The sequence below is a fragment of the Hemitrygon akajei genome, unplaced genomic scaffold (genome assembly GCF_048418815.1).
Source record: "Hemitrygon akajei unplaced genomic scaffold, sHemAka1.3 Scf000087, whole genome shotgun sequence".
Classification (NCBI taxonomy): domain Eukaryota; kingdom Metazoa; phylum Chordata; class Chondrichthyes; order Myliobatiformes; family Dasyatidae; genus Hemitrygon; species Hemitrygon akajei.
In genome coordinates, this window is record NW_027331973.1 from 2719385 (window position 1) to 2863563 (window position 144179).

Here is a 144179-nt window from a genome sequence, read left to right on the forward strand (position 1 = left end):
TCAGAGTTTCTGAAAGAGCTGCGAATTCAGGAGCAACACAATTGGCAGTTAATACGGAAATGGGTTATCCAGTCCTTTTGCGGATAGGAGAAGTTTACTATCCTTTTATTTCAGCCTTTGGAATTCTCGGTAAGCTGCGGTATCGGCTGCCGTTGGGGAGGGGGGAATGGAAATTAATGCCAATATAGTGATTGTTTCTGTCGCCGATTTCCACAACCTCATGTCCAGTCCTAGTATTCGGCATTCTAGGAATGGAATCGAAGCCAGCGACTGTGGATTCTGATATCTGGAACTAAAAATAAACCGCTGTAAGAATTCAGCGAATCCGCCAACATCGGAAGATCTCGGTGGGGCAGGTAGATTTCTTCCAGCGGTTTGTGTTCAATAGTGTGATGCTCGGGTCTCTGTGCTATTGGTCTCGAAGCAGCTACACTGCATTTGCAAATACTGTGTTTATACTGCCGCGGAGATGATGCTAATTGATTGCCTGCAATGGTATCTGAGCGGTTGTGTGAGGTACGTGTCATGATCAAACAATCGATTAGTGGTAACGATTCAGCAAATTTGAGGAGCTCCCTGTTGCAGCAGGAAGATTGAGGATTTTCAGTAAAAGTGAGCCGTGTGACAGAAAGTGAAGCAGTTGCTGGACAGCACAATGACGTCGCTGCTGATCAATTAACAAAACCGATGTGTTGATTCATAACTACCTACACTGTGAAATGTATTATATTATCCATATAACTATAAATCCTGTAAAATGTATTATAATATATCCACATCTGACACCGCTACAGACATCTGACTGTGTCACCGTGCCAGCTACTGGATGTTGAATTATTCTCCTGGCTTCCCTGTGATGGATTCAGCCGGGGGCGTCAGGTATATCTGAGAGGCTGTATCAGACTAGGCTGTGACTGCTGCCTCAGTCAAAGTTCTGCTGTAAAGTCGGCGAGGTGGCAAATGCTGGAATAGGAAACAAACACGGGAAATGCTGGAAACACAAAGCCTCAGGCAGCTTGTTTAGAAAGAGTAAGAGAAAGTCGTGTCATGGGGGCTCTCTGAAAACAGCTCAGAAAATACACGTTAACTGCTCTCCCACATATTCTATTTTTGTCTGGATGAGTGGTTCCGGGAATTCCTGTTTCTGTTGTGCCCTTCGGCTGCTCTGTCGCTGACAGGGAGTCACAGGGAAGTTGATGATTGTTTAATGCAAGAATCCCGCCATCGGCGTCCGAATTGATTCATTTCATTGATATCAGACTCGGATGAAGCCATAAAAATGTTCCAAACAGTACTGAATCTGAGGGTACCTAGTTTCATCTGTCCGCTGCCTCTTCATATTTTTGGTCATCAGAAAGTAAACCGAATTTAAATCATTTGACTTTATTTTAATGTGTAAACTCAGCCAGCTCTTGACCCTCTCTTCACCTTTCTAGCGCTGAATGCAAAAATGAAATGGGAATATTACATGATCCCCGCAAACTGCGGCAATGGATTTTACTCAGTATTTTCTCAATTTCCTATTTCCCCTCTCTCTTCAGCGAACTTGATGGCGATTGTGATCCTGTCCCGGGATAAGTGCGGTCTCTCCAAATGTGTAACTCTATACCTGGTGGGAATGGCAGCGGCTGATCTCCTGGTCGTTATCTCGCTACCGCTCCTGATGTGGACTGCTTGGCTTTATTTTCGCCAATCATTCCTGTTCATCACTCCTGTGTGCAGTATCGCTAGATGGCTGATTCATGCGAGCACTACTGCCTCTGTCTGGCTGACAGTCTCTTTCACCGTCGATCGATTTGTGGCTATTTGCTGTGAGAAGCTGTAAACAAAATATTGCATCGAGAAAACGGCGGCTGTGGTTAACGGGACAGTGAGTGTGCTGGCCTGTTTGGAGTGTGTTCCCTGGGGCTTTGTATACGAGCCTATGATAATAATTGATGGTATCCCCTGGTATTGTGTTCTTACACCGAGCTACAGAAACTCTCCCTCGTGGGTGGTATATGAGATGTTTCACCGCATTTTTACCCCTTGTGTCCCATTCTTTCTGATTTTGTTTTTCAATATTCTGACAGCCAGGCGGATTCTAGTGGCCAATCGAGCCCGCAGGAGGATCCGGGGACAAAAGAGTGGAGTGAATGACAAGGACCGTGTGATGGAGAACCGACGGAAATCCATCGTTTTGCTCTTCAGCATAACGGGTAGTTTTATATTGTTGTGGGGAACACGTTTGGTATTTTACATCTATCAACGGATTTCAAAGAGTTTTGTTTATTATTCTGTCACGAATCCCGTTTACATTACAGATGAGACAGCGGGAATGCTGCAGATCCTCAGTTCCTGCACCAACACGTGTATTTATGCCCTGACACAGAGCAAATTCCGAGATGATCTCAAGAATGTGGTGAAATACCCACTGAATCGGATTTTGAAACTCATTAAAATATAGAAATAAATGCTATGCAGTAGTACAATTCAGCTGCCTTCACGCTCCTATTCTGTACTCCCACTTGTAATAAACGGAAACAATATGATGAACAGAGTTTCAAACAAAGCAGGAGAAAATCTGTCGCTGATCAAACTATAGAACAACACACACACAAAATCATGAAGGTTGTCGCCCCGAATAGTTGAATGTTTACTCTTTTCCAACGTTGCCATCCATCTGCTGAATTGCTCCAGCATTTTGTGTGTGTTGCCTTACAGTTACACAACAAATATGTACAGTCGATCGCAAGCACCACTAGACGCAGAATCCCAGAAGAATCCTCTTTGCATCTCACCCTCGTGCCGCTTAAGTTGTGCCTTGAAGCGAACCTGTCAACCCTTCTTCCCGATCCTGACAAAACAGCTTGCTATGGAGTATACTTTCGTCGATATTAACCACTCCTGCTCCCATCATTACCCTTCCTTTACTTCATGCTGATTTTCTCCTCTGTCCCTACCTGTATTTTATCCTCCTGTTTTCCGATTTGAACTAATTTCCAGTAACAGAATGTTAGCTTTCAAAGGGAAGGTGGAGGTGCGGTGTTAAGTGGACGAGGCGATGCTGTGAACCCAAGAACAAAAGACACAGCGAAGCGAAATGGGAACTGATATGATCTAATCCGACACAAAGTGCTGGCGAAAGTCTTCAGCTCAGGCAGCAGAATTGGAGAGAAAGGAAAATAAATCCAATTCTGATGAAAGGTCTCTGCCCAAAACGTCCACAGTTTACACTTGTCCACAGATGCTGCCTGGCCTGCAGAGCTCCTCCAGCACTTTGGAATTCTAGAGTCTGCAGATTGTCTCTTGCTTCTGACTGGTCTAATCTTAGTCAGTGTCAACGAGATATTCGACTATGTCAACGCAGTACTGACCTGGACAAAGAACAAGCAAAGAATGTTTGAAAAGGACAGTGTGATAGAAACAGAAACTTGATAATTAATGGAACAAAGGTTCAGCTAATTTTTAATTGACGCAACTGGGAAATTGGAGAGTCTCTCTAAACAGACACGATCAGGGATAAATTATTTATACAATTTGAAAGATGTTGGGAGTAGCGGCAGATTGTATTCAGATATTACATTCTCCAGAGAAAGCTGAATTGAGAAATCAATCCGAGTCCTTCAGTGGTTGGTCCATGATGTTTATTAATTTTAATCGTGAGCGGGTAATATCGAAGTATAAACTCTAAATGTAAGCTTGGTTAAGACGGGTAATAAGTAGTAAGGATAATCCTAGGAATTGCAAAACAGTGACTACTGCCATCATTGGAGGCTATAAGTTTGAAGGGGATTCTTCACGACAGGTTTGACAAATAATTGGAGAAGCATAATCACAGGCAATCAAATGGCTTTGTGAGGGGAAGGTCATACCTTACGCACCTGAATGACTTTCTGAGTGAGTGACAAAACAAATTAAGGAGATAGATGATCTGTGTATGGAACTGAGTGAGGCGTTTGACAAGAGCCCCCACAATAGCTCGATCCAGAACGTCGGGAGGCAGGGTGAGTATGGGGCTGGCAGTAGATGGGGCGTTTCCAAAAGATCTGTTCTGTAACCCTGTTTTCTCTGATATTTGTAAATGACTTGAGAGAAGAAGTGGATATGTGGGTTGCTAACTTGCAGTTTGTTGGCTCCAGGTAGCATAGCAGTTAGAATCAGACGATTCCAGCTCGGGGCAATGGAAATCGGAGTTCATTCCGGTGTTTTTTTTCTGGAAGGAATTTGTACGTCCTCTCCGTGATATTTATGGGTATTCTCACAAGGTAAACGAAAAAAAAAAGAAAACAACTTAGCGATTAGGCTGGGGTAAAATTGAGGTTACTGGGCGCCGTGGCTCATTATTATTCGCTTCATCTCTAAGTGAATCAATGACACCTATGTGATATTGTGGATAGCGTAGAATTTCATCACAATAAAAAGTTCATACACAATAAAATTTTAAACTGAATTACAGAGTACATATTGTAGATTTGATCGCAGTGTGGAGGAACAGAGAGTCGTGCTATGCAAGCCTATAGATCCCCCAACATTTCCAAATAAGTTAATTTAGTGGTTCCGAAGGCTCATGGCTTAAGAACTAGCAACTGCGGATTAGTGATCTGACGAGGGAAGAGATGCTAAGGAAGTCCAGGTAAATGTGAGGCTAAAGATTTTTGCAGGAGGTCATCGTATTGGACTCTCTTCCAGCATTTGGTGCGACTGATGTAAGGAGCACGGGTTTTATACATGTACTGAAAGAGATTTAATATTCTAACTGGGGAGTTTGATGCAGCTGCCCGGGCATTAACATGTGGTATGCGCAGGCAGGCCTGCTGTTGGGGGGTGGGCGATGGAGTAGGAACTAGAGCCACAGGTGAGCAAGTAGCATTGAATAAAAGGCAGAGACGAGGACAAGGAACGCCAAACTGAAGGCCAGACTGGACCCAGTTAATTAACCCGGTGGCTCCGAGGCCGAGGTCAGTTTATGTCACAAAAGGTGTGTAACACTTAAGACAGACGTACTTCGAACCTGGATTAATACGTCACGTAGTGAGCCAGCTATTACAAAGATCTGGTTCAGAGCAGAAAATGGCTGTCCCGGCAATAAAAGCTCTCACGGCTCCTAAACTCCGTTTGCAGATCGGCCTACATACCCAGATCTGGTTGTCACCCAAATTGGTGTGCACCCCCATATTTAAAATTCCCCCTTAAAAATGCGCAAATCACTAAAATCCACGTGCAACCCCATATCTGCGCATATTCCCATATGCACATTAAATTATCCAGACGAAGATTCACTCCAAACACAAAATGGCGACCTGGACATTAAATTATCCGCACGCATCCCAAGGTCCGACACAGCCAGATCCGTCTGAACCATCATATACACCCACAAAAACTTTGCAACTCCCATATTCGTCGACTGACCCCTAAATCTGCTCAATCCCCAAATAGATCCGCACCCCATATTGGAGCACACACCCCTAAATCAGCGCACGTGTGCAAATGCGTGTGCAATCGCATTTTCGAGAACGCACCTATATCCGTGCGTAGCCCCGGATTCATGCCCTCCCCAAGAATTCGTGCGCAAACCTTGATTGGCCAAACGCAGCCAAATCTCTATGTATTCCAAATACATGTTCACGCCCATCTTTGAAAACACACCCCGGAATCTGCGGATATCAGCAAATCAGTGTGCTCTCCAAATACGCTGACACACCTCATATATTACATTTTCCAGAGCAAGAGTCATTTCAAACCGTTCAGCAAATGGCTGTTTCGAAGTTAAAATTCCCATGTACCCCAAAATGCGATTTGAACTGTAGATCGGCCGAGAGTCGCAAATCTCAGTTTAACAATAAATACGTGTTCAACCCCATATTCGACAAGGTACACCTAAATATGCGCACATCGTAACATACGTTTGGACCCTAAATTCGAGAACAGATCCCTAAATCTGCCACATCCCCGGATTAATGTGCATTCCTAAAACGGTGTGAACCCCATATTCGTAAAGACAGCTCTGTCTGCACAGTACCCAAAACAGTGTGAACCACAAACCCACTGACATCTCCACATGTACATTAGATTATCCCAAAGCAAAGACCATTTCAACCAGTTCACAAAATGGTAGCCTGGTCATTATAAATCCACATGAAAACCAAAACTTATTCGTCTGCAAATCCTGATCCGCCAACACAGCCAAAACGCATCCCCAAGTCTGTGCACCTCACCTAATCAGTGCGTACCCAAAGACGCTGACACACCACATACAAAATAGATTATTCCAGAGCAGGAATGATTTCAAACAGTTCAGAAAATATCTGTTTCGACATTTAAAATTCCCACGCATACCAAAATGCGATTTCAACTGCAGATAGGGTGACATACATAACTCTAACGCGTGTCCCAAATTTGTGTACACCCTCAAATCGGACAACACACTTCTAAATCTGCGCACATCATGAAATCCGTGCCCAACACTCAGGTAAACACTTTTAAATCTGCGCGACTCCCCAAATCCAGGTGCATTCCATAATACTGTTTACAGATCCGTAGTTGCCTCCGCACCCCTGAATATGCACATTTCCCTAATCAGTGCGCACCCCCATATTTGATAAAGCACTCCTATATGTGCGCATCTCCAAATCCATGAGCATACCAAAGCAGTGTGCACCTCCATATTCGCCGATGCTGCCCTAAATCTGAGCAATTCCCAATTGATTGTGCACCCAAGCCCGCTGACACATCCACTAGATCATGAGGTTATCATTTCAAACTGTTCAGAATATGGCCGCTTTGTTTTATTAAGTGTGATCGTGAACACACGATCAGAAAAGTTGATCAAGTCAACTTGTTCCCAAAACGAATTCTGCAAGGCCAATCAGATGCTGCTCGGCGATAAAACATAAAAAATCGCGTGTACAATTAGGAAACATTAAAAAAAATAGTAGAAATACTGGAGTCATGAAGATCATGATGAAGTCAGCTGGAGAGACATTTATACCCATGCTGTCCTTCATGATTCAAAGAGATTGAAGGATCAGGTTGCAGGGTGACAAAACGTGACCGGAGCACTTGGCCCTAAAAACTAATGCCTACCGGGAGAAAACAGCTTCTGTCCTTTCCGCACTTTCTCCAGCAGTTTTAGGACTAAATCCAGCCGGAATATAACTGGGTAAGGAAATGGGCCTCAATATTAAAAATCGGCACGCAGCCCGGAATGCCTGAGTAACTCCAAATCCAGGTGGACCATATGTGGAGCAAGAATTATTTCAAACGGTTCACAAAATAGCAGGTTGCAACATAGAATAACAAGATTACTGTTGAAAGTTCAAAGTGCATTTATTTTAAAAGTATCTATAAATGAAACAACCTTAAGATGCGTCGCAATTCCAAATCGACAAAAATTGCAAATCTGTGAGAAGCCCGAGATCGGTAAACATCCCAGTATTGGCATATCCACCCGTAAATATATGCGTATCCCCAAATAAGTGTGCACCACTGTATTCGACAACACACCGCTGAATCTGTACACATCGTCAAATCAGTGTACATCTCTGTATTAGACGATACACCGCTGAATCCGGACACATCACCAAATCCGTGTGCACCTGCAAATCTGCTTACGTCACTAAATAAGAGCGCAGCCCCAAATTCCATGTGCACTCAACCCGCTGACAACCGCATATGCACATTAGATTATCTCAGATTAAGAAACATTTTAAACAGTTAATCCCAAATCCGTGTGCTCCCCCATATTCGACAACACAGCCTGAATCTACGCACAGCACCATTTCCGTGTGCGTCCCATACAGGAGAACACACCCCCAAATCTGCTCAACTGCCAGATAGATTTGCATCCACATATTCGAGAAGGTAACTTTAAATATGCTCAATGTCCAATTCAGTATGCACCCCAAACCCGCTGATTCCTCTCACATTCACAACAGATAGTCCCACAGCAGGAATCATTTCAAACAGTTCAGAACATGGCTGCCTGGACTTTAAACTCCGCACGCAGCCAAAAATCCGTGATCAACTTCAAAACCGCTGACACAACCAAATTTGTGAGTAACCCGAAATCCACGTGCATCCCCATATTCGACAACATACACCTAAATCTGTACGCATTCCCAAATCCGTGTGTAATCCAAAATATACGCACATCCTCAAGTAAGAGCGCCCCCCAAACCCCGTGTGTGTGTGTGTGTGTGTGTGTGTGTGTGTGTGTGTGTGTGTGTGTGTGTGGGTATGTGTGTACTTGTGTGTGTGTATATGAAGCTGCTGAGAAACCCAAATGCATTTTCGATTATCTCAGACTAAGAATCATTTCAAATTGTGACATAATGGCTGCCTAAAAAAGAAGAAAACAAGAAACACAAGGATAGGTGTCGAAGTTCAAATTACATTTTTGTTGTTCTATCTATAAATGGAACAACTTTGAGCTTCGCCATACCTACAAATCCGCAGACACACCAAATTTGTGAGAACACTGAGATCCGAGCGCACCTCCAAATCCGTATGTACCCTAATGTCTATGTACAAATTGACACTCGTGGACGCACCTACTTGAAAACTAGATTATCCCAAAACCATTTCGCAAAATGACAAAATATGCGTACACACCCAAATCTGCACACTGTCCGCAAATCAAATTAGTATGCACCTCAAATACACCGACAATACCAAATCTGTGTGCGCCCCCAAAATTATTGAGCAACATTCTAAGGAACAGGTTATATAAGTCAATTGTAATATGAGAAATCTGATTTGCAGATGACACCTGGGTTCAGAGCGTGAGTGGACTGCGAAGTAGTTTATGAAAACTTTCAGCGTCAGTGAAGCAGCTGGAAAAACGGACCGAACATTTTGCAGTTGGAATCTAATGTGACATTCCATCCAGATGGGATCAAGAGCCATTGCACTTTGGCCGGACCTACCTGGGTAAACTTATACAATAATTGTTAGGGAATTGAGGAATGAGGGAGAGCAGAGGGATCTGAGAATACAGTTCCATAATTCCTATTTAAGCTCATAGGATAGACCGACAACACGAAATTCGTGTGCGCCCCTAAGCCAGCCGCGGCGCACAAATCTGTGCACATCCCCGATCTAAGTGCACCAAAACACTTAAAAAATCATGAAATATGTGCAAATTTATTTGGCATACCTATCCTTAAATCTTTGTGCTTCTCCAAATTATGGTGCTACCCACGTTGGCGGACAAATCCCTAACTCTTAGTGCATCCCCTAATCAATGTGCACGAAACACAAGTTCCTTCCCCAAGTCTGTGCGCAGCAATACATCCGTAAGCAACCCCCACATGAGTTGCAAACAAAAATCCACAGACAGTTCAATTCGTGTGCTCCCCCAAATCCACATGCACTCACAAATTCGTTCTCCCCAAACTCTCTGACACATTCCAATGCAGATTGGATTATCCCTGAGCAAGGGTCATTTCAGAGAGCGCACAAGGTTACTGCCATAAGGCAACGGCCTCGAAATTCGTCATGCCTCCAAATCTGTAGATACACCAGTGTACAAGTGACAGAACCGTGATATTCGTCACAAACCCAAATACACCGCAAATGCGCACGCACACAAAAATGCTGTGCTATCCTAAATCCGCCGAGATACCCGAATCTGTGCTCATCTACTAATCCGTGTACACCCCATATTCCAGAGCACACCCCGAAATCTGACGCATGCCCAAGTCCACATATTTGATTATTTTGCCTTAACTCTGTGTAATCTTCAATTCAATGGGCATCACAAACCCGCTGACACCCGTACATGCACCGTACAGTATCACAGGGCAAGGATCATTTCGAACAGTTCACAAAATGCCTGCCTCCAGCATAAAATTACAAGAATAATGCTGAAAGTTCAAGGTGCATTGATTCTGACATTATCTATGAATGAAACAACCTTCAGATATTTAATAATTCCGAATCACTAAATCTGTTCGCATCCTCAGATTAGTGTGTGAGGACATATTTGCTGAAATCTGTAAACATCCACATACTGGCCTGCACACTCCTAGATCAATAAGCGTTACAAATAAGTGCGCACCTCTATAGTGTCCGACACGTCACTAAATCTGTTCGCATCCCCAGACTGGTGTGTGAGGGCATATTTGCCGACACCGCCCTAAATCTGCGTAATCCCAAAAATCAGTGCTCACTCCATACACGCTGACTCCCCAACATGCTTAATAGATTATCTCAGAGCAGGAATCATTTCAAATCGATCAGAAAATGACTGTTTCGACATTAAAATCAGCACGCATCCCGAAATGCATCTGCAACTCCAGATCGTTTGACACGCACAAATCTGGATGTAACCTGTGCAGCTCCATATTAGACAACAGACGCCTAAATCTGCGCACATTCCCAAATCCGTATTCAACCATAAATCTGTGCGCATGACCAAATAAGAGCTCACCCTAAATTCATGTGCACCCCAGTCCTGACGACAAACCGACATGCACGCTGGATTATCTGAAATCACGAGTCAGGTCAAACAGTTCACAAAACAGCTGCACGTTCAAAACTCTAGAACAAAGTTCCAAGTTCTATTATTAAAGTATCTATAAGTGAAACAACCTTGTGATTCGTCACGCCCCCCAATCCACCGCCACCCAAATCCGTGTGTACCCAACCTCGCCGCGCACTTGTTAAAATCTCTGAGAACCCCCAAATCCGAGTCCGCCCCTACATGTACAATTATTTATCCTAGATCAAAAATCATTACAAACATTTCACAAGAGAGCTTAATTCACATTAAAAGCAGCAAGAACAAAACTCAACGTTAAAGTCCAATGTGTATCCGAGTATCTGTAAAAGAAACAATTTGAATTTTGGCATTATACCCAATTCCTGCGACATCCAAAAATCCACGTGCACTCCCAAATCCGTATGCACACCCAAATGGGTGCGCACTCCGAACTCGTCAACACCTCCCACTTTCAGATTAGGTCATCAGAGAGGAGAAATAATTTCAAATAGTTCACAAAGTAACAACCTCCAACTTAAAAGTCACAGCAAGAGCAGAGTAGAAAACTGAAAGTGTATTTATTAATAAAGAACCTATCAATGAAACAACCGCGAGATTTGTCAGGACCCTAAATCCAAAGACACCCCAAATCCGGGAGCATCTAAGATCGTGTACACCACCAAACCTGCTGACACCCACGTATACACATTTGATTTTCCCAAAGGAAGAGTCACTTTAAAACATTCACATTAAAGAAATCGCGAGAACATAGTGCAGTTATTATTGAAGACACTATAAATGAAATGACTTTGAGATTTACCACAACCCTAAATCGACCGACACCAACAAATTCATGTGCACCTATATGCGCTGACACACACTTAAACCTGATCTCAACCCCAATCGTCAGGCACCCGTGTGCACCCCAAATACATACTGACGTCCTGTGCACCCATATTGTTTGATACATTCCTAAGCTTGTGCAACCTCCCAATCAGAAAGCACCATCGAATACGTATGTGGTTCCGAATCCACCCATCACTGTGCACACGTCCTCGCGGAAACTCTCCGAAAGAGACCAAATCTGTATGTACCCCCAAATCCGCTGTTTTCAGTTAATCTTTTCGCATCGCAAATCATTTGCCACCCATATTTGCCGAAGCAGCCCTAAATCTGCGCAAACCCAAAATCTGTGCGCACCCCAATCCCGCTGATACCCGAGATGCATAATGGATTATCCCAGACAGGCAACATTTCAATCAATTCAGAAAATGACCGTCTCGAGGTTAGAAAGCCATATGTGCCCCAAAATCCTTTTGCAGATCGGCGACACACCCAAATCCGTGTGTAGCCCCATATTCAAGACTACACCCCGAACTGGACACTGATCACTAAAATCCGTCCTCACCCCCAAATCTGCGCACATCATCAAATACGAGAGCACCCAGACGGATAATCATATTAGATGACCCAGACGGATAATCATTGCAAACACAAAACGGCTGTCTTAACAGTAAAAACCACCACGTATCCCAGAGTCCCTACGTAGGTCAACAAATCGATATGCGCTCACAAAAACGTAGAGACTCACATATTCGCTAACTACCGTAAATTTGCTATCCCTAAAAAGGTGCGCACCCTTATATCGGAGCACTCCCCTAAATCAGTTTGCAACCCTTTATTAGAGAACGCTCCTAAATCCATGCACAACCCCAGATCCATATGAACCACAAGACCGTGTAGAACCCGTATTCGACGACAAAAAATAAAATTGCGCAATCGCCAATTCAGTGCGAACCCGAAACCCACTTGTACATCAGATTTTCCCAGAGTAACAATCAATAAAAGCAATTGAGAAAATGGCAGCCTCGACGTTAATAATCCGCACGCAAATTTTGATCCGTCAAACTCATGATTGAAAAGGCAACCCAAATCAGCGAACATCACCAAATCCATGTGCTTCGTCAAATTGGTGCGCATCACCGAATCCACGCACAGCCCAAACACGCTGAAACCCCCACATTCATTTGTGGGGCTCGTTGTACACAGATTTTGTCATCTTGTGTATATCTGAAATTATTATTTTGAGATAATTTAATTAGCGTGTGTGTGTCCACGGTTTTGAAGTTGTGGGGATGTATTTGCATTTGGAGATGCACATGGATTTCTCACGTATTTGGGGTGTCTGCAGTTTGGAGGTGTGCCGAATCTCAAAGTTGTCTCATTTAGATCACGTCTATAATGAATGTAATTTGAAATTTGACAAATGTTAAATGTTAAATGTTAAATGATACTTCCTCTGGGATAATCTAATGTACAAGTGGGTTTCTCCGCGGGTATGATATTCGCATGAATTTTAGGGTGCGCACCTAGTGGTGGTGCACATATTTCAGGTGTATATGGATTCGGGATTGTGTACATGTAAACACGGATATGGGGTGAGATAAAGATTTGGGCTTGTTGGTGGATCAGAAGTTGCACGTGGAATTTGGGCTGTGTGCTGGTTTTAATGTTGAGGCATCCATTTTCTGAATTCTTGAAAGGATTCTAAACTGCAAGTCAGGATGTTAGCGGTTTTGGGGTGCGCACTGAATTGGGCCGCGCAGATATTGGGCAGTGTCTGAGAATAAGGGGTGCACACTGCTGTGGTGTGAACTTGGATTTGAGAATGCGCACGGATTTAAAGTTGAATCTTCAAATATGGGGGTGAGCACTGATTTCGGGTGTTCGTAGATTTAGGGGTTGGAGGCAAATATGCACAAGGATTTGCGGATACGCGCAAATTTTGGGTTTTGTAGTCAATTACGGGGGCGTAATTAGATGTTATGATGTTCGTATATTCCGGGAGTTATTTGTCGACCGATCGGCAGTTGCCATCGTATTTTGGGGTGCGTGCGAATTTTAAATGTCGAAACAGCCATTTTCTGAAATGCTGGGCATGAATTCTGCCTTGGAATAATCTATCATATATGTGGTGTGTCGGCGTGTTTCGAGTGCGCACTGATTTGGTGATGTGCACAGGTTTTCTGGATTCATGGCGGGCAGTTTTGTTTTAGCAATGCAAAGCATCTGCTAAAGTAAGCTCCGATAATCCGGAGCACTGGGCAACCTTACAGACTATTCGTCTAATTCTTTATCAATATGTAACATACTTTAAATTTGCATTTAAAGGTATTGCGCTGTGCTTTTAGAAATTGCTGCAAGTTTGAAGGGAATGCGAGAAGAGAACCGCCAGTGACATCTCTGGAAGAACTTAGACATCACTCGATATTTAGTCTCAGACATGGCCGTGCACACGTATTTGGGGATACACATAGATTTGGGTGTGTTGGCGGATCAGGATTTGCACCCAACTGTGTTGAGTGCGGATTGTTAACGTCGAGGCTGCTAATTTCTCAACTGTTTCGAATGTATCTTGCTCGGAAAAATCTCATGGGCATGTGGGGGTGTCAGCGGGTTTAGGGTGCGCGCTGCATTGGGTATTGAGCAGAAATTAGGCGTGTCAGCGAAAACGCGTTGTACAGGGTCTCGGGGTGCACACGGATGCACAAGGATTTTTGGGTTTGTTCTTGAATATGAGGATACGCTCGCATTTGGGGATAGCATATTTGGGGGTTTGTCGGCGAATATGGAGTCGCCACGTTTCTGTGGGTGTATCTGGGAAATCATAAGGATTTGAGTTGATCTGTGTGTGTCGGCGGATTTGGTGATGTGCTCACGACATTTGGGATGCGTGGGGCTTTTAGTGACATGACAGCCATTTTGTGTTTGAAATGATTCTTCGTCTGGGTCATCGAATGTGCGTCCTTACTTGGGGAAGTGCGCAGATTTTGGGATTCGCACGCATTTTCGAGATACGTGCATACTGCTGCTGAGTATGAGGGTGCACATGAATTTGACCATCGTTGACCATGATGATAATGTTGTTATCCCTGGAGCCTTAACACTGACCGGTGTGATAATGTAACAGCGTGTCCCGGTCATTCACAGGAATGCATTCGTAAGACTTCCTCCCCTGTCCATGGAATTCAACTGGAGATTTACTTAACTCCTTGAGTCGGCTGAATGCGATTAGCTGGATCGAAGGCACCAGTATATGCAGTCGTGTATGCTGTACATTACTGCCCCATATAACTGAATACCTAACAAAACGGAGGTCGGGTGGTGGGCGGGATTAGTCCAAATGCTGGAGAAACTTCTCAGGCCAGGCAGCATCTATGGAATGTAACACAGTTGACGTTTCGGGCCGAAACCCTTCAGCAGGACTGGAGGGAAAAAAAGCAGAGGAGTAGATTTGAAAGATGGTGTGAGGGGAAAGAGAAACCCCAGACGACAGGTGAAACTTGGAGGTGGATGGATGACCCAAAGTGCCAGGAAGTTGATTGCTGACAGAGACAGAAGGCTATGGTGGAAAAAAAGAAAAATGGGGTAAGGGGAGCAGGACCATAGGGAGGCGATGGCGGGCAAGGAGATATTGAGTTAGGGTGACAAAGGGGTGAAAAATGGTGAAGGAGAGGTTTGACAAAGCAATGTTCATGCCATCAGGTTGGAAGCTAACCAAACGGATTATAAGATGTTGTTCCTCGCACCTAAGTGTGGCCTCATCGTGACAGTGGAGGAACTCATGAATGGACATATCGCAATGGAAATGGGAAGTGGAATTAAAATGGGTGACCACTTGGAGATACCGTCTGTTCGGCGGATGGAGTGTAGATGTACAAACCCCCAATCGGGTTGCATCCCTTTATCGGAGAAGAAACACTTCAGTCTGCGCAACTTCCAATTGAGTTCGCATCTCAAACTCATGTGCACCCCAAATACGCACAGATCGTTCAAAAAGAGCACATCGAAAAACCACGTGTGCATCAAACCCGCTGGGAACCTCAAATGCGTTTTACATAATCCCAGAAAATAATCATTTCGAGTAGTGCACATGATGGCTTCGTAAATTATTGTGGTTCGCAAATTTGTAGGTAACGTCCTAAATCTATTATGGAAGTATCTGTAAATGATGCAAAATTTAGACAGGTCACAACTCCAAATCCGCAGACACCAAAACTCTGTGAGATCTCAGAATTCCGAAAACATCCCCATAAATCGGCGCAATCCCTAAATCAGTGCGCACCTAAAACACTCTGACACTTCCAAATGCATAATGGATTATTTCAGAGCAGGAATCATTTCAACCAGTTCAGAAAATGCCTGACTCGACATTAGAAAATCCTGACAAATGCCCCCAAATTGTTTACAGATCGGCAGACACACTGAAATTTGCTTCTCACCACAAACCCCTGTATACCCTCATACTCAAAAGTACACACCTAAATATGCACAGATCACGGAAACCCGTGTGAACCCCCAAATCTTCGCCGATCTCTAAATAAGAGCGCACCCCAAAATGCATGTACACCTCAACCCACACATTGGATGATCCAGGCACAGGATGGTTTCAAACACGAGATGGCTGCCTTGACAGCAAAAACCCCAGGCATCTCAAAATCCATGAGGAGACCGCCACATCCGCAGACATATCAAGATCACGCCAAATCCGCCTGAACACCCAGATACACCCACAAAAACGTGGATATGGGGTGCTCACGCACTTGGGGATAACATGTTTGGGGTGTGTGCATGGGTGTATTGATTAATATAGTTTTGTAAAATGTAAACTGAAGAAAAGATGAAGATAATCACAAATGATGATTCAGTGCCAGATTTATGGACGAAATTTGTAAAAGTGTATGAACCTTACGTTCTCACACTGTAGAAAAGACAGACAGGTAGAGGATGAATTATTTAACCAGACTGCCCATTACTTGGCAGCCTGAAATTTTTCTTCACAACTTTCGTCTGACCTCAGGCAGCTTTTACATCAGCAACATCACACACACAATTCTCAGCAGAGATGTTCCTGTTCTCACTGTGTGTTGCCTTGGACCTCCCATTTCTGCAGATTTTCTTCAGTTTGTGCAACAGTAACATCGTCATTTCATCGTTGTCATCCAACCTTGTTCTCTCTTTCGTATCTCTGCTGGTGTGTGTGTGTGTGTGTGTGTGTGTGTGTGTGTGTGTGTGTGTGTGTGTGTGTGTGTGTGTGTGTGTGTGTGTGTGTGTGTGTGTGTGTGTGTGTGTGTGTGTGTGTGTGTGTGTGTGTGTGTGTGTGTGTGTGTGTTTCTGAGAAGAGACAATTTAAATGTTTTTCCACATACTCTGTTCTGGCTGGAACATTGCCCGCCATTGTTCCGCACGCCGCCTGTTCTGCCGCTGACAAGGGGCGCCATGGCAGTTATGAATCCCGCCATCAGCGTCCGGATTTACTAATTTCATCCAACGTGACGCGAAGGCAGCGGTAAAAAAAAAATGACTTTGAGGAGGTTGAAAACCGGGCTTTAGTTTTCCTCTGTCACTTCAGATTTCGGAATTAGTATAGGCATCATTTTGACTTCATGTTACAGTGCAAAATCCTCTTCTGTCTCTGGAAGACATGCGCTCTCTCTTAGCAATTTCACTAAATGCGACAATGAACTGGAAATATTGCAGGATCCCCTCAGACTGCTGAATTTGTTTCTGCTCTGTATTTTCTGTTCTCGCTTTTCTCTGCCTCTGTTCCAGCGAACTTGATGACGATTGCAAGCCTGTATCGGGGAAAGTGCGGTCTCTCCAAATGTGTCACTCGCTACCTGGTGGGAATGGCCCTTGCCGATCTCCTGGTCGTTATTTCCGATCCGCTGCTGAGGTGGACTGTTTGGTATTATTTCCCCAATCATTCCTGATCATCAGTCCCGTGTGTAAACTCCGTTTCGGGTTGATTTTTGCGAGAACTGCGACTTCTGTATGGCTGTCTGTCGCTTTCACCGTCGATCGATTTCTGGCTATTTGCTGTGAGAAGCTGAGAACAAAACATTACACCGAGAGAACGGCGGCTGTGGTTATCGGGAGAGTGAGTGTGCTGACCTGTTTGGAGTGTGTTCCCTGGAGCTTTGCATCAGAGCATAAGGTAATAAATAATGGTGTTCCCTGGTATTGTGTTCTTACACCGAGCTACAAAATCCCTCTCTCATGGGCTGCATTTGCGATATTTCACTCCATTTGTACACCTTATGTCCCATTCTTTCTGATTTTGTTGTTCAACATTTTGACTGTCAGAGGAATTCTAGTGGCCAGTCGAGCCCGCAGGGGGCTCCGGGGACAAAAGAGTGCAGAGAATGAGAAGGACCGGGAGATGGAGAACCGACGGAAATCCATCGTTTTGCTCTGCAGCATTACCGGTAGTTTCATATTGTTGTGTGTAACACAAGTGATATTTTATATCTATCAAACGATTTCAAAGAGTTTTGCTTATTCTGTTACTGATCCCCGTTACATCACAGAAACGACATCCGGAACGCTGCAGATTCTCAGTTCCTGTTCTAATACGTGCATTTACGTCCTGACCCAAAGCAAATTCCGGGAGGAACTAAAGAATGCGGTGAGATACCCGTGGAATACTGTGTTGAAGCTCATGAAACGTCAGAAATGAATGACATAAAGATTTACAATTCGGCTGTCTTCTTGCTCCCTATTTTGCAATTAGGTGAGCTAATTATTAGGAGCGTTTCTATTTTTCTTCATAATTCTTCATGCCTCGTCCATGTAAGCACAATAGTGCGGAGAGAATGTCTCCGGTGGCAGTGTTTTGTTCCGTGCGTCAGATGTGGTCTCACAGATAACCACATTACCATCAAAAGCAACCAGCTGTAGCTTCCCTGAATTATTGTCAGACTTATTGTTAGTAGAATGACAATATTGTCAGTAGAATGAAAGTAAATGGGAGCTACAGCGGAGTAATATGTGCCCGTTCCCCTCTGTGATAATACACTGTGGATACCGTTGATGACTGCCTACAAGGGAGAAACGTGGGTCGCAGAGACCGGATTTCTGGCACTGAATCTAGTGCTGCCGCTTAGGCACAAAGAGTGTTGTAGGGGACTACAGGGTTGAGAGGAAATTAAAACGTCCGGGGAGCAGATTGGAGATTCTGCAGGCGCGATAGAGACTCCCGGATGGTCTGTTGCCTCTCAGGTGCCCGGATTAGAGCTGTCTCAGATCGGGTCCATGGAGTTCTGAAGTGGAAGCGTCGGCAGCCGGATGTCTTCGTACCTATCAGTACGAATGACATCGATTTAAAAGATAAAGAGGTACTGAGGAGAGATTTTAGGTTGCTGGATGAATTTGGGTTGCTCGAGACATTGATCGTCTGGATAGTCAGAGGCTTGCTTTTGTTTTTTTTTCTCCCCAGGGCTGGAGGTTGCCAGAAGAGGACAAAGTTTTAACGTCCCGTGGAGTAGGTACAGAGGAGATGTCAGAGTTAAGTTGTTTTTTTCTATTCAGAGTGTGTGAGTGCGTGGAATGGGCTGCCGACAACGGTGGTGGAGGCGGATATAATAGGGTCTTTTAAGAGACTTTTGGATAGGTACATAGAGCTTAGGAATAATAGATGGCTATGTTTAAGCCTAGTAATTTCTAAGGTAGGAGCATGTTCGGCAGCACTTTGTGTGTCGACGGGTCTGGATTGTGCTGTAGGTCTATGTTTCTATGTTTTATATATGTGTTTGTATGAAAGCGGTAAAACAGGACATCTATGGTAGTCATCTTTGGAGCCCTTCCCGTGCCACACGGCAGACAGCATAAGAATAGGATAATTTGGCAGATGAATGTGTGGCTGAGTTACTGCTGCAGGAGACAGGGTTTCAGACTTATAGGGCAGTGAGATCTCTTCTTGGGAGAATACAGCCGCAGAATAGAGGGATGGAGAGGAGAAGAATTTCGTTTTAGCCAGAACTTGGTGAAATTGTGAAATACATTGTCATAATCAACAATGGAGGCCAGCTAATTTAGTATATTTAAGTCTGACTTTGATAGATTGTAGGACGTGAAGGGAAACTGGGGAAGACATGAGACTGCGGCTGAGAGGGAAAATGAATTAGCCATGATGAAAAGGCGAAACAGACACGCTGGGTCAATTGGCTTAGTTCTGCTCCTGTATCTTATGGTCTTATCTGCGGAATCTTCTAAACCCTGAGGTAGTGGCTGCGGTGGTAATCGGAACGGTCTATGGGGAAGAGTTAAAGTGGAGACAGCTGTATATTTAAATGATTCGGAACTGATGTCAGTGGGGTACCGGAATACACAAGGAGCGTTGATCAGGTTTGATTATCCAGGGCAGCGTTCAGGGTTCGAGTGGTATCCTCTGCTGTGATCTACTGCAAGCTTTGGGAGAACCGTGCAGGGACTCAGTGTCAGGGTACTGGGAATCACAAGCTGCCGGTCTCCTCCTCGTCCCTCACTGCATTAATGGGCAGGATGAACACGGAATCTCCCAAAACCGCAAACCCTCCCTGCACATTGAATGATCACACCGCCGAATTTCCATCACTTCCCCGGAGAAGAAATAACAACTGCAGAAATCTCAGCCAACTCCATAACGGGCACCAGCATCTCCAGCAGAGAAGGCATCTGCCAAACGCGATGATCAGAAAGGCGGTATCCATCATGAAGGATTTTCTACTTTGGATGCTACAGTCAAGGAGGAGTAAACGGAGCCTGGAGACCAACATTCCAAGTTTCGGGCTCAGTTTATTTCCCTCCAACATCAAATTTCTGAGTGGACAATGAACCCATATACAGTACCTCACTATTTATCATCTTTATAAGAACTAATTATTTAATTGAAATACTTATTTTATATTCAGACCTAACTATGTATTTTACTAACTTGCTGTCGTAAAACAACAGATTGTCCAACACGTGCCGGTGATATTAAACCTGGTTCTGATTCTGCTCTTCCCACCGTCATCCACACTTCACTCCCTCCCTTGAACCTCTCTGACCGATCTCAACGAACCACACCAAATTGCATAATCACCTTCATAATCTCCACCACACCCCCTATCCAACGTCAGCCACACGCACGCCCCCCACCACCAGCCATCACCACCACCGTCAGCTCCAAGGCCTCCTTCCACCGGAAACCACACGCCGTCTCTAACCTGGACCCCCGCTGATCGGTGTCCTCGAACGCGTGTGACCCCAATCACCACCATAGTCACCTCCAAACTCCCACCTCTCCGACTTTACTGAACAAGTTTCCGAGCTTTCACCCTTACTTGACCCGTTCTCTCTGTGAACACTCATTTACCTCGTTTATTTTTAGGAAGAGTGGTGAATAGGACTGCGGTGTTGAAAGGAGATTGAAACGCCAGAGCAGCAGAGTCGAGATTCCGTGGGTGCATAGAAACACCCGAATGGTGTGTTCCCTCCCAGATGCAAAGGTCAAGTTTACTCAGGTAGGGTCTAGGGCATTGACGTGGAAGTGTAGGCAGTCAGATATCTTGTTACATGTCACCACCTATAATCAAAGTAAGGAGGTCTGAAGAGAGACTGTAGAATGCTAAGTGAAAAAAGGCAGAACAGGACATCAACGATTATTACCCTGAAACGTACGGAGGATGAGAAGAGAATAACTTGGCATGTAAATATTTGGCTGAGGAACTTCCGCAGGGCGCACGGATTCAGATTACTGGACAGTGGGACCACTTCTTGGGAGAACACAGCCACAAAATAGAAGGAAGGAGACGAATAGGAATTTATTCTACCAGAGTATGATGAAACTGTGGAATTTATTCTGCCAGAGTATGATGAAACTGTGGAATTTATTCTGCCAGAGTCTGATGAAACTGTGGAATTTATTCTGCCAGAGTATGATGAAACTGTGGAATTTATTCTGCCAGAGTCTGATGAAACTGTGGAATTTATTCTGCCAGAGTATGATGAAACTGTGGAATTTATTCTGCCAGAGTATGATGAAACTGTGGAATTTACTCTGACAGAGTATGATGAAACTGTGGAATTTATTGTGCCAGATTATGATGAAACTGTGGAATTTATTCTGCCAGAGTATGATGAAACTATGGAATTTATTCTGACAGAGTGTGATGAAACTATGGAATTTATTCTGCCAGAGTGTGATGAAACAGTGGAATTTATTCTGCCAGAGTATGATGAAACTGCGGAATTTATTCTGCCAGAGTATGATGAAACTGCGGAATTTATTCTGCCAGAGTATGAAGAAACTGTGGAATTTATTCTGCCAGAGTATGATGAAACTGTGGAATTTATTCTGCCAGAGTATGATGAAACTGCGGAATTTATTCTGCCAGAGTATGATGAAACTGTGGAATTTATTCAGCCAGATTATGATGAAACTGTGGAATTTATTCAGCCAGAGTATGATGAAACTGTGGAATTTATTCTGCCAGAGTATGATGAAACTGTGGATTTTATTCCGGCAGAGTATGATGAAACTGTGGAATTTATTCTGCCAGAGTATGATGAAACTGTGGATTTTATTCTGGCAGAGTATGATGAAACTGTGGAATTTATTCTGCCAGATTATGATGAAACTGTGGATTTTATTCTGGCAGAGTCTGATGAAACTGTGGAATTTATTCTGCCAGAGTATGATGAAACTGTGGATTTTATTCTGGCAGAGTATGATGAAACTGTGGAATTTATTCTGACAGAGTATGATGAAACTGTGGAATTTATTTTGCCAGATTATGATGAAACTGTGGAATTTATTCTGCCAGAGTATGATGAAACTGTGGAATTTATTCTGCCAGAGTATGATGAAACTGTGGAATTTATTCTGCCAGAGTATGATGAAACTGTGGAATTTATTCTGACAGAATGTGATGAAACTGTGGAATTTATTCTGACAGAGTATGATGAAACTGTGGAATTTATTGTGCCAGATTATGATGAAACTGTGGAATTTATTGTGCCAGATTATGATGAAACTGGAATTTATTGTGCCAGATTATGATGAAACTGTGGAATTTATTGTGCCAGATTATGATGAAACTGTGGAATATATTCTGCCAGAGTATGATGAAACTGTGGAATTTATTCTGCCAGAGTATGATGAAACGGTGGAATTTATTCTGCCAGAGTATGATGAAACTGTGGAATTTATTGTGCCAGATTATGATGAAACTGTGGAATTTATTGTGCCAGATTATGATGAAACTGTGGAATTTATTCTGCCAGAGTATGATGAAACTGTGGATTTTATTCTGACAGAGTATGATGAAACTGTGGAATTTATTCTGCCAGAGTATGATGAAACTGTGGAATTTATTCTGCCAGAGTGTGATGAAACTGTGGAATTTATTCTGCCAGAGTATGATGAAACTGTGGAATTTATTCTGACAGAGTGTGATGAAACTATGGAATTTATTCTGCCAGAGTATGATGAAACTGTGGAATTTATTCTGCCAGAGTATGATGAAACTGCGGAATTTATTCTGCCAGAGTATGATGAAACTGTGGAATTTATTGTGCCAGATTATGATGAAACTGTGGAATTTATTCTGCCAGAGTATGATGAAACTATGGAATTTATTCTGACAGAGTGTGATGAAACTATGGAATTTATTCTGCCAGAGTGTGATGAAACTGTGGAATTTATTCTGCCAGAGTATGATGAAACTGCGGAATTTATTCTGCCAGAGTATGATGAAACTGCGGAATTTATTCTGCCAGAGTATGAAGAAACTGTGGAATTTATTCTGCCAGAGTATGATGAAACTGTGGAATTTATTCTGCCAGAGTATGATGAAACTGCGGAATTTATTCTGCCAGAGTATGATGAAACTGTGGAATTTATTCAGCCAGATTATGATGAAACTGTGGAATTTATTCTGCCAGAGTATGATGAAACTGTGGAATTTATTCTGCCAGAGTATGATGAAACTGTGGATTTTATTCTGGCAGAGTATGATGAAACTGTGGAATTTATTCTGCCAGAGTATGATGAAACTGTGGATTTTATTCTGGCAGAGTATGATGAAACTGTGGAATTTATTCTGCCAGATTATGATGAAACTGTGGATTTTATTCTGGCAGAGTCTGATGAAACTGTGGAATTTATTCTGCCAGAGTATGATGAAACTGTGGATTTTATTCTGGCAGAGTATGATGAAACTGTGGAATTTATTCTGACAGAGTATGATGAAACTGTGGAATTTATTTTGCCAGAGTATGATGAAACTATGGAATTTATTCTGACAGAGTGTGATGAAACTATGGAATTTATTCTGCCAGAGTGTGATGAAACAGTGGAATTTATTCTGCCAGAGTATGATGAAACTGCGGAATTTATTCTGCCAGAGTATGATGAAACTGCGGAATTTATTCTGCCAGAGTATGAAGAAACTGTGGAATTTATTCTGCCAGAGTATGATGAAACTGTGGAATTTATTCTGCCAGAGTATGATGAAACTGCGGAATTTATTCTGCCAGAGTATGATGAAACTGTGGAATTTATTCAGCCAGATTATGATGAAACTGTGGAATTTATTCAGCCAGAGTATGATGAAACTGTGGAATTTATTCTGCCAGAGTATGATGAAACTGTGGATTTTATTCCGGCAGAGTATGATGAAACTGTGGAATTTATTCTGCCAGAGTATGATGAAACTGTGGATTTTATTCTGGCAGAGTATGATGAAACTGTGGAATTTATTCTGCCAGATTATGATGAAACTGTGGATTTTATTCTGGCAGAGTCTGATGAAACTGTGGAATTTATTCTGCCAGAGTATGATGAAACTGTGGATTTTATTCTGGCAGAGTATGATGAAACTGTGGAATTTATTCTGACAGAGTATGATGAAACTGTGGAATTTATTTTGCCAGATTATGATGAAACTGTGGAATTTATTCTGCCAGAGTATGATGAAACTGTGGAATTTATTCTGCCAGAGTATGATGAAACTGTGGAATTTATTCTGCCAGAGTATGATGAAACTGTGGAATTTATTCTGACAGAATGTGATGAAACTGTGGAATTTATTCTGACAGAGTATGATGAAACTGTGGAATTTATTGTGCCAGATTATGATGAAACTGTGGAATTTATTGTGCCAGATTATGATGAAACTGGAATTTATTGTGCCAGATTATGATGAAACTGTGGAATTTATTGTGCCAGATTATGATGAAACTGTGGAATATATTCTGCCAGAGTATGATGAAACTGTGGAATTTATTCTGCCAGAGTATGATGAAACGGTGGAATTTATTCTGCCAGAGTATGATGAAACTGTGGAATTTATTGTGCCAGATTATGATGAAACTGTGGAATTTATTGTGCCAGATTATGATGAAACTGTGGAATTTATTCTGCCAGAGTATGATGAAACTGTGGATTTTATTCTGACAGAGTATGATGAAACTGTGGAATTTATTCTGCCAGAGTATGATGAAACTGTGGAATTTATTCTGCCAGAGTGTGATGAAACTGTGGAATTTATTCTGCCAGAGTATGATGAAACTGTGGAATTTATTCTGACAGAGTGTGATGAAACTATGGAATTTATTCTGCCAGAGTATGATGAAACTGTGGAATTTATTCTGCCAGAGTATGATGAAACTGCGGAATTTATTCTGCCAGAGTATGATGAAACTGTGGAATTTATTGTGCCAGATTATGATGAAACTGTGGAATTTATTCTGCCAGAGTATGATGAAACTATGGAATTTATTCTGACAGAGTGTGATGAAACTATGGAATTTATTCTGCCAGAGTGTGATGAAACTGTGGAATTTATTCTGCCAGAGTATGATGAAACTGCGGAATTTATTCTGCCAGAGTATGATGAAACTGCGGAATTTATTCTGCCAGAGTATGAAGAAACTGTGGAATTTATTCTGCCAGAGTATGATGAAACTGTGGAATTTATTCTGCCAGAGTATGATGAAACTGCGGAATTTATTCTGCCAGAGTATGATGAAACTGTGGAATTTATTCAGCCAGATTATGATGAAACTGTGGAATTTATTCTGCCAGAGTATGATGAAACTGTGGAATTTATTCTGCCAGAGTATGATGAAACTGTGGATTTTATTCTGGCAGAGTATGATGAAACTGTGGAATTTATTCTGCCAGAGTATGATGAAACTGTGGATTTTATTCTGGCAGAGTATGATGAAACTGTGGAATTTATTCTGCCAGATTATGATGAAACTGTGGATTTTATTCTGGCAGAGTCTGATGAAACTGTGGAATTTATTCTGCCAGAGTATGATGAAACTGTGGATTTTATTCTGGCAGAGTATGATGAAACTGTGGAATTTATTCTGACAGAGTATGATGAAACTGTGGAATTTATTTTGCCAGATTATGATGAAACTGTGGAATTTATTCTGCCAGAGTATGATGAAACTGTGGAATTTATTCTGCCAGAGTATGATGAAACTGTGGAATTTATTCTGCCAGAGTATGATGAAACTGTGGAATTTATTCTGACAGAATGTGATGAAACTGTGGAATTTATTCTGACAGAGTATGATGAAACTGTGGAATTTATTGTGCCAGATTATGATGAAACTGTGGAATTTATTGTGCCAGATTATGATGAAACTGGAATTTATTGTGCCAGATTATGATGAAACTGTGGAATTTATTGTGCCAGATTATGATGAAACTGTGGAATATATTCTGCCAGAGTATGATGAAACTGTGGAATTTATTCTGCCAGAGTATGATGAAACGGTGGAATTTATTCTGCCAGAGTATGATGAAACTGTGGAATTTATTGTGCCAGATTATGATGAAACTGTGGAATTTATTCTGACAGAGTATGATGAAACTGTGGATTTTATTCTGACAGAGTATGATGAAACTGTGGAATTTATTCTGCCAGAGTATGATGAAACTGTGGAATTTATTCTGCCAGAGTGTGATGAAACTGTGGAATTTATTCTGCCAGAGTATGATGAAACTGTGGAATTTATTCTGACAGAGTGTGATGAAACTATGGAATTTATTCTGCCAGAGTATGATGAAACTGTGGAATTTATTCTGCCAGAGTATGATGAAACTGCGGAATTTATTCTGCCAGAGTATGATGAAACTGTGGAATTTATTCTGCCAGAGTATGATGAAACTGTGGAATTTATTCTGCCAGAGTATGATGAAACTGTGGAATTTATTCTGCCAGAGTATGATGAAACTGTGGAATTTATTCTGCCAGAGTATGATGAAACTGTGGAATTTATTCTGCCAGAGTATGATGAAACTGTGGAATTTATTCTGCCAGAGTATGATGAAACTGTGGAATTTATTCTGCCAGAGTATGATGAAACTGTGGAATTTATTCTGCCAGAGTATGATGAAACTGTGGAATATATTCTGCCAGAGTATGATGAAATTGTGGATTTTATTCTGGCAGAGTATGATGAAACTGTGGAACTTATTGTGCCAGATTATGATGAAACTGTGGAATTTATTCTGCCAGAGTATGATGAAACTGTGGAATTTATTCTGCCAGAGTATGATGAAACTGTGGAATTTATTCTGACAGAGTATGATGAAACTGTGGAATTTATTGTGCCAGATTATGATGAAACTGTGGAATTTATTGTGCCAGAGTATGATGAAACTGCGGAATTTATTCTGCCAGAGTATGATGAAACTGTGGAATTTATTCTGCCAGAGTATGATGAAACTGTGGAATTTATTCTGCCAGAGTATGGTGAAACTGTGGAATTTATTCTGCCAGAGTATGATGAAACTGTGGAATTTATTCTGCCAGAGTATGATGAAACTGTGGAATTTATTCTGCCAGTGTATGATGAAACTGTGGAATTTATTCTGCCAGAGTATGATGAAACTCGAATTTATTGCCGAAGTCAGCTGTGCAGACGAGGAGCTTTGCTCAGGTTTGAATACCCATCGTCACAGAGAATGGTGGGGCTGCTTGGAGGGTTCGAGTGGCATCCTCTGCTGAGACCTACTGTGAGCTCTGGAAGAACAGGCCGGACCGGGATATCGGTGAACTGACGGTCACAGTCTATGTCTTACTTCCGCGACCCTCACTGTGCTAACGGGCGGTGAATCTCCCAAAACAAAAACTCCGCCCTGAACCTTCAATGATCACCCGGCCGAACTTCCATCACTTCCAAGAAAATAATAAAAACAGCTGCAGAAATCTCAGCCGAGTGCATCACGGGAAACAGCCTCTCCGGCATCGAAGGCATCTTCAATAATAAATTATTAGAAACGGGACATCCACCATTAAGGATATTCAATCCTGAACAGACCCTCTTCTCATTGCCACCGTCAATGATTCTGATTCAAAGTTCTGATTCTGATCTTCCCACCTTCAGCCACATGCCACACTCCGCAATATTCACCTCATTGCACCCCTCCCCTACCAATCGTCAACCCTACGCCGTTCTCCCCCGACGCTTCGCTATCGGTCTCTCAGAAACGCCATCTCCTCCATTGCCACCTCCATCCCCCCACTTCCCACCGACAACCACACGCCACTTCCTCCCTAGACGCTCGCTAACCGTCACTCAAAACGTCCCCCATACCGCCAATCACTACATAATCACCTCTATCACCCCATCATTACACAACCTTTACTAATCACATTTCCTAAGAGCTGGAAAGGTGATTGGCGAAAGTGATACAGAGCTGGCGAAGGGATAGGATCATGGGACGGGAGGCCTCGGGAGAAAGAATGGAGGGGGGAACACCGGAGGGAGATGGAGAACAGGCAAACAACTAAATATGTCAGGGATGGGGTAAGAAGGGGAGCAGGGTCATTAACGGAAGTTAGAGAAGTCAATGTTTATGCCATTAGGTTGGAGGTTACCCAGCCGGTGTATAAGGTGTTGCTCCACCAAACTGAGTTTGGATTCATTTTGACAGTAGAGGAGGCCATGGATAGACATATCAGAATGGGAATGGGACGTGGAATTAAAATGTGTGGCCACTGGGAGATCCTGCTTTTTCTGGCGGACCGAGCGTAGGTGTTCAGCGAAACGGTCTCCCAGTCTGTGTCGGGTCTCACCAATATATAAAAGGCCACACCGGGAGCTCCGGACGCAGTATACCACACCAGCCGACTCACAGGTGAAGTGTGGGCTCACCTGGAAGGACTGTCTGGGGCCCTGAATGGTGGTGAGGTGAGAAGTGTAAGGGCAGGTGTAGCACTTGTTCCGTTTACAAGGATAAGTGCCAGGATGGAGATCGGTGGGAAGGGATGGGGGGAGGGGACGAGTAGACAAGGGAGTCGCGTAGGGAGCGATCCCTGCGAAAAGCAGAAAGAGGGAGACAGGGAAAGATGTGCTTGGTAGTGGGATCCCGTTGGAGGTGGCGGAGGTTGCGGTGAATTATACGTTTGACTTCCCTAACTTCCGTTAATGCCCCTCCTTCTCTTCTTAACCCATCCCTGACATATTTAGTTGTTTGCCTGTTCTCCATCTCCCTCTGGTGTCCTCCACCCCCCCCCCCCCTCCTTTCTTCCTCCCGAGGCCTCCCGTCCCATGATCCTTTCCCTTCTCCAGTTCCGTATCACTTTCGCCAATCACCTTTCCAGTTTCATCCCATCCCCTCCGGACTTCTATCATTACGCATTCCCCCCCCCCCCCCACTACTTTCAAATCTCTTACTATCTTTCCTTTCTGTTAGTAGTCCTGCCGAAGGGTCTCGGCCCGAAACGTTGACAGCGCTTCTCCCCATAGATGCTGTCTGGCCTGCTGTGTTCCACCAGCATTTTGTGTTTTTGTATGCAGAGGGTTTGCTGTTGCTCTGTGTATAAGAAATAATATTGAATTATTGGAAAGATACCCACATTATCGTCAAAAGCATCTAGGAGTAGCTTCCCTGAAAACACATTAAACAACTTGCGCTGTAGCTCGATGAAATTTGGCTCACAAGAGAATGCTGAAAGGTAGGATCTACAGGGACGTCCGCGTCTCTAGAGTGCAGGAGGGAGGTAGCTGGGTTATAGTTAGCAGAAGGAAAGCAAATGGGAGCCAGAGCAGAGTAATCTGTGCTCGTTCCCCTCTGTGGATAGAGTTGATGACGGCCTAAAAGGTAAGGACGGGGGTCGCAGTGACCGGGTTATTGGCACTGAATCTGGTGCTGCCGCTCAGAAACAAAGAGTGTTGAACGGGACTACAGGGCTGAAAGGAGATTAAAACGTCCGTGGACCAGAGTGGAGATTCTGCAGACGCGATAGAGACTCCCGGATGGTCTGTTGCCTCTCAGGTGCCCGGATCAGAGATGTGTCAGATCGGGTCCATGGCGTTCTGAAGTGGAAGTGTCGGCAGCCGGATGTCTTCGTACCTCTCAGTACGAATGACATCGATAGAGAAGTTAAAACGTACTGAAGAGAGATTTTAGGTTGCTAGATGAATATGAGCTGCTAGGGGCATTGATCGTGTGGATAGTCAGAGGTTATTTTTCCCCCAGGGCAGAAATGGTTGCCACAAGAGGACAAAAGTTTAAGGTTGTGGGGAGAGGTACAGAGGAGATGTCAGGGTTAAGATTTTACTCAGAGAGTGGTGAGTGCGTGGAATGAGCTACCGGCGACGGTTCGATAGGGTCTTTTAAGAGACTTTTGGATAGGTACATGGAGCATAGAAAAATAGAGGGCTATGGGTAAGCCTAGCAATTCCTAAGGTAGGGACATGTTCAGCACAACTTTGTGTGCCGAAGGACCTGTATTGCACAGTAGGTTATCTATGTTTCCATGTTTATATGTATGTTTGTATGAAAGCGGAAAAACAGGACATCCACGGTAGTTATCTGTGGAGCCTCTCCTGTCCCACACGGTGGAGAGCATAAGGAAAGGATAATTCGGCAGATGAATGTGTGGCTGAGGTACTGCTGCAGGAGACAGGGTTTCAGATTTATAGGGCAGTGAGACCTCTTTTTGAGAGGATACAGCCTCAAAATAGAGGGATGAAGAGGAGAAGGAATTTCTTTAGCCAGAAGTTTGTGAAATTGTGGAATTCATTGTCATAATCAACAGTGGAGGCCAGTTAATAGAGTATATTTAAGTCTGACTGATATATTGTCGGACGTGAAAGGAAACGGGGGAAGGCTGGAGATTGTGGCCGAGAAGGAACATTAATTAGCCATGATGAAAAGTCGGAGCAGACACGCTGAGTCAATTGGCTTAGTTCTGCTCCTCTATCTTATTGTCTTATCTGCGGAATATCCTAACGCCAGAGCTAGTGGAGGTGGTGGTAATCTGAACGGTCTATGGGGAAGAGTTAAAGTGGAGACAGCTGAATATTTAACTGATGGGGAAGTGATGCCAATGGGGTACCGGAATACAGAAGGAGCGTTGATCAGGTTTTATTATCCAGGGCAGCGTTCAGGGTCCGGGCGGCATCCTCTGCTGTGATCTACTGTAAGCTTTGGGAGAAGCGTGCAGGGACGCGCTGTCAGGGTACTGGGGATCACAAGCTGCCGGTCTCCTCCACGGCCCTCACTGCGTCAATGGGCAGGATGAACACGGAATCTCCCAAAGCTGCAAGTCCTCCCTGCACATTGAATGATCACACCGCCGAAGTTCCATCACTTCCTCAGGAGAAAAATAACAACTGCAGAAATCTCAGCCAACTCCATAACGCCACCAGCATCTCCAGCACAGAAGGCATCTGCCAAACGCGATGATCAGAAACGCGGCATCCATCATGAAGGATTTTCTACTTTGGATGCTACAGTCAAGGAGGAGTAAACGGAGCCTGGATACCCACATACCACGTTTCGGGCTCAGTTTATTTCCCTCCAGCATCAAATTTCTGAGTGGACAATTAACCCATATACAGTACCTCACTATTTATCATCCCATCCCATCATTACCACACTTAATTTATATTCGGATCTAACTATGTATTTCACTGAATTGCTGTCGTAAAACAACAGATTGTCCAACATGAGCCGGCGATATTAAACCTGTTTCTGATTCTGTTCTTCCCGCCGTCAGCCACACTTCACTCCCTCCCTTGAACCCCTCTGACCGATCTCTACGAACCCCACCAACCCGTATAATCACCTACATAATCCCTTCCTCACCAATTGCCCACTGTCAGTCACACGAACACCCCCCACCACTAGCGATCACAACCACCGTCACCTCCAAGCCCTCCTTCCACCGGAAACAACAAATCACACCAAACTTCCCTGGACGATCGCTGATCGGTCTCCTCGAACGCGTGTGACCCCAATCACCACCATAGTCACCTCCAACCTCCCACCTCTCCGACTTTACTGAACAGGTTTCCGAGATTTCACCCTTACTTGACCCGTTCTCTCCGTGAACAATCATTTAACTCATTTATTTTAGGAAGTGTGGTGAAGAGGACTGCGGTGTTGAAAGGAGATTGAAACGCCAGAGCAGCAGTTCGAGATTCCGTGGGTGCATAGAAACACCCGCTTGGTGTGCTCCCTCCCAGGTGCAAAGGTCGGAGTTTATTAGGTAGGTTCGATGTCATTGACGTTGAAGAATAGGCAGCCAGATGCCCTGCTACATATCAATACCAATGGCATCGATAATCAAAGTAAGGAGGTCTGAAGAGAGATTGTAGGGTGCTACATGGAAAAAGGCAGAACAGGACATCAACGGTAGTTACCGCTGGAAACCTCCCTGAACCGTACGGAGGATGAAAAGAGGATAATTTAGCATGTAAATGTATGGCTGAGGAACGTCTGCAGGAGACAGGTTTTCAAATTATTGGTCTGTGGGACCACATCTTGGGAGAAGACAGCCTCAAAATAGAGGGCAGGAGACGAAAAGGAATTTATTTTGCCAGAGCATGATGAAACTGTGGAATTTATTGCCAATGTCAGCTGTGCAGACAGTTAATTGAATATATTTAAGGCAGAGGTTAATCGATCGTTCATTAGTCAAGGCTTGAATGGATATGGTTCGGGAAAAGGCAGGAGAGAGGGGCTGAGAGGGAAAACAATTCAGCCATGATTAAAAGCTGGAGCAGATTGTCTGGGTTAATTGTCTTAATTCTGTTCTTACATCTTATTGTCTTATCCGCAGAATATTCTGACCCCTGAACTGGTGGACGTGATGGGTGGGGAACAGTCCAGAGGGCATAATTAAAGTAGAGATGGGTGAATATTTTAAAACAAAATCGGGGAATTTTTTAGCCCAAGGAGCTGGACAGACGAGGAGCTTTGCTCAGGTTTGAATACCCATCGTCACAGAGAATGGCGGGGCTGCTTAGAGGGTTCGAGTGGCATTCTCTGCTGAGACCTACTGTGAGCTCTGGGAGAACAGGCCGGGCCGAGATTTCGGTGTACTGAGAGTTACAGTCTGCGTCTTACTTCCGCGCCCCTCACTGTGCTCACCAGCGGTGAAACTCCCAAAACAAAAACTCCGCCCTGAACCTTCAATGATCACCCGGTCGAACTTCCATCACTTCCACAGAAAATAATTTAAAAAGCTGCAGACATCTCAGCCGAGTGCATCACGGGAAACAGCATCTCCGGCATCGAAGGCATCTTCGAAAATAGATGATTAGAAACGGGGCATCCATCATTAAGGATATTCAATCCCGACCATACCCTCTTCTCATTGCCACTATCAATGAGGAGTTGACAGAGTCTGAAGACCCACATCCCCAGTTTCAGGGACAGTTTCTTTCTCTCCAGCACCAGATTTCTAACTGGAGAATGAACCCCTCTTCACTACCTAACTATTTACCCTCTGTTTAAGAACTACATATTTACCTTAAAACACTTACTTTAGGAAAACATTTCAGGATTTATTTTACTGAACTGTTGCCGGAAAACAATAAATTCCGAACATAGGACTGCGAAATTAAGCCTAGTTCGGATTCTGATCTCGCCACTTTCAGCCACATGCCACTCTCCGCAATACCCACCTCCAACTCCCCTCCACTACCCTTTGTCAACCCCACGCCACTCTCCCCTGACCCTTCGCTGATCGATCTCACCGAACGCCATCACCTCCATACCCACCTCCATCCATCCCACCGATAACCTCACGCCACTTCCTCCCTAGACGCTCGCCAACCGTCTATCAAAGCGCCCCCCATATCCCCCAATCACTCCATAGTCACCTCTAACACCCCCTCATCACACAACCTTTACTAATCACATTTCCGAGCATTCACCCTTACTTTGGAACCAACCCTTTTCTCTCCCCAAGCAGTCATTTATCTCCGCCTCCCGCCCTCACTCTCAGCCTTCGTCTCCTTGTCCCGCACTGAATGTTCCTCTCTCCACAGTGAACATTAATGACCCTGAGGCCCACACACCCACCGGCCCCGTCCTCCATCCCTGGTGTTACTGTCTCCCAGTAAGACCGGTTCGGTGACTGACCCCGTGGTGATTTGCTTGCGTGGAACTGGAGGGGAGGAGTGTGAGAAAGCCTTCTGCCCCGGAATGGGGGAGACCCTGTCTGTCAACCGACTAATATTCACCTAAACTCTGCCCAGCTCAGCCATCGCTTCAGACCAGAGTACTTCCACGGCAGGTGATATCATCATGACAGGAGTTTATTTAGTCCATCGGGCCCTTGAGAGAAATCCCACTGGTGACATTCTCTGCGTCGGTGTGTCTATGCATTCCCACACTCCCTCTCCCCAAGCGGCTTCACCAGCAGCTGGCAGCTGCGTCAGAGTGACGAGGCTTTGGGAGGGAAGTGGGATGGGCTGTTTCAGGCCACTGCATTGTCTGCTCTGGATGCAGGCTACTCTATGCGCTCGGTAGAGATTGACAGACCTTCCCAAAGGCTCGCCGGTACCGAAGACAGCGAGTTTCTGTCAAGAGACGGAGACCAGTTTAATGCAAACAGCGTCAGCTTTATTGAGTCATGCAGCTGGATGGAGTAACGGTTGTACTACGGCGGGGCAGCGATCAGCGGGATAGTGTATAGTCAGTACCGATACCAGGAAATGTGAACACCGGAAAACTATAACCCTTTCCCATAAACAGAGCACAAGAGAATTATTGTAGTTACATAGAGACAAGGGCTGATCACATCAAACACCCGCTGCCCGTTCTGCCCAGTGTGTGCACCGCTCCAGCGCCGACACCCGGGCGGTGAGACAGAAGTGACCTGTGGTCCCCATCTTCCCCAGTGCGTTCACCGAGGAGACCCAAACATCCCTTAAAACCCCAAGCGTCAACCTGCGCGACTCGATGTTTTTAATGTGTTCCGGATCTGACTATTGCACCAGGAATGCAAAGGACCCCGGGGCAGGACACATCTGTCTGTTCCCGACACGGGCACAGCTTTCTCAGGGCTGCTTCCGTTATCAACGCGGTCCGATGTTCCTGGGTCAGTGGAGGACCATGGTGGACGGAAGTCCTCGAAAAGGTCTCCTAATCGAGCCACATTGAGGTTACTATGAGAGTGGGTGATGTTCCCTCACGTGTTGGTTACAGGGTGCCGAGGCCAGACTGGGTGAACAGGCCAGTGCCGTGATTACTGAATAGCGGTATGGGAACACGTTATTAGTGGAGAGCGTGCCGAAAGCGGTCATTGATACGAAGCAAGGCGGGCGATCCAGGGTTCGTCCTCATATGAGTGGGCAATCCATTTCGCCAGTGGCAACGAACCAGACCTCGTTACTGAAAGGTGAAACAGAGAGAAGTGAGGGGAACGTTCCTCAGTGCAACCGCTGTCCCTTTATTGACGGGATTGTTTTGGTCAGCAGAGAACCGATCTCAGAAAGCGGCAGTGCTTGGCCGGGTGGGTGTGGAGAGCCGGCGGCACAAATGCGCTGGGCGACGCATTCCTACAGTTAGAGAGCATGGAATCTACGATCAGACAGGCTTAAAATATCTCTAGGAAGGAGATTAAATACCCAGGTGTTTTCCACGTATGTTGGTTACTGAAGGATTACGTGTGTGATGACAGGGCAGATCAGGAATAACAGAGGAAATATGGGCCTGGTATCGGAGAGGTAGGGAAGGTCCTTAATGAATACTTTCTCTCAGTATTCACGAGTAAGAAAGACCTTGACAAATGTGAGCACAACTAGAACAAGCTGATATGCATGAACATGTCGATGTTAAGTAGGATGAGTGCACGCAGCATAAGGAATAAAATGGACGTTCTGAAAATTCAGCTGCAGATTGGCAAACATGACGTAGTGGCTATCTCTGAAACTCGGCTAAGGGATGGCTGCCATCGGGAGCTGAACGTCCAAGGATATACGGTATATCGGAAAGACAGGTTAGTAGGCAGAGGGGGTGCTGTGGCTCTGTGTAAAAGAATTAATATTAAATCATTGGAAAGAGGTGACAGAGGATTGGAAGGTCTAGAGTCTCCACGGATTGAGTTAAGAAATGGCAAGGGTAAACGATTCCAATGGCAGTTATATACAGGCCTCCAAACAGCAGCCGGGGTGTCGCATTACAAATTAGAGCAGGAAATAGAAGATCCGTGTCAGAAAGGCAATGTCATGATAATCATTGGGAATATCAACATGGAAGCGTATTCAGAAAACCAGGTCAGTACTGGTGGACTCAAAAGAGAGAATTTGTAGAATGTTTAAGGGCTGATTTTCTTTTGAACGGCTTGTTATTGAGCCCACTAGTGGATCGGCTGTGCTGGTTTGTGTGTTGTACAATGGTTGGAAGTGGTAAGAGAGCTCAAGGTTAAGGAATCCTGAGGAAACAGAGATCACATTATTATCAAGTTCGTATTGATATTTGAGAGGGAAAAATGAAATCCAACGTGTCAGTATGTCAGTGGAGTAAAGGAAATTACAATGGCATGGGAGGGAAACTGGCCGAAGTTGACTGGAAAGGGACATTTGCAGGAAAGAAAAATAATGATATATTTTCAAAGGGGAGAAGGACACTACCGTGGCTGACAAGTAAAGTGAGAGCCGAAGGAAAAGCAAAAGAGGGGGCATAAACGGAACCCACAGCTAGTGGGAAGATGGAACATTGGGGAACTTGTAAGAACTTGCGGAAGTAAACAAAGATGGTCATTTGGAAGGAAACGATGAATTACAAGAGGAAGCTGGTGACTAATATCTATGAAGATACTAAAAGTTGTTTTAAGTACATTAAGGGTAAAAGAGAGTCGAGGGTAGATATAGGATTAATAGAAAATGACGCGGGAGATATTGCAATGAGAGATGCAGAGATGACAGAGGAAGTGAATGCGTGTTTTGCATCAGTGTTCACAGTGGAAGACGTCTGCAGTATACCGGACATTCAACAATGAGAGGGAAGTGAAGAATGTGCAGTGAAAATTACGACTGAGAAGGTTCTCAGGATGTTTAATGATCTGAGCGTGGATAAATCTCCTGGAATGATGGATTGCACCCTGGATGTTCTGAAGGAAGAATCTGGAGATAATGTGGAGGCGTTAACGATGATCTTTCAAGAATCAAGCGGATGACTGGAAAATTTCAAATGTTACTCCGTTATATAATAAGTATGGGAGGCAGCAGAAAGGAAACTACAGACCTGTTTGTCAGACATCAGTGCTTGGGAAGTTGTTGGAATTGATTGTTAGAGGTTAGATTACGGAGTACCTGGAGCACATGACAAGATAGGGTAAAACCAGCACGGTTTCCTGAAAGGAAAATCCTGCCTGTCAAACGTAGCACAATTCTTTGTGAAAATTACAAGCAGGGTAGACAACGGAGATGCAGTAGACGTGCTTTACTTGGATTTTCAGAAGGACTTTGACAAGGTGCCGCACATGAGTCTGCTTAGCAAGATAAGAGCCCATGGAATTACAGGGAAGTTACTAGCCTGGGTGTAGAAATGCTGGTAGACAGAAAACAGAGATTGGGTATAAAGGGATCCTATTCTGGCTGGCTGCCGGTTACCAGTGGAGTTCGAGGTGTCGCTGTTGGAACCGGTCATTTGGACGATGCATGTCAATGACTTGAACTAAGGTACTAATGGATTTGTGGCTAAATTGCCGATGATGCAAAGATAAGTAGAGGAGCGGGTAGTGTTGAGGAAACAGAGAACCTGCAGAGAGACTTACGTAGTTTGGGGGAATGGGCAAAGAATTGTCAAATGAAATACAATGTTGGAAAGATTTTGGTCTTGCACTTCGATGGGAGAAATAAATGGGCAGACTATTAACAAGATCGGGAGAGAATTCAAAATGCAGAGATGCAAGGGAACTGGGAGTCCTTGTGCAGGATACCCTAAAGGTTAACCTCCAGGTTGAATCGGTTGTTAAACAAGGAGAATGTTGTGTTGAGATTCATTTCTCGTGGCTTACCCATAGCCTAGTTTTCGAAGCTCCATGCACCTACCCAGGAGTTTCTTAAAAAACCCTATCGTTTCCCTCTCCACCACCGCCGCCGGCAGCCTATTCCACACATTCACCACTCTCTGCATGAAAACCTACCCCTGACATCTCCTCTGTAGCTACTTACAAGCACCTTAAAACTATGCCCTCTCGTACTACCCGTTTCACCCCTGGGAATAATTCTCTGACTATCCACATGATCAATTTCTCTCATTATCCTGTACACTCTTAACTGGCCATCTCTCATCTTCTTTCGCTGCAAGGAGAAAACGCCGAGTTCACTCAATCGATCCTCATAAGGCGTACCCCCAATGAAGGGAACATCCTCGTAAATCTCCTCAGTGCCCTTTCTATGGTTTCCGTGTCCTTCCTGTAGGGAGGCGACTGGAATTGAGCACAGTGCTCCAAGTGGGGTCTGAACATGCTCCTATATAGTTGCAACATTACCTCTCTGCTCTTAAACTCAATGCTACGGCTGATGACGGCCAATGCACTGTATGTCTTCTTACTCACAGTCAACCTGCGTAGCAGCTTTGAGTGTCATCTGGACTTGGACACTAAGATCCCTCTAATCCTCCACACTAAGAGTCTTACCGTTAATGCTATATTCTGCCATTATATTTGACCTACCAAAATTAACTTACCTGCGTAACCTCACACTTATCTGGGATGAACTCCATCTCCCAATTCTCAGCCCAGAATTGCATCCTATCAATATCCCGGTGTAAATTCTGAAAGCCCTCCACACTATCCACAACGCCCCAAACCTTCGTATCATCAGCAAATTTACTAACCCATTCCTCCACTTCCTCATCCAGGTCATTTATACAAATCAGGAAGAGTAGGGGTCCCAGAACAGATCCCTAAAGCACACCACTGTTCACCGACCTCCATGCAGAACATGACCCCACTACAACCACACTTCGCCTTCTGTGGGTAAGCCAGTCCTGGATCCCATGCATGCTTATTTTCTCAGTAAGCCTTGCATGGGGTATCTTATCAAATATCTTGTTGAAATCCATATACACTACATCCACTGCTCCAATGTGTTAAGTCACATCCTCAAAAAATTCAATCAGCTCGTGAGACACGACCTGCCCTTGACAAAGCCATGCGGACTACTGCTAATCATATTACACCTCTCCAAATATTCATACATCCTGCCTCTCAGGATCTTCTCCATCAACCTACCGATCACTGAGGTAAGACTCACTGGTCTATAATTTCCTGGGCTGTCTCTACTCCCTTTCTTGAATAAAGGAACAACATCAGCAAACCTCCAATCGTCTGGAACCTCTCCCGTCTCCGTTGATAATGCGAAGTTCATCCCAACAGGCGCATCAAACTCTTCTTTCGCTTCTCGCAGTAGCCTAGGGTTCAGAATTCTTCCGTACATTTCCCTGAGAACATCTGTTTCCAAATTATGCTTCCATTTTCCTGCCTGACAGCCTCATATTTCCCTTTAGTTCAATTAGACGTTTCCCTAACTTGTCTGTTTCTGTCCTTCTACAATGCTATGGTAAAGGAGATAGAATTGTGATCACTATCTCCAAAATGCTCTCCCACTGAGATAACTGGCAACTGACCAGATTCATATCCCAATATCAGATCACGCATAGCCTCTCCTCTTGTAGGCTTATCTGCATAATGTGTCACGAACCCTTCCTCAAAAGACCTAGCAGACTGCATCCCTTCTAAATCCCTCACTCTAGGGAGATGCCAATCAATATTTGGGAAACTAAAATCTCTCACCACAACACCCCTGCTATTATTGCACCGCACCTCACATAAAATATAAGAGCAGGGATGTGATTTTGAGGCTCTATAAGGAATGCGTGAGAAGTTATTTGGAGTATTGTCTGCAGTTTTGGACTCATTATTTTAGAAAGGATATACTGACATTGGAGAAGGTGCAGAGAAGATTCGCAAGAGTGAATCCAGCAATGAAAGTGTTACCGTATGAGGAACATCTGGCAGCTCTGGGCTGTATTCCCTGGAGTTCAAGAGAATGAGGTGGGATCTCATAGTACCATTTCGAACATTATAAGGCGCGAAAAGATCAGATATGGCAAGTTATTAACCATGGTAAGGGAATCTAGGAAAATCGGGCATAATTTCAGGATTGAAGACCTCCTTTCGGAACTAACATGCCGTCAAATTACTTCACTCAGAGGGTGGTAAATCTGTGCAATTTGTTGCCACAAGCAGCTGTGGAGGCCAAGTCATTGGGTGTAATTAAAGCAGAGATAGATAGATTCTGGATTTGCCAGGACATCAAAGGGGATGGGGTAAAAGCAGGGGAGAGGGGATTACTGGATGAATTGGATCAGCATATGATTGAATGGCGTAGCAGGCTCGATGTGCCGAATCTCTCTTATATATTCTGGTCTTATGAGCTGAATCCTTTCAAAAACTTGAGGACAGTTAATCCCTGGTGCCGGAGGAGATATACTCCAGTTTTCTACGGGAAGCACCCGAAGGATATTGCGCGCTTTTGGCGATGGACTTTGCATTCCTACTACCCTCTTCAGTCGTACCGGGGGATTGTAAGGTGCAAATGTTTTCCGTTTTTTCACAGAATTTAATAGGGAAACCAACGGGAATGATAGAGCAGTAAAGTCTCTCACGAGAGACTCATCCAGAAAGTTATGAGGCATGGGATAAGTGGAACCTTGGCTGCTTGGATAAAAAAAATGGCTTAAAGGATGAAAGCATGAGGTAGTTGTGGAAGGAAAGTATTCTGCCTGGAGGTCGGTGACTAGTGGAGTGCCGGGGGGATCTGCCCTTGGACCACTGCTATTTGTAACTTTTATAAATGACCTTGATGTAGAGGCAGAAGATGGGTGAGTAAGTTTGCGGATGTCACGAAGATTGGAGGAGTTGTGGATGGAGCTGCATGTTGCCGAAGGTTAACAGAGGATACGGACAGGCTGCAGAGTTGGGCGGAAAAAAATGTCAAATGGAGTTCAATCCGGATAAGTGTGAGGTGATGCATTTTGGAAGGACAAACCAGAAGACTGAGTACAGGATTAATAGTCAGTTACTTAAGAGCGTGGATGAACAAAGGGACTTTGGGGTTCAAATCCATACATCCCTCAAGATCGCTGCACAGGTTGATAGGGTAGTTTCGAAGGCCTATGGGATGCTAGGCTTCATTAACAAGGGGATTGAGTTCAAAAGTAGAGAGGTCATGTTGCAACTCAACAAATCGCTGTTGAGATCGCACTTACAGTATTGTGTTGAATTCTGGTCACCTCATTATAGCAAGGACGTGGAAGCTATGTAGAGGGTGCAGAGGAGATTTCCAGGATTTTGCTTGGTTTGGAGAACAAGTCATATGAAGCAAGGTTATCAGAGATGAGTCTTTTCACTTTGGAGCATAGAAGAATGAGCGGGGACTTGATAGAGGTCTACAAGGTTAAGAGAGGCATAGATAGGGTGGATAGTCAGTACCTGTTTCCCAGGGCACCAATAGCAAACACCAGAGGGCATAGGTACAAAATTAAGGGAGGGAAGTTTAGGGGAGACATCGGGGGCAAGTTTTCTACACAGAGCGTTGTGAGTGCCTGCAATGTCTCGCCAGGGATGGTGGTGGAGTCTAAAACATTAGGGGTATTTAAGAGCCATTTGGACAGGCACATGGTATAAAGAAAAATAAAGAGTTATGGAGAAGTGTGGGTTTAGTACTTTTTTAAAGGATTATGTCGGTCGGCACAACATGGAGGGCTGAAGGGTCTTTACTGTGCTATAGTTTTCTATGGTTCTATGGTTCTAATGCTTATCTCATTGTGTTTAAACTGCTGCAGTAGATATGTAGGCATTTGAAGAAATATAGTCTGAATAGAGATAGTCAACATGGTCTTGCCATGTGCAGGTCGTGTCTCAAGAATGTGATTAAATTCGTTCGGGTGCTGCAAACCAGGTTGCAGGTTTGTACGATGATGGTGTATACATATATTTTATCAGGAGGTTTGATAATATTCCTCATTGTTGGCCCATTCAGAAAGTCATGTGATAGGGAATCCAGAGAATCTTGTCTGTGTAGGTAGGGAACTGGCTTGCCCAAGACAGAGGTTGCCAGCAGTTGGAGATTATTCCACATGGAGTTCAGTGAGATTCTGTGTTCCGTAGAGTTCTGATGTGAAACTCCTGGTCTTTCTGAATTTTAAAAATGATTTTGATGAGGAAATGAATAGACATAGATAACAGGCAAAATATGGATGCTAATGGATAATGTGGTGGGTTGTCGCAGGTTATAATTGGGCATTGATGGATGCAGAGCTGGGTTGAGAAATGGCAAGTCAAGTTGAGTATGGGGAAGAGAGAATAATTGCACTTTGAAAGGTCGAATTAGAATGCAGAATCCATGGATTATGAAAGGGTAATTGAAAATATTGAGAAGCAGAAGATCTTTCAGCCTTGACGTCAATTAATCTTTAAAGTTTCCGCGCCATTTAATAGGGTAGTTAAGGATGTGTATGAATGGTTTGGGATAAATCGGCAGGGGAGCAAGTTCGGTAGCAGCAAGGTACTGTTGCAGCTTTATAAAACTCTGGTTAAACCACATTTTGAATTTTGTACTACACCGTAGAGTGGAAAAGTTTGACAAGGGGAGAGAATTTTAAAGCGATTTGGGGGTATGTTTAGGGGCAGCCAGCGGTGCGGTATTACCCACAGTGGTGAGTGTGTGAAACGCAATATCAATGGTGGTGGTATAGACACACACATTAGGGTCATTTCAGAGACTCTCTTAGCACACGAATAACCGAGAAATATATACTGTAGGAGAGCAAGTTTAGAGTCGGTAAAACATCAAGGACCAAAGGGCCAACAAAAAGCTGTCCTGTTCAATGTTTTCTTATCTACGTACGTGATAAACTAGGATGATCCGCACAGTTTATAATAGGGAAGATCATGCCTGGGCAACGTTTCAGGAGCTCAAGGTAGGGACAGGTGTCACTGACCACACCAGGTTCGTGGACTCACTAAAGAGCGAAAGGAAGCTGTTCAAAACCGTTCCTTCCCTCGAAGAAGCAGAGTGAGGAGAATGTTTTTTTCTTTTTCTCGCCGCCGTAGCGCTCCCCACACCCCGCTCCCCCCCCACCCCCACCCCCGACCGTGCATGAGCACAAGCCTGGTACTGTAACTTCCCTGTTTCATCAACTAGCGCAATCACAGACACAACATTCCAATGTCACTTACCCTGCAGGCATTGAGCTGAAGTCATACGATACCCTGATGGAGATGGTGGAAAAATAAGAAAAAGTAATTAATGGCCCGACATCGTGAAGTTAACTATCCACAATCCACATCTCACTCACACTCAACACTGATCCCTTCCTGATGTGCTCAGAGGCAGCACCGGGACACGTTGGACCTCCGGATTTAACATCAAGTTCAACTCTTCAACCAAACTCCTTTCCTTAGTTTACTCCAAACCAGAGAACCCTGCTGCAGTTCACTGTGGGCGCTGGCCCAGCTTACCTCCCTTCTCACATACACACACGATGCAGCAGTTACACCGTTTCACTCTTCGGAGGAGCAATGCGAAGAGAGATGCTTCTGGAATAGGTAGTGTGCGATCACACTGATTGGTTTGCACTACAGGTTCTGCATTAGCTGCTAGAACATTAATGAACAGCCAGGTAATGAACGCAACAACCTGTGTAAAATTAAAGGTTTGATCTAATTGGAAATTTCAACTTCCCCAATACAAAAATGTACATTCCCAATGCAAGGCGATTAGATGGGGAGAATGTATTAACTGGATGCTTTATTAAATGAATATGTGCACCGTCCAACGAGAGGAGGTGCCGAACTGAAAAAGCAAACATAAGTAAAGCTCCGTAAATTCGGATCAAACGGAGCAAATCAGGAGTATAACGAAGCCAGTAATGTAGGGAAAAAAAGAATGAGGAGAACCAAGTTGGGACGTGAGAAGTCCTTGGCAAGCAGGATTCGGATGAATTTAATTAAGCAACATTCCATACAAATGTCAGGAACAAACGAATGACTATGGACAGTGTATGATTATTGATTTTTTTCGGAGTGGCGGGAGGCTAGGTTTGCTTTTATGCGGAAAATGTGAGTGACGTATTCACTGAGTATTTTGTTTCCGTAGTTATCTAGGTAAAAGACATGGAGGAGCAGCAGATTGATGCTCTGTTTATAAATATGTTAGGTGTTTAGAGCAAAATTAGGAGAAACACCTCGGGCCTCGGAATGAATTTTCAGGTGAATAAGTCTCCAGGACATGATGGGAGTTCCATAGGTTAGTGAGGGAAGCAAGAGACGGGATTGCACGATCCTTGGAAAAATATCCTCCCTAGCCACATGCGAGATGCCAGAGGACAGGCGAATGGCTAAAGTTTTACATCTTCATGAAAAGCGAAAAAAGGGAATTCCTGGAAACTATTTACCAGTGAGTCTCAGGTTAGTTCCATTCCAGTGAGATATTAATTATTGAATGGCCTTATTGAACCTGGAGATTTAATTAGTGAAGCACAGCAAGGATCTGGGCTGCGACCTCTTCTGTCTGTGGTGTGAATAAATAACCGGGATGCAGATATCGACAGGTGTGTTAGTAGGTTTGTGGATCATATCCAGAATTGATGGATTTGTGGATCGTGTAGAAGGACTTGCAAAACGTACAGCGCAACATAGATCAGTTGCAGATATAGACAGAAAAAATGGTAGAAGCAGTTCAACCCAGATAAATGTGGGATGTTGCACCTTGGTAGGGAAAATGCTTGAGAAAGTACACTCCAAAAGGAAAGACCAATAACTGTGTTGAGTTTAGAGAGACTTTGGGGTCCAAGTTGAGAGCTCGTCGGTAACAGGTATAAAGTTCGATAAAGCGATTAAGGAGGTTTAAGCAATGTTCGCTTTTATTAGTTGAGGAATTAGTATAATTGCGAGTAGGTCATATTGCAAGTTTATAAACATCTGGTTTGGCTGCATCTAGAGAATTGCATACAGTTTTAGTCTTGTCACCATGGGAAGGATGTTGAGGCTTTGGGCAAGGTGCAGAAGAGGATTACCAGGATGCTGCCTGGTTCAGAGGCCATGTGCTAACTTGAGAGATACAACAACTTGTGTTGTTTTCTTTGGAGCGGAGGGGCTGAGTAGAAATTATGAGAGGCATAGATGGAATGCACAGTATCTTTTTCCCAGTGCAGAAATATCTAATATTAGAGGTTGTAGGTTGAGAGGGGGTAGGTTCGAGGGTGATGTGAGGGGTAAGTTTTTAATCCAGAGATTGGTGAATGCTTGGACTGTACGGTCTGGTGAGGTAGTAGAGGCAAATAAACCAGAGGTTATAAGTGACGCTTAGATATGAAGCTCCATAATTGTGAGTAACGTGGAAGATTATGGACATTGTGTCAGTTGGAGGGATTTGGTTCAGGAGAGGTTTTATTTACTCTTCAGTTCGGCACCATATTGTTGGCCGAGGGGCCTGTTGCAATACTGTACGCTCCTGTGTTCTATGTTCTGTCTCTGCCACCCTTCCAGCAGCATGAAACCACACCCGATGTCGCGATGCCTTTGGTTCATTTGACGCCTCCTCACAGACACAGATTTCGCATTCCACTTACCCGCCCATAGAGACTTCTGTTCCCCAGAAGGATCTCCTATTTGAAGGACGTGAAGAAGTTAACAAAAATGGTTCAGTGAAAAACGCTCAGAGATACGGTGCAGTGTTCACTCAGCCTTCTCTCAGTGCACGGTGCGGGTTGAGGTGCTACCTTTAAATGGGACGGTACAGAGGGTCCATATGTTATGGAGATTCAGAAGTAAAGAGAGGCTGAGGGAAAGCAGGATTTCTGGGACCGAGCGCGTTGTAATTTTTTTTTTGGTAAAACTGTAGATATATTGTTATTAGATAGATAGATAGATAGATAGATAGATAGATAGATAGATAGATAGATAGATACTTTATTCATCCCCATGGGGAAATTCAACATTTTTTCCAATGTCCCATACACTTGTTGTAGCGAAAACCCATTACATACAATACTTAACTCAGTAATAATATGATATGCATCTAAATCACTAACTCAAAAAGCATTAATAATAGCTTTTAAAAAGTTCTTAAGTCCTGGCAGTTGAATTGTAAAGCCTAATGGCATTGGGGAGTATTGACCTCTTCATCCTGTCTGAGGAGCATTGCATCGACAGTAACCTGTCGCTGAAACTGCTTCTCTGTCTCTGGATGGTGCTATGTAGAGGATGTTCAGGGTTTTCCATAATTGACCGCATTCTTTATTTACATAATTCATTATGGGTTATGTGTGGAAGGTACATGAATGGCATACCTCATTAGTATGCCAATAACGTCATTAGTTAATAGAAAACTAAGTAAACAAGTTACCCGCACACCTCTGCATTTCATTTTGATTATTTTCTAGAGTTAGTAAACAGAACAGCACTGGATAGAAAAGCATCAGTGTTGTGGGCAGAGAAGGGTAGTGTTACCCTGGGTCAGATCGTCTGGTTCTCATAAAAAAGGACAAAAGTATGAGCACAATTCCCGTGTTGCATCTGCAGGGAGTGGAAGTGTGGCTCGAATGATTAGGGGACACCACAGCTGCGCAATATGTGCAGTCCAGAGGGGCCGCAACATATCCAAAAAGACCACAGCATTACGTAAGGAAACAAACGTTAGGCCCCATGGAATATTGGGCAAATTGAAATTGACGGTGAAGAGGTTGGAATGGAGAACAGGGAAAATTACTATGGAGTGAAATGTGTACTCAGCAGCTGCTTTCATTCAATAAGACGCCATTAATATGCTCGAAATGCACGAGATATCGGAGTCAGAGCGAATATTACGGCCATCACAAAAGAAGAGTTGGTGGGAAGATTGAACAGTCCGGAAGTGAGGAAATCGGCTGGGTTAGATTAACTTCACGTCAGGCTTCAGGAAGGCACAGTGGAATACATCGTCGAGGCATTGTTAGGGAAAGTATCAGAAGATTATAAAATGGTGAATGTGACACTGCGCTTTTGACCAGGGGAGCGGGGAAGACGGCAGCTGCTTCGTGGGCAGTTATTCGACCTTGGCTACGCTGAGCTGCTTGAGAGTCCTTCCAAGAGCTTGGAAAATTACTGTATCCCCATGGTGGACTCGTACAGAAAGTGAGAGCGCTGCGCTGGTGGCCCACAGAAAGCTGCGGGTGGTTCGGTGATCACTGGCGTTCCGCAGGGATCTGTGTTTGGAGCCCTACTCCATGTGATCTTTATAAATGATTTAGATCAGCGGGTGGAACGGTGAGTTAGGAAATTTGATAATGGTACGAAGGTTGATTGCAGGATAGTGCCCGCGAAGACTCGGCAGGACATCTGAAAATTTGGACAAACTTCTATAGGTGTGTATTTAGAGTATCTCAACTGGCTGCATTACACCTTGCTGTGTATAGACCGATGCCCTTGAACGGAATATCCTTGAAAACGTAGTGGACACCACCCAGTCTATCACGAATATTACCCCGCCTTCAACCGCTGAAAACTTCTGGAAGGAGGCTGACGCAGAAAATCAGCATCCATCATCGAGGATCCCTACAAGTCTGCTCAGGCTGTACTCTCGCTGCTGCCATATTTAAGAAGGAACAGGCACCTGACAAACCACATAGCCTGGTTCAGGGACAACGATTACTCCTGAAAATTAGATTCTTGAACCAGAAGAGATGACTTCACTCAATTCACTCGCCTATTGCTAAACTGTTCTCACAATCTATGCACACTTCCAATGACTCTGTATCTGATAATCTCCATAATCGATATTTATTGCTTACTCAGCTGTTATTATTACGATTTCTTATTTTACATTTTGGCTTTCCACATGTTGTTCATTCGGTTCAGTGGTCGCTTATCTGTCTGTTGGCTGTAACATTACGAGAAGATTAGAAGAGCACAGGGCCGTAAGGTACAGGCGCAGAATGCGCCCATTTGGTCCATTGAGTCTGTTGCATCATTTTATCATAGCTGATCCATTTTGTGTTTCCTTTCGGCCACTATCTCCTGTCTTCTCACGTATCCCTTCAGGTCCTGACTAATCAGCATTCAGTGTAGCTGTTTCTGAAATATATTAAATAACTCAGCACAACAGCTGTCTGTTGCAACTAAGTCCACAGATTTACACTTTATAAATGACACCCCTGTATTCTGCTGATTCCTCTTGTCTTAGTCTCCGGCACAATTGGATGTAAACCTTCAAATGATCTCTATCGAAAAACTTTCAACATTCCATGGGTTTGAATTCGGACACCCTCGCTCTTCCGAACTCCAGTGAGTAGAGGCCAAGAGCAATCAGATGTTTCCCAGTGGCCACAAATTTTAATTCCACGTCCCATTCTCATTCTGATTGTCTATCCATGGCCTCCTCTACTGTCAAGATGAAGCCACACTCAGGTTGGAGGAACAACACCTTATATACCGGCTAAGTAGCCTCCAAAATGATGGCATGAAGATTGACTTCTCTATCTTCCGTTAATGCCCCTCCTCCCCTTCTTACCCCATCCTTGGCATATTTAGTTGTTTCTTTTTCTCTCTCTTTCTGTCTCTCTCTGCCCATCACTCAGCTTGTTCTCCATCTCCCTCTGGTGCTCCCCTCCTCCTTCCTTTCTTTCTCCCGAGGCCTCCCGTTCCATGATCCTTTTCCTTCTCCAGCTCTGTATCACTTTCGCCAATCACCTTTCCAGCTCTCAGCTTCACCCCACCCCCTCCGGTCTTCTCCTATCATTTCGCATTTCCCCCTCCGCCCACCGCTTTCAAATCTCTTAGTAACTTTCCTTTCAGCTCGTCCTGATGAAGGGTCTCGGCCCGAAACGTCGACAGTGCTTCTCCTTTTAGATGCTGCCTGGCCTGCTGTGTTCCACCAGCATTTTGTTTGTGTTGTATGAATTTCCAGCATCTGCAGATTTCCTCCTGTTTGTTTTTTACATGACAGTCCTTCCAAACCCGGACATATTTTCCTGAACGTCCTTTGAATTCTCGAAAATGTCAGCACATCCTTCCTTAGAAAAGAGGCACGAAACTGCGTACAAACTCCAAGTGAGTCCTCTTCAATGCTTTATAAAGCCTCAATATTACGTCCTTGCTTTCTTCTATGCTACTTCTCTTGAAATAGTTGCTGACATTGTACTTGCCTTCCGCACCTGCGATTCGGCAATGAAACTTGACTTTATATTCTTGCTCAAGGACACCCGAAATCCTTTGCACCTCAAATCTTTGATTTTCTTTCTGCCGTTGGAAAGTAACCTACCCATTTATTTCTTCTGCCAAGTTACATAACCATCAACTTCCTGACAAGTATTCTATCTGCCACTTGTTTGTGCATTCGTTTCATCTGTCTAAGTCTTTACCTAGCCGATTAATCTCCTCTAAACTGTCTGAAAGTCTACATATTTCGCATCATCTGCAAACCTCGCCACAAAGGTATCAGTTTATTATCCAATTCATGACACGAAACTTTAAAAGAAGCTCTCCAAGCACTGATCCCTGAGGAGCAACCATAGTCACCGGCAGACAACCAAAAAGGGGTCCCTTTATTCGCACAATTTGCTTTCTGCCTATCCATGCTAGTGTATTTTCTGTAATACCATCGGCTCTTACGTTGCTAAGCAGACTCACGAGCGGTACCTTTTTGAGGGCATTCTGAAAGTCCATGTATGTATCATCCCCCTCTGGCTATGATGCTTCTTATTTTCTCAAAAAAAAACACAACAGGTTTTCAAACAGGAGGTTCCCTTGAGGGTATCTTGCTGATCAGGGGCTATTTTTTCATGGGCCTGCAAGTTCGCCGAACGACATCCTTACCAACCGCTGATGTCGGGTTAACCTGTCTATAATTTCTTTAAATGTACGCATCTCCCTTCTTGAGGAGTTACGTGTCATTTGCAATTTGCCATTCCTCCGCAAACATGTCTGAGGATTTATTTCGGAACCAGGACAATTAATGCCTCCACAATCTCTTCAGTTCTTCTTCAGAAACCTGGATTGTATGCCATCCCGAACAGATGACATCCACATTACACCTTTCCAAAAATTTTCCTCCTTGAAATGCAACTTCTCACACTTCTGCCCGCTGTGACTCTCTATCCCCTGAAGTTTTCCACAGTAACGTGTGATGCAAAATACTTGTTCAGTTCGTCCGCCTTTTCCCTGTCTCCCATTACCAACACTGCAGCTTTGTTTCCAAAAGTCCGATATCCACCCCCGTCACTCTTGTACACAGTATGCATCTGAATAAACCTTTGACGTCGTACTTAATATTATTGGGTAGTTCGTCTTCGCGTTCCAATTTTTTCTTTTCAATTAATATTTATTTCTCTTCTGCTGGTTTTTAAATGTTTCCAGTCCTCTAACTTCCCATTAATGTTTGCTCTACTATAAGAATTCGTTTTGTCTTTTGTGTTGCTTTTGACGCCTCCTGACAGACATGGATGTCACTCATTTACTTTGCAATGCTTCTTCCTCTGAAGGGTGTATATAACCTGGGCCTTCCGAATTTCTTTCGGAAATTCCAGCCATTGCTGCTCTGCCTTCAAAGCTGCCGGTGCAGCTTTCCATTCAATATTAGCCAACTCCTCTCTCATGCCACTGCAATTCCATTTCCGCCGTGGTAATGATGATACATATGACTCTAGCTTCTCCGTCTCAAATGTCAGTGTGAATACCTCTTAACGTAACCGGGAAGAAAATAGCTTTTGGTATCGTGCATTATATTATTGGCTAGTATGCCACCAAATTTCATCTCTTCCCTTTTTATCACTTTTAGTTGCCTTTTGCTGGATATTTTAAAAACAGCGGAAGCATCCAATTTACCGCTCACTTTTGCTACCTCATATGTCCTTTCCTTTTTGTAATGCAATCCTTACCGCCCTTTGTCAGCCACGGTTGACTAGCCGTGCGACTTGATAACATTTTCCTCTGCGGTACACATCTGTCCTGTGCCTTGGAAAATTAAAACCAGAAACATCATCTCTGATTTCCCGTGAAGTCAGCCAGTATCTTCCTCCAATCCACCTCGGCAAGCTCCTTTCCCATGGGCCTCTATATCCCTTTAATTCATTGCGGTACTGATTCATGTGAGTTATGCGACTCCCTCTCAAATTGTAGTATAAATTCAATCATATTATGAGCACTCTCTCCTGAAGGTTTTTTTTGTCCTACCTTAATCTCCCACATAAGGCCTGGTTTATTACACAACAACTAATCTGATATTGCCTCTCCCTGAGTAACCTACAGCTGCTTAAAAAAACCATCACTTAGGCGATCGACAAATACCTTGTGTTGTTATCCCACACCAAACTTTTCCATCAATCACCTTACATATTGAAGACCTTCATTATAATTGAGAGTTTACACTTCTAATACTTATTTTCTAGTTCATTTTGCAATCTCAAAAACACGACTACTATTTTGAGTTCCGTATATGCATCCCAAATAGCTTTTGTTTATAACCTTTCGGTTTCATAACTCCGCCTACAAAGTTACAACGGTCCAGGACTCTTTGCAACCTCTTTCGAAAGATGCATTACCAACTGATACCAACAGATCCATAACACCGCCTAAAACTCCCTGGTTTTCCTTTCAATACAGAGTATATCTTTTGATTTTAAGCTCCCAGCTATGGTGTTCTTTCAGCCACGACCGATCCCAAATTGCGCCGCGAGTTCATCCACGTTATTCTGAATGCCACGCGCATTTAAATGCAGCACCTTCCATTCTGCATTCTTCGCCCTTTGGAACTTTGCCTCTGTGCCTGAATTTAACTCTTTGTTCTGTCTGCATTTGTACGCAACCATTGACATCTCCTCCCTTACGTTAATGCTACAAACAGCATATACATATAAACCCATGGGCGCATCCTCAGCAATATATCCCTTTTCCCGGTCCACTGCCATATTAGTTTACATAACTTTCAACGGCTCTGGTAAATCTGAGAAAGTCAATTGTTTCCTTAGATTCTCAGAAATGCTTCAACAAGTTGCCGCCCATGAAGAAGCTCAGCGAGCAAAGTACGCATGGTGTTACCGAAGCGCACCCGACCTTTTCCGTCAGTTTGAGCAGCCACCCGATACGGTGGAACTGGAGCTTCATTGGAGCTCATAGTCACAGAGTCTGATTTCAACTTACCCGCCACTGGTAAAGGCCCCCGCAGATGTGCGTATGCTACGTTTGCTGAGCCTGTGGGGAAACATAGAAATGATTATATCTCCGTGATCTGGAATCCGTAATCCGCTTCCCCTGTCATCACACCATCCTTTTGGCCATTTCCCGGTCATGTTACCCACGGCGACCTGCATTTCTGATTCGCTGCCAAACTTTTCAAGCACGTCAGCCTGAGAATGGATCCGTTTGAAGCGTGTGAAGTAAACAAAGGATTAGAGGACCTGCCAGCCGGACGTGATGCTCAGCGAGGCACAACTGCGACGGACAGTGAGCAGAGGGGGAGCCGAGAGCTGGGCCAGAGCTCTGGTAAGTTACTAAGCAGGGCGGAAGGCTGAGTACATGAGCTGGGTTGAAGGGCTGTCTGTGGATGACCATGCAAGACCTCAGGAGGGTACTTTGTTCGCAGGAGACAGTAGCTGTGTGATTGTCAAGTAATTTAACGGGAATGCACAGCAAGGACAGAGTTCACCTGTGACAGTTTCCCCACAGTATAACCATATAACAATTACAGCACGGAAACAGGCCATCTCTGCCCTTCTAGTCCATGCCAACGCTTACACTCACCTAGATCTACGGGCCAGCACTCAGCCCATAACCCTCCATTCCTTTCCTATCCATATACCCATCCAATTTTACTTTAAATGACAATACCGAACCTGCATCTACCACTTCTACTGGAAGCTCATTCCACACAGCTAACAGTCTCTGAGTAAAGAAATTCCCCCTCGTGTTACCCTTAAACTTTTTCCCCCTAACTTTCAACTCATGTCCTCTTGTTTGAATCTCCCCTACTCTCAATGGAAAAATCCTATCCACGTCAACACTATCCATCCCCCTAATAATTTTAAATGCCTCTATCAAGTCCCCCCTCAACCCTCTACGCTGCAAAGAATAAAGACCTAACTTGTTCAACCTTTCTCTGTAACTTATGTGCTGAAACCCAGGTAACATGCGAGTAAATCTTTTCTGTAATCTCTCTATTTTGTTGATATCTTTCCTATAATTCGGTGACCAGAACTGTAACGCAATAAGAAGAGCACAGTCAAACACGACAGACACACGGTCACCGGGTCTCTGGCACTGAGAGTGGTGCTGTGGCTCAGAAGAGCAGAATGGTGAAGATGACTGCAGTGTGATAGAATAGAGACGAGACTCTGTGGGCACCATTGCGATACCCGGATGATATGTTACCTATCCATTGGCAGGGTGAGGGATGACTCAGATCGGGTCCAAGAGATGACCAACGGCAAGGGAGAGAAGCAATGTCTTGGAGTATATAAGCACAAATGGCTTATTAAGACGAATAGATAGAGTGGACAGCCAGCTCCTCTTCCCCAGGGCACCACTGCTCAATACAAGAGGACATATCTTCAAGGTAAGGGGAGGGAAGTTCAAGGGGGATATTAGAGGAAGGTTTTTTACTCAGAGAGTGGTTGGTGCGTGGAATGCACTGCTTGAGTCAGTAATGGAAGCAGATACACTAGTGAAGTTTAAGAGACTAGCAGACAGGTAGATGGAGGAGTTTAAGGAGGAGGGTTATATAAGAGGCATGGTTTAAACGTCGGCACAACATTGCGGGCCGAAGTACCTGCGAAGTGTTGTATCGTTCTGTTTCTATAGCATAAAGAGAGAAAAACACGAGGTTCTGCAGAGAGAGTTTAAGGGGGCTCGATAGAAAGTTGACAAACCGGACCTACAGGACAGTATCCTCTCGATTGTTGTACCACGTGGACAATCCAAACCGGGGGTGCGTGAAAAGAGCTAGTCCATGAGCAGGATTTTCGAGATCGTGAATCTCTATATTCACGGTAGATTTTCTAAATTCATGGGGCGACCGATCAATAAGCAAGTATACGTAAACAGAATACCTTTCAGACAGGAACGCGCGTAGGATTAAAACAATAAGCAGAGTTCTGAGCAAGTTTTCTTCGAATTGAACATTCAACATCGTGGTGCGTTAAAAGAGCAGTTTTTTATGCAATCTTCGCTTCGCCTAGCGGCTTAATATAATGGGTGATATACCCCGGCCCGGGCAAACGGAAGGAATCACGTTTGGGTGGATGCTGCGCGATGTGTCCCCTGTTACAGAGCAGTACCCCGAAATAGCAAACACTGCACAATATGCGATTAAACGATTTATCTTTATAGCTGTTAGTTTGACTATCTGGTTAGTCGAGAAACGAAACAAAAGAAAAATAAAAAATCTTATTAAACAGTCAGAGCGCAAAGTTGGATCTCAGTCACAGGCCGATCGTTCAACATCGACCTCCTCTGATCGTCGCTACCCTCGGGACCCTTGCTCCGAGTCCACCCCGTCCGGCGGTCTACCAAATCTCTCCATTCGCGCCTTCTCTGCTCATGTCCCTCCCTCTCCGGCAAAAGCCCGCAAAATAAACTCCGACCAGCTTCAAAAAACAGGGCGACAAAGTTCCGATTGGCTAGAATGCATACAACAGTCATAGAACCGTAGAACATTACAGCACAGAAATAGGCCTTTTGGCGCTTCTTGGATGTGCCGAACCATTTGTCAGCCTAGTCCCACCGACCTGCACCTAGCCTACATCCCTCCATATACCTCTCATCCAAGTACCTGACCAAGTTATTCTTAAATGTTAAAAGTGAGCCCGCATTCACCACTTCAACTGGCAGCTCATTCCACACTCTCACCACTCTCTGTGTGAAGAAGTTCCCCCCCCCCCCATGTTACCTATAAACTTTTCCCCCTTCACCCTTAACCCATGTCCACTGTTTTTTCTCCCCTAGCCTCAGTGGAAAAAGCCTCTTTGCATTCACTCTATCTATACCCATCATCATTTCATATACCTCTGTCAAATCTCCCCACATTCTCCTACGCTCCAGGGAATAAAGCCCTAACCTATTCAAACTTCCTTTGAAACTCATTTTCTCAAATCCCGGCAACATCCTTGTAAACCTTCTCTGCACTCTTTCAAACTAATTGATATCCTTCCTGTGATTTGGTGACCAGAACTGCACACAATACTCCAAATTCGGCCTCACCAATGCCTTAAACAACCTCACCGTAACATTCCAACTCTTATACTCAGTACTTTGATTTATAAAGGCCAACATACCAAAACCTCTCTTTACGACCTTATCTACCCGTGACGCAACTTTTAGGGAATTTTGTACCTGCATTCCCAGATCCCTCTGTTCTACTGTACTCCTTAGTGCCCTACTATTGTATGTTCTACCTTGGTTTGTCTTTCCAAAGTGCAATACCTCTCACTTGACTGTATTAATTTCTATCTGCTATTTTTTCAGCCCATTTTTCCAGCTGGTCTTTCAGCCGCTACTCAATGACGCCCACGAAGTTATAGCGACCAAATTCTGGTTGCACCACGAGTTCTGAAGGCTGCCTGGATCTACATGGGGAATCTTCAATCCTGAATTCTTCGCCCATTGAACTTTGTTTCTGTGGTAGAATTTAACTCTTTGCTCTGTCGGCATTTGTAATCAATCATTGACTTGTCCTCCCTCACAAGCATATTGAAACACATCCTCTACTGCGGGCTCGACATCAATCGTATCATACTCAATCCCTGAGACCTGCCATATTTATTTAACCACCCCCAACAGCTCCAGTAATTCTGACCAAAAAGAAAAGTCAATTGTTGTTTTCTTCGGCTTTCGGAAACCCTTTAACAATTTGACACATATGTGATTGCTTAACGAGCTAAATTACATAGTCTTACGAGAGCGCTCCTGACACTACCGTCAGTTTGAGCACCCACGCTATACAGCAGCACTGCTGGTTCATTTTTCCGTCCCGCGCATAGTCACTGTCTTCGATTTCCATTTACCTGTCAAGGCGAGTAGGCACCGGAGGTGCAGTTGTGGTATTTTCTTCGGCCCTGTGGGCAAAATAGAAATACTTATATCTCCGTAAACCAGAACCCATCTGCTTCCCGTCTCATTAAACCACAATTTGAACCATTTCCCGATCCTAAGAGAGCGTCACATTGTTCTGACGTCAGAACGTTATTGCCAAAGTGAATGACTTTGAACAATGTGTACAAAAGGCAAAGAATCAGTGGACGTGCCAGCAAAGCGGGATGCTGAGCGACGCAGAACTGGGACGGGCTCGGTGCAGGGAGGGGGGATCAGAGCGGGGGCCGATCTCGGGTGAGTTATGAAACGGGGCGAAAGGCTGAGCACATGAAGTGGGTTGAAGATCTGGATGTGGAGGTCACGTGAGATCTCAGCAGAGCACTTTGTGAGATTAAGGTGGACATCAAAAAAACAAAATTGAAAATACGGAGACAAAAACCATGGGCTATTGCAAATTGTGCTGGAGAGATTTGAATGGAGTTCAGGAAAATGATGGATGGATGGAGGTGCGGAATAGGTAGTTTGCATCTGTCTTCACTGTGGAAGATACCAGTAATTTGACCAACAGGCAGAGGCATGCGTGTCGTGACGGGTCCAGTCAACGGAGAGGGATTCAACAGAAATGGCGGAAAGTTCAAGTGCAGCTTCGCGGCAGTGCCTTTTATTGTGCTAAGTTTCAGAGTGCGCCTGTCTCAGATCCTCAGACTTAAGGGAGGTAACAACTTTATCATTGTGCTCGTACTTCTCCATTTCTCATCTGGCAGTGCCAATTGCTCCGGAGGCGGTGTTTTCTACTGAGTTTGCGATGCGGGAGGTCTACATGGCGTCCATCGTTACGGATAATCAGATCTGCACCTGCTGCACCGTGCTGCCGTTTCTGTGAGAACGTTTGAACGATCTGGAGAAGCAGTTGATTATCTTCAACTCATAAGGGAGAATGAGGAGGTGACAGATAAGAGCTGTAGGGAGCTCGTCATATCCTGGTTTGCCTGTAACTCCTGTCTGCACCTCATCACTTTACTTGGCAGGACGAAGGTCATCGAGCTACCTGTCTAGTACCCGAATTCGGTCCCTAAAGAGCAGCAGCTCGACTCACCTGATGTGCATGTAGTCGTCCAGCAGGCTGGGTGTCTCCCGGATTTCCCACATCTCACACCCAGAACAGAACACCAGCCTCACAGACATATATCCTGTTTCTCTTCCTCAGAGTTTACTTACCTCACTTGGACCCGTTATCCACGAATCCCGGATGAACCAGTGCCCTACCGTTCTGCCTGAGATCACTTCGACCGATGAACTCTCCATTGATGACTGTTCCGCTTGGCAGTCTCCCTTATCTGCCTGAATCTGCCCTCCTATTTAACTCACGAGTTCCTTCCTACATGCGCTTTCCGAGCTCCCTTTGCAAAGTAATACACACGTTCTCTATTATTCTGACTTCTATATATTACATGTGTATTTATTCGTAGAACTTCTTAACTCCACCTACAAAGATTCCACATTCTCTGACCCTAACATCTTTCTACAGCTGTTATATCATCTGTTACAAACAGAGCCATCCCAACGCATGTGCCTTCCTGCATGTGCTGTTAACAAAAAAAGGATATCCTCAGATGTTAAGCTCCCACATTCGACCGTCTTTCAGCCGGTACTCAGTGATGCCCATGGCGTCAGTGTCTAATTGTCGGTCCATTCCATTCTAAATGCTGCACGCATCTAAATGCGGCAGAGTCAGTCCAGCATTCCTCGCCATTTGAAATTCACCTCTGCCGTAGAACTGATCTCTTTGCTCTGTCTGCCCTTGTCCTTCGCTACAGGCATCTTACTCACATTATCTACTTATAAACTTGCTGGCCCTTCATCAACTGTATCATACTGGATCTCTTATCTCTGCCATTTTATCTTAACCACGCCCAACTGCTTTAGCAAATCAGACGTAAAGTAAGATCAATTATTGTTTTATTAGATTTTCTGAAAGGCTTTCACAAAGTTCTACAGATGAGGCGGCTTAACGAGCTAAGATGACATAGTGTTAACGGAGCACACCCGACCCTACCATTAGTTTGAACACCCACTCGGTACAGCAAAACAGTTAGTCTTCAATTTCCACTTACCCCTCAAGTTGAAAAACAGCCATCCCTACAAGTGGACTGAACTGGCCAACCCTGTGAGCAAAATAGAAACAATTATATCTCTGTAATGTGGAGCCTATCTGCTTCGCGGCTCATTAACCCAACCTTTGAACTTGTTCCCGGTCCTCTCACTGTGCACTGTTTTAAACTTTAATCAGAACGTTCCAACAGGTCATTTCGAAAAGGGCTGAGTTTGAAGAATGTGATGAGAGCAACGTATGACTGGGCCTGTCAGCAAAGTTGGATGTATAGCGACGCAGAACCGCGACCGCCCCGGTGCAGAGAGGGAGCTCAATTCTGCACCACATCTCCGCTGAGGTACTAAACAGGGTTAAAGGCTGAGCACATGAAGCGGGCTGAAGAGCTGGCAATAGATGATCACGTGATATCTCAACAGCGCACTTTGTACAATTAAGGTGGACAACAAAGGGGCCCTGGAAGAACACATTTGAAGATATTGAAAGAATAAGCGATAGGTTTTAAGGCACAGTTACAAATTGAACGTGACGCTGGAGAGATTTGAATGAGACTCAGGGAAATGATGGATAAGCGCAACAGGTACTTTGAATCTATCTTCATTGTGGAAGACGCCAGTAATCTGAGCAACATCTCAAGGGAAATGTGTTGTGCGGACACCCATCGGCAGAGAGGGATTCAATGGGAAAGCGGAAAATTCAAGCGCGTGCGTCCCGGCAATGCACTTGTGTGTGTTAGGCTTTAGAGTGGGCCAGTCCAAGATCCTCAAGCGTAGACTGTGGAAAATTATCAGCAACTTTATCACTTGATCTTATTTCTCCATTCCTCGTCGGTTAGCGAGAATTGGTACAGCGGCGGTGTTTTTGCAATGCGGGAGGTCTAGACGTCGTCCACCCTCTCGGATAAGCAAATCTGCACCAGGTGCACCGTGCTGCAGCTTATGAGGGAACTTATTAAGGACAACAACGTGTCGCTCGAAGCTGGTTAACGAGCTAGGATCGCATAATATTACCGAAGCGTTTCCGACCCGTCCGTCAGGTGGAGCAGCCACCCGATACGGCAACACTTTAATCGCCCCGTGCACAGACCTGGTCTTCGAGTTCTACTTACGAGGGCTTTTTACAACGTCGCTGAGATGAAGATGTTCTGCATCTGCTTTTCCTGTGGGGAAAATTAGAAAAATCTTTCTCAGTAACACGTAATCACCTCCCGGCTTCTTAAACCACCCTTTGGTCCATTTCCCAGTCCTGTCAGAGCGTACCACATTTCTCATTCGCTGTCAAGACATTCGAGCAGGTTGGTTTGAAACGGGATCTGTTTGAAGAATCTGAAATAAACAAAGGTTTAGAGGACTTGCCAGCAAAGCGGAATGCTCAGCGATGCAGAACTGTGACGGTCAGTGAGTAGCGAGGGGAGGCGAGATCTGGGCCAAAGATCGGGTGAGTTATTAAACAGGGCAAAAGGCCAAGCACCTGAAATGAGTTGACGATCTGGCTGTGGATAACGACGTGAGACCTCATGAGCGCACTTTGTACAATTAAGACGGACAATCCTGGGATCCTAGAAGAACAGATTTTTAGATAGCGAAACAAGAAGCAATAGTCTATAAGGAACAATTATAAATTGAACATGTTGCTGGAGGGGTTTGAATAGGATTCAGAGACATGGTGGATGAGCGCAATTAGTATTTACATTGACCATCACTGCGGAAGACACTAGTAATTTGGCCAACATTCAAGTGCGATGATGTGTGCGGCAACCAATCTACAGAGAGGGATTCGTTAGATAAGGCGGAAAGTTCAATTGCATGTGTACAGGCTTGAGTACATGCAATTGAACTTTCCGCCTTATCTGACGAATCTCTCTTCGATAGACAAATCTGCAAAAACTGCACCGAGTTGCATCTTCTGAAAGAAAGTATGAAATAAATCGAAAAGCAGCCGATGATCTTCCACGCATTCGGGACAATGAAGAGGTGACAGAAAGGAGCAATAGGGAGCTAGTTTGCAGGAGACCGTAGCTGTGTGATTGTCAAGTAAAACAAAGGAAATGCACAGCAAGCACACAGTACACCTGTGGCAATTTCTCCACAATTATGAGTACAACTTTAGAAGCTGTTGTGGAGGACGATCAATGACGGGGAGACACAGACACCGGGTCTCCTGCACTGAGACTGGTGCTGTGGCTCAAAGAGCAGAGAGGTAAAGATGACCGCTGTCTTGATAAGGGACAGCGTAGCCAGAGGAGGTTGTCTGCCAGTTTCCAGGATCAGGAGTGTCTCAGATCGGGTCCGAGAGATCACCAAGCAGCCATGCCTTTATTACAAAGGGAATTGAGTACAAGAGTAAGGAAATCTTCTTGCATTTGTACAGAGCACTGGTGCGACCACACCTGGAGTATTGTGTACAGTTTTGGTCTCCAGGGTTAAGGAAGGACATCCTGGCTGTAGAGGAAGTGCAGCGTAGATTCACGAGGTTAATTCCTGGGATCTCTGGACTGTCTTACGCTGCATACAAGTTTCAGAGCGCAGACAGGAGTTCAACATCGACCTCCGCTGATCGTCGCTACCCTTGGGACCATCGCTCCGAGTCCACCCCGTCCGGCGGTCTACCAAATCTCTCCATTCGCGCCTTCTCTCCTCATGTCCCTCCCTCTCTGGCATAAGCCCTCAAAATCAACTCCTACCAGCTTCAAAAGACAGGGCGACAAAATCCCGATTGGCTAGAATGCATACAACAGTCATAGAACCATAGAACACTACAGCACAAAAACATGCCTTTTGGCGCTTCTTGGCTGTGCCGAACCATTTTTCAGCCTAGTCCCACCGACCTGCACCTGGCCTATATCCCTCCATATACCTCTCATCCAAGTACCTGACCAAGTTTTTCTTAAATGTTAAAAGTGAGCCTCCATTCACCACTTCAACTGGCAGCTCATTCCATACACTCACCACTCTCTGTGTGAAGAAGCTCACCCCCCCCCCAAGTTACCTATAAACTTTTCCCCCTTCAAACTTAACCCATGTTCACTGTTGTTTGCTCCCATAGCCTCAATGGAAAAATCCTGTTTGCATTCACTCTATCTATACCCATCATCATTTCATATACCTCTGTCAAATCTCCCCTCATTCTTCTACGCTCCAGGGAATAAAGCCCTAACCTATTCAAACTTTCTACGTAACTCATTTTCTCAAGTCCCAGCAACATCCTTGTAAACCTTCTCTGCACTCTTTCGAACTAATTGATATCCTTCCTGTAATTAGGTGACCAGAACAGCTCACAATACTCCAAATTCGGCCTCACCAATGCCTTATACAAACTAACCATAACATTCCAACTCTTATACTCAATACTTTGATTTATAAAGGTCAACATACCAAAAGCTTCTTTACGACCCTATCTACATGTGACGCCACTTTTAGAGAATTTTGTTCCTGTATTCCCAGATCTCGCTGTTCTATTGTACTCCTCTGGGCTCTACCATTGTATGTTCTACCTTGGTTTGTCTTTCCAAAGTGCAATACCTCACACTTGTCTGTATTAATCTTTATCTGCTATTTTTGACGCCATTTTCCCAGCTGGTCCAAATCCCTCTGCAAGATTTGGAAACCTTCCTCACTGTCCACTGCACCTCAAAACTTTGTATGTTCAACAAACCTGCTGATCCAATTTGCCACATTATCATCCAGATCATTGATATAGATGACTAATAACAATGGACCCAGCACTGATCCCTGTGGCATACCACTAGTCTCAGGCCTCCACTCAGAGAAACAACCCTCTACTACCGCTGTCTGGCTTCTCCGAATGAGCCAATCTCTAATCCAGTTTATTACCTCACCATGTGTACCTAGCGACAGAAAATATTGCTAACTAACCTCCTATACAGGACTTTGTCAAAGGCCTGACTGAAGTCCATGTATACAACATCCACTGCCTTCCCTTCATCCACATCCCTGGTAACCTCCTCGAAAAATTCTAATAGATTTGTGAAACATGACGTACCACACACAAAGCCATGCTGACTCTCCCTATTAAGTCCCTGTCTATCCAAATACTTGTACATCTATCTCTTAGTAACCCTTCCAATAATTTACCTGCTACCAACTTCAAACTTACTGGCCTAAAATTTTCGGGATTAACTTCAGAGACTTTTGTAAACAGCAGAACAAAATGAGCTATCCTCCAGTCATCCGACACCTCACCCGTAGATACCGACATTTTAAATATATCTGCCAGGGCCCCTCAATTGCAACACTAGTCTCCTTCAAGGTCCGAGGGAAAACCCTTCCATGTCCTGGGGATTTAGCTACCCTGATTTCTCTCAAGATAGCAAGCACCTCCTCCTTTTCAATCTGTATAGGTTCCATGACCTCACTGCTTTTTTGCCCTGTTTACGTTGACTTCATGTCAGTTTCCTTAGGAAATGCAGACGCGCAAAAAACAGAATTTAAGATCTTCCACATTTCTTTTGATTCCACATATAGCCGACCACTCCATCTTCAAGAGGACTAATTTTAGCCATTACTATCCTTTTGTTCTTCATAATCCTGTTGAAGCTCCTTGGAGTATCCTTCACCTTGACTGCAAAAGCAACCTCATGTCTTAGTTTAGCCCTCCTGATTTCTTTCCTAAGTGTTATTTTTCTGCACTGTTTATATTCCACAAGCGCCTGATTTGCTCTCTGATTCCCATACATGTCATAAATCTCTCTCTTCTTCTTTATCTGAGATCCAATATCCCTAGAGAATCAAGATTCCTGATCCTTATTCACTTTGCCTTTATCCCTGCCAGGAACATACAAACTTTGAACTCTCAAAATTTCAGGCCTTCAGCCTCCCACAGAACCCGAAGAACGAGCGCAGAGCGTTCACAGTCTGAACCCTTGCCCGAATGGTCACCGCTTCTATCTTTGCCGGGTCTGTAGCTGCTTCATTCCGTGAGGTTGTGTCAGACATAGCTACCAGACGTTTAGCGGAACCGGCACTTGTCCGGGAAAGTTTTAACCCTTCAGCTTTCAGGCGGCCGAGCACCTTCAGTAGCCTCGCTTCAAGTTCTTCCAATCTGAATCCAAATACTATGAGGTCATCCAAATACAGCAACACCTCAAGCCAGTTCATGTCCCCGCTGGAAGTTTACAAGGGCTCCCAATATGCCCTGGGGCATCATTTCGAACTGGAAGAATTCCAGGGGACATATAAATGACGTCATCTGTCATCGGGATCTGGTAATATCCACTACTCAAATCCAGCACACTAAACCACTTCGCACCTCTCAGACAGGCGACGACACTCGGGACGGTATACTGGTCACGGACGTTGCGGTGTTCAGAGTCCTATAGTTCACACACATGCGTACCTTCCCGTTCTTCTTCCGGGCCACTGCTACTGGAGCGCCTTGGGGCTTCGGGAATCAGTGATGATCCCAGCTTCCTTCAGCTTACACAAATGCTGCCGTACGTCTTCCACGTCTGCAGGGTCCAGTCGCCGCGACCTCTCTCTAAACGGGGTGTCCTCGGTCACCCGGAGAGTGTGTGCAGTGCTCTTGGAACGACCCACATCACACTCGCCAATGGAAAAGACACCTTTCATCTTCAACATCTTCTCTACCAGACTCCTTTCCTTAACCCGGCGGTACCGGGCATTCCCCCGAGTTGATTGACTTAGCGATCAACTACCCCCAGACCTTTTCCAATAGTCCCTCCCCGGCGTGCCTCACAGTGACACTAGAGATTACCGTCACCGGGAATAAAATGCGCCAGGGACATCCCCAGCTTGAAAATGACCTCCCTATTCGTAGTGTTCCTGAAAATCACTGCCATCCTGCTTGTCTGTACAAACGAGGGCTTCTGTAGTTCGGACCTCACCAGTACCCAAGCAGGAAATCTGGACTTCCCCTCGTGATCTTCCGGAACATCCACAAAGAGGGTTTCACTCTCAGGCACTCCGGGAAATTTGGGGGTCCCCATCACCCTCCGTACTTCCCCGAGCGGTACCACTATTAGCTTCGACTGGCTGAACCACACAGTCCCTTGCTTAAATTAGGTATCCAGACCAATGTTGCCACACACTTCCTCAAAAGCAGCTCGAAACACTGGGTCCACCAGAGGACCATACAAGTATTGAAACGCCGCCCTTCTCAACAGGTTCCGGACAAAACAGCACCACTGTATCAAGAACCCCAGACACTCCCACATCAGCCTCCGAGAACTCCAGTTTCACTGACAAATAACCGTCGTATGGATAATCACCAGCACTGAGTCCTCAAATCTCCAGTGCGTCCAATGGTGTCAAGGGTAAATGCGTCAGATACCGGTTGTAAATCGAACGGTGCAGTAACGTGACCTGCGACATTGTGTCGAGTACGGCTTTATCGTAATTACCCTCTGTCCACAGTGACACACTGGAGCGTGGAACCACTAAGCCTTCAGGAATAGGGTCTTTTGCTTCCGGGAATTCTTGGTACTTTTCCGGAAAGGTGTTCCCCCAAAGACATCAGGCCGTTCCCTCTCAGTGTCTCCTCTAAGTTTTTCAAACGACTCTTCCTGCTGAGGTACCCGTGGGCTCACTCTCCTTCTGGCGTAACACCTGCATTGTTCGTCCCCTTGGCGATACCGCCCCCTCCCCCCCGTCAGCTCCATCATATGGGGGCGGGATCACACCTGCTGATTACAGCCGACGTTTCTGACCTCAACTCTCCCACAATCACCTCAACGGCTCCCCGGGATAGGGTATCTGTAGCCACTTCACCGCAGCGGACTACTACCGAGGATTGTACCCTGCTGACTGAGTCCTCCCGCGCCTCCGCCGCGTTTTCCTCTTTCCGTACCTCTCTGATCAGCTCAACAAAAGATGGAGGGGTCGCGACTTATGAGACTTTCGGAGACCCCAGAAAATCAGGTCATGGGGCTGGGTGCCCTGGTTATCTGGTCCACCCTTAACTCATCGCACTCAGCCTCCCGAATGTCCCCTCTGCGCTGCAAGCAATTTAGCCGCCTCTCTAGACGAAAAATAAAATCAAAAAACATAAAATTTAGCTTCTCTCCCTTCTCCAGACACGTTTTGAAACCACACCATAAGCTCCACTGGGGCTCCAGTCGGACTAAAATCATTGTCCATTGCTTGCAGATAATTGACAGCTGTCACCACGGCATAATTTAACCTGACGGCTCTCACAACGTCAGCGTCCCTCCCATTCAATCATTCAACCATTCATCATTCTGCACTGCCACTCATCTAACAACTGAGAGTCCCTTCCGCCCTCATCTCATACTCCTCCGCCCCTTTAGGAGTGGGCGTTATTCCAGTGCAGAGGCGGAGCCTGCCATTGCTGGGACTTTGAATCTGATTTCTCCAGTTATTCTTCAGAGAATTAAGAGTGGATATTACCAGTAATTCTTACTCTTCACGTGGGACGTGGTCTATTTAGTCATTTCAAATCCGACCACTCTTTCCCCGCACTCCTCAGAAATGATGGAACCCGCCCCCAGCTGCCTCAGCGCTGGTCTGCATTAAAACAAGACCTGCGCCCGCCTTTTCATCAAACCTCCACTCAGAATCGCAAACTTAAGGGTATTAACAGTGGAATTAACAATTCATCCGGAGTACGAATATTTTCTCCACTCGTTTATTGCTCAGGGTAATCACACGCATCCAACGGATTCAATCCAAGACGAGCCCCCACACTTGTAAATCTCGCTTCGCCTAGCGGCTTAATAGAGGGGCTGATACCGCCCGGCCTGGCCAAACTTAAGAACTCTCCTTTGGGTGGATGCTGTGGGATCTGTCCCCTGTTACCAATCAGTACCCCGAAATAACAAACAATACACAATATGCGTCTAAACAATTAAGTTTTATAAATCTTCCTTTGATTATCTGGTTAGTAGAGAAACGAAATAAAAGGGAAAAAAGCCCAATCTTATTAAACAATCTGTGAGCCAAGTTACAGCTCGCTCATAGGACAACCGTTCAAAATCGACCACCTCCAATCGTCGCTATCCTTCGGACCCTCACTCCGAGTCTACCCCATCCGGAAGCCCACCATATAATCATTAACCATATAACATTTACAGCACGTAAACAGGCCAACTCGTCCCTCCTATTCCGTGCCGAACGATTACAGTCACCTCTTCCCACTTACCTGCACTCAGTCCATAACCCTCCAATCCTTTCCTGTGCATATACAAATCCATTTTTTAAAATGACAAAATGGAACCTGCCTCTACCACTTTCACCAGGAGCTCGTTCCACACAGCTGCCACTCACTGAGTAAAGAAATTCCCCCTCGTGTTACCCCTAAACCTTTGCTACCTAACTCTCAACTCAATGCTTTCCTTCATGTTCCCCTACTCTCAATGGGGAAAAAAAACAATCAACGTCCCTCTCAACCTTCTACTCTTCAAAGAATAAAGACCTAACTTGTCAACCTTTCTCTGTAACTTAGGTGCTGAAACCCAGGTAACATTCTAGTAAATCTTCCCTGTACTCTCTCTATTTTGTTGACATCTTTCCGATAATTCGGTGACCAGAACTGTACACAGTACTCCAAATTCGTCCTTACCAATGCCTTGTACAATGTATAGGAGTTGTCCACGATGAAGAAAGATGCAATATACCAGTTGGACATCGGCGATTTCTTTGCCCCTATTACTTCCGTACCCGCATCATTTTCCAGTGTTCCAATATCAACTCTAAATTCCACTTTTCCTTTATATAACTTTTAAACAAATTTAAAACGACTTTTACTATCCTGACCATATCGTATTTGCTAGTTTACTCTTATATGTCAATATATCCCTCACATAGCTTATTGGGTGTTTTAAAAAATATATATATTTTAAAAGCATCCTAATCCTCCAACTGTCTTCTCACTTTTGCTACATTAACTGCCCTTTCTTTAGCTTTCAGGCAGTCCTTATCGTCCATTAGCTGCCGTCCTGGCCACTTGTGAATCTCACCTTCTGTGGTTCATATGTGTCCTGCGTCTTCTGAGATACTACTATAATTTTTATTAATTTCAGGTCTGCCATTAACCGCTCCGATAGTCCCCTCCAATCCACCTGGGCAAGCACCTCTCTCATGCCCCTCGACATCCCTTTATTCCATTGCAATACTGCTACCTGTGAGTTATACATTTTCATCTGAAATTTAAGTATAATACAATCATAATACAATCACTGTCTCCTCGGAGTTCATTTTCCTTACGCTTCCGAGTAAAACCTGAGTTATTACAAAAAAGCCAGTCCAAGATAACTTTCCCTGAGTAAACCCGAGCACAAATATATTTTTTTTATCTTACAGATTCCTAACTCCACCTACAACGTATCCACTTACTCTCTCACCTCTTTCTAAAGAATTAATGTCTTCTGATATCAACAGGGCCACGCCACCGCATACGCCTTCCCGTCTGTCCTTTAAATACAAAGTATATCCATAGATACTGAGCTCTCTACTGTGGCCTTCTTTCAGCCGCTACTCAAAGACGCCCACGACGTTATAGCGACCAGATTCTGGTTGCACCAGGAGTTCCTCTTCTTCATTCTGAAGGCTGCCTGGATCTACATGGGGAATCTTCAATCCTGAATTCTTCGCCCTTTGAACATTGTTTCTGTGGTAGAATTTAACTCTTTGCTCTGTCGGCATTTGTAATAAATCATTGACTTGTCCTCCCTTACAAGCATAATGCACACATCCTCTACTGCGGGCTCGACATCAATCGTATCATACTCAATCCCTGAGAACTGCCATATTCGTTTAACCACGCCCAACAGCTCCAGTAATTCTGACCAACGAGAAAACTCAATTGTTGTTTTCTTCGGCTTTCGGAAACCCTTTAACAAGTTGACACATATGTGATTGCTTAACGAGCTAAATTACATGGTATCACGAGAGCGCTCCCGACACCACCCGCGCGATACAGCAGCACTTCTGGTTCATTTTTCGTCCCGCGCATAATCACTGTCTTCGATTTCCATTTACCTGTCAAGGCGAGTAGGCACCGGAGGTGCAGTTGTGGTATGTTCGTCGGCCCTGTGGACAAAATAGAAATACTTATATCTCCGTAATCCGGAACTCATCTGCTTCCCGTCTCATTAAACCATAATTTGAACCATTTCCCGATCCTAAGAGAGCGTCACATTGTTCTCACGTCAGAACGTTAGTGCCAAAGTGAATGACTTTGAACAATGTGAACAAAAAGACAAAGAATCAGCGGACGTGCCAGCAAAGCGGGATGCTGAGCGACGCAGAACTGGGACGGGCTCGGTGCAGGAAGGGGAGATCAGAGCGGGGGCCGATCTCGGGTGAGTTATGAAACGGGGCGAAAGGCTGAGCACATGAACTGGGTTTAAGATCTGGATGTGGAAGTCACGTGAGATCTCAGCCGAGCACTTTGTGAGATTAAGGTGGACATCAAAAGAACAGAATTGAAAATACGGAGACAAAAACAATGGGCTATTGCAAATTGTGCTGGAGAGCTTTGAATGGAATTCAGGGAAATGATGGTGGATGGATGAGCGGAATAGGTAGTTTGCATCTGTCTTCACGGTGGAAATACCAGTAATTTGACCAACATGCAGAGGCATGCGTGTCGTGAAGGGTCCAGTCAACGGAGAGGGATTCAACAGGAACGGCGGAAAGTTCAGTTGCAGCTTCGCGGCAGTGCCTTTTAGTGTGCTAAGTTTTAGAGTGCGCCTGTCTCAGTTCCTCAGACTTAAGGGAGGTAACAACTTTATCATTGTGCTCGTACTTCTCCATTTCTCATCTTACAGTGCCAATTGCTCCGGAGGCGGTGTTTGCTACTGAGTTTGCGATGCGAGAGGTCTACATGGCGTCCATCTTTACGGATAATCAGATCTGCACCTGCTGCACCGTGCTGCCGCTTCTGTGAGAACGTTTGAACGATCTGGAGAAGCAGTTGATTATCTTCAACTCATAAGGGAGAATGAGGAGGTGACAGATAAGTGCTGTAGGGAGCTCGTCATATCCTGGTTTGCCTATAACTCCTGTCTGCACCTCATCACTTTACTTGACAGGACGAAGGTCATCGAGCTACCTGTCTAGTACCCTAATTCGTCCCTAAAGAGCAGCAGCTCGACTCACCTGATGTGCATTTAATAGTCCGGCAGGCTGGCTGTCTCCCGGATTTCTCACATCTCACACCCAGAACAGAACACCGGCCTCACAGACATATATCCTGTTTCTCTTCCTCAGAGTTTACTTACCTCACTTCGACCCGTTATCCACGAATCCCGAATGAACCAATGCCCCACCGTTCTGCCTGAGATCACTTCGACCGATGAACTCTCCATTGATGACTGTTCCGCTTGGCAGTCTCCCTTATCTGCCTGAATCTGCCCTCCTATTTAACTCACGATTTCCTTCCTACATGCGCTTTCTGAGCTCCCTTTGCAAAGTAATATACACATGTTCTCTATTATTCTGACTTCTATATATTATTCACATGTGTATTTATTCGTAGAATTTCCCACTCCACCTACAAAGATTCCACATTCTCTGACCCTAACATATTTCTACAAATGTTATATCATCTGTTACCAGCAGAGCCATCCCAACGCATATGCCCTCCTGCATGTGCTGTTGACAAAAAAGGATATCCTTAGATGTTAAGCTCCCACATTCGGCCGTCTTTCAGCCGGTACTCAGTGACGCCAATGACGTCAGTGTCTAATTGTCGGTCCATTCCATTCTAAATGCTGCACGCATCTAAATGCGGCAGGGTCAGTCCTGCAATCCTCGCCATTTGAAATTCACCTCTGCGGTAGAACTGATCTCTTTGCTCTGTCTGCCCTTGTCCTTCGCTACAGGCATCTTACCCACATCATCTGCTTCTAAACTTGCTGGCCCTTCATCAACTGTATCATACTGGATCTCTTATCTCTGCCATTTTATCTTAACCACGCCCGACTGCTTTAGTAAATCGGACGTAAAGAAAAATTCGTCTGCTGCGAATGCACGGCTTGATTTCATTCAGTCGGTCCGGGGATGACCTGAACTGGTATGTTTTCTTCAACTCCAAATGAGGGCGCTCTTTCAGTCATGGAGGCACCGAAGCGTGTTTCGTCTTCACTGCCTGAGCCATGTCTCTCTTTTCGACCACTGACCAAATAGTGCAAATGCCCGGTACATTTCGCTCAGCAGAACAATTCCGGCAGCTGATTTGTCTTCAGAGCAGTCAGATTACAGTAAACCTGGGGAATGGCGTTATCAGAAGCTGCCAGATGATTCACCGCACGATCCTGTCTTTCTGTTCCCTCTGCCTTCATGGTGATGGCAAACTGACACGCGGCCTTCACCCCAGGGTCAGGAATGCTCTCCCACTCTCCGTCACTGTCCACTCCCTTATGCACCCTAAAAAAACCTCTTGACCATCATATGTGTGCAGTACATACGGCAATCGGGGTTCCGCAAAAGCCAGCACCGGCGCCTGTGTCAGCGGCTCCTTCAACGACAGAAAGGGCTCCTCACAGTTTACATCCCACCTCTGTGCAAAGGGCTGCTTTCAATTTTTCGCTCTCCCCACGGGAGGGTAACCACACAGAAGCTGAGTCAATGTGTGACTCACTTTGGCGTCTCCCTTCACGAATCTCCGATATTTTTCCACAGAACCCGAAGAACGAGCGCAGAGCGTTCACAGCCCGAGCCCTTGCCCAAATGGTCACCGCTTCTATCTTTGCCGGGTCTGTCGCTGCTCCATTCCGTGAGGTTGTTTCAGACATAGTTACCAGACGTTTAGCAGAACCGGCACTTGTCCAGGTAAAGTTTTAACCCTTCAGCTTTCAGGCGGCCAAGAACCTTCAGCAGCCTCGCTTCATGTTCTTCCAAGCTGAATCCAAATACTGGAAGAATCCCAGGGGACATATAAATGACGCCATCAGCCATCGGGATCTGGTAATATCCACTACTCAAATCGAGCACACTAAACCACTTCGCACCTCTTCTACACTCGGGACTGTATACTGGTCACGGACGGTGCAGTGTTCGGAGTCCTATAGTTCACACACATGCGTACCTTCCCGTTCTTCTTCTGGGCCACTGCTACTGGAGCGCCTTGGGACTTCGGGAATCAGTGATGATCCCAGCTTCCTTCAGCTTACACAAATGCTGCCGCACGTCTTCCACGTCTACAGGGTCCAGTCGCCGCGACCTCTCTCTAAAAGGCGTGTCCTCGGTCACCCGCAGAGTGTGTGCAGTGCTCTTGGAACGACCCACATCACACTGGCCAATGGAAAAGACACCTTTCATCTTCAACATCTTCTCTACCAGACTCCTTTCCTTAACCCGGCGGTACCGGGCATTCCCTCGAGTTGATTGACTCAGCGATCAACTCCCCCCAGCCCTTTTCCAATAGTCCCTCCCCGGCGTGCCTGACAATGACACTAGACATTACCGTCACCGGGAATAAAATGCGCCAGGGACATCACCAGCTGCAAGCTGATCTCCCTATTCGTAGTGTTCCTGAAAATCACTGCCATCCTGCTTGCCTGTACAATCGAGGGCTTCAGAAGTTCGGACCTCACCAATACCCAAGCAGGAAATCCGGACTTCTCCTCGTGATCTTCCGGAACATCCACAAAGAGGGTTTCGCCCTCAGGCACTCCGGGAAATGTGGTGGTCCCCATCACTCTCTGTTCTTCCCCAGGCGGTACCACTATTAGCTTCGACTGGCTGAACCACACAGTCCCTTGCTTAAATTAGGTATCCAGACCAATGCTGCCACACACTTCCTCAAAGGCAGCTCGAAATACCGGGTCTACTAGAGGTGTGTTGGTCCGTACCAGTATTGAAACGCCGCCCTTCTCAACAGGTTCCGGACAAAACAGGACCACTATATCAAGAACCCCGGACACTACCACATCAGCCTCCAGTTTCACTGACAAATAACCGTCGTATGGATGATCAACAGCACTGTGTCCTCAAATCTCCAGTGCGTCCAATGGTGTCAAGGGTATGTGCGTCAGATACCGGTTGTAAAACGAAAGGTACAGAAACGTGACCTGCGACCTGGTTTCGAGTATGGCTTTATCGTAATTACTCTCTATCCACAGTGACACACTGGAGCGTGGAACCACTAAGCCTTCAGGAATAGGATCTGTTGCTTTGGGGATTCTTGTTACATTGCCGGATAGGTGTTCCCTAGAGACACTAGGCCGCTCCCTCTCAGTGTCTCCTCTAAGTTTTCCGTACGGCTGTCCCTGCTGAGGTACCTGGGGGCTCACTCTCCTTCTGGCGTGACACCTGCATTGTTCGACCCCTTGGGGAATCCGCCCTCGTCAGCTGCAACTAATGGGGGCGGGGTCACACCCGCTGATTACAGGCGACGTATCTCCGTTCTCAACTCTCCCACAATCTCCTCAACGGCTCCCCGGGGTAGGGTATCTGTGGTCACTTCACCGCAGGGACTACTAACGAGGAGTGTACCCTGCTGACTGAGTCCTCCCGCGCCTCCGCCGCGTTCTCCTCTTTCCGTACCTCTCCGATCAGCTCAACAAAAGATGCAGGGGGCGCGTCTTTTGAGCCTTTCGGAGACGCCACGAAATCAGGCCATAGGACTGGGTGCCCCTGACTATCTGGTCCATTCTTAACTCATCCAACTCAGCCTCCCGAATGACACCTCTGTGCCGCAAGCAATTTAGCTGCCTCTCTAGAAGAAAAATAAAATCAGAACGCTTCACTCCCTTCACCTGACGCATGTTTTGAAACCACACCATGAGCTCCAGTGGGCCTCCAGTCGGACCAAAAGCATGGTCCAGTGCTCGCAGACAATTGACAGCTGTCAGTACGGCATAATTTAACCTGACGGCTCTCATAGCGTCAGAGGCCCGCCCATTCAATCATTCAACCTTTCATATCCTGCACTGCCACTCATCTAATAACTGAGAGTCCCTTCCGCCCTCATCTCAGGAGTGGGCGTTAATCCAGTGCATAGGCGGAACCTGCCACAGCTGGGTCTTTAAATTTGATTTCTCCATTTATTCTTCAGAGAATTAAGGGCGGACATTCTTATACTTCACGTGGGACGTGGTCTATTTAAACATTCCAAATCCGAACACTCTTTCCCCGTACTCCTCAGAAATGACAGAACCCGCCCCCAACTAACTCAGCGTTGGTCTGCATTAAAACGACACCTGCGCCCGCTTTTTCATCAAACCTCCACTGAGAATCGCAACCTTAAGGGTTTAACAGTGGAATTAACAATTCATCCGGAGTACAAATACCTGCGCCACTCGTTCATTGCTCAGGGTAATCACACGCATTCAATGGAGTCAATCCAAGACGAGCCCCCACACTTGTAAATCATTAAACAGTCTGTGCGTCAAGTTACAGCTCCCTCATAGGACAACCGTTCAAAATCGACCTTCACCAATCGTCGCTATCCTTCGAATCCTTCGTCTACCCCATCCGGAAGCCCACCATATAATCATATAACCATATAACATTTACAGCACGGAAACAGGCCATCTCGGCCTTCCTAGTCGCTTACTGTCACCTAGTCCCACTTACCTGCACTCAGCCCATAACCCTCCGATCCTTTCCTGTCCATATACTAATCAATTTTTTTAATGACAAAATGGAACCTGCCTCTACCACTTCCACCAGGAGTTCGTTTAACACAGCTGCCACTCACTGAGTAAAGAAATCCCCCCTCGTGTTACCCCTAAACTTTTGTCCCCTAACTCTCAACTCAATGCTTTCTTTGAATATCCCCTACTCTCAATGGAAAAAAAGAAACCTATCCACGTCCCCATCAACCTTCTACGCTCCAAATAATAACGACCTAACTTGTTCAACTGGTGCTGAAACCCAGGTAACATTCTGGTAAATCTTCTCTGTACTCTCTCTATTTTGTTGACATCTTTTCGATAATTCGGTGACCAGAATTGTACACAATACCCCAAATTCGTCCTTACCAATGCCTTGTACAATGTATAGGAGTTGTACATCCCAGCTCGTGCACGCAATGCTCTGAAAGGCCTGTTTTATTCATAATCTCTGTTTCCAGCCTGTCAGCCATTCCGTTATCATTTAATTGTATCTTTCCTGTAACATTATAGGGGATTATCTAGTTAAGCAGCCTCATTTTAGCTCCTTAACAAACGCATTCGGAAAATCAGTGTAAAATCTCTGTCATGACTCTGGTATGTAGTACATCTGGCTAAAGTGAATTACACTACTTAAATCCCTGCAGTTTCCATGGCACCTGTTCCTTTCTGATAGCAACTCGACTCACGCATGCTCTCGATTATTCACAGATCTCTGGTACACTGCTGGTGTCTTCCACGATGAAGAAAGTTGCAGTATACCTGTTGGACACCGGCGATTTCTTTGCCCCTATTACTTCCGCACACGCATCATTTTCCAGTGTTCCAATATCAACTCTAAATTCCATTTTTTTAATATAACTTTAAAAAAAAATATTAAGAAAACGACTTTTACTATCCCGGCTATATCGTATTTGCTAGTTTACTCTTATATGTCAACATGTCCCTTCACATAGATTTTATATTTTTAAAAAAAATTCTTTTAAAAGCATCCTAATCCTCCAAATGTCTTCTCACTTTTGCTACGTTAACTGCCCTTTCTTTAGCTTTCATGCAGTTCTTATCGTCCATTAGCTGCCATCCTGGCCACTTGTGAATCTCTCCTTCTGTGGTTCATATGTATCCTGCGTCTTCTGAGATACCACTATATTTTTTATTCATTTCAGGTCTGCCATTAATCGCTCCGATATTCCCCTCCAATCCACCTGGGCAAGCACCTCTCTCATGCCCCTCTACATCCCTTTATTCTATTGCAATACTGCTACATGTGAGTTATATTTTTTCCTCTGAAATTGACTTATAATACAGTCATAATACAATCACTGTCTCCTCGGGGTTCATTTTCCTTACGCTTCCGAGTAAAACCTGAGTTGCTACAGAAAATCCAGTCCAAGATAACTTTCCTTGAGTAAACCCGAGCACAAATATATTTTTTACTCTTACAGATTCCTAACTCCACCTACAAAGTATCCACTTTCTCTCTCACCTCTTTCTAAATAATTAATGTCCTCTGATATCAACAGAGCCACGCCACTGCATACGCCTTCCCGTCTGTCCTTTAAATACAAAGTAAATCCATAGATGCTAAGCTTTCTACTGTGGCCTTCTTTCAGCCGCTACTCAATGACGCCCACGACGTTATAGCGACCAAATTCTGGTTGCACCACGAGTTCCTCTTCTTCATTCTGAAGGCTGCCTGGATCTACATGGGGAACCTTCAATCCTGAATTCTTTGCCCATTGAACTTTGTCTCAGTGGTAGAATTTAACTCTCTCTGTCGGCATTTGTAATCAATCATTCACTTGTCCTCCATTACAAGCACATTGCACACATCCTCTACTTGTAAATATGAGGGCTCAACATCAATCGTATCATGCTTAATCCCTGAGACCTGCCATATTCATTTAACCACCCCCAACAGCTCCAGTAATTCTGACCAAAAAGAAAAGTCAATTGTTGTTTTCTTCGGCTTTCGGAAACCCTTTAACAAGGTGACACATATGAGATTGCTTAACGAGCTAAACTACATGGTATTACGAGAGCGCTCCTGACACTACCGTCATTTTGAGCACCCGGGAGATACAGCATATTTTCCGTCCCGCGCATAGTCACTGTCTTCGATTTCCATTTACCTGTCAAGGCGAGTTGGCACCGGAGGTGCAGTTGTGGTATGTTCGTCGGCCCTGTGGACAAAATAGAAATACTTATATCTCCGTAATCCGGAACTCATCTGCTTCCCGTCTCATTAAACCATAATTTGAACCATTTCCCGATCCTAAGAGAGCGTCACATTGTTCTGACGTCAGAACGTTAGTGCCAAAGTGAATGACTTTGAACAATGTGAACGAAAAGGCGAAGAATCAGCGGACGTGCCAGCAAAGCGGGATGCTGAGCGACGCAGAACTGGGACGGGTGGGGTGCAGGGAGGAGAGATCAGAGCGGGGGCCGATCTCGGGTGAGTTATGAAACGGGGCGAAAGGCTGAGCACATGAACTGGGTTGAAGATCTGGATGTGGAGGTCACGTGAGATCTCAGCAGAGCACTTTGTGAGATTAAGGTGGACATCAAAAGAACAGAATGGAAAAACAATGGGCTATTGCAAATTGTGCTGGAGAGCTTTGAATGGAATTCAGGGAAATGATGGATGGATGAGCGGAATAGGTAGTTTGCATCTGTCTTCACTGTGGAAGATACCAGTAATTTGACCAACATGCAGAGGCATGCGTGTCGTGAAGGGTCCAGTCAACGGAGAGGGATTCAACAGAAACGGCGGAAAGTTCAGGTGCAGCTTCGCGGCAGTGCCTTTTAGTGTGCTAAGTTTTAGAGTGCGCCTGTCTCAGCTCCTCAGACTTAAGGGAAGTAACAACTTCATCATTGTTCTCGTACTTCTCCATTTCTCATCTGGCAGTGCCAATTGCTCCGGAGGCAGTGTTTTCTACTGAGTTTGCTGGAGTTCTACTGGAGGTCTACATGGCGTCCATCTTTACGGATAATCAGATCTGCACCTGCTGCACCGTGCTGCCGCTTCTCTGAGAACGTTTGAACGATCTGGAGAAGCAGTTGATTATCTTCAACTCATAAGGGAGAATGAGGAGGTGATAGATAAGAGCTGTAGGGAGCTAATCATATCCTGGCTTGACTATAACTCCTGTCTACACCTTCTCACTTTACTTGACAGGACGAAGGTCATCGAGCTACCTGTCTAGTACCCTAATTCGTCCCTAAAGAGCAGCAGCTCGACGCATCTGATGTGCATGTAGTCGTCCAGCAGGCTGGGTGTCTCCCGGATTTCCCACATCTCACACCCAGTACAGAACACCAGCCTCACAGACATATATCCTGTTTCTCTTCCTCAGAGTTTACACACCTCACTTCGACCCGTTATCCACGAATCCCGAATGAACCAGTGCCCTACCGTTCTGCCTGAGATCACTTCGACCGATGACCTCTCCATTGATGACTGTTCCGCTTGCCAGTCTCCCTTTTCTGCCTGAATCTGTCCTCCTATTTAACTCACGAGTTCCTTCCTACATGCCCTTTACGAGCTCCCTTTGCAACGTAACACACACATGTTCTCTATTATTTTGACGTCTATATACTATTCACTAATGTGTATATGTTCGTAGAATTTCATAACTCCACCTACAAAGATTCCACATTCTCTGACCCTAACAGATGTTATACCATCTGCTACCAACAGAGCCATCCCAACGCATATGCCTTCCTGCATGTGCTATTGACAAAAAAGGATATACTGATGTTAAGCTCCCAGATTCGGCCGTCTTTCAGCCGGTACACAGTGATGCCCATGACGTCAGTGTCTAATTGTTGGTCCATTCCATTCTAAATGCTTCACGCATCTAAATGCGGCAGGGTCAGTCCAGCATTCCTCGCCATTTGAAATTCACCTCTGCCGTAGAACTGGTCTCTTTGCTCTGTCTGCCCTTGTCCTCCGCTACAGGCATCTTACTCACATCATCTACTTCTAAACCTGCTGGCCCTTCATTAACTGTATCATACTGGATCTCTTATCTCTGCGATATTATCTTAACCACGCCCGACTGCTCTAGTAAATCGGACGCATAGAAAAATCAATTATTGTTTTATTAGATTTTCTGAAAGGCTTTCACAAAGTTCCACAGATGCGGCGGCTTAACAAGCTAAGATGACATAGTGTTAACGGAGCACCCCCGACCCTACCATTAGTTTGAACACCCACTCGATACAGCAAAACAGTCAGTCTTCAATTTCCACTTACCCCTCAAGTTGAAAAACTGCGACCCCTGCAAGTGGACTGTGGGGGTGAAACCTGTGAGCAAAATAGGAACAATTATATCTCTGTAATCTGGAGCCTATCTGCTTCGCGGCTCATTAACCCAACCTTTGAACTTGTTCCCGGTCCTCTCACTGTGCACTGTTTTTAACTTTAATCAGAACGTTCCAACAGGTCATTTCGAAAAGGGATGAGTTTGAAGAATGTGATGAGAACAACGAATGTCTGGGCCTGTCAGCAAATTTGGATGCATAGCGGCTGAGATATTAGACAGGGTTAAAGGCTGAGCACATGAAGTGGGTTGAAGAGCTGGCAATAGATGATCACGTGAGATCTCAACAGCGCACTTTGTACAATTATCGTGGACAACAAAGGGGCACTAAAAAACACATTTGAAGATATGGAAAGAATAAGCGATAAGTTATAAGGCACAGTTACAAATTGAACGTGACGCTGGAGAGGTTTGAATGAGACTCAGGGAAATGATGGATAAGCCCAACAGGTTATTTGAATCTATCTTCACTTTGGAAGACACCAGTGATCTGATCAACATCTCAAGGGAAATGTGTTGTGCGGACACCCATCGGCAGAGAGGGATTCAATGGGAAAGCGGAAAATTCAAGCGCGTGCGTCCCGGCAATGCACTTGTGTGTGTTAGGCTTTAGAGCGCGCCAGTCCAAGATCTTCAAGCGTAGGCGGTGGAAAAATATTGGCAACTTTATCACTTGATCTTATTTCTCCATTTCTCGACTGTTAGCGAGAATTGGTACAGCGGCTGTGTTTTTGCAATGCGGGAGGTCTAGACGTCGTCCACCCTCTCGGATAAACAAATCTGCACCAGGTGCACCGACCTGCAGCTTATGAGGGAACTTATTAAGGAACATAACGTGCCGCACGAAGCTGGTTAACTAGCTAGGAAAGCATAGTGTTACCGAAGCGTTCCCGACCCGTCCGTCAGATGGAGCAGCCACCCGATACGTCAACACTTTAATCGCCCGTGCCCAGACCTAGTTATCGAGTTCTACTTACAAGGGCTTTTTACAACGTCGCTGAGATGAAGATGTTCTGCATCTGCGTTTCATGTGGGAAAAAAAATAGAAAAATCTTTCTCAGTAACACGTAATCACCTCCCGGCTTCTTAAACCACCCTTTGGTCCATTTCCCAGTCCTGTCAGAGCGTACCACATTTCTCATTCGCTGTCAAGACATTCGAGCAGGTTAGTTTGAAAAAGGATCTGTTTGAAGAATCTGAAGTAAACAGAGGTTTAGAGGACCTGCCAGCAAAGCGGAATGCCTAGCGATGCGGAACTGTGACGGTCAGCGAGTAGCGAGGGGAGCCGAGAGCTGGGCCAAAGCTCGGGTGAATTATTAAACAGGGCATAAGGCCGAGCACCTGAAATGAGTTGAAGATCTGGCCGTGGATAACGACGTGAGACGTCATGAGCGCACTTTGTACAATTAAGACGGACAACACAAGGATCCTCGAAGAACAGATTTTTAGATAAGGAAACAATATGCAAGAGTCTAGACGGAACAAATATAAATTGAACAACCATTAGCAATAGTCTAGAAGGAATAATTAGAAATTGAACATGATGCTGGATCGGTTTGAATAGGATTCATGGACATGGTGGATGAGCGCCATTAGTATTTACATTGACCATCACTGCGGAAGACACCAGTAATTTGGCCAACATTCAAGGGCGATGAGGTGTGCGGCAACCAATCTACAGAGAGGGAGTCGTCAGATAAGGCGGAAAATTCAATTGCATGTGTACAGGCAATGACATTGAGTATCCCAGGCTAAAAGGGAGATTGAATCAGCTCATGATGAAATGGCGGAGCAGACTCGATGGGCCGAATGACCGTCTTCTGCTCCTTTGTCTTATGGTCTTATGGTAGTAGAAATGGCCAGAGTTGCCTGGCACCTGTTCCTTTCTGATAGCAACGGCACTCATACCTGCTTCCTGATATTCACGACCCTCTGGTGCTACGCTAGTGTGTTCAACGGTGAAGGCAGATGCAACGTATCTGTTGTTCATTGGCGATTTCTTGCCCCCAATACCACTGCATCAGCATCATTTTCCAATGTTTCAATATCAACTCTCAATTCCTTTTTTCGCTTTATATAACTTTTAAAAAAAACAACTTCTTGTGTCCTGGGTTTATCGTATTTGCTAGTCTGCTCTCATATGTCATCTTTTCTACTCTTATACCATTTTGGATGCCCTTTTTTTCTAATTGAAAAGCTTCCTACTCACTTTTGCTGAATCAAAATCAATTTCTATGGTGTATATGCAGTCCTTATCGTCCATTAGCTGCCACGGCTGCGTACCCCGTTCACTTGTCAAATTCTTCTCCTGTGTTACATATCTATCCTGTTCCTTCTGAGTTATTCCCAGAATTTTCCGTCATCTCTGGTCTGCCATCATCCTCCCCGATATTCCTCATCACTCCACCTGGGCAAGCACATCACACAAGCCCTTGTAATACCCTTTATTCCATTGCAATACTATTAGATGTGAACTATACTTCTTCTTCCGATCAAAGTGCAGTATGAATTGAATCAGATTATGATCACCGACTCCTAAGAGCTCATATACGTCACCCTTCCTGAATTATTACAGAAAAAACAGTCTAAAATGTTTTTCCACGAATGGGCTCGAGAACAAGCTGCTCTAAAAAGCCATCTTACAACGATTCACCAAATTCCTCACTTGCAATGCGTTGGCGAACAGATTTTCCTAATAGCCTTGTAGATTTAACTTCCCGTTAAGATTGTGTCATTTTCCTTCCTATATGCCTCTTCTAGCTCCCTTTGCAATCTAAACCACACATCCTGTCTACTATTTTGAGGCCTATATATGGCTCCCACAATGTGTATTTTTCTCTTACAATTTCCTAACTACACCAACAAAGATTCCACCTTTGTTGTCGCCTCTTTCTGAAGATGTTATCCCATCTGTTGCCAACAGAGCCACACTACTGTTATTAAAAAAAGAACAACTGTGAATAAAAAGTAAGTGCTACAGCACAAAAATATAAAAGTTCTGAGACAGTACAATATGGATGCAAAACTGTTTAGCGCTGTGATGTGAGGTTCAGCAGTGTCACAGCCTTAGGGAAGAAGCTCTTCCTGAACCTGCTGGTTGGGGAGTGGAGGGTCCTGTAGCGCCTACCGGATGGGAGGAAAGTAAAAAGTCCATGGTTATGGTGAGATGCATCCTTAAATCTTTATGCCCTGACCAGGCAGCGTTGAATGTAGATGTTCTCAATGGTGGGCAATTTGGTGCCGTTGATCAGGTGGGCTGTTTTAACCACACGCTGGAGTGCTTTGTAGTCCGATACGGGACAACTGCCATACCACACTGAGATGCAGTTGGTGCTCTCAATAGTACAGCGGTAAAAGTTAGTCCGTATCCTGGGACAGAGGTGAACTTTCTGTTGCTCCTCAGTAAATAAAGAAGCTGTTGCGCCTTTTTGATCAGATGGAGGAGTTCAGGGACCAGGTAAGATCATCGGAAATGTGGACACCAAGGAATTTGAAGCTTGATACACACTCCACTACAGCTCCGTTAATGCAGATGGGGACATGAGTGTGGCTCCTAGCATGCCTGAAGACCACAAGGATCTCCTTGGACTTCTCTGTGTTAAGGGCCAGGTTGCTGTCGCCACAGCACGTAGCCAGGTGTTGGACCTCGTCCCTGTTGGTCATCTGGTCATCTCTTGTGCTCAGGACAACCACCGTGGTGACGTCTGAGAACTTGATTATGGAATCATAGCAACGTACAGGAACGCAGACATAGGTGAATAGGGCGTACAGAAGATGGCTCAGCACACAGCCTTAAGGAACCCCAGTATTCAGGATGAGAATGGAGGAGGAGAGGGAGTCTAACTTAACAGATTGGGGTCTGTTAGTCAGAAAGTCCAAGGTCCAAAAGCAGAGGGAGGAGCTGATACCAAGCTGACGATATTTGGCGATCAGTTGGAGGGGATCACAGTATTGAATGCCAAACTAAAGTCAAAGAACAGCATTTTGACGTAAGAGTTGGGCGTGTCCATGACGTCATAGCAACAGGAGTTCGCCCACCTTATTCAGAATGCTGCGCGCATTTAAATACAACTTCTTTAGCATTGTATTCTTCGCCACTTTGAATTTTGCAGTAGAATTTACCTTTATGCTCTGTCTGTATTTGTTCTCAATCATTGATCTATGATCCCTTAGAGGCATTTTTCACACACATCATCTACCTGTGAAATCGCTGGCTCATCCTCAGCTAAAGGAAAGTAAAGTCAATTGTTGCTGAGTTCTTAGATTTTCAGAACGGCGCCGCACATGAGGCAGTTTAACGAGCTACGGTCGCATGGTGTTAACTGAACGCATCCGACCTGTTCGTCAGCTTGAGCACCCAACGCGTACAACGACACTTTGGTTAACTTATCACCCCGCGCACAGACTCACTTACCCCTTTCCAGGTGCACGCACGCTGCATCTGACCATCCTGTGGGGAAAAGTATAAATAATTATATCTCCGTTATCTGTAACACATCTGCTACCCGGCCCATTATTCTATCCTTTGAACCATTTCCCGATCCTGACACAGCGTCCCTCTGTTCTGACTCGTTGTCAGAACGTTAAATCGGTTCAGCTTGAAAAGGGATGAGTTTGAAGAATAGGAAGTTAACAAAGAATTAGAGGACCTGCCAGCAAAGCGGGATGCTGAGCGACGCAGAACTGAGATGGGCGGCGTCAGAGAGGGGAGTTTAGAGCCGGACCAGATCTCGGGTGAGCGATGAAATATGGAAAAAGGCTGAGCACATGGACTGGGTTAAAGACCGAGCAGTGGACCGTCACCTGAGATCTCAGCAATGCACTTTGTGCGATTCTCAGAAAATTCAGCTATCTCTGCTCTACCGTCATCACCTCCCGTACGCCCCTCCGATCCACCTGAGCAAGCTCGTGCATCATGCCTCCATAACTCGCTTTATTCCATTGCGATACTGATACATGTGAGTTATGCTTCTCCCTTTCAAATTTCTGTCCGAATTCAATCATGTTCTGATCACAGACTCCTGAGGATTCCTATACGTTAAGCTGTCGAATAAGATGTTCGTTAAAACACAACATCCAATCTAAGATAGCCTTCGCCTAATTGGCTAGAGAACAAACTGCCCTAAGAAGCCCTCTCATAGGCATTCAACAAATGTCATCACTTGCCATCCGACACCAACTAATTTCGCCAAACCCTTGCATATTAAACTCCCACATTACCATTATTGTATGCCTTTTTCAGCTCCTTTGCAATCTTATCCCCACTCCTTTGCTACTATTATCCACAAAGATTCAAAATCTTCTGTCGTTATTCTCTTCTTAGAGATGTAATTCCATCTCTTACCAATAGAGCCACACCACCGCCTATGCCTTCCTGTTTGTCATTTTGATGCAAAGAGTATCCTTCGATACTAATCTCTGAACTACGGCCTTCTGCTAGCCATGTCTCAGCGGCGCCCCCTATGTCATACCGACTAATTTCTAATTGCGCCATGAGTTTGTCGACCTTGTTCAGAATACTATGCCCGTTCAATTACATCACGTCCAGTCCGGCATTTTTTGCCGTTTTGAATTATCCCTGTGAGGTACAATTTAGCTGCTTATTCGGTCTCCATTTGTACGCAACCATTGGCGTGTCTTTTCTTATATTCATGTTACACTCATCATTTACTTCAGAACCTGCTGACTCGATCTCAGCTCTATTATACTGGTTCCCATTTTCCTGCCATGTCAGCTTCAAACACTCGCAAAAGCGCCAGTAAATCCTCCGACTATTGCTCCGGAGCCTTCTGAGCCGAGTGCACAGAATTCTGGGAGAGGTACACCGCTTTTGCCTTCCCCCTGTAACACGCCTCTCGCAAGAATTCTCAAATTGAGAATAATTTCGTTTGTTAACATGAGTACTCATTAATGAACAACACAGACAAAATGCTCGTGAAACACCGTAGGTCAGGCAGCATCTATAAGGAGAAGTGCCTTTGACGAAGGGTCTCGGCCCGAAACGTCGACAGCGCTTCTCCTTATAGATGCTGCCTGACCTGCTGTGTTCCACCAGCATTTTGTGTGTGTTCTTGTTTGAATTTCCAGCATCTGCAGATTTCCTCGCGTTTACTCATTGATGATGTTTCTTGGAGTTCACATTAGCAATGACCTCACCTGGTGACTTAATAACACCTGAACAGGGAAACACAGCTGCAACTTCAATCCGAATTAGACTGGGGCAAGCCAAGCTCCCAACCCCATCTGAACTGCAAATTAAAGGAGTACGACTGCGAACATCTTGACAATTGTTTCTCCATCTGGCATAGGAGCAGAAGAGAATCGGCCCTGGAGTCACTACAACTGACAATGAGAACGGCTGAGAGGTTTATACGGAAATCCTTAACATTCATCTGGGGAACTTGTCAGCAGTGATGCATATGCAGGGCGCTTGGTATTACTAAGGATCCCACCCATCCATTCAGCATCTTGGGATCCGAGCCCACAGGACACTCAAAGCTGTTGCTCAGGTTGACTCTGCGGTTAACTTTCGTAACCGGTGGGATTGAGTTCAGGAGCCAAGAGGTAATGTTGCAGCTATATTGGATCCTGGTCAGACCCCACTTGTAATACTGTACTCAGCTCTGATCACCTCACTACATGAAGGATGTGGCAGCCATAGAAAGGGTGCAGAGGTGATTTGCAAGGATGGTGCCTGGATTGGGGAGCATGTCTTATGAGAATAGATTGAAAGATCTCGGCCTTTTCTCTTTGAAAAGAGAAATTGAGAGGGCACAGCTTTAAGGTGCTTGGATGTATGTGCAGAAAGATGCCGGGGTTACGTTTTTCATGCAGACAGTGGTGAGTGCGTGGAATGGGCTGCTGACGGTGGCAGTGGAGGCGAAAACGATGGGGTCTTTTATGAGACTCCTGGATCGGTTCAAGGAGCTTATAAAAATAGACAGCTGTGGGGCAGCCTAGATATTTCTAAGATATGGACATGTTCGGCAGAGCACTGTGGGTCGAAGGGCTGGTGTCTTGCTGTAAGTTTTCAATAATTCTAAGGGCGATGATTAACAGCCAGAAGTCTTGCTGCATTTCGTCTCCCAATGACATAGGTAGACGAAGTGATGAGGTCATAAAGAGGGGTTTTAGGGAATTAGGTAGAAAGCAGATAAAGAGGACTTTAAGGATTATAATCGCCGGATTGCTCCCTATTCCACGTACCAATGAAGAGAAGAATAGAATGAATTTACAGGTCGATGCCTGACTGACTATCTGTTACAGGGGGCAGTGGCAAGAGTTATGGTTCATTGGGACATCTTCCGGGGAAGACATGATCTGTACAACAGGGACGGTTACACCCGGAGACCGAAGAAATCCAAAGTGCTTGCGGATACATGTTTTTTTTTAAATTAATTCAGCAGGGTGATGAGAACCGTTTGATAGCGCCAAACTTGTGGTAGTTGGTTTTAAAACAGAGCCAGTGTGTAGTGAGGCGGCTAGCAAGGAGAGTCTGATAATAGAATACATTTGCAGTCAACAGTATTAGCAGCAATGTGGAATTGAAAAGGGCGACTACAGGTCTGAGGGTGTTTTTTTTTTATTACCCAAGGTGTACTCTGTAAGGTCGATGAATTTGAAGCACAGTTCCAGAACAGCGAGTATGTTTTTGAAGGCTTCACTCAACCGTGGCAAAAAGGAGATTGGCTGTAGCTGGAAACTTAATGTCCATGGATGCATATTGTATCGAAGGTGCAGGCAGGAAGGGAAAGGGGATGGTAATGCTCTGCTGGTAAAAAGTGAAATCAAATCATCAGGAAGATATGACACAGGTAGATCCGGAAACCAAGGTGTAAACATAGATCGGGAGGCTACATCCTCAGAAGTAAGATAGGAAAGTTAAAAGGTCTAAAGGTAGGTCGGGAAGCTGAATAGACTGGAGGTGGATCCGGAGGCTGACATATCTGGAGGTACATAAGCCCTGGTCCATACTTGAAGGTATATTTGCAGGTTAACAATGTCTCCTACATGAGACCGGTGACAGGAGGGAAAGAGCTGGAACAAACGGGGATTTATCAGGTTATCTGGCAGCTTATCGAGTTGTTCCTCAGGAATCGCTGTTGCCATCGGGACTTCTCACGTGATATGTAAATGATTTCGATGACGGAATGTCTGGTTTTGTGTCCACCCTTGCAAACGCTACCAAGGTTAGTGAGCAGGGTGATTGGAGGTGGTGGCGGGGGTCGTTAGTGGTGGGGGGGGGGTGTTGCTGCCGAAGTTTGAGGAAATCGGAGAAATTTACAAGTACCAAAACGGATTTGGAAATGAAGCAAGGATTTCTCAGATGGAATACAGTGTCAGGAAATTGATGGCCATGCACTTTTGTAGAATGAATAAAGGCGCAAACAACTTCCTCAACGGTGTGAAAATCCATTAAAAAGATGTGGAAATGGATGCTGGTATCTTCGTGCAGGATTCCCTAATGGATAACATTCAGGGTCTGTTGACATCAACGATGGCAAATGCAGTGTCAGCATTCAATTCGAGAGGATTAAAATGCCAACGCAAAGAGGTAATGCTGAGGATTTATGAATCACTGATCACAATACATTCAGTGTACTGCTAGCAGCGGTAGACTCCTTACACAGCATAGTGAGCGTTGGCGTTGGCGATGTTCAGGAGGACAATCACAAGAATGCTATCGGAAATGCAAGCGTTATCCTCAGAGGAGCGTTGGATGGGACTGCCCCTGTACTCGCAGGAGGTTAGAACAATGAGCAGGGATTTGCTGAACTGCCGAGATGGAGGGGACTAGAGTGCAAACTTAAGAATAGAGGGACATCCCATTAGTATCGAGATGACGAAGCATCTCTTCAGCCAGAGGATGGTGAATCCAAAGAATTCACTGCTATACATGGACGTGGACTCCATGTTCTTGTGGACATTTAAAGTGAATGTTGATACGATCTCGATTAGCAAAGGTATCAAAGTCTACAAGGCAAAGACAGTGGAATGGGGTTGAGGGAGATAATGAATCAGATATTATTAACTGTCGACAGACCCGATGGGCCACTTGGCCCAAAACCTCCTTTATCATCTCGTTTTATGAACAATATTTCAGTGTCATTTCGTCTAACTAAGTTGCTGGCAAATTTTTTCTGAGGCTGACATTTAGAGTTATTTTGACGCATCGAATAAAAAGAGTTGAAGTCAGCACGCTTTTTTTCAGAAGTCTGCAAGGAAAATTTGAGAAGCACAAGGATGGAATACCATTCTCCACGACCATAATAAATCCACAAGGATTCGCCATCGGAATCGTAGGCTGCGACCAGAATGCAGGTACTCTCCCTCCTGGCAAACGGCGAGGAGAGACATTTCTATGCCCCGGTAGGCAGTGGGTGCACAGCAGACTCAACTACACGCCTCGGTGTGTTACCTACCCTTTGCAGAAAGACACGAAGAAGAAGGAGTTGTTGAATTTGGCATTCTGCTCAGTGAGCGTGCGATTGAAGTCATTTGCCTGGGTCATGGGATTCCACCGAATCCTCCTGGAGAACACGTCCATTGACGGGAAACGAGTTATAAACGTCTGCAAAATACAAACACCGTAGAAATTGAAACAGGAAAAATACGATACTCGACCATATATCGGTCCTGTCCGACTATTCATTCAGGTGTAAGGTCATATCTGAGATGACCTCCGGTTTTGCTTACATTCACCTTACTCTCCTGACGGGCGACACGTTCCCTTGCAGTCCCTTCCTGATCCCGAGAATTCCCAAATGAAACTTGCTTTCACCTTTATCCCGGACATCCGACTTTCTGATTGGCCACATCCACTGACCCTAGTGCGGTCTCAGGTTCTGATTCAAATACATTTATTTATCAACGACTGACTCGCCTTTGTCAATCCTGTCTGTTGTGTCCTCAAGGAATCCCAACTAATTTGTAGGTTGTAATTTCCCCTTGAGGAATCTGTGCTGAATTCGACGTACTTTATGTTTGCATTTAAGTAGACCAAAACCCTCTCCCTTAATAATGAACATCAAAAGCATCACGAGGAGCAGTGTTTCTCACGTCCTGAAAAACATCGACATACTCTGGTCCTAAATATCCCACATATTGGTCGAAGCCAGCATTCCTCTCTCCTGAGCATGTCTCCAGCTTCAATAGCTGAAAGGCAGACAAAAATGTAACCATCACCCCATTGAGCAGGCCTCCCCATCTAGTTCCCGACCGCATTTCACCCTCAGCCTGCGGGTCAGTCAAAATATAATGACCGCTCAGGTTCCAGCTGGTACTCACTTGTGGGCTTGTTGGTGTTGGAGGGTTTTCCCAAAGTTCTTCGGGAACCAGCAAATACATTGTAATCTCTCCATCTCCGGTGAATGAAATGAGAGATTGTCCATTGCTTTGGATCCACAATCCTGGGGGTGATGAAGAAAGTTGAAAAGATTTATACTTCTCACGGGAAACAGAAACAGGAGTTTCAATATAAAACGGAGGAGGAACTCCATCCTACCATGTTCTGATGACACTATGACCTACTTTAAGATCAACCGAACTATCGACTCCCACGTAGACCACCGCATTATATACCATTCAGGTGTTTTTTCCAATAATTTCACAAAAAAAATTCCTATTGTTTCTGCGACGACGCCAGACAAGGAAGACCAACAGACCACACACGTTCTTACCAAACATGGTGAGTTCTGCAGAAGTTTCGATGAACCTATAGCCACATTCAAATGAAATGCCCTTACGCTCATTGTGCTTTTATAATCTTGCAAACTTTTACACTTCTGTGCTTGACTTTTCCTCACTCAACTCTTAAATTTCTGTTTTTTATCATTTACATGTCATTATTTTTATCCACATTTTTTCACTTTATCCATGCTTATTCAAACTAACGAAACCATTCTCCTACAATTTATTTAAAAACCATTTCCACAGCCCTAGTTATGTGATCCCCTAGGATTCAGGGCCGATCACGGGTCAGGTACAGCTCCCTACTTCCCAAGAACTGTTGCCACATTCCCATGAATTCAACCCTACTACTCCCACACTGAAAATTGAGCGACGCGTTTAACTCTCTAATGTTCTTGACATCCTGCCAATTTGCATAAGTATTTTAAAAAAATAAAAAGCAGGATACACAAAGGAGAATCTCGCCTATGTAACACCTATGTATCATGACTCTGCTTTCTCTGAGTTAACCAATCCTCTATCCATCCTAATATATCACACCCAACTATCTGCATCCCTCTCACATGTATAATTTTTATGATGCACCTTATCAAACGCCTTCTGCAACGCATGGAAAATAACGCCCATCTGTTCTCCTCTATCGACAGGGCTCGATATAAGTTTACTGAAGGGAAAGTTACACTATCGTCGACCTGAAAAGTACAGAACGGTACTGACACTCCGGCGCACGATGTTGTGCCGACATTTTACCGACACTGAGATCCATTTAACCCTTTCATCCTACACAGCCCTACGTTTAATTTATCATCCGTGTGCAAGATTACCTCTCTGCTCCTAAACTCAATCCCACGATTGATGAATGCCAATGCACCGTATGCTTTATTAACCAGATTTAATCTGCGTAGTAGCTTTGAATGTCCTATGGGTTGGACTCAATCTGCCACTTTTCAGCCAAGTTTTGCATTCTATTAGTGTCCCGCTATAACCTCGGACAACCCTCCACACTATCCCACACCATTAACGTCTGTGTCATCAGCAAGTTGTCTAAGCTATCCCTCCCCTTCCTCTTCCAACTCATTTATAAAAAGAACGAAGAGTAGGGGTCGCAGAACAGAGCCCTGAGGGACACCACTGGTCACCGATCTCTATGTAGAATATGACCCGTCTACAACCACACTTTGCTTTCTATGGGCAAACCAGTTCTGGATACACAAGGCAATGTCCCCTTGTATCCCATGCCTCCTTATTTTCACAATAAGCTTTGCATGGGGTATCTTGTCAAATGCCTTGCTGAGATCCGTATACACTACATCTACTGCTCTGACTTCATCAATGTGTTGTGTCACGAAGGTCCTTTTTCTTTTTACTTTGTCCACATTTCTCGAATCACTTCTCTACAAATTAATTTAAGGTCCTGTCCACATCCCTAGTTATGTGATTCACTCCGGTCCAGGTTCAGCCCCTCCCACTGCTATGGCTACTTCCGTTCCCAATTGTTGTGATAATTTCCCATGATTTCAAACCACTTCTCCCACTCTAATCCTTGAGCTACGAATTTAACCATCTATAATTCTTGACGCTATGTTAATTTGCATAAATAATTAAAAAGATAATAACCTGGATAGAAAAAAGTGAATCTTACTCACAAGGCTGGTTTTCAAGCTTCGATCCCGTAGTATTACAGCAATGATTCTAGCATGTATAAAACAGTGACTGCTTGCTAAGACGAAATGAAAGGGAATAAAGGGAGCCATTTCTTGTTGGCTGCAGATACCTGGTGGTGTTCCAGTTAGAACTATGTTAAGATAGTTTCTTTTTGTGTTATATTCCAATAAATTGGATTATTGAACTTATGGCGCTTTTCCCTTTTGATCCCTATTAATTTTGAGTTAAAGTGACGCATCGCACCTTATGCGGGTTTACCTCACATGGCCATGCACGGACACGTGGTTACTGGCACTAAGCATGTGTCCGTGTGCAGAAAGGAAAGAGGGAGAAAAGGCTGTGGATCAGGATTCAATAGTCGGAGGGACAGTCAGGAGATTCACTGGACGTGAACGAGACACACGAATGGATCGTTGCCTCTCGGGAACAAGGGTAAGAGAAGTATGGGATCGCTTCGGTGTTATTTTGGAGAAGGAAGGAGAGCAGCGAACTACCTTGGCACCTATATATGCCAATGACGTAGAAGGCAAAGCAAAGAGGTGCTGAAGAGAGAATTTAGAGAGCTAGGCAGAATGCTGGGACGCAGGATAGCAATTTCTGTATTGCAAACTATCCAACGCGCCAATGCGGATCGATGAAAGATGATTTGGCAGATATTTGTGTGGCTGAGAAGCTGGTGCAGGGACTTCAAGTTCTTGGATCACTGGAATTTGCTCTGAGTGAGGAATGACTTTGGGAGAAAATGAATGAGTACAGTTGCTATTGCAAGAAGCTACTCAGAAAGCTGAACGACCGGAGGACTGATGCAGTTTGGGAGAATGAGTAAACAAGTGGCAGATGGAATGTTGCATTTGAATAAATCCAAAGTATATATTTTTTAAAACGGTGCAATTTCCAAATTCAGAGAGGGAGAACGTCTCCAATAGGTAGTGTCCTAGAGCATTCATTTCGACGGGACGAGAAAACAGTGTTCCAGGCAGGAGAAAACATTGGTCAGACCTCACCTGGTGTACTGTGAGCAGTTCGGAGCCCCTTATCTCAGGAATGGTGTGCTGGTATTGGAGTCGGTACAGGAGAGCTTCACAATAATGATTCAGGGTATGAAGGGCTTAACAAATGACCAGAATCTGATTGATCTACGCCTGTACTCGTTGGAGTTCAGAAGAATAAGGGGTTATCTCATTGAACGATATCGAATATTGAAAGGACTTGATAGAGTGGACGAGACGATGATATTTCCCGTACTAGGAATCCAAGTCATTGAGTATATTGAAAGCGGAGGTTGGTAGATTTTTGAATAGACAGTGTGGTAAAAGCAGGAGAATGGGTTAGGGATGTATAATAAATCGTCCGTCTCATCGGGACAGTTTGAATGTCTAGTCAAGGATAAAGAACTCTCCGTGCTCCTGTCAGTTGCCTATGTCCCAGAATGGGACAGTGGGCTCAAGAAGAAGAAAGACACTTGAACTTTTACCCATCTTAGAAAGGACTAACACAAGGAAGCAGAACTGGAGTGAGATTGGAGGAACACATACTTTGGATGCAGAGTTACATACAGAGGGTGGTGGGTACGTGGAACGCGCTCCCTATGGCGTAGAAAGTGTCAGATACTTTAGGGACATTGAACAAACACCGGGATGGGCACAGGGACGACAGCTTAAACGAAGGGCTGTGTAGGAGGAAAGGATTAAATTGATGTCAGTGTAGTTAAAATGTCGGCACAGCATCGTGCGCCGGAGGGTCTGTACCTTTCTGTATTTTTCAGGTTGATGATAGTGCAATTTTCTCTTCATTAAACTGACAGCTACTCTCGGCTGTGTTTTCGATCCAGTCTAATTATCTGATTCCCATATGCTTTCCACATTCACAAACCCTACCTTGGAATGTGATGCTACTACTAAACCTGAATTCACCAGGGTTTGTGGATCAGCCCTCTGGACTGCAAACACTCTGTTCCTTCTGGTAATCCCGCCGCTGTTTTCAACTGATTGATGAACTGTCTGTAACCATTCTGTTCATCTTCATTTCGACAGGACCGGCCGGGCTCTTCGCGAGGGGAAGACGCATGCAGAGACAGACTGAGTGGCTCTGAAATGTTGAAGTCGCAGAACGGGCAGCTCCCTTACAATAGGGCCGTGACACTCACCGCTTCTTTCTTGATATCCCACCCCACCCCCGCTTCCCACCTACCTGCAGAGTTTTCCCCTCTTGTGTAGCTTATTAGGGGTTGCATGAAAGTGTCAACCTTGGGGCTGATGCTGACATCCACGTGTGTTCCAACCCAGACCGATTCTTTGTAACGACGGAGCTGTTGATAGACGATGGTGTTGTTATTCTGCTGAGTTGGAAGAGGGGGACGGTGGTGTGAGGCTCAGAGCCGGGCGGAGAGGGTAGAACAAGGTTAATTCGTTATTAATTTCGAAGTGAATTAAGTCCCACTCACTAAACAACGTGTATATCCTCCTATTCTCATGTTATCCAGAGAACATTCTACTATAGCTCCTATGTACCCTTTCCAAAGACTGGACAAACTACCTATACTTTTTACTTTGCTCTTCACACCTTCCCTCCCTGGCTAATGTTGGAGGTAATTGCCTGTAGTCCTTCAGTTGCTGCTGAAACCCCAGTATGAGGGGTAAGGTGTATTTGTGTTCAGACCCAGTGGCAAAGGATCGATGCTATTCACCCTAGTTCCTGATGCTGCGTGACGAGAAGGAAGCTGCTCATGGCTGTTCCTGAAGAATGTGATTTGTGCCAGGCTCTGACTGGTAATTGGAGGCACAAATGAAGACGCTGAGTTGTGATGCACGACTGGAAACGGGTTATGGGATAGATGAACTGATGCGACTGAAGGAGAGAGGGTGGCTCTGTCTGTAGGAGGGGGGGCAGTGATATTCGTGATCTCATTACCTGATAATCCGCAGTGGTACACAAGACATCAGACCCCAGACAATGACTGAAAGCAGAAACAGATTGAGAGAAATAAACAGCTCAGTTCCAACACCTGAATCAGACATCCCTCACACTTCAGAGTACCGTGGATCATCAGAAGTGAGCCAGCGCAGGTCATGGACTCGGTGAACAAAAAATAAAACACAAGTGTAACAGGGATACAGTGGGGTGAACCTGGTATATGGGGGGCAGGTTGTTTGCAAGGAGGCTGGTTTGATGACCGATGCCGTGCTGGAGAGCAAAGCAGGGCAAGGATAAGATGCGGGTCTAGGTACAGCTGCGATAGGAAGTGGAGCTGGGCAGGTTATTGGGACAGAGTGACGGATGTATCAAATGGAACTTCGCTCAGTCCTTACCTTTCACTCGAGTCAGCCCCAATGACAAGCGAGGCAATCAGCAAGTAGACAGGCAGCATCTTCACCCTGCAGGAAACAGGATCAGTCACTATTTAGCATTTGCCGGTGGCTTAGGACCATTTACAGAGTTGTGCAGCCGTCAGCCCTTCTTCCAGCAACACAACTGGCTGAAGATGAACACTCCACAATTCTGCTGAAACTCTCACTCCCCACCTTAAATCTATAGTGTGTTCTATTGAAAAATCTGATACATCGGAATCGATTCCCAGTGTCTGCGTTATCCATTCTCTCCATCTGGTAGAATACCTTATACAATCTCCTCCGTACTAGGAAAATAAATCCAAACTGTTCAGTGGGGAAAGCGAAGGAAGAACGGCGAGAGAGAAGGCCTGGAAGAAGAGGAAAAGGATGGGCGAGGAAACGGGAGGGGAGAAAACTGCGGGAGGGAGAAAGGCTTTGTATGGTGTTCATAACACGCTTTTCACAAAATCACTGTACATGAGATAAAACAATGCGGTAATCGACTTTCACCTGAAAAGAGAAATTCAGTATCTTCCTACAATGGTGACCCACATTCTACAATGCCCGAACGAATTGTTTTTCCATCTCGCCTCAGGACCAGTGAAGGTTACTGGAATGAAAATGTCACCACTTCCTCTTTACACATCTGGAGTCTGGCCGAAATATTTATTTATTCCAATTTACAGAGTTCCTGTCTTCACACAATACCGTTGCAACAAAGCAAACTGCGTTGCTTGAAATGTCAGTGGTAATATAGCTCACCCGGAGTCAGCTGGACAACATCACTTCCAGATGACAGAGCAGAAGCATGATCTGAAACACTTTGTCCAGCCTGCTAAGTCCCTGGCAACTGGGGAACTTTCCATCTATCTATCTATCTATCCATTCATCTATGTATGTATGCATCTATCTATACAACTATCCATCTATCTATCAATCAATCTAACCACCCACCCAACACACACAAAATGCTAGTGGAACACAGCAGGCCAGGCAGCATTTATAAGGAGAAGCTGCCTGTCCTGCTGTGTTCCACCATCATTTTGTGTGTGTTGTTTGAATTTCCAGCATCTGCAGATTTCCTCGTGTATCCACCCACCCATCTCTTTTTATTCATTGCGATTCTTCTGTCTTTGTTCTGAACTGCTGCCACAAAAACACACACTTCACCTCATACTGTATATAAAGTTCCGGTTGTATCGGCAAAAAAAAAAAAAACGCCGAGCCAAATTGGAACGAGCCTTTCTCGCTTCAGTAATCAGGCTGCCTGGGAATAAAAAAAAAAAAAAAATGGCAGTGAGTTCGTGAGTTGTCACCCCAGGATGGTCTTCAGTCTCTGGTGTGGTGGCACAGGTCCGCAATCTGGACATCACCATCCGCAGATCTCTCTTCAGTTAGACATGTTTCTGCATTCGGCACCAAAGCAGACATGCTTACAGTTATACATCTTCCATGTTTTCAACCACTCACTCACAGCTACACCTTGTTGTTAGTGTGAGCAGAAATTTCGGAAATTTTACCTGTGACCACATTACCACGACCCTCTGCGACCTGAGCACAACTGGGCGTGACTTACGACGACACGAAGTCTGCCAACCCACCAGAGATTAACTTAACCGCACTGTTTGTTGTGTGATTGTCAACCGGGTCTCAGCGTTTAACCTCATTAAGATGTCCAGCACAGTACTCTGACAGATCCTGTCGTCGTTTGGGTGGGATAAAGACGATATGGTTTTGTTCTTCTGTTTTTCCCAATGACAAAGACCACATCCCCATCGCCCAGACAGATTTAGAGAAGAATGCCACCGGGAGGCACTGCTCCGCTCGTCAGTGATGGTAAGACATCTCCTTCATTTCACTCTGCACACAGCCGGACTCAGGACACTGCCGGTTTGGGGATCTGTTCAAAATGACATCTCAGGCTTTTCGAAGCATACTCGCTCCTACTGCTCGGAAAGGACACTTGAATTGAGGACGCTGCTGCAGATAACAGCAAATCATCCTGATTGTTGATATAGGTTACAAGCAAAAATGGACCCTGCACTGATCCCGCTCTGCTCTGCTTGAGACGCTGCTCATGTCCCGGAGACATGAGCCTCTGAGCTCAGTCAATGACCACTGGCCAACAACACAACTCCACTATTTTCTTCCCCATTTCATAACTTTCATGGTCGGTTTCAGCCTACGGCAGTGCAAATAAAATCCTTTCATGGTTGTCTATACATTTTGTTTTCAAATATTTTTGCATATAATTTAAGATGTTACAACCTTCCCACAGATTTATGTCCTGACAGACGGAAAACGTCCAGAGATGACCTTCACTGCAACGTCTAAGAATAACCGGGAAAAATAAGGGTGAACATCTAACCTATATTACCCCTTCCCCCCGTCCCCGGAAATCGTTGACCAACCGTCACTTCCCAGCATCTGGCTAGTGCTTCTGAACCCATAGTCCCCACTATGGAGGGCAGTCGGATCTTAGGTGTTCGTTTCATGATGGACTCTTCCTCTTCTGTGCCCATGCATCCTGTCATTTTGCATTCTCGCTTCCGTAACCGCTATTCGGGAAGACTCCAATATGTTTCATCCGGAATAAAGAAAAGAAAATTGAAGCTTCCATATGGAAAACTGGAAGAACTTGGACAAATTTCTGCAAAACATCCAGTTGATACTCAGAAGAAGAATAAAAATCTTAAGTTGTATTTCGATTTTGTGAACAGCCAGTGAGGGAAACGAAGAGAAAACGTAAATTAGTAACATACAGGCAACAGTACGTGGATGGGGGTGGACAAGGAGAGCAGAGCGGGGTCAGTGTAAGGTCCATTGTTGCTTATAACCTATATCAACAAATCAGGATGAATTGCTTAGTACAATATTTTTTGTCATCGACAGGTTATTTGCAAATGCTTTGATCCGGACTCATTAAATTGGTTTATAGGTGCTCTGTAGTCAAAGTCTTTCGTGTTTATATATTGCCAAGAAAGTGGATTCGCTCTGCAATGCCGCCTACCACTTTCTGTAACTGGTCAATCCCACCATCGCTGTTTGTTGTGTATTGAGATCCTGAACAGAATCCCAGTATTCTACAAGACATTGAGGAGATCAGTTCGAAACACCCGCAATAAACACTGGCACAAAGAGCAAACAACATGCATTCCTGGACAATGACAAGTTTCGGCGACGGAACACATGTTGGCTGCACAGCTTGTCGCACGATGGCTTTAAACCCTAACCAGTGGTTGGAAGATTGTTTTTAATCCTGACATACATTGTGGAAACTATTGACCGTGCAGGTAGGAAACTACAGTAAAGCAACGGCCAGCACCGCCCGAAGTGGGTAACAGGAGAGCAATGACTTCTTGATTACAGACCCGAAACTCATGCCACGGGGGTTATCGGAAATAAAGACCCGAAATGCTATAATTACCAGACCTATTATCACCTTAATTCACCAAGAATGTATTACCAACGTGTGGATAAATTTTCAAGCGTTTATACTAAAGTCCTACCATTCAAGCAGGCGAGGGATATTTAATAGATATCAGGGAGCGGGCAGTTTCGCTGTTTTGTCAGAGTCACAGAACACTATCTGTGTGCAAGCTGCTGCCTGTCTGCAGGGCGGATACCGACATGCAGACATTCCTCAGAGCAACGGGCAGCTTCTCTGCTGAAAGGAAATCCAAATGGTTCGAGATTCCGCACTCACCTTCAACGGCACTTTCAACTGCGAAGTTGCAACAGTAAAATATCATGGTCGCTGTAATTCTGTGGTCAGTTTGTAGTCAGTTTGAAGTCAATTCATGTGACTGTGTGTGCGCGAGAGTGAGTGATTGAGACAAGAGAGAGAATTAAAGAGAGAGAGAGAAAGGGGATGAGAGAGAGAGAGAGAGAGAGAGAGAGAGAGAGAGAGAGAGAGAGAGAGAGAGAGAGAGAGAGAGAGAGAGAGAGAGAGAGAGAGAGAGAGAGAGAGAGAGAGAGAGAGAGAGAGAGAGAGAGAGAGAGAGAGAGAGAGAGAGAGAGAGAGAGAGAGAGAGAGAGAGAGAAATGGGAGACCGGCCCGTAAAACATGGGACATTTCGAATATTACTATGGTTTAGGGAAGTTCTTCTTCACTGACTGTAGAAACCAACTGCAGAGTGCGAGTGAAGGTAAAGACGTCTTTTCTTTTAATCTATTTGATCAATAATAAATTCGGTAATGAACAGTTCAGAGCTCCCGTCTCTATTGAATTCTCCCGATCGTGGAATAAGCTGTAAACGGTCATCTGATTAGGGAGAATCGGAGACAACACTTACCACGCTTGTTGAAGCAGGTCGGAGTGCACTGCGGACCAGGGTCAGTTCAGGTCCAACACACCCTCACCGGCAGCGGAATGAGAGGGGACTGGAGTAAATGGAGGAATCACAGACAGGAATATCAGCAGCTGCGTTAACCTTCCCCCGCGTTCGCGTAGGGTCTGTCTGTATTTCCGTGTCGATCTCACACTTTTCCTCCTTGCTGATCAAACAGAACCAACAGGGCGGGGCTCTGGCTCAGCGGATCCCAGGTTGGTGATTTGATTGGTTCTGCAGGTTCTAAGCTCCACCCGGTGTGGGAACGGAACTTCCCGGCGCTGGAGGAGATCCACCTCAAATATCGCACAACTCTCCCGGCTCCGGGATTCGTCTTTCTGCTGAAATCAAAACAAACACGTCACGCAATTTACCCCCACAGCACATGTGAAAAGCTTTGTTCAAAGATTTTCCAAGAGCTTCACGATTCAGGACAATTTATTTGTATTTGTAAAGCAGGAGAAACAGTTTAATGGGGGAGTTGAAGTAAATGTTTGCACCCAGAGGCTGCTACGTTCAATCAAAGAAAAATACTCGTGTGCCTTCGCGAGCGTTCATCTGATCGATTTACATTAATTCAATTGTCCTGGACATTTCTGAACATGCTACTGCGTAGTAAGCCACTCGGCCCCTCATACCTGCTACTCCATACAATAAGCTGATTAAAACTTAGCTTGAAATATGTGCGCTTTCATCCCGCATTCGACACGTCTATCTCCTTACAGCTCTTCACCCCAATTCCAATCAGCAAATGGTCCTTGAAGTAATGGAACATTTGCTTCAGTTGGCCATTGTGAGAAATTGCAAATACTCACACAATTTTATATATATATACATATTTCACGACGCAACAGATTTTAACACCATCAATCGACGAGTTGTTTTGCTACGTCTCCCCTCCCACTGCGAAACAGGGACACCGTTCCTTCATTTATCATGGAGGGAGAGCAAGCCTGTGTTATATAGAAATACTCTGCGAACGAGTAGTTTTCGGGATACTGCAAGTATGTAGCTTTATTGATAATTTGCTAAACGCTTGAACGCTCGGTAGAAGTTGCAGATGTTTTTTTGCTCGTGAGGATTGCTGCTGCTTATGCGTGGGAGGGGGGAGCTGGTTTCTAACATTTTACTGTCATTCTTTGAGACAGTAATCTGTGTCGGTGAATGTTTGCGAAAAAAATATATAAATTCAGGAAGTATATTGTAAACAAATCTCTGACAGTAAATGTACCCATTGAAACCGATTTGTTGACAACTTATTGATCACTGAGACAAAACACTGATATTGGGTGCTTTGAAACAAAGATATGAAATAAATATCAGTAGCTGAGTTATTCTCATCTCAATCCCCCACAAATATTCTGACATTGCCGATGTGGTCAAGTCGTTTCTTTGCCCATTCACTGCCTCATACGCGCCTTCTCGAACATTTCGTAAACATGAAAATACACAAAAAGCTGCAAGAATTCATTTGGTCAGGCTGCACCCGTTCATGGAAAATGAACAGCCGATGTTGGAGGCCGATAGCTTTCATGGGCTGGAAATGAATCGTGACGCTGCCAGATTGTTGACTGATTTCGAAGCTGCGGGTTGTTGTTTTTCTGTGATAGTCGGAGCTCAGGGTTTGTGTGTAACTGGCTGCCTGCCCCGGCAAATTCCACAGAACAGGGAGCGGCCGTCCTGTAAAAAGTCAAGTCTAATCGGTTCGAGAAAATACTGACGTTCAGATGTGAACATAGTCGCTTTAATCTTGTATTTAACCATTTCTGCTGCAGCAATGACCACTTGAACCTGTAATGAAGAACATAACCAATGGTCAATTTATATTTAAATTAGACTCGAAAAATCTCGAGGTGCTTTAAAGAGAATTTTCCCGACTCTTCTAAATAAAGCAGCTCATTGCCTTCTCAGCAAAGACACTTCTCAAAATAAATAAGATTGCTCATGGTATTCAAGCTCCAACATTTCCCAGATACAATTGCCATTTACCTTTAAAATGTTGTTGATATAAGGGAGCGTCAGTGTGAGGGGTGATGGGGAGAATGAGCGTGAGAGAAATTCTGAAGGTGAGGTTTAGGGAAAGTGGAGAGTGAGGTTGATGGCGGGGAGAGGTGAAAGGGAAGGGTGAGGGGAAGAGGGCGCTCGAGGATGTGGAGGTCGAATGTAAAACGAGTCTGAGGGCATGGAAGTGGCTGGGAGGGGGGAGGCTGACTGACACGGTGAGAGTGTGCTGTAGTGCAATGCAGAAGGTCCAATATGATTGAGAGTCAGTGTGAACGGGGGAAGAGATGTTGGGTATACGGACGCAGGAGGATGCATGTGAGTTTGAGTGTGAGGGAGTGGTCGAGTTGGAAAGTGATGGTGATGGCGAGGGTCCACGGTAGTGGTGGATAGGGAATGCGTTGGAGTGCTGTGGATGAGAAGAAGTTGAACATTGAGGGTGGAGGGTGAGGAATGGAGAGCGAGACGGTAAGATTATGGAGAGGAAGAGGGAGGGAGAGTTTGTAAGGGATGGAGGACAGTGAGAGAGGTGTAGACATAGTCAAAGTCGACGAGGCAGAGCGAAGAGAGTAGAGAGAGTATGAGACAAAAGGTCGCAGACGGTGCGTTAGAGGTGGAGAAAGGGGGAAAGAGCTGGGACCGAAGGGGGTGTGGAGATAGAGAGAGGAGGGATAGAAATGGGAGAGGTGGGAGAGGCTGTATAGAGAAGTCCATGAGGTTTAGATGGAACGCATTTGAAGAAAAATCGCAGCATGTTGTGAGACACATGAGGTTATAGTTGGTAATTTAATCTCTATATATTGACTGGGACTGCTAGACCACAAAAGGCATACAGTTAGTCGACTGCGTTCAGGAAGATTTCCTTCGTCAGTGCAGAGAAGTCCCATCCAGAGAATGTGTTATACTAGATCTCCTATTAGGGAGTAAGACAGGTTTGGTGAAATAAATTTCTTTAGGGCAATACTTTCGATCCGCTGTACATAATTCATTTTAATTTCACAGTATCTATGGGAAAAGTAATTGTGGCCCCCAGGATGATATTCTGAACTGCAGAAAAGGCAATTCGTATGATGAACAAAAGAACTGGCAAGTGTGGATTTGAACAGATTGTTTTCTGGCAAAGTTATACTTGGAAAGTGGGAGGTCTTCAAAAGAGAAATATAGAGAGTGCAAAGCCAGTATGCCACTGACAGAATAAAAGGAAATTGTATGAGGTTTAGAGAGCCTTCATTCTCAAGAAATATTGAGGCACTGTTTAAGGAACAAAAGTTGTATGGGAAGGAAGGGAGGAAGGAGCAGTTGAGGTACTTAGGTAGTTTAAGTTATTCAAGAGCAATGTATCTAGAGAGCAGAAAAATAAATATATTATTTTCCTAGCAGACAGTATAAAGGATATCCCACGGGGATTCTATAAATATGTCCAGGGTAAAAGGGTTTCAAGTTACAAGATTGGTCCTGTGGAAGTTCCGAATAGTAAACTATATGTGGACACAAAAGGAATGGGGAAGATCACGGGAGGCGGTCATAAAATTTAAAGTGGGAAAATGCAGAAGTGAATCCATAAGTCCTTCTAGTGTACAGAGAAGTAGGCCATTTCTGAGGGTGGATAAATGTCCAGTTCCTGGCAAGATATCCCATGGACTCTGTGGATGGCAAATGCAGAATTTCTGCGGTCCTTAGCAGAGAAAATTAAGTGCTTTGCGATAGATGATGCATCTGAAGATTGGAGGATAGCAAATAGATTCACAGAGTCAGAGATATAGAAAAGTACAACACAGGAACAGATTGAGCGGCCCATGCAGTCCGTGCCGAACCATTTACAATGACTTCTCCATCGAACTGGAACGGCACCATTGCTCTCTATATCCTAACCATCCATTAGGCCATACAACATTCTCTTAAAGGTTGCATCAGCTGTGCTAGCAACTCGTACCACACGCTCACAACCCTCTAAGTAAAGATATTTACCTTCGTCATTCACTTAAACTACTTACCTTTCAGCCTTAACCCATGACCGCTTTTTGTAGTCCCACCCTACAATCCTGGAACACTGCTTGCATTTGAGCTAATAATTTGGTATACCACGATCAGATCCCCTCAGTGCTCGCCCTTTCAAGGAATAAAGTCTTAATCTGTTCCAAATTCCTTTATAACTCTGATCTTTCAGGCCCGGCAACATCCTTGCAAATTTTATCTTTAATCGCTCAATGTTATTTTCATCTATCCCAGGTAGGTAGGTGAAGAAAATTGTCCACGAAACCCCAAATTACGCCTCACCAATATCGTACCAATATCTACAGAACTTAAACATAACATTCCATCTCTACTCACTAGCATGTCTTATGAAGGACAATGTGCCAAATGCATTCTCATCTTCTTGTGACGGCACCCTACCATGAATTCCGGAACTCTATTCCCAGCTCCATTTGTTCTAATACACTCCCAACAGTTCATTGTTTAAGATTTAGCTTGGTTTGTCCTAACTATGTGCACCACCTCGCACATATCTGCACTAAATTTCATCTACCTTTTTTAACCTCTTGTTCTACTCGATCCAGCTCCCGTTGCAAGCCATGATAGCCTTCCTCATTATCTACTACACCCCCATCTTGGAGTTATCCGCAACTCTGCTATCCAGTTGACCACATTGTAATCCAGGTCGGTCATATAGATGACAAATAACTGCAGGTGCAGGACTGATTAATTGGACATGTCTTACTACTCAGTGGACCATGCCTTTAATCCGTAATCTGTCTATGACTAATGAAGTAGTTACATGTCGGATCGCTCATAATACACTCAAAGATTTCGTACTACTGATATCAGGCTCAGTGGCCTATAATATCCTGGGGTATTTTTAGAGCCTTGGTTGAACACAAGAGCAACATTGGCTATCCCCCAATCCTCTCCTACCTGATCTGTCACTAAGGATGATGTAAATATCGCTGCTGGGACGCCGAAATGTTTGCATTCGCTTCCTTCAGGTCCACAGTAGCACGCTGTCAACCGTAATGCACACTAATTTGCTTCAGGCTGCGTACATCTCCTCCTCTGTAATCTCTACACAGTCCACGAGGTTGATGTCGCTTTGCATGACTTTAATAATCCGTGCCTTTCTCCTGAGAAATTACCGCATCAAAATATATTTAGTTCTTCCTCATTCCATTCAGTTTCCCGCAGGTAATGCCATCTGATACTCCAAAGAACCAATTTTGTCCCGGGCTAACCTTGTGCTCTTATTATATCCGTAGAATATCTATGGATTGTTTTTTAACCACGTTTTCTAAGGTAACCTCATGACTTCTTTTAGCAGCCTGATTTATTTTTTAAGTATTCTCCTGAATTTCCCATGGTCCATAAATACCTCATTTGGTCCTACTTGTCTGGATCTGCTAAGCATCTCCTTTTGCTTCTTCGCAGAGGTCTCAATATCTCTTAAGAACAAAGTGCCCTACACCGGTTAACATTACCTCATATTCTGGCAGGCACCTATGATCTTTGTACTCTCAGAAGTTACTTTTGAAGGCCTGCCAGCTGCCAAATAGACTTTTGCCAGAAAACAGGCTGTCACAATTCCTACTTGCATGTTCCTTTCTGATACCATCGACATCGGACTTCCTCCAATTTAGAATTCAAAACCGCGGTGCAGACCTACCGATATGGGTACGTATTTCTTTTGAAACTAAAGGCAATGTCACCACAGTTTTCCTTTGCACAAACTTCTGTTACCTGCTCTGTCTCTTTCCCTACTGGCAGACCAAGTACTGCACATTCTCTCGTTGGAACATCTCTGTACTAATTAAGATAACTTTACAGAAAACCTTCAACAGACCATATCCCATCAGACAATTTGAAATATGTTGGTCTCTCAAAATGAACCAGGAAGTGGTAGGTCAGCGAATCTGATATTAACAAAAATAATTGCAATGAAGTTCATTGCAAGGCATTCTGAGAGGCCGGATATATAGCGTTTGTATAGTGAAAGATTGATCAGGAATAGTCGCATAGCTTTGAGCGGGGCAGGTCGTGTCTAACCATTCTTATAGAATATTTCGACAATGTTAATCAGAACGTTTGATGGCAAGGCAGTGGACAATCCACAAGATTCTGGATGAGATTTTGTCCCATGGGAAGTCGGTCAAGGAAGTTCAGTCGCTTGGCATTTAAAGCGAGACAGTGAATTGGATACGAGACCAGGTTGTTTGGATCGCCACTCTTGCGGATTACACGAACTTAAAGCGTGTAGAGGAAAGAGAAGAGGACTTTCAGAGATTGCAGTGGGATCTGGACCAGCTGGAAAGTTGGGCTGAGAATAAGTGGTAGAATTTAATATCAGACAGGTCGAGCTGTTGCTCTTCGATAGGTTTTACACGGTGAACTATAGGACCATGATGAGTCCGAAAGATCAAAACGTTCTGGAAATAAAGGATAATCATTCATATTAGTGAGTACCTCATTTCATACCGGCTGTCCATTTTCAATAAGGTGACACTGCCCCCCTGATAACAATTTTCAATCAATTTGACACTCCCTCCTTGGTGATCAATTTGAAACGGGAAATTAATCCATACCCGGCTCCCATTTTAAAATCAGCATCCCACTTATGCCCTACTGATCAATATGAAACGGAACGTCATTACCGTCCTGTCGGTTAATTTCATTTCAGTGACAATTTTCAGTCAGTTCATCTGTATTTCATTTGGAGCCACTCTTAACATCGTAAGTATTTGTGACTGTGGATCGATGGTGCCGATTTTCAACCAGGCCACTAATCCTTCCCTCGGGAAAACTTCTGGCAAAATGGAATAGACGACTGTTTCCGATGGGGTGTGCATCAAGAAAAGCTGCTTATGGCATGAAGCTCACTGTTAACCACAGCCGACGGGGGCTTCTTGTGACAACAGCTGCCCATAGGGAATGTCAATAACCTCTTAATGTTGCTGTGGGGGTAAATTGTGAACGTGTTTGCTTAGATTTCAGCAGAAAAAGGACTCCCTGTACAGGGACAGGGGCGCGATGCTTCAGCTGAAAATTGTCATGCGCCGGAGGACCCCATTCCGACACAGTGTGGAGCCTAGAAACTTCCAGAACCCAAGCTGGATCAAATCAGCAGACGGAGATTCGCTGAATTAAGAGGAGAACATCCACCCCGTTGGTTGTGATGGAAGAGTAAGGAGGGAAATTGTGAGGTCTACACGGAAATCCAGACAGAACCTATTTGGCACTTCGAGGGAAGGTTAACGCAGAGTTGATGTTCCTCTTGTGTTTCCTTCATTTACTTACCCTAGTCCACTCTCCTTTTGCTGCCAGACATGCTCCGGCGAGAGTTTATTAGTCATGAACTGCGGCCATCTATATTTACACGGCTCATTCGGACTACTGTATCTCGAATGAGTGACGGAGAGTTTATCACCGAATAGTCTCGAGAGCCGCAGCTCAGACAGTTATCTCTGAGTGGAAGGAGCACACCGGTCATCCATAAAGTCACTGAGTTTGGTCCGGTTCAACATCCGACTCAGGTGTTGTCTCTAATTCTCCAGAATTAGTAAACGTATACAGCGGGGTTCGGCTCTTATTTGGTGGGGGTTGGGGCAATTGGGAGGAGAGTTCATGGGTTAAAAGAGCTCTGAAATGTTCGAGTTAACACTTTAATTATTGACAAATGGATTTTAAACAACACGAATTCGTTAACTTCAATCACAAACATTCTGTTGTTTGTATCTACTAAGTCCGTGCTGAAGAACCGTTCACAATAATAATGATATCGGAAATGTCTGAAGGGGAACGACCCGTCTTCGATATCTCTCTCATCTGCTCTGTCTGTCTGTCTGTCTGTCTGTCTGTCTGTTTGTCTCTCTCTCTCTCTCTCTCTCTCACACACACACACACACACACACACACACACACACACACACACACACACACACACACACACACACACACACACACACACACACACACACACACACACACACACACACACACACACACACACAGTAACTGACCACTCAAAAGACAGAATGACTGTGATATTTCAGTGTTCATAACGTCACAGTTGAGAATTGGGCTGTTCGAATTATTTAATTAAATCCCAAATAAATATATATTAAAACTTCAGATGAGGTTGTTCGATGCAAAATAAAATACTGGAAACTCGCAGAGTCTGATAACAACTGTCAGACGTGGACACTGGGATTGCAGACGCGGACAACTTTATGTTTATATCTTCGTGATTTCTGTGTGTCATTTTTTCTGTAAAGGAACTATTTAGATACAATATTAAGCAAGCTTCTTTCACGGTTGAAGTTGAGCGCGGAATGTCGAGCTGTTTGGATTTGTCTTCAGCAGAGAAGCTGCTCGCCGCTCTGAGGAATGTCTGCACGTCGGAATCCGCCCTGCAGACAGGCAGCTGCTTGCACACAGATAGTGTTCTGTGACTCTCAGAGAACAGAGAAACTGCCCGCTCCCTCCTATCTACTGAATATCCCACGCTGCCGTTTGGAATTAATAAACGCTTGAAAATATATCCACACGGAGATAAAACATTCTTGGTGAATTAAAGTGATAAAAGGATAACAGTTCAGCATCAGATATTTACAGTATTTCGGGCATTTATTTCCAATCAATCTATGGTATGTGTTTCGGATCAGTGATTAAGATGTAATTCACTCTTTTGAAACCCACCTCTGGTGGTGGAGGCGTTTGTGTTTCCATAGTTTCCTTCCCGCACGATTGAAATTTTCCACAATTTATGTCAAGATTAAAAAATGATCTCTAACCAGTGGTTACGGTTTTAAAGCACCGGTGCGACCAGCTGTTGATCCAACATGTGTTCTGTCTCCACAACCTGTCATTGCCCAGGAATGCAAGTTGTTTTCTCTTTCTGACAGGGTTCATTGTGGGCTTTTCGAACTGATCTCCTAATTGTCGTGTAGAAACACATACTTTGATGTTTTCAGTAACGAACAGCGGGAGGCTGAGGTGTGACTAGTTACGGAAAGCGGCAGGCGGCATTGCAGAGCGAGAGCCATGAATCAATGAAGGTCGATTGGCTGAGTGGCCAAGTTTGCGCAGTGTGTTCAGCAGAAAGCCTTTGACTACAGAGTTACTAACCCAATTTAATGACTACAGACCAAAGCATTTGTAAATAACCTGTTGATGAAACAAAACAATATATTGATTAACTATTTGATTAACAATTACCCAAATATTCATATTGGTAATAGGCAACAATGCACCCTGCACCCCCGCTAGTCACTGATCTCCAGTCAGAGGGTCAATCCATCTTATACAACTTGCTGGTTTATCCCGCGAATAAGATATCGATGGCAATTTGCCACCTCATCCAAAATGCCAAGCCTCTGAACTTTTCTTACTGACCGGCCATGTGAGAATCCGATAAACGCCTTGCTAATTTTATCTAAATTATTCTGGATGCTTTTATAAAAAAATTCTATACATTAACTGTTCTTACTCCCAATGCAGGAAGTGTCACGTTTTTGCAGCCTCGTACGTGAACAACATAAATCTTGCACATTCCCGACTCCCGTGCTTAGAATGTGCTTACAGAATAAACGATTATTCTACTGCACTTCCATTGGCATGAATGTCTACTGCATTTCCATTGGCATGAGAATTATTATGATTTGACTCTGCTCTCCGTACACTCGCCCGTCACGCCCTGTTTCTGTGTTCTCCCAATTTAGATCTTCCTAGCATTTCTGTCATCGGTTGTTCACACAATCAATATCCTACTGAAGATTTTATTCTTCTTCTTCGAGTCAGCTCGATGATTTGATGTTTAGAACGATTTCAGAAGGCATTTGATAAGGTGTCTTACATGAGGATGCTAAACAAAACAAAATCCCATGGAATTACAGGAAAGATACTGGCATGGAGCATGGATAGCTGAATGGCTGACAGGCAGAAGGCATCGAGTGGAAATAAAAGGGACCTTTTCTTGTTGGCTATCGGTGACTAGTGGTGTTCCTCAGGGGTCAGTACTTTTCACATTGTTTGTCAATAATTTAGATAATGTAATTGATTGTTTTGTGACAAAATTTGCTGATGTTACGAAAATAGGTGAAGGGGTGGGTAGTGCTGAGGAAGCAATGCGATTGTAGCAGGACTTAGACAAATTGGAAGAATGGGCAAAAAGGTGGCAGATGGAATACAATATTGGGAAGTGTAGGATAATGCATTTTGACAAAAGGAACAATAGTGCAGACAATTATCTAAATGAGGAGAAGGTTCATACATTAGAGGTGCAGAGAATCCTCGTACAACACTCCCAAAAGATTACTTTACAGAAAGAGTCTGTGGTACAGAAGGCAAATGCAATGATGGCATTTATTTCAAGGGAAATGGAATAGAAAAGCAAGGAGATAATGCTGAGACTTCAATAAGACACAAGTCAGGCCACTCTGGGAGTATTGTCAACAGTTCTGGGCCCCATATCTCAGTAACAATGTTTTGTCATTGGACAGACTCCATAGAATTTCAGAGCTGGGATGTTATATCGCAATTTTGCATATCATTGGTTATGTCACACTTAGGTTATTGTTCGCTGTTCTGGTTGCCATGGTACAGGACGAAAACTGTGTGTTGAAAATCCAAAGCTGCTGATTTGGATCCAACACCGGATTAGCAGAGAGAGGATGATGGATTTTTTGACTGTGACTAGTGTGCCGGAGGGACTAGGTTCAGTCCCGTTGTTATTTATAATCTATAACAGTGATTGGTTGTCAATGTAGACAGCTGGATCAGAAAAAAATATCCGGGCGGCTTCAAAAATGGGGGCGTCCTATACAGCCAGATAGGTTATTGCTTGGGCAACGCGTTCAGAAATGCCTGATTGAATTGAACACAGGCAAATGTGAGGATGTATGCTTTTGGAGAAAAGCATACAGCAGAGAAAGTCTCAGATTATCGGACAATGTACGAGCGAAACTGACCGAAACAGCAGTGGAAGAGAGACGAGTGGAACCTCGGCTATTATTGATGATTTCATATTGATGTCAGAAGTGACCCACTGGTTAAGGAGAAATATAAACCCATCTTTTATCATCACATTGGGTCGTGTTTATATTTCGAGGCACGGGCACATTTTTATGTTCGTACATCTAAATGAAATTCGGCGATACTTATATGCTTGTGTTTATACTCTTTTATTTAGCCATTCACACGAAAATAAATCCAGACATCGTTCAGTGGATCAGGATAAGAACCTTAATGGCGAAAATAGATGCAGCTTGTGTTCCCTAGGTTCAGATAATGGAACCCATCGAGGAACATAAGAAAGGAGATCCATCATTATTTACAGCTTTACAGAACTGCCATGTGCGTTTTTTCTCTCTGATATCTCATGCCAGGAATAAAATAATGAATATAACTGTTAAAATACCCTGTGCATACGTAAACCTACGTTTAACATACATAACTCTTGAATATAAAATGTGCTGAATGCTGCAAATAAATGTGCAGGCGTTTTTTTTTTTACTTTCATTTGGACTGTGTGATAAAAACAAGGGATAATTATTGCACTTCACTGATCAGATTAATTACTGTCAAAATGAGATGCAGTTAACCCGTTATATTTCGGCAGTTTCGGAACTACGGGATATTTTCAATTATAAATGTATGCAAAATAACATGAGGAGCTTCTGTTTGCAAAAAAAAATATCTGAAATAATGTCTGCGTTTTGCTAGAATGAGACAAAACATTGCAAGGAACAGAATAAAGAGGTCTTTATACAAACTTAGATGGGCAGTAATATGAAACACAGCCGATTGAATGTGCACGAATGTTCCATTACGCGCACACACGGTCATGAGTCTCAGCTACAGGAGAGACAATGCCTAGAATTGGATTGGACTACAGCAGACACATTGACTGTAATGCTGAAACTTCAGAACGATTACACACCTGTTGTATAGTTCGTAGAGACACTTCCGTTCTATAAGCAGAGTTGTCAGTGCTTTACTAAAATTTCACTGACCTCGTTGATGTTTCCACTACTTCCCTTAAACTATATCTGAGCTAAATGATATCACCGCTACCCAGTAGAATAGCACCATTACTAATCCTACTGACTATCGTTAACCATATTGATACTTTTCTTGCTTCTACAGCTTCAACCGATCAAAGTGATGACGTCCCGGCTAGCTTCGCCATTCATTGAAATATATTCCTAAGATATTCATATTTTGAAATTCCCATGTATGAACAAAATTCAGCTGTGGACATTCATACATGTTCCCCAGTTTTCAGTAGTCTGGCTGGGCGCCGAAGAGGGTTGACATGGTGGCAGTAGGTGCGGTTGGAAGTCCGGACAGTCCACCGTGCCCTCTTCCGGCAGTTGGAGCAGCAGAGCTTTGACCACCGGGTCTTCCACCGTAGATACCTTCGCAGGGAATGCCGGGATTGGTAACCATGAAGATAGCAAAAGGTCACATACCCGTTGCAGAGGAGCTGTGTACACCGTGAGCTAGCCCGGGTCAGAGAAAGTACAACTTCAATGTTGGTTAGTCGGCAAAACAGCGCACAAACTTGTTCATGTGCTGATTTGTTCTTAATGACCCACCGTTTGTTTGCAGATTATAACCAAACGAGAAACTACCTGCGGCGAGGGGCATCTCGTTCATGGAGGTTTGGAAAACAGCTAAATTGTTGGGAAGTCGTAAGATCATCTCCCGGCGTTCGTAGTGACCACTGGCATTACACCCGCTTCCACTCATCACCTGGCAGATGCAGACCCATTGTACGCACTCTGTAGATCCGGTCTAATGAAGGGACAACCATTCTGAGTGGTTTACACCCGCTGCGGAGTGGGATGGGCGAATAAAGCTGTGATGGAGATCCATTGTACGCACTCCGTAGATCCGGTCTAATGAAGGGTGGACCATTCTGAGAGGGATGGGCGAATAAAGCTGTGCAGTAGCGCGTTGACTGAGCAGTCCATCGCGCAGTGTATTGTCAGGGAGGAGTCAAGGTGCTGGATTTCTATTTACTGAAGGCATTGGCTAAGTCCTGGTTTTCCTCTGGGAACTGGCTGAGCTCCAGGGTTTAATTCGTCTCTAAGGTTTTAACAGATGAACTCAGCTGAGATTGTTGCCGGTGGTCTGGCAAGTCGGTCAACAACTCAGCAGTGAGGCTGATCACCAGGTGACGGGAGAGACGGGGGTGGAGAGCCCGGAGTAACTCCAAATCGGAGGGCTGTTGCGTGAGCCTATCAGATACAAAAGGATGGATTCGCGATAATCTTTGATGCTCATGTGCACAGGTCGTATGTGTGCCCTGACCGAACCATACTCTCAGGGAAATCTGGCAAATGCTTTGATGTTGAAGCGTGTGAGAGAGGCTCAGTATGGAGCACAAGTTGCACGACTGGAGTCCACACAGCTGCCGCTGCGTTGGAATTCACCAGAGCTGCTCAGGACTAGTCGTCGCGGTCTACCGTTCAACGGGGGCAGATCGGTGGGCGTGTTCGATACATGTGGAGACCTTCCAGAGGGTAAGTTATTCTCAATAGTTAGCTGGCATGCAAATTGGCTGAATTGATATATAATTGGCTTCAAAGTACAGGGGAGAAGGTGATGGAAGAATTTTTTTTCGGACTAAAGGGACTGACTAACGATATGCCTCAGGTATTTATACTTGGTTTATTGTTTTCTGTCTTCTGAATCGGTGGTCGGAAAACAAAATACAAGACATGGTTCGTTCGACACTTTTACAGGTATGGCTGTTACCAGTACAGTTTATATAGTGGACAGGTTATATAGTGTTACCGAATTCCACTGAAATTATGATCGTCTCTGTAAGTGGGCCGAGGAGTGTGGAATGCGGCTCAATTCCGATGAGGTGGAGATGCAGTTGGGAGAGTCAATCAATGAGGAGTATCCACTATAAACGGTTTGTTCCTGGCGATTGCAGTAGAACAGAGGAAGTAAAAGTCTATAGTTCCCTAAAAGCGGCAGTGCAACATCAAGTAAGGCTGTACTTGGACTGGTGTGTTCAGTAATACCCGGCCAGCCATAGAATAAAATGGTATTACGCTGAATGCAGTGCAGGAGTGATCTATTAACATGTTACTAGGGGATAAGTAATTCCAGTGTGAGAGAAGTTGGACAGCAAGAATATTATTGTTTGAAGTGGAGCTGAATGAACGGTCAACATATGGATCTGTCTAAGTCTGATAACGAGGAGTATCGACAGGATGAATACACTCGGTTTATTTCCCTAAATTTATATAACATTCAATGAAAATGGCATTCGTAGGGAATGGACAGTCAGGAAAGGTGTAGTCATGTACAATAACATTATTTAAAAACAGTTGAAGTGATGCATTCTTTGGGAAGCTTTGGAAGGTAACACACCCGACGGTGACAGTAAGCGGCTGTAAGGGCAACTGGATTGGCAGTAATGTGAATTAATTGAGGAGAGAGCGTCAAACTGAAATAAATCTCGTTTCTCCATCGACAGACTATTTGTGTTTTCATCCACATACCGATTCTATAGGCACAGGATATTCCAACGGTTCCGTCAACATAACGCCTTCAGGGTGAGCTGCCATTCTCTGCAGCAGCGGCACACATGGGAAGGACTTTGCAGAGAGCGGGCACAGGAAACGGAACAGCCTAGTACAAATTCAGCCTTACTGCGCGCACTACCAGCTATACTGGTAACACCTGCAAAATGTAGAACCATAAGACAGACATGACGCCCCCCACTGAATTTATTTCAGGAAAGCAGAGGAGAGGAATTCTACGGCCAGCAGCAAGCTCGGTAGTCAGATGTCTGTAACCGTGTCAGATGAAGATGTAACATAATACAATTCCCAGTATTGATAAATATGAAGCAGCACGTGGCTCTGCAACAACTTCATTGTGCTCTCCATCAACTGGTTCACATTTAGTCACAACAGACACTTTCATTGAAAATCCACAAGTTTCATGCTACAACATGGAACTGCTCACATTTGCAAACTTGTTACTACCAATCGATGGTTTCTTTGTTACACCCAACTCAGAGAACCGCTCACATACAAACACAGACAAACAATTGGTACAACCTCGGCGAACTGTGTTAACAGAATAATCATAAATACACTGTAGCTGCTACAGGACCAAAAGCACGGATCCCCGAACATCCCATGATTGATCAGAAACATCTGGAGGAACGCTGCCCAATCCACTGAATTCCACAGACGTTAGCCGAATCGCTAAATTCCTGCAGCAGTTTGTTTCCGATACAGATCCCACAATTCATATTCCCGCTGTTTCCATTCCATTCATGAAATGCAGAGCACCTGGACTGAACAGGTGACAGTGGATAGCAGCGAGAGAAACAATCACAACATTGGAACTAAATTTCAATTCCCATCAAGGGCAGCTGACACGGTGGCTTATCTGGAATTATAAAGCCTGAAATAAAAGGATAGTAAACTTTTTGTATCCGATAAATGACTGGATACTCCATTTCAGTGAGAATCTGTGACTTCTGTGACTCCTAAATTCACAGCTCCGGCAGACACTCTAAGCCGATGCGTTCGAAACGGCCCTGAGTGATACAGAGAATAAGTCTCCAGAGACGTGATTATACGCCTGGCAAAGCTACAGTTAGTTGAAAAAGCGCTTTAGTTCGACACCATTGCCTCCGATGTACATATTGGGCCGATTGAAGACAAATGCATCAAAATTCTTGGGCATTACCCCAGCAGTAAATCATCTGATGCAAACAATGCCGGAGCTCTAATGACAGCGAATGAGCTTTATCACGGAGCAGCATTATTTACAGATTCCAGTTTTTCGTTGACGAATTATTCATCTCTAAACCGAAATCACCGACACCAACTTTTTTACCTGCGGTTTCCCATTTTGAATTCTCCTTCAGGCTTTCAACCCATTGCTGTCCACACACAAACATGCACACACGTACACGAGCACTAACACACAGGCAGACGAAGATGGACAAATCAACACACAGGCCCAAGTTGATTCGCTAAATTACTGCAGCGGTTTGATTTTGATGCAGATCCCAGAATCCACATCCCCGGTGTTTCCATTCCATTCCTGAAGCGCGGAAAACCGGGACTGGACAGGAGACAGTGGAAAACAGCAACAGAAACTATCGCAACATTGGATTTCACATAAATTCCCAGCAAGGGCAGCTGACACTGCGGCTTAACAGAGAATTCCAAAGACTGAAACAAAAGGATAGTAAACTTCCTGTATTAGCAATATGACCGGATATGCCATTACAGTGAGAATATATGAATTTTGTTACTCCTGAACTCACAGATCCAGCAGACACTCTCAGCTGATGTAATCAATCGTCCTTGATTTATACAATAGTTCGGTCTCCAGAGATATGATTGCACCTCTGAATAATTTTCCTGGTTACAGTTACTTGATCAAGCACTTTAGTTGAACACTATTGGCTCCGATGTAAATATTGTGCCGATTAAAGGCAAATGCATCAAAATTCTTGGGCATAATTATACTAATTGTATAATTATATATCTTGTGCATAATTATATTAATTGTACTAATTATACATCTGTAAACGGTGTTCACCAACACCGACAGAACGATCCCACATATCTGCCCTGCGGTTTCCCATTCTAACTGTCCTTCTGTGCTTCAACTCCATCCTGCCCCCCGCCCCCCCCCCCCCCCACACACACACACACGAAAAACTCTGCAGATACTGGAAATCCAAGCTACACACAGATTGTGCTGGACAATCTCTACTGAGATCCTCCAGTATTTTAAGCATTTCAAATCTGCCAGAGGTCATATTAAAATAGAGAAGAAATGTTTCAGTCTGCGATGGAATTGGCAGACCGGAAAATAAGAAAAACAGTACTATAAATTGTAATATGAATACCTGTAGAATGGCTGGAAATGAATGACAACCATCAGACACACTGACAGATAAGTGACTATCGATATGTGATTCGTGTGTTTGTGTGTGTGTGTGTGTGTGTGTGTGTGTGTGTGTGTGTGCGCGCGCACCGGCCGTCTGACTTTTACCTCTCCCTGATCGACCCAGTTTTCTTCTCCTACCCACAGAGTAAGACTTCATTCAAATCTGATTTCCTCTCCTGTCAAGGGACAAGGTTGAGAGCAGCCGCTCCTCTCTCACACAAAAGTTGTGTCACAGAGCACAGAGTAACCGGCAGCTAATCAGTTCAATATCCCGATACAGCAGATTCATTCAGTCCCACACTAAGCCCAAGATGCAGACACTCATTTTCAATACACTGAAACACAGATAGTCAATCGTTCATTGTTTTCTGTACACAGTGTGCTACAGGCAGACACACAGACTCAGACCCCACATCCCCACCCACGGGGCTGGATGAACAGCAGCAACAGCGTTGGCAGAGTAAGTGTAGGTTCAGTAAAGGACAAACAGATTGAAAATTGGGAACATGAATGTGGTGTGGGTGACATTTAAGAAATTTCCTGATAAGCACATGGGATTGCGGGTAATACGCTTTTGTGGACTCAAAAGTAATCAGCTGGTTAAAGACAGAGACGGAATTAATGGGCCCTTTTCGATGTCAGAAGGCGTGACCAGTGGGGTTACAGAAGGATTGGACCGAGTCCCCTGCAGTTTTCCCTACTGGGAAAAGCATTCTACGCTGGCCAGACATTCCTTGCGCTCCCAGTCTCCAAGTGTCCGTGGGCTTCTCCGCTTCGGCGATGTTTGGTCGACCGTTGCTGAAGAGTTATCGTCCAGGTGTATTTGGAGTTCCTGGCTCTTATAGTGTTTCTCATCATGTGGATCTCCATCCCATTGACTCCCGGTCACCTGGGCTATTTAGGTCAGCTTCTCACTGGTCACTGTACAGGGCTAAAGCCAACACTGTGTCATGACTCTGCCCGCCCCTGCTTTTCCAATTTATGATTGCTTTAACTCTGACTGGTCTAAACCAGCTAACTGGGGACAACAGAAAGAGTCTAACGAGATTACAGGTTGCCTCTTTTGTAGGTCTGGCAGTTTACATAGTAAGCAGCTATTCCTGTGAGAACGGTCTCAGATTTAGCAGGTCATTAACTTAAATTCCTTGTGAACACACGCAGTTGCTTTGATTAAATAAGTACTTGACTGGGAATGGTTTGGGGATTAGCAGGTCATTATACGAAGCTTCTTTCGTCCACGTTAAATTGCCCAATTTGCATTATCCCAGAACAAGAATCAGTTCAGAGACAACCAAATCTTTGGAAAACAAAGACAACCTGTTTGTTTGATTCCTCCGTCATTGATTACACTGTAGTTTCTTCTGGCGAACATCTGCCTCCTCTGCATACAAAGACATTTATTTTGGAATCACTATCCCCCATTCATTCGGTTGGATGCCCAGAGGACTCCTACGGAACCCCAATAGGTGTGGAACGGTTACATTCTGTATGAAATATTACTGTTTACGAAATAAATCCACTGAATTTATACTGACCGCATTCTCTGTATTTCCTGAAAGAATTATCCGCTTTTATTTTCCATTAGTTCTGCCTTCCATCTTCTCGTTTGATACCCATTGAGCAATCATTTATGAGGGTACATAAAATAGCATTACAACAGCGTGTAATTCTTATCCACGGAAATGTTTGAGCATCTGTCCCACAATTCTAAAATGTACTCCAAAAGCCTGGGCAGCTGAGCACTTCATTTGCCTTACCAGAATGTGTATTAATTAGTTTAGTGTCTTCCGTCCAGTGATGGATTATTTCCCTGTCCGCCTCCACAACACGTGTCCAGTCTGCAGTCAAGTGAGGGATTGGTGGCCACATATTCCCACAGGTATTCAGCTGTATCAGTGCATTGGGTGTGGAAGTTCTCCTTCATTACATCGTATAAAACAAATTTCAATCCTCTGTTTCTCTTTTGTTAATTCGTATCACCCGGGTCCGTTGTGAGGATTTCTTTTGGGTTTACTGAGTGTTTTCCAAAGCATGTTATCACTATTGACATAAATGTCCGCCATACTATTCCTGGAATAAACTGACTCTGGCCCAATCATGGTTAATGACATCACAACAAAATACAACATTCTCATCATATTGAATGAAACCAGTAAAATACAAGGGTGATATCCGTTCTTATTTTCAGTGAGAATCTTAAATTATTTCTATTTTTATTTCTAGACCATCGAATAAGGCTTCTCTTTAGACTCAAGGCATCCATTTATACTCACCCAATTCTGTTTCGGAAAAGGGGGAACAGGCTCTCGGATCTTTTCCTTTCTCTTTGATTTTTTTGACGAATGGCCCTGCTCTCAGGGTGAGGGAACTGACTATTACCCCATTGATACGACTCTCCCCAAACTTCTTGGAACACTTTTTCCATCCTCAACTCACCCAAATCAGTGCTATCATGTACATCTGGCACTGATGGTAATAACATACCTGCTTCTCCACCAGAAATTTCAGCTCGTTGATATGGTACCACCCACGGTTTGTACTTTGTCCACTGATGAACTTGTTTGCCTATAATTTACTAGACCCCATAATAGCTTCGATTTAAAAAGAGAGAAGGTTGCTGTATTCTAATCATCACGCTTTGTCCTGAAGAATTTAGAATCCAGACTGACCTGTGACTCAAAGTAGGCTCTGTTGTCTCATCTCCCCCTTTAGGTGGATTACCACATAATTGGCCTCTTTCACAGACTCTCCCATTTTTGTACCCACTTTCCTGACAAAATCCCATCGATTTCCTGTCTGACAAATTTAATCCTAAAACATTTTATGTCCCTTTCAGTCATACGTTTCTAAGGCGAGTAACCTGTTGAATAGGCTATTGTATTCCATATTATCATCAAGGCAAAAGGCAAAGCTACAAGCCACGTTGTTCCATGATGTTCCACCACTTTTGCAATCAAAGTTTTTCAGTGTTTGATTCATCCTTCCACACTTTCTCTTGACTGTGGTTAACAGTGTTTATGAAATCTCTGTTAGATCCCTAAAAGAGCCATGACATCCTCCATTCTGTGGAGCTGTGAAATATGTGCCTTAATCCGTTTCGTTGCTTCGGTCTAGACCCCAGCAAGTGGAATTGATACTCCGGGATAGTCCCCAGCAAGTGGAATTGATACTCCGGGATAGTCTCCAGCAAGTGGAATTGATACTCCGGGATAAGTCCCCAGCAAGTGGAATTGATACTCCGGGATAGTCCCCAGCAAGTGGAATTGATACTCCGGGATAGACCCCAGCAAGTGGAACTGATACTCCGCGATAGTCCACAGCAAGTGGAATTGATACTCCGGGATAGTCCCCAGCAAATGGAATTGATACTCCGGGATAGTCCCCAGCAAGTGGAATTGATACTCCGGGATAGTCCCCAGCAAGTGGAATTGATACTCCGGGACTGTCCCCAGCAAGTGGAATTGATACTCCGGGATAGTCTCCAGCAAGTGGAATTGATACTCCGGGATAGTCCCCAGCAAGTGGAATTGATACTCCGGGATAGACCCCAGCAAGTGGAACTGATACTCCGGGATAGTCCCCAGCAAGTGGCATTGATACTCCGGGATAGTCCCCAGCAAGTGGAATTGATACTCCGGGATAGTCCCCAGCAAGTGGAATTGATACTCCGGGATAGACCCCAGCAAGTGGAACTGATACTCCGGGATAGTCCCCAGCAAGTGGAATTGATACTCCGGGATAGACACCAGCAAGTGGAATTGATACTCCGGGATAGTCCCCAGCAAGTGGAATTGATACTCCGGGATAGACACCAGCAAGTGGAATTGATACTCCGGGATAGACCCCAGCAAGTGGAATTGATACTCCGGGATAGTCCCCAGCAAGTGGAATTGATACTCCGGGATTGTCCCCAGCAAGTGGAATTGATACTCCGGGATAGACCCCAGCAAGAGCAATTCCTTTACAAAATGTATTTTTTCAGAGGCCTTTGCTGTGTTTGTAGTAACTGGGAAACCAGGGAAACTAGGGAAACTTAGTCAAAGTATCTATTAGTACCAGAGTATATCTGTAGCCTCCCTGGGTGGGCGGTAACGGACCAACACAATATATCTGCAAAGTAGTCCGAAGCCCTTCAAACGGTCTGATGTGTCGAAGGGCTCCTTTATTTGTAGTTCTGCAGCACCACATTAAGCACAATTCAAATATTTATCAACAAATTGTCCACAGCATCCTCCATCTTAGGCCACCAGCCCATTTCTTTGATCATTGCTCAGCTCCTCCGGTTTTATCCACATTTCACCCATTGTGCGTATTCTATCCTCATATTCTCCGACTGAGATCCATGAATTGTGTATGGATTCATGCATTTGCACCTTCCAAACCATACAATTAACGGGGTCAAAACAAAGGAGGCTTTGGCCATATAATCACACAACATCATATGTTTTCCGCTCTCTGAATGCTTCAAAGCCATTTCTCTTATTCTAACTTTCAATGGTACACTCTTATGGCCCAGTTGCGAATCTATTGTGAATCCACGTTAGATAAATTTATATTGCATCTTGCACTTTGTGGTTTTTTTCATGAATGGTGTTGACTGTATTGCAGTGTCATTAAAAAGGTAACAGGGCGGCCTGAAAACTTTCCACTAACTGAGGTCTTCCGGTTTCATCACACATTTGTTCACACACGCATGTTGGTGAGGGCTGATACCGTTATTGAGCCTCAGCGTACAATTCCCTGGATGATGGTGCGTCCACCGTGTTACTATGTGGTATAGGTCTTTCTGGCCCCTTCAAGGGTGAACCGCCTTGCTCTGATCTTTCATGTCTCAGGATTGGGCATTCTCTCTTAATATGCGCCCCTTGACCAAAGCCAGACTCCTCATATTGCGGCCATTTTCACAACAGTTATTTCTGAAGGTATACACTCCAATTACACGAATCCAAGTCCTTTGGAATTGCAGCGTTTCCAGAATCCATCACGCTGAATTGGAAACCGCTAGCGACCCAGCTCTGGATCGCTCTGTAACTCACCCACGTGGTCCGACTTGAGTCCCTTACTGAACAAAGAGATTATATCCTCGAGCCCACAGAGTCTAAATCACACATTGTAATAATGACCGGTAAGGTACATTTACATTAAAGTAAATTTGTATTTACCGACAAATAACTTTGATTGTCTCAACCTTGGTTCAAAAACTGTCTAAAAACTGTCAAAAACTTGTGCAACCTACAAGAATCTTTGACTCTATGAACAGACACTGATGAGAAAAGCATTACCCGATCTGACCATGGAGTTAACTCCACCTGCATGTCTTTCTTAAATAACCATTAATTCCCCTACTGGGGCAGCCTGTTCTGCTTCACTGGACAGAGAATACCCCAGATTCGCCACTCTCTGGGAAAAGCAGTTCCTCCTCACCACCGTCCACAATCTAAATCGTGAGGCTATATCCCCAGGTTCTAGTCTCATTTAACAGTGGAAACAACTTCACTGTCTCTATCTTATCTATCGGTTTCATTGGTTTATATGTTTGTCCGGCTTCTACTTCCAGACCACAGGCTTCAAAGATAGAAATAGAGCTGTTTCTGAAAAAGTCTCTGTTGGACACAATCATCCTCAGCTCTGCTCTCCGATATCACACAAAAGGAATACACTTTCAATCCACCGCTGAGACATTACAGACGGTAGTTACCGATTGGAGGTGCGAGGGACAAAGTTCCCAGTACAGTTCCAATCTGTTACTTTACCGGTGGTAATGGCGATTATTGAGCTTGATATAATGCAACAAATCGTTCACTTAGTCTCAGTCCTATCTTTGGTCAGTGATTAGAGGTGAGAGCAAGTTTAAGACGTTAGAGATTTGGTCACGTGCTGACATCATGATTTCTATATACTGAATTCTAACTTGCGGACGGTACATAATTTCAAGTGTCCCTTTGGTATAGACTCGAAAGGATTTCTTAATTATTGTATGATTCTAATCATTGTTTATTTGTTATCTGTTAGTATGTCATGCTCTGCGATAGTCTGAAGTGTGAACGCATTGGGAATGTGAATTATTGCACAGGAACTGGCCATTTGTGAGTTCAGTTCAAACAGAAACAAAGGTAATGCGTGCGCGAATCAACGGAAGTCTAGTATTGTGATTGCCAGGATTGTACTTAAATGATATTTGAATTAATCCTTTCTTTCACAATAGAATCTAACTGCCTACTAATGTCTGCTTCACTGGTTGAAACAAATTTCCAGGAACATGTGAATATCAGGAACAGCTTCTTTTTTCGACATGTATAAAGTCTTAGTGCGGGGGGCCACAATCACACGCATCTGGTTTCCCTTTGTTCTTTTGAATATTTGACAAGGATTTTTACTCGAGGATATAGACCAGTTACCGACAAAAGTGTTGAAGGAAGAAACGCCAAGCTTAGATTTTTGTTTTGTCTTACCTGCGTGTTTAGATTGTGTTCTGTTGTTTGTTTGCTTTGCTGTTGATTTCAGAGTGAAACACGGATTCTACACTGCCTAGTGAAATCAAGGTTAAAGTGATTGATATACTAGTAATAATAATCTATTCTAGTTAGGGTAAACCCGCTGTTCAAAGGTAAATTTATATTAAGACAAATTGGTATGTACTTGATTTGGGAATTTGAAATTCGCATTCAGAGAGGCTGGTTTGTTTCGGGAGCACAAATGGATGCTGCTGAATAATTTGAAATGCTGCTTCTGAGTTGCACGGTTCTATTGGAAAATATTGTTTTCATGCAATCATAGCATCTGCCCTCTAAATAATAAACAAGATTTTGGTTTGGAGAACGTGGAATTTCAGTCTGAATTCAGTATTTTTGCTTTCATCACTAGCTCCAACTCAGTAAGTTATCAAAATGCTGCAGGACGGTCTCGTTAATGTCGGCCTCTCAGTACACTGTAATAGCAGAGTCTAGATATAGTAGTGGAGTGGACTAAAGATTATATATTCCTTGCGGAACATCTCCATCCACTGCCAAACCGGCCTTCCCTAGGTTAGCCAGTACTGAACCTATGCAGCCAGGTTTCACTAGATCCCAGGCCAGCTGACGTTCTGAATACCTGCACCATAGGGAACCCAGTCAAACATCCTAACAATTAATATACCTCAGATAGACTGTTCCGACCTCATCTGCCTACTTTTCACTTGTTTCATGGAATTCATTCTGGCTCATAAGGGGCGACCTGCCCTCAGAAAACGATGCTGACACTCCCCAAACAGGAGACGCTTCTCCAGATGCTCATAAATTCTGTCTCTAAGAAACCTTTCCAATAGCTTGCCCACTATTGACCGAAGACTCACTGTCCTGTAATTATCAGGACTACATTATATTTCTTGAATAAAGAAATAACATGTGTCATTCTCTGTGGCCAGTGTTGGCGGAAATGTCATGTCCAAAAGCCGAGCTAAACATTCGCTCGCTTTCTCTAATTACCTGGAATACATCCCTTCTTGCAACGGGGAAATATTTATTTTAAAGTTTTCCCAATTTGCAGCTCGTAATTCTAAGTGTCTGCATGCCCAGTACGACTGCCCTTTTTCGCTGTATCCACATTCATCAATGTTGCTCTCACTGGGAGATATCGAAGTAAAGTATCATTAAAAACCTTCAATGTCTCCTTGCACTCCAAACACACGCTTGCACTTTTGATAGATAGATAGATAGATAGATAGATAGATAGATAGATAGATAGATAGATAGATAGATAGATAGATAGATAGATAGATAGATAGATAGATAGATAGATAGATAGATAGATAGATAGATAGATAGATAGATACTTTATTCATCCCCATGGGGAAATTCAACGTTTTTTCCAATGTCCCATACACTTGTTGTAGCAAAACTAATTACATACAATACTTAACTCAGTAAAAATATGATATGCATCTAAATCACTATCTCAAAAAGCATTAATAATAGCTTTTAAAAGTTCTTAAGTCCTGGCGGTTGAATTGTAAAGCCTAATGGCATTGGGGAGTATTGACCTCTTCATCCTGTCTGAGGAGCATTGCATCGATAGTAACCTGTCGCTGAAACTGCTTCTCTGTCTCTGGATGGTGCTATGTAGAGGATGTTCAGAGTTTTCCATAATTGACCGTAGCCTACTCAGCGCCCTTCGCTCAGCTACCGATGTTAAACTCTCCAGTACTTTGCCCACGACAGAGCCCGCCTTCCTTACCAGCTTATTAAGGAAGCTTTTGTCGCTGATCTCTCCCACTCTCATCCCACTGTTTGCCACCTACCTTAATGCGGTTCTCCGAGGCCTTCTCGTGGCCCTTTCTAACACTTCTAAGTACATTATTAATTCCCTCCTTGCTACATTGTGACTTTCTATAGCCCTGCCTGATCCTTTCTTCCAAAACCTTTTGTATATTTATTTCTTCTTTTTGATGAGGTGTTTCATATCTTTTATCAACCAGGGTTGCGTTACACGGTCATCCGTTCGCCTCCTCAATGGAAGTAGCCTATACTGAATAAAGTCCAGTGCTCCATTAACAATCTCCACATTTCTGTTGTGCATTTGAGGGTCACATCACCTCCCAAATTCTCCTACCAGGATCCTACCTAATAGCATCCATTAAGTACAATCCATGCTATCTGATCCTGTCCCAGTGTGAGGTATTGGTAAATGTGGAATAGCTGTGCTCTATCGTTCTGAAATACTGACCAGCGGAGAGATCTGTTAACTGACCCATTTCACTTTCCAGTACTAGTTCTAGGATGGACTGTTCGCTCGACCGCCTGCCCGTTTTTTGTGCCAGGACTACTTCCTGGACACAACTGAGAGACTCTGTCACGTCCAAACCTTTTAACCCGAGGAAGTTCCCCTGAGGTTGCCTGTGGCAACAGCCGTGTTGATATGGCACCTGAGCAAAATTCGTCTCCCGATCTGTCACTGTCTATGTGCAGTGTTTTCGTTTTGTGATGGGAGCTCTGTACAGAATACTCTCAAACGAGTTTGTTCACTTCCTATTTCTGAGTTGCACTCACAGTCTATTAACTTACAATCCCATCACAGTGTCCTCCCTTTCTGCAGCTGCGATACTATCGCACTCTCTCTGTATTTAAAACGCTTTCCCCTTATTCTCTTTTACCCGACTATGAGCGTTTTGAAACATCACACCCCGAAGAGTCCGGAAGTCATTCCTCCCCTTGTGATTGAATTGACTTAATTTCCTAAATCCTTCACATACATGAGAATAAAACCCTTCAGGTTATGTCTCCATCTAAATGAGTAATGTGCACTCACAGTAATTTATAATAATTTATAATAAATAGAACAGTCAATGTAACACAGAAAAAACACTCAGATCAGCGTGAGTTAATCAGTTTGGTAGCCTGGTTGATGAAGCTGTCCTGGAGCCTGCTGGTCCCGCCTTTTATTCTGCGGTACCGTTTAGCGGATGATTGTGAAGTCTCTGAGATTGTTTGGAAATCATTCATTTCAGGATGACCAGGCACATGATTGTTTGATTTTATGACGTTTTGCCAATTCTACTGAAGTAATCTAGAACTCCGCTGAATAGCAATTATTACGCAATTATCTACACAGATGGCCATTTAACGTAAACACATACTTCATTCCATACCTCAGCTCTTGTCTAAATTTCTTCTGTGTTAGTGTATAGATACAAGTATTAGTGCACATACTAAGAGCTTCCAACATGACACCAATTTGCTGTAGTATATATACCGGGGAACTCAAATATTTGTCCTGATAAAAGTAATTTTCCAATTGCCATTTTAGAGAATGAGCGACATAGGGAATCCAAAGTAATATGAAATTAGTTGAAATTGCAAACAATAACATCATCGATTTTCTGCGGTTTTCTACCTCGGTATCTTTCAGATTATCGCTACTCTTCCGAAGCCCTCTGCGGACTCTGTTTGCCGCAATTATATGTCTCACTGTTAACCCATTGAAAACAAGAATTAAGCCGATTGGTAGCAAAGGTGTAACAACGCTATCCAGCAATTCGTATCCTTTCCACACAGGTAAAGTAGCATATTCTTGTGAGAAGGCGCAACGCCACAGCATGTTGTCAATAATGTCGTAAGGTTCAACGGCAAAGTAAATGGGGACACTTTTCCCGCAGCTCACAATAACCACGGTCACCAGAACCACCGTTGCTGTTCTCTCAGTGCAGTATCGTTCCCCGATCTTTCGACAACATATTGCGATGAAACGATCGAAGGTAAAACTGACCGTAAACCAAACAGAACAGTCTCTCGTGATAACAAATAATTCAAGTATCAGAGCACATACAGGAGTGATGAGCAGAGATCTGGAATAAATGTAGATATTGTTGGTCTGCTCCAGTAAGGCATGAACGATAATCAGCATCAGATCCGCTGTTGCCATTCCAACCAGGTAACGGGTGATGCATTTGGAGAGTCCGCATTTTCCCCGTGGTAGGATCACAATCGCTATTAAATTAACTACAAGAAATTTGGAGAATGATAAAAATCACAGGATTATCATTAGCTGCATTTGTTTGAAGTCCCACTATTTTTCCAATGGTATGCTTTTTTTGGAAATGAAAACAAGAAATCTAATTTGTGCGGATTCTGCCAGTGCACTCTGGCTGGACAATAATAGACAGAATTAGCAGTGGGTTGGCGACTTTCCGATAGATTAGAACCGGGCATATGATCTTCACGACTCACGTACCAGAGAAGGTCGATCGCTCCATATGCAAAACCATTTCCATTCTTTGTGGTGAAGTAACTGAAGGGATTAATTGTAGTGAAATCATGAGCTTTAATGCGTAAGTTATACTTTAGTTGTTCTGTTTATTCGATTGCCGGTCAGTTGAAACAACTATGGATCAGGAAAAGCGACCCCTGTCGGTTCAGAAAGCCGAGCAAGTGAAACTATAGAACTATGGCAAAATCAGCACCAACGCAATTGACAAAACGAAATAAAAAGCATCAAGCAGAAAAGATATGGAATATGAATAAGAAACTATCATGTGCTTCAGTCTTCAATTCTGGAAAAAAAATTCAGACGAAATTAGCATGAGTGCTCAGTAAAAGTCCAAATAGTGCAGAGGAACAAAAGCAAAATGACGACGAGACCATACACTGAGTGACCAGCTCCAGTACCTTACCAGGGATACCGATCGCTACAATTGTAGGATAGAAAACGCACGCAATGTAGTAAATCGCTGGATATCCCATATTCCGTCAGAGGCAACGTTCAGTTGTACGGAACGATCCAACTGCTCACTGGTGTTACAGAGTTATATACAAGTGAGAGCAATTCCACTGAGGCAATTAGTGTGGTTATGATGTCTGTCGCATGAGGGACAAGCAGCTACAAAAACAGTTAATGAAAGTGTTTTTCTGACTCTCTTACCGTGACATGAATTCGTATCCTCAAGGGATGTTACAAGTAGTTAACTTTTAAACAAAAGATAATATGAATGTTGCCAATGTACTTTCCAAGACATCTGACGTCACTGCTGAAGAAATGGGCCACTTTATGATAAATGTTGTTTCTAATACAGACAATCATCGTGAACAATCAACATGGACAATCAACTTCAAACAAAATGATGTTGTCCCATCCAGCGACCACATTTGCTTCTGACATTCAAGGCGGGACATGAGCTTGGCAGGGGAAATCTGGCACATTTTATTGTGAGGCAAGATAGGATCTTTTTTTTTGTCGCTTATTCTCGTCATTTCGAGTCATTTGAATTACGAAAGTCAGAGTATCACCTGATGACATGCATCAAAATACAACACATTGTGCGTATGTTCTTCTGAGCATACGAAAGAGATCGAAGTAATATTCCAAGGACCTTTCTAAGCAGAAGTTTTGCACCCACGCGAATTTAGTTACGGCTTCAGGACGGTTTGATAAACGTTCTTTTCTGGAATAGCAGAGAGTCGATAGTTGATTCTTTGACTCTGAGAAGTCTACAGCAGGGATTGGTGTTAGGCCGGTTGTTAATTATCATGTATGCTAATGACTTTGATGTCGATGTAGATATCTGAATCAGAATAATTTTATGACAACTCCTAGGTTGGAAGCATTGTTCCAGCCAGGAACTCTATCCAAGCTTGTAGCTTGATGTGACTGGCCAGGAAATGGGCTGAAAATAGCAGGTGGCATTTAATAACAGCAAGTGTGAGATGATCTGCGTTGTGCGGAAAGGTACAACAGATTTCAAAGCACGTATTCAATGTGTAGACTATAGTGCGCTGCATTTAAAAAAGAGACCTGGTGATAGAGATCGATAATTACAGCAAATCGGCGTCACGAGCAGATCGGCTCGTATTGAGCTCTGATCCCATTGGCCTTCACAATCAGATCACTGAGTACAAGAGTTAGGACGTCATGTTGAATCTGCACAGCACGTTGGTGAGGCCACAGACAGAATATCGTGGACGCCTCTGTCCACCTACTTACAGTTTTGAAATTTCAGTAAGCTTCAATAATTTGCAAGGAAGAGTTCGGGAAATAAACAGGGTGAATGCAAGCAGATTTTCCCCATCCAGGGTCAATACTACAGACGCTATAGAAAGGGTCTGTGGATACTAGACAGACAGTACTGAGGAGATTTACAAAGATGTTTCCTGGACTGGAGGGCGTACCTTAGGCGAACAGGTTGTGTGTACATGGAGTTTTCGCCATCTGGTAACGGAGGATGAGAGGTGACCTGAAAGAGGTGTATAAGATGATGAGAGGCATTGATCGTGTGCATAGTCAGAGGTTATTTTTATTTCCTCAGGGCTGAAACGGCTAACACAAGGGGGTAGAGTTTTAAGGTGCTTGGACATAGGCACAGAGAATATACCAGGGGTAAGTGTTTCACAAAGAGAGTGGTGTGTGCAAAGAATGCACTGCCGGCGGCGGTGGTGAAAGCGGAATAAATAGGGTCTTTACAAAGCATTTTAAACAGGTACATGGAGCTTACAAAAATAGAGGGCGAGGCGCTCTTGAAAGTCTAGGGAGTTCCTAGAGTGAGTTACATATTCGGCACAGTACTGCGAACTGAAGGACCATTAATAAGCTGTAAATTTCTATGTTCTATGTTTATCCTTTGAGTGAATCTACAACTAGAGCTCATGGGCTTGGGGAGAACGTTAAAGTATGCAAAAAGTCTATGTAGTTACTCACTCCGAGGGTCGAGCGCGTGTGGAAGGAACTGCAAGCCTAACTGGTAGATTCGGATTCAATTGTATCATTTCAGTTAAGGTTGTGCCGGTACGTGGATGAGTGAGAGCGGAGGATGCAGATAAATAGGGCAAAACAGACGATCATAGAGCGATGAGCTAGATGCACCGAAGAGCCTATTTCTCTGTAGTAATAATCTGTGACCATGACTATCTCTGTTCAATTTATCCATTCAGTGCCTTCTCATTTTCCACCTCGACACCAGTTTCGTATGTGCAGAACAGAGGGTGTGTTCAAACACATTTCAATCTCATTTTCTTCTGCTTTTGTGGAACAACCCTCTCCGTGTCATTTGTGGAACTCGGACCGATGGGCGGTCCGCGGCCTATTGGAAAAAACAAAGTCTCACCATTCTACATCCAGTGTGGAACTTGTACCAATGTGTAGCCCGCGGTTGCCTGGAGAAAGCCTCACGTGTGTATTTATCGTGTGACTGGTGTCGATGTGCGGCCCACGGCTCACTGGACGATGGCTCTCCTCTCTGTACCCATTGTCGAACTGGTATCGATGTGCGATGTGCGGGACTGTTATTATCACCGTGGGCTGACTCACCACTCTGTACCCATTGTGGAACTGGTATCGATGTGCGATGTGCGGGACTGTTATTATCACCGTGGGCTGACTCACCACTCTGTACCCATTGTGGAACTGGTATCGATGTGCGATGTGCGGGACTGTTATTATCATTGTGGGGTGACTCACCACTCTGTACCCATTGTGGAACTCTAACTGATGCGTGGCTCTCGGCTTATTTTAGACGATCTCAGCGCTGATCAAACGCTTTTCCACTTTCACACTTTGAATACGATTGCGCTGAGTGCACTATCCTCACTGTGTGATTCACCTTTTCTTTTAAATTGTTTTTATCAGTAGTTTGGAAACAGCTGCAATTTGTTGCGACAGCAATTCACTTCAATTCCAACTCCGCCATTTCATTGTCAACTGCGCCAGGAATCAATCCATCCGTTTCATTCGTCAATTCACCAACGCTCGTATAAAGGTTTGATTTGTTGATTTCTGTGATATCTGTGTTCTTAACAAGTCGTCATTTGTTATCTGTCTCCAGTTGCGCCTCAGATGGCAATGGTTTTTAGGATTGCAGCCTTTCAAGTCGCGAACGGGAAAACGGAGCGAGGAACAGTGACGGACGGAGATGTATTTCTCGGCAAAACAGGTTTCTGACTCTCACGGGGACTCTGAGGTGCTGCTGTTTCCCGGCAAATGTGGTCAATGCTCAGACACTGGAGGTGCTGCCTGCACGAGCACTGTCCACGTACACACTGCAGAATGAAATGTGATGAAGCGCGGTCCTTCACTGGATGGCATCAACATTCTTCTTGACTTGCTTAAGATTTAAGTGTGGAATATTCCATTATACTCTTGTTCCGTGTCATCTGTGGAAAAAGGTAGGATATGAGGCGAGTCATAGAGCAAGTCTTCAACGTGAATCTGTGCATCTTTTTGCAAGGCAGTATGAACCTTATTCTGCCAATCTACCTGGAATTCACTTGGTTCCATTCTTATAGACCAAACGCAGATCCACCTTGATAGGAACAGCGGAGCATATTAACACGTTAATTCGTTAATGCAGAAAGCATGGATTTTAGAGGGTGAATGCGAAGCGACAGTGTCCTGAATTTATATTGGGACCCACCAATGTGGAATTACTGTTCAAGCTAACACATATGTGAATTCATACACTAAATACCTTGTGCGCACACCTGCTAAGTACCCCTGACTCTCCTGGATAGTCAAAGAATAGCAGAGGTATTACCCGGGCAGAGGAATTTACGCTGGTCAGGCGCTCCTTGTTCCTCGTGGTCCCGACTCACTCTCCACGTGCTTCACGCAGCGTTCTTCTCGCTTGTGTCTGTGATGGTTATTCTTCGAAGTTACCGCTACCGGCGCACACAAAACATCCACTTTTATATCCATTGCTTATCAATTCAAATGTCGCATCCCCGTGTCATTGGTCTCAACTCATGTGCCTGGCCTTTAACAGCTGGTCATTGGCTCTGGTCCAAAGCAGCATCCATCTATTGTCCTCTCCCCATCAAGGGACAGTTACTGACTCATGGTTCTTTGTTCTCAGTTAGCAATGAGCTCGAATCACCTCAGGCATTCACAAGTCTGCATGTTATAGCCAGGCAAAGAACACCTCACAAACAAACAACTCCTTATTTGGAAATGATCTCCAGTCCAGCAGATTACCTGGTCTTTGTGCCTTCTTTAAAATACTAATCAAGCCCAGCATGTCAGGCTCACAAAATTGAGAATCGAGTGTCTTCACAAAATGGCAGCCTCCATTCCCCAAGCACACGGCAAGAACAAAGACTGTTTCCACTGTCCTTCATTCATTTGAATTCACTGATTTGAAGATTGTCATTCTTTCTGGTCAACATATCCCTCCTCTTGATTCAAAAATGTATCTTAGTATCACTATCCTCCTCTGTTCTATTGACCATCCACCGGATTACCATGGATCCCCAGCAGGTTACATTATATTATAATGTAAATTACATTACATTATAACTTTTACTTACTAAATTCATAGAATTTTTATGCTAGCCGTCGTTTTTTTCAGTAGTGCAAAATCATTCCCCTCTACCTTTTGCATAATTTCATCCTTCCATCTTCTGAGTTGATGCACATTAAATAATACAGTCATCAGTGTACAAAGAGTTAATATTACTGCAACATGTGAGATTAATCTCACCCATGGATGTATTTCAACATCTGATCCCCAATTCCAAAATTTACCCCAAAAGTTTAAGTCACTCAACATTTCATTTGCCTTCTCTGCATGTGTCTTAATAACTTTTGTATGTTCAGCCCACTGATGAATTATTTCCTTTACCTCCTCTACCACTCGTGTCCAGTCTGCAGTCAAATGAGGAATCGGTGGCAACTCAGTTGCAACATAGTCCCACAAATATCGATCCGTATCAGTTCGTTGGATAGAAAGACTGTCCTCCATTACCTTCTCCACTGCTGGTTTGGGCACAGTTTGTCCTCCAATAGTCAAATTTAAAGTCACATCCACAACTGCAACATTGTGACTTTCCAAAGGACACTCTTTCCATTCTTTGGTATAAGTCATAGCTGATGTCACCCACATGAAACGTCCATTTATCATCATCACAAGTACTCAGTACCCTATGGAATATTTAATGTTTTATCCACACACAACAAACCAACTACCCCAGCATAATACAAATTCGAGTCTTCCATTTCTTCCAGATGCGCCGGTATTACCCGTATCCGTTGAGAAAAGTTTCTTTTGATCACCGAATAGTCTTCATATAACGACGTTGTTGTTGACAATTTCATCGGCAGTAATGTTTCGGCAGCACAACCAATCATGACCCCAGTCATGGTCAATTTTATTACCATTAAATGCATTATTCTCGTCATATTGAATTAAATCTGTTAATACACAAAGGGTAATACCTGCTCTTATTTCCAGTTTCAATCCTGAATTACTTTAAATCCATGTTTTATATGTGGTTTTCCAACCCATGCAATTTAAGCTCCCAATCATCTTTGGACTCAAGTCGTCCATCTTTTCTCACCCAATTTCGTTTCAAGACAGGGGAGCCAGCAACCAATATATTTCTCCTCCTTATTTTATTTACACATCTCCCCTGCTTTTCAAACTAAAGACCGTATTTAGCATCAGTCGTAGAGCATATTGGTGTGTGTTCATTGTGGCGGGAATGCAGTTTTGAATATGATCAACGAGCGTCCGAACAAAGCACTTCATGATGATTGGCGTTACTGCTGCAGCGGATGGTAGATTGGATGAAGATCAAAGCGTTGAAGATATTGGCGCAATCGTTGGTGATTTGGTCTGCATACTCTCTGAGTCTTAGGCTGGGATTCTGTTTAGTGTTAACCGTATGCGGGTTGTATCTTTTTCTTGTGTCGGCTTGTGTTTCAGACAATATCTGCTCAGCTGTGGGTGGTGCTGATGGATATTGTGGTCATCGTTCTGTTGCCTGCAATGAAGTGATCTAGAGCATCATAGAATGAGGCGTCACTGCTACTGCCGTGGCTGGTTTTCCTTGTGTGCTCTGTAATGCCCTTGATGCCCATCCACATAGTATGATCATAGGTGTTGGACAGGTCTTGCTGAAATTGTTGAGAGGAAGCGACATTCACCCTTTTGAGCGCAAAGATGAGGTTTCCTCTAGCAGCCCAGTTAGCAGTCTCTCACATGCCATGAAGGCAGCTCTCCGGGATTTTAGAAACATATAGAAACATGGAAAACATACAGCATAATACAGGCCCTTCAGCCCACAAATTTGTGCTGAACATGTCCCTACCTTAGAAATCACTAGGCTTACCCATAGACCTCTATTTTCCTAAGTTCCATGTACCTATCCAAAAGTCTCTTAAATGACTTTTCTTGATCGTTTCTTTAGAATATTTCTTCCTATTTGGGATGTATATATCCTATGTCCACCGATTTGCTTCCAGATATTCCAGCTATTGCAGTTCGGCTGTCATCCCTGCCATTGCTCTTTGCCAGTCAGTTCTGGCAAACTCCTCAATCATCCCTCTGTAATTCCCTTCACTCCACTATAATACTGATACATCTGCCCTTCAGCCTCCTGAATGATCCGGATTTGATCTTGCACCGTCTTCAACTCCTAAATGCAGTTTGCTAGAAGCAGCAGCTGGATGCACATCTCGCAGCTGTAGTGGTTAGCAAATCGGGGATATACCTGTCTTCCAAAATCGCACAAGCGGAGCATTGCACTATCCGCCTGTCATCTCTGCCGAGCTGAGGAGATATAAAAAAGAGGAAACAAATCAGCTGTTCTTTCTTTTGTTTTCTCTGAGTCAAGCTTCTCTTCGCTGAAGGCTCGAAGAGTTAAAGCCTGAAGACCACCACTCTATCTCCGGTCACACGATTTCCACTGCACTTACTCCTGACTTCCTTCAATCAGCTCTTTTTAATTAATCCCAATCGTCTTTTGGCCGCTATTCAAAACGCCATTAAACTGCCGCTAACCGCTCCTGCTTTTTACCTTCTTGTGGTCAATCTGGTTGGAGTTCCCTTTTTTCCAAGGACTCGATGTCCAGATTGGACTTTGGTCAAAGTTTTGACATGCTCCCGCGATCTAGTTCTGCATCTTCTTCTCGGACGATGGACCTGTTGAAACCCTCTTCTCCAAACTTCCGATGTCCGGATTGATCGCTGGTCAAATCTTCATTGATTATGTTGATTAAAGTAAGGTTTTGACAAGGTCATCATGAGATGATCATCTCGACCTTTGAGATGGAATACGATTTTATGCAGGTTAATAAGCTGGTATAGAAGCCATATGGCATGCTTGTCTTTACACTTCCGAGCACTGACTTCAAGGGTTGTAAAGCTGTTTTGAAAATTTGTAAAACACTGTTTAGGCCGTATTTCGAGTATTGCATGCAGCACTTGCTGCCTCATTGCAGGAGATCAGTGGAAGATTAGGAAAGGGTGAAGAAAATATCGATCAGATAAGACGGTGGCTGTCAAAAGGAGACGTTGAATAAACATGTTCTGTTTTCTCCGGAACGGCGAAGGTTAAGGGCACTGTAGTGGAGTTTTATCACCAGAAGAAATCAACACCCATTTTGCACACTGTGTCGGAACACAGTACTAGGTAAATGAAGTGAATGTAAAAGTAAAGAGACGAAACTGATTACGAATATGCATGTTAAAGATTATTATTACTATTATTTTGACAGGCAAACACTAAAACACGCGACTAAATATCTATAATTCGAATAGGTCTTCATCTATATCACCATAAGTTATGAAACTTCCGACACTAAATATTCAGTATCGCACCAGCATCCTACCTTCCCAGAAAAAACAACATTCCACCCGAAGTTTCACAGCTTTGCATTTGATCTCCCTCCTCCACTTCATAACTCTAGTCCACCGACTGCAGAACATAATCTTCCGGATTAATTGTGTTGCACGACTTGTCACAATGTAGGTCGGTGCAGAAATCTTGACCGATAATAGCGCAGGTGAAACTTATCTGTGTGAGCGCGTAATCGTAGGCCATCCGATTCAGCAATGCAACCACGCAACCATTCCAATAGCCAGTTTTTCCGGCGATATTCTTGTCAACCCATTCTGCTTTGTCTTATAGCTTAGGATATTTCTGGGGAAGTACAGCGTCGACTTGCTGAAGAGAAAAACAAAACTATTAACTACTTTATTAATCGCACCTATTGCTGCAAAATAAAAATGCGATCAGTGAACCTGAACTTCTCTTTTGGGTTAAAGCAGCCACGGTGTCGCCAGTTGAAGCTGACCAGGTAACAACAGCGAAAGGCGGCGTGAGAGAAAGCAGTGAACTGAGAGATCGATGCAGTTGTTGCTGGGTTGGAGGCTGCCTCTTCACCTCGGTGCCCCCAGTGTTAATTCTGTTGGAAACAAATGTGATTGCGTTCGTCTGCTGTTGCACAGGCGGATGATGGTCGGACTCTGAGTACCTGTTCTTACAGACATAAATCTACAGGGATAAAGCGAATTGGGCTACGTTATGTTTCTTTTCTGTGATTGCATTTTTACTACTGTCTTACAGGTGCTGTAAATGTATTGTGCTGTGTTTTACTTTTTGGCACAGTGATTTGCACCTTAGCCAAGGAGGAATTCAATACAGGTAGATAATAAAGTGCAAGGTCAGAACGAGGTGGACTGCGTGGTCAGGAGTACAGAATGGAATGGTCTACAAGGAGTTTGGCATTTACCGTATAACAACGAAAGAAAAACTTTATCTTAGTAGAGGCTGATGCCAACAGAGGAGTCCTATGTTGTCGAGCGAATACAACACGATCCAGTTTATATTATGTTTGTACTATTTTTCAGCTACTTTTCCCCTTCACTCTCCGTCCCGCATGCGTTGTGCATAGACAGACTGCGGTAAACCCTTTGCAGTGTGCATGTCTGCAATTACCTTTTATGTACAATGGCGAGTGTCCGTCCTGGAGTTCCATGAAGTTCTTGCCACATTAGTGTCCAGGCAAGAGTTGTCAACAGTCAACTTTCGCCTACAGTCTGTGGCTTGTGTCGGTTGTTATAGCCTTTCACTGCCTGGTACTGTTACATTTATATGCCACCTATTTCTCTGCTACGCTATAAGTCCATTTTACCGACAATAATTTTACTATTCATAGAAACATAGAAAGCCTACAGCACAATACAGACTCTTCGGTCCACAAAACTGTGCCGAGAATATCCTTACATTAAAATTTATCTAGGGTCACACATAGCCCTCTATTTTTCTAAGCTCCATTTACCTATCCAGAAGTCTCTTTAACGACCGTATCGTATCCACCTCCACAACCGTCGCCAGCAGCCGATTCCACACACTCACCACTGCCTGCGTAAAAAAAAACTTAACACTGACATCTCCTCTGTACCTACTTCCAAGTACCATAAAACTGCCCTCCCGTGTTAGTCATTTGAGCTCTGGGGAAAAGCCTCTGACTATCCACACGATCAATACCACTTTCCGTCAAAACATCTCTACTAGTAAACCTCTCATCCTCCGTCTCTCTAAGGAAAAAAAGGCCGAGTTTCCTCAACCTGCAAACCATGTACCAACCTTGTAATTCTCCTGTGCACGCTTTCTGTGGTTTTAGCATCCTTCCTGTGGTGAGGCGACCAGGACTGAGCAGTGTACTCCAAGTGGGGTCTGGCCAGGGTCCTCTATAGCTGCAACAATCCGTCTCGGCTCCTAAACACTTTCCCACGATTGATGCCTTCCTAACCATAGATTTCTTACTACCAGGGAGCAGCTGATCGCTGCGGGCGACCCTTCAATGAGTTGAAGACATAGAAACTGAGTCTGTCCATGAACCTGGTGGTTCTGCTTTCAGGCGGATCTATCTTCCTGAGTATCTATCTGCCTGAGGAATCGGCAGACTAAAGGTCTGGGATGAGTTTGTTGATTGTATCATTGCTTCAATAAGGCAGTGTGAATTCTGGACATACCCCATGGTGGGGGGGGGGGGGGGGGTTAGTTGCCATAATGCGCTGAGTTGCCGCCAAAGCCCTAAACAATAGAACATTAGAGAGGGAAATAATTTAAATTGATAATCACATACTTAGAGAACATAATACGTTTCACCTATACTGTGTTCATATATTTACTTTTCCTGAGCATTTGCAGTATGTGCCTCCCTGAGAGCTGCTAACACAACGACATTCCTCTAGCCCCAACTGAATAAAAAATTGACAACGAAAATCTGAATTGAAATTATAGCCCATCTCCTGTAACGAACAGCCTCTGGTACTCGGCAGATCCACATAGGGTAAATGTCTACTCAGACTATTATTGCATTAATCCTAATCCTCTATCACATCTTCGACCACAATTCCCTCTGCATTGCAATACTTCCCCATCCCACGGGTATTCCCACCGTAGTACATAGAAACATAGATAGCCTATAGCATAATACAGGCAATTCCGCCCGCAAAGCTGTGCCAAACATGTACTTTGCTTAGAATTTAGATGTTGTTACCCATAGACCTCTATGTTTCTAAGCTCCATATAACTATCCGAAAGTCTCTTAAACGATCCTAATCATATCTCTAACATCTCTTCTGTACCTTCTTCGAAGCACCTTAAATATTTCTCTATTGTGTTAGCCAATTCAGCCCTGGAAAAAATCCCCTGACTGTCCATACAATCAATGCCTCACATTATGTTATACAAATCTATCAAGGCACCTGTCATCCTCCTTCGCTGAAAGGAGAAATGGCAGAGTTCACCCAAATTAATCTCATAAGGCATGCCCTGCAAACCAGGCAACACCCTTGTAAATCTCCTCTGCATCTTTTCTATGGTGTCCTCTAACATCACCCTTGAACTTTCCGACACTTAAAGCCATGTCCTCTTGTTTTGAGCAGTGGTGCCCTGGGGAAGAGGCGCTGGCTGTTCACTCTATCTAATCCTCTTAATATCTTGTATACTTCTGCCATGTCCCCTCTCATCATCCTTCTCTCCAAAGAGTAAGCTCCCTCAATCTCTGATCATATTCCACGCTCTCTAAACAAGGCAGCATCCTGGAAAATCTCCTCTGTACCCTTTCCAATGCTTCCACATCCTTCCTATAGTGAGGCGACCAGAACTGGACACAGTTCTCCAAGTGTGGCCTAACCAGAGCTGCATCAATACCTCGCGAATCTTAAACTCTAACCCTCGACTTTTGAAAGCTGATACCCGATAAGCTTTCTTAACATGTACATGGGGACATGTACCTCCAGATCCCTCTGCTCCTCCACACAACCAAGTATCCTGCCATTTACTTTGTACTGTGCCTTCGAGTTTGTCCTTCCAAAGTGTACCACCTCACACTTCTCTGGATTGATCTCCATCAGCTACTTGTCAGCCCACTTCTGCATCCTATCAATGTCTCTCTGCAATCTTCGACAATCCTCTGCACTATCTACAACATCACCAACCTTTGTGTCGTCAGCAAACTTGCCAACCCACCCTTCTACCCCCACATACAGGTCGTTAATAAAAATCACGAAAAGTAGAGGTACCAGAACCGAACCTTATGGAACACCACTAGTCACAATCCTCCAATCCGAATTTACTCCCTCCACCACGCTCTTCTCATGCCTCCTTCTTGCTTTCCTCATTCCCTTCCAAAGCTCTTTTTGATACCCTATATTACTCAATAGACTTATCTGATCCTTGCTTCCTAAACCTCATGTATGCTGCCTTCTTCCACCTGACTAGGTGTTCCACCTCACTTGTTACCCATGGTCCCTTCACCCTAAAATTCTTTATCTTCCTCACCTTGACAAATTGATCCGTAATATCCTGCAAGAGATCTCTAAACAGGACCATATGTCCACAGTACATTTCCCTGAAAATAAACATCATCACAATTCACACTCGCAAGTTCTAGCCTCATAGCCTCATAATTTGCCCTTCCCCAATTATTTTTTCCTGTCCTTTCTAAATCTATCCTTTTCCATAATAATGCTAAAGACCAGGGAGCGGTGGTCACTGTCCCCCTGATGCTCATCCACTGAGAGATCTGTGACGTGACCCGGTTCTTAACTCCCCTTTTAATTATTCTAAGTCCATTATTAAATCCCTCCTGGCTACATTGTGACTTCCCATAGCCCTGCCTGATCGTTTCTTTCAAAACCTTAAGTATATTTCTTTCTTCTTCTTGAAGAGTTTTTAATATCTCTTATCAACCACGATTACTTTACGGGGCCATCCAAACCCCGCCTCAAGAAAGGAGTCAATGCCGAACCCCAATCAAATGCTCCATTACCAATCTCCATATTTCTTGTATGCATTTGAAGGAAGAAATCGCTACCCTAATTCGATGGCAACGCTCCTGTCCAATAGTATCAATTAAGTCCATATTGTCTGCTGCTACCCCAGTGTAAGGAATGTCGAATAGCTTCATTCTATCGTACTGAAATGCTGACATGCAGCGTGATCAGTTACCTGACCCATTTCACTTTCTAGTATTATCACAAGATGAACTGTTCAATTGTACGCCTGCCCGTTACTTGGGCCAGGTTTCCTTCCTGTACACAACTGAGAAATTCTGTTACATCTAAACCTTTTTAAACAGAGGAATTGCCAAGGAATACAAGTGGCGTTTAAGTTGCCTGTGACAAACAGCCATGTCAATATAAGCACCCGCGAGAAATTTATGTCCCGATATGTTACAGTCTCTGTGTGTTGTTTTCGTTTTTCTGATGGGAGCTCTGTACAGAATACTCTCAAACGAGTGCTTGTTCCCTTTCTACTTCTGAGTTCCACTCACAGTCTACTAACATACAATCCCAACACAGTGCCCTTCCTTTCCGCAGCTGTGGCAATATCACACTCTCCCTGTGTTTCAAAGACTTTCCTTTTACTCTATTTTACCCGACTATGAACATTTTGAAATATCTGAGCCCCGAAAAGTCCGAAAGTCATTCCTCCCCTTGTGACTGAATTGACTTTATTTCCTTCACATACACGAGGAATAAAAATCTTCAGGTTACGTCTCCGTCTAAATGTGCAATGTGCAATCTTAGTAATTTATAATAAATAGAACAGTCAATGTAACATCGAAACGCACTCCATTCAGCGTGAGTTAATCATTCTGATGGCCTGGGGGACTCTGGCTTTGATGCTGCGGTAACGTTTCCCGGATGCTTGTCAAGTCTCTGCGATAGTTTGGAATGTGTTCATTTCAGGATGACCAGTCACGTGATTGTTTGAATGTATGACATATTCGCCAATTCCACTGATTTTTTAAAATGTTTTATTATAAAACACCGCTGAATTTCAATTGGAGTGGGCGTTATCTACACAGTTGGCCATTTAACGTAAACACACACTTCATTCCATCCTTCAGCTCTTGTCTGAATTTCCTCTGTGTCAGTGTATAGATACAAGTATTGGTGCACATACTGAGAGTTTGCAACATGTACGCAGATTGTTGTAGTATGTATACTGGGGAACTCAAATATCTGTCCACGTAATAGTAATTTTCCGTTTGCCATTTCAGGGAATGAGCTGTGTACGGCATCCAAAATAATATGAAATTAGCTGAAATTGCAAACAATAAAATCATCGATTTTCTGCGGTTTTCCAACTCGGTATCTTTCAGATTATCGCTGCTCTTCCGAAGCCCTCTGCGGACTCTATTTGCCGCAATTATATGTCTTACTGTTAAGCCATTGAAGATAAGAATTAAGCCGATTGGTAGCAACGGTGTTAAAATGCCATCTAGTAATTCCATTCCTTTCCACAGGGGTAAAGTAGCATATTCATGTGTGAGAGCGCAACGCCACGGTATACTGTCAATAATGACGTAGGGTTCAACAGCAAAGTAAAACGGGGCACTTTTCCCGCAACTCACTATAACCACGGTCACCATAATCACCGTTGCTCTTCTCTCAGTGCAGTATCGTTCCCGCAGCTTTCGACAACATATTGCGATGAAACGATCGACGGTAAAACTGACTGTAAACCAAACAGAACAGTCCCTCGTCATAACAAATAACACAAGTGTCACTGCGCATACAGGAGTGATGAGCAGCGATTTGGAATAAATATAGATATTGTTGGTCTGATCCACTAAAGCAAAAACTATCACCACCATCATATCCGCTGTTGCCATTCCAACCAGGTAACGGGTGATGCATTTGGAGAGTCCGCATTTTCCCCGTGATAGGATCACAATCGCCGTTAAGTTAACTGCAATACATTTGGAGAGAAAAAATATCAACGGAGAATTATCATTACATGCAAATGCCTGAATGTCCACATTCAATGCTGCGCAGGGTATGAATTTATTTTGGAAGTGGAAAGCAGAAATGCAATTTGTGCGGCGTCTGTCCGTGCACACCGGGGGGACAAAAATGGACAGAATTAGCAGTGGGTTGGCAATTTTCCGTCAGATTAGAACCGGACATCTGATTTCCACGAGTCACATACCGGTGAAGGTCGATCGCTCCATAAACAGCAACATTTCCATTATTTGAGGTAAAATAGCTGAAGGAGCTATTTGTAGTGAAAGTATGAAATATAATGCATAAATTATAATTTAGCGGCTTATGGAAGAACAGACCTGAGTACCAATATTCGCCTGGCCAGTCAATTGAAAAAGCTTCTGATCTGGAAATGCGACCACTGTCGGTTCATAAAGCCAAGCAAGGGTAAACTATGGAAGGATAGCAATATCGACATTAACGTAATTGACAAAATAATAATCACACAATAAAAAATGGAATCGGAATTTTTAAAAAACAGATACTTGAATCATCAATTCTGGAAAGACAAGTCAGACGAAGGCAGCCTCTGTGCTCAGTAAAAGTCCAAAGAGTGCAGCGGGATAAAAGCAAGATGACGGCGGCACCATATGTAGAGAGACCAGCTCCAGTATCTTACCAGGGACACCAATCGCTACGATTGTAGGATAGAAAACGCTCACGATGTAGTAAATGGCTGGATATCCCATGATCCGTTAGAGGCAGCGTTCAGTTGTACGGAACGATCCAACTGCTCATAAGGACTGGTGACTGGTTTTACAGAGTTATGTACAAGTGAGAGCAATTCCACTGAGGCAACTAGTGTGGTTATCAAATCAGGCACATTAGGGACGAACACCTGCACAAACACATTAAAGTGTTTTTTTCTCACTCTGGTACCGTGCCATGAATTCGTATCCCCAAAGGAAGTTGCAAATTGTTAACTTTTAAACAAAAGATATGAACGTTGCCAAAGTAATTTTCAAGACATCTGTCTTCAACTGCTAAAATGGGACATTTTCTGAACAGTGTTCTTTCGGAAGTAAGCAATCAACCTGAACAATCAACATGGACAATCAACTTCAAACAGATTTATTTTGTCCCATTCAGCGAAGCACATTCGTTTCTGACATTGAGGGCGGGACATTAGTTTGGCAGGGCAAGTGGAGTACACTTTATTGTGGGGGAAGATAGGATCATATTTTTCTGTTGCTTTTTCTAGTCATTTCGAGTCATTTGAACGACGAAAGAGTATCACACGGTGAAATGTATCACAATAAAACACATTGTACGTTTGTTCTTCTGAGCATATAAACGAGGTCTAGAGCAATATTCCAGGGACCTTTGATGATAAAATAAAAGGTTACGTGCCCACACGAATTTAGCTGAGGCTTGTGGACGGATTGATGAACGTTCTTATCTCGATTATCAGAGAGGGGATGGTTGATTCTGTGACTCTGACGAGTGTAGTGCAGGGATTGGTGTTAGGCCCGTTGTTATTCATCATGTATGCTATTGACTTAGATGTCGAAGTAGATAACTAAAACAGGAACATTCCTAGGTTGGAGGCGTTGTTCCCGCTAGGAACTCGATCCAAGCTTGTAGCTTGATGTTGATTGGCTGGGAAGTGGGCTGAATAGTGGCAGATCACATTTAATACAGACAAGTATGAAGTAGTCTGCGTTGTGAGGTACAGAGGGTTTACCGGGGTAAGGTTTTCACACAGTGAGTGGTGTGCGCATGGAATGCACTGCCGGCGACAGTGGTGGAAGCGGATACAATACGGTATTTTAAAAGCCTTTTTGACAGGTACATGGAACATAGAAAAATAGAGGGCGATGCGCAAGGGAAAGTTCGAATAGTTTCTAGAGTAGGTTACATGGTCCGCACAGCATGTGGACGGAAGGGCCTGTAATCTGCTGTAGATCTCTAGGTTCTATGTTCTGTCCTTTAAGTGAATCTACTACTGGAGTTCATAGGCCTGGGAAAGAAGTTGAAATATGCAAGAACTGTATGTAGTAGATTTTATTCACTCAGAGGTTCGCAAGAGTGTGGAAGGAACTGCAAGCGTAACTGGCAGATGCGGATTCAATTGTATCATTTCAGTGTAGGTACAGGACCGGATGAGATGTACCCTCGGCTACTGTGGGAGGCAATGGCTGTGATTCATGAACCTCTAGCGATGATATTTGCATCATCAGTGGGGACAGGAGAGGTTCCGGAAGATTGGAGTGTTGCGAATGCTGTTGCTTTATTCAAGAAAGAGAGTAGAGATAGCCCAGGAAATTATAGACCAGTGAGTCATACCTCAGTGGTAGGTAAGTTGATGGAGAAGATCCTGAGAGGCAGGATTTATGAACATTTGGAGAAGTGTAATATAATTAGGAGTAGGCAGCAAGGATTTGTTAAGGGCATGTCGAGCCTTACGAGCCTGATCGATTTTTTTTTTTGTGGATGTGACTAAACACATTGATGAAGGAAGGGCAGTAATGGATCCAGAACTGGTTTTCCCACTGAAGGCAAAGAGTGGTTGTAGTCGGGTTGTATTCTGCATGGAGGTCGGTCACCAGTGGGGTGCCTCAGGAGAGAATTGTTCAGGAACATTTACTCTTCGTGAATTTTAATACAAAACCTGGAAGGGAAAGTGGAGGGATGTGTTAGTAAGTTTGCTGATGACACAAAGGCTGAAGTTGTTGTGGATAGTGTGCAGGGCTGTCAGAGCTTTCAGCGGAACATTGATAGGATGCAAAACTGGACGGAGAAGCGGCAGATGGAGTTCAACCCAGATAAGTGTGAAGTGGTTCATTTTAGTAGGTCAAATATAATTAGCTGAATTAATGATAAGACATTTGACAGTGTGGATGATCAGAGTGACCTTGGGGCATAAGGAAGCTCAAAGCAGCTGCTCAGGTTGGCTCTGTGGTTATGAAGGCGTATGGAGAATTGACCTTCGTCAACAGGTAATGTTGCCGTATATAGGACTCTGGTTAGACCCCACTTGGAGTACTGTGCTCAGTTCTGTTCGCCTGACTACAGCAAGGATGTGGTAACCATAGAAAAGTTGCAGAGGAGATTAACAAGGATATTGCCTGGATTGGGGAGCATGCTTTATGAAAATAGATTGCGTGAACTCGGCCTTTTCTCCTTGTGGCGACGGAGGATGAGTTGTGACCTGATTGAGATGCACAAGCTGTTGAGAGATATTGATCGTGTGGATAGTCAGAGGCTTTTCCTTAGGGCGGAAATGGTTGCCACAAGAGGACACAGATTTAGGATCCTGTGAAGTAGGTACAGAGGAGATGCCAGGTGTAAGTTTTTTTACTCAGAGAGTGGTGAGTGCGTGGAGTGGGCTGCCGGTAACGGTGGTGGAGTCGGAAACGATAGGGTCTTTTATGAAAATTTTAGATAGGTACATGGAGCTTCGTAAAATACAGGGCTATAGGTAAGCCTAGTAAATTCTAAGGTAGGGAAATGTTGGCACAACTTTGTGGGCCGAAGGGCCTGTATTGTGCTGTACATTTTCTATGATCATTTTCTATGTCTCTGTGTTTCTAAATGCGGCGAGACGGAAGATGAAAGAGGGATGACCTAGATGGACGGAAGATCCTATTTTTCTGCAGTAATATTCTGCGTCTACATGACTATCCCTATCTCATTTCTTCATTTGGTGTCTTCTCATTTTTCACTACCCATCTCAGTCTGAGCAGAACAGGGGATGTGTTCAAGCTCCTCCTTCAATCTCATTTCCTTCTGCTCTGGAAGTAGGTACAGAGGAGATGCCTGGTGTAAGGTTTTTTTTACTCAGACAGTGGTGAGTTCGTGGAATGGGCTGCCGGTAACTACCCTGTGACTCTTGCGGAAATCGTACCGATTAGAGGCCCTTGACTTATTTGAAAAATAAAGTCTCACCATTCTGTATCCATTGTGAACCCTGTACCAATGTGCAGCCCTCGGTTGCCGGGAGGAAATTTCACTTCTGTATCCATATTGGAGCTGATATCGATGTGCGGAACTCGTATCATCACTGTGGGCAAACTCATACTGATGCGTGCATCTCGGTTTCTTTTAGAAAATCCCAGCGCTGATAAAACATTTTTCACTTTGACAATTTGAATACGATTTGTGAGTCTGACTGC

General features: G+C 44.2%; 1 protein-coding gene across 8 annotated transcripts; it reads right to left on the bottom strand.

Annotated features, from left to right (window-relative positions):
• Positions 1-34818: 34818 nt before the first annotated feature.
• Positions 34819-97750, bottom strand: LOC140722731 (uncharacterized). 8 transcript variants are annotated; one of them, XM_073037421.1, is made up of 18 exons: positions 97575-97750; positions 93259-93324; positions 92861-92906; positions 92141-92258; positions 87884-88005; positions 87019-87167; positions 82011-82046; positions 78574-78615; positions 77530-77580; positions 75404-75454; positions 67690-67740; positions 58824-58874; positions 57720-57770; positions 55578-55628; positions 51721-51771; positions 45177-45212; positions 42784-42816; positions 34819-34922 (listed from the first exon to the last, which is right to left on the bottom strand). In XM_073037421.1, the coding sequence occupies exons 2-18, from the start codon at positions 93315-93317 to the stop codon at positions 34871-34873; spliced, it is 1050 nt and encodes a 349-aa protein (XP_072893522.1). In that variant the 5' UTR covers positions 93318-93324; positions 97575-97750; the 3' UTR covers positions 34819-34870. The 8 variants fall into 8 exon arrangements, with proteins under 8 accessions (XP_072893522.1, XP_072893523.1, XP_072893527.1 ...); XM_073037420.1 differs by having other exon boundaries at positions 34830-34922; positions 78574-78623; positions 82010-82046; XM_073037422.1 differs by lacking the exon at positions 75404-75454 and having other exon boundaries at positions 34827-34922; positions 78574-78623; positions 82010-82046.
• Between the last annotated feature and the right edge of the window lie 46429 nt (positions 97751-144179).

Coding starts and splice junctions, on each gene's coding strand:
- LOC140722731 (XM_073037420.1), bottom strand. CDS start 93,317: ATGCTGCCTGTCTACTTGCTGATTGCCTCGCTTGTCATTGGGGCTGAC. Junction 67,741..75,403: donor GTGCCAACTCGCCTTGACAG/GTAAATGGAAAT, acceptor TTTTGTCCACAG/GGCCGACGAACATACCACAA. Junction 45,213..51,720: donor GGGGCCTTTACCAGTGGCGG/GTAAGTTGAAAT, acceptor TCCTTCAAATAG/GAGATCCTTCTGGGGAACAG.